The 126,693-nt window shown below is 48.1% G+C and overlaps 1 protein-coding gene across 6 annotated transcripts; it reads right to left on the bottom strand.

Moving 5' to 3' along the window:
• Positions 1 to 24,834: 24,834 nt before the first annotated feature.
• BCL9L (BCL9 like) lies at positions 24,835 to 107,209 on the bottom strand. Of its 6 annotated transcripts, none has more exons than XM_078608207.1 (15): positions 106,335 to 107,208; positions 68,714 to 68,849; positions 66,818 to 67,080; positions 60,693 to 60,821; positions 60,108 to 60,185; positions 58,229 to 58,427; positions 54,255 to 54,333; positions 51,718 to 54,087; positions 50,946 to 51,219; positions 48,182 to 48,436; positions 47,477 to 47,695; positions 38,879 to 39,157; positions 36,288 to 36,383; positions 33,610 to 33,732; positions 24,835 to 30,067 (listed from the first exon to the last, which is right to left on the bottom strand). In XM_078608207.1, the coding sequence occupies exons 3-15, from the start codon at positions 67,068 to 67,070 to the stop codon at positions 29,058 to 29,060; spliced, it is 5,364 nt and encodes a 1,787-aa protein (XP_078464333.1). In that variant the 5' UTR covers positions 67,071 to 67,080; positions 68,714 to 68,849; positions 106,335 to 107,208; the 3' UTR covers positions 24,835 to 29,057. The 6 variants fall into 6 exon arrangements, with proteins under 6 accessions (XP_078464333.1, XP_078464335.1, XP_078464337.1 ...); XM_078608209.1 differs by having other exon boundaries at positions 33,640 to 33,732; positions 106,335 to 107,207; XM_078608211.1 differs by lacking the exon at positions 36,288 to 36,383 and having other exon boundaries at positions 106,335 to 107,209.
• Positions 107,210 to 126,693: the final 19,484 nt, after the last annotated feature.

Here is a 126,693-nt window from a genome sequence, read left to right as displayed (position 1 = left end):
CAGGGTTATGTTATGAACGTGTAAGTGACGGTGTATATGATAGCAGACGTAACGATGAGTGGATGCTGCTGATATATTAAGGTGGTGCTAGTAGCAGATAGCATCTTCTCGTTGTGCTTGCGTGGATTTTTCTCCGGGTCCTCTGGTTTTCCACATTTAGAAACAAGCGTTTAGATTATATTTGGCTGCTATACATTTCCACGTGATAAGCCACTTCTTCTTGGTTCTTTCGGTAAAGTCACGTAGAAGGGAAATAATAAAATAAAAAAATTAAACATTATGCAATTATTATCACAGGTCTGTTCTTCACCTGAGGACGGCTGCTTGCGTTGTGACCGAAACGTCGTGAGAATTGTATTTTATTGTTTTATTTTTATTATTTTATTATTTCCCTTCTTCGTGACTTTACCGAAAGAACCAAGAAGATGAATCCCTGCAGTCACGAAAGCTTTAAATCGAAATATAAGCCACTTCGTTGAGCTATCATTTGTGAAATCCATATCGCTTGAGCTATATAGCTCAATAGGCCTTCCCTAGTAAAATATATGTATTACAAAAAATTAAGTTCAGGAGATAGGAGAACAGATGTAGAGTTGTGAGTTGGTGAGTGCCATTGTTCTTGATGTGATTAAGAGAGCGCCTCCCGTGGTGATGGTCGTCAGTCGGACTAAGATGCACCCCCCCCTCCCCAAACACGTGTCAATAAAGTTGTACAAATGTGGTCACACGAGCACCTACCGGATTCTAAGAAGGTAACCGCGAAATTTTGGTGTAAAAATACCGGGTGAAAATTCTGCGTCCATAAATGACGTCACGCGATTTTCGACGATTTTTTACCACCCCCCCTTCGTCACACGGCGCCACAAAAAGTCAACCCCCCCCCCTCAAATATGACGTCACAAAGCACTGCCCCCCCCCCCCAAAAAAAAAATTCTTCAAATCGTTTTCAACTATTGTCATTGTAGTGCGTATTTAATGTGGCGCTGCACTCTGATGTTGTAGGAGAAAACATTTATTTAAAAAGTCTATTTAATTAAGTAGAACGTGTTGTCTATATTTATTTAAAGTTGCGAATTTTGATGTGACGTCACATTTCTCACCCCCCTCCCCTCGTCACACATCGTCACAAATGTCTGACCCCCCCCCCCCCCAGTTACGTGACGTCATTTATGGACAGCCCCGAACCCGTAGAATATGGTATAATAGCTGTTTGTCGTCGCTACGTGACACTTTGTCTACTATACAGCGCAGTGTGACTCCAAACCAACAACACACACACATACACTGCACACCTTCATGTTTTCCCGACGTCAGGAGATAAAGGCACAGCCCCTGCAAGTGCTTGCTCGCGTAGCAGTTTGGGAAAGGTGCAGGACCTCCGGAGCAACGACTCGAGCTCTTCAGCTCTCCCACGCTGGAACACGTGGGAGTTACCCACACATCACCCCCACCGCACGCGGGCCTGCCGATGGACCTTGATTGTGCCCGTGTATGCGGTACTGCTGGTAGACAGAGGTGGGAGGTGGGGTCATTTAAGGCACTTTCAGCATTGTTTAAAAAGCCGCATCGGGAAGCATCAAGTAAATTGTAGGTTACATTTTCTATTCAAGACGAGACAGACACGCACTGTAGGCTCGTCAGAAGGCAATAGTAGTGTCATATGTACAGCATTTTATGTATCCACTGCTGGATTAAATCCTACCCATCCCTTTCGTTATGGAGTTTATTTGAACATACTTCGCCGTGCTGGTCAGTGCGGGTTGGTGAAGTGGGAGCCCAGGACGGGGTCACATATCACTCGCCATGGCTGGGAATCGAACTTAGGTCGTTAGGTTCATGGTGCAGAGCGCTAACTACTGCGCCACCGCTCCACCCGAAATTCTCAAATCGAATGCGTAAACATAATTTTTTTAAATTTAGAACAATAGGAATCTAGCGATCCAAGGAGACCACTTTTGGGTGACTCATCTGCAAATAAGCGCGGATGAAAAGATCAAGCATATTCTCGGTTAAGCAGAACTAACATGATGCAGTGATGCACAGGTAACCGGACGAGTGGAGTCTAGTGCAAGATGAAAGAGGAAGAATCGGTACACTGTGATTCTGGGTAAAGGACATCACTTAAAAGTGTAACTGTCACACTTCTTCAACGTAGCACTGCCTTTGCTGCGGCAAAGAAGCGCTGTGTGCCTTCTCGAGCTGAGTAGCTGTGCTCGATAGGGAGACTAATAGCAGTCCGGCCTGGTGAAGTATGGTAAACAGAAAAATCCCTTGCTCCAAATGAAAATCCTACCCCCAAAAAGCGTGACAATTGCCAACCTCCACTACTGCAGTCCATTAATTCTAGATTTGAAGCTTTCGTGACTGCAAAGATTCATACTCTTAGGTTTTTTCGGTAAAGTCACGTAGGTAAAAAAATAAAATAAAATTAATAAAAGTAAAATAAAAAATCACGACGTTTCGGAGGCAACACAAGCTTCCGTCTTCAGGTGGAACCGTCACAGCACGATTGCTGTTTCAAGTAACTGCAGTCCATGTGTGAGCACAGGTGGCACCCCTTGCAGAGGTGGCGTGTACTCGCATCGTTCGCCCAAGGTACCAGCGGAACCCCTGCTGTCTTGCTACGTGACAGACCAATTGTCTGGGATGGCCTTGACTGAATCTGTCCTGTTGTTTTTGAGACGGGACGGGCGGTCCTTGGGCGAGATCTCATGAATAGTGCATGAAGTGTCCTTGCCTTCTGATCGGGCCATCTGGCGGCCTCTGATGAAGATTGAATGACGCCCGTTCTGCGTTCCTCTGCCTGGCTCTCTTTTCCCCCCCTTCAGACGCTTGCAAAACAACGCTCGCCCCCACAACCCTCTCACCCTGAACAAGACACACACATCTCCCTCCAGTCTCCATTCATCTCTCCAAAAGCGGCATCTGCTGCCGTCTCAGCCTCCTCCCCCAGCTCTATGTTTGTTTTTGTTTTAATAGAATTCACCACATGATTAGTCCCTCCGGCATTTTAAACCTAACTTCCTGTGCACATTTTAAGGACGCTATCGGTGAATTAAATATCTGAGTCAATTGTCTGTATACCACTGATAATTACCCTGTTACCACTATTTAAAACTATTTTTTTTTATTTTTTCAGGTAAGGCCCACTGAGCTATATAGCTCTTTTTCAGAAGCGACCTGGCCACAAATGACAGCTCAACGAAGTGGCTTATCACGTGGAAATCTATTGCAGCCAAATACTACAAACGCATGTGTCCAAATGTGTAGGTAAAAATCGTAGGATCCAGAGAAAAATAACACGCGACCACGGGGAGAGAAAGACATGCAAACTCCAAATATACAGGCGTCGTGGTCGGGATCGAACCCACGACCTCCTGTATTCTAGGCGAGGTAGTCAACATCTCACCACCGTCACGCCCCATTATTACCATGCTACCCACAGTGGTGCAATGGTTATCGCCGCTGGACTTTCACAAAATCCAGAGGTCGCCGGTTCAATCCCATCTCCTGGCAGGGAAGTTGAGACAATGGTGCAAGTTTCTCAAGTCCCCCCTGCCCCGTGCCTCTGTCCACCCAGCAGTGGACACGGCGACGCGATAGTTTGTCCACTGGCAGATCGCGTGTGGTGGGGTAAAGTGTGGGTGACTCCCGACTCTTCCACACATCTGAAGGAAGCAGCAGCAGCAGCTAGCGGAAACAACAACAAACAACAACAAAAACCTCTTTGGCAAGCTGGCTGCTTCATCGTGGCGCTCGCGAGTAGCTCGACTTGACGATCGCTCTCTGCTGCTCAGCGGCAGAGTACTCCAAGGACTGGGCACCAGTCTGGAGTCGGTCGTCACACGGCAAAGAAGCTACTACCCTGGACGATGCGCTTCACCACAAGGCCGTAATTAGAATATATATATTCAAATATGCTCAAAATGTCCCCCCCAATATATTTCTATAAAATGTATTTCTGTTAATATGATTGTGCTTATGGTTGTAATTTATTAATCCCTAATCTCTGCCATTACATACAATGAAACAAGAAAAAGTAAAAAAAAGCAAAGCAATGTAATACAATACACTATTAGACATTATTGTAAAAAATAAATAAAAAGTCCATCCTATTTGTTAGTGAATTTTTTGATATTTTAGGCAGGAAATGAGCTTTCAAATTTAGACATTTTTCGGGGGGGGGGGGGGCAGACCCCCTGGAAGATTTGGTCCTCCCAAATGTTGACTCCATGGCTACGGCCTTGCTTCACCACCATCACCATCATCTCCAGAACCCTTCGGCCGAGCCCTCCTCACGACTTCCAGTCCTCAGCAACACTCCTTCGACGGGAAGTTGCAACTTGCCAGCTACTCGGAGACGGACGCCACCCCATGGCGTTGCTCGCGGTGCAAGCTTCATGGTGCACCATAAATGGCATCCACGGCACAACCCATGGCAGGAGATGCGGATACCTGGATGAGCAAATGGAAAATAAACAAGTTTAACACGTAGCAGGCTTTCGCGACCAATGTTATTCATAATAAAGGTTTTTGGGTTAGATCGCGTTATTTATAAATGTGTCGTAACCCTCCACCACCCGACACAGCTAATTAGTGAGGGGTTTGTCGCATAAATAAAACACCAATTAGTTGACTACTTCTGCCGACCGGTGTGTTGGAGAGTAAATCCACAACATTTACAAATATAACCGTACACCACAGGACACAGAAAATGTACAATTGTAAATGTCGTGGATTTACTCTCCAACACACCGGTGGGCTGAAGTAGTCAACTAATTGGTGTATTGTTTACGTGACAAACCCCTTACTAATTGGTTGTGTCGGGTGGTGGAGGGTTACGACGCATTTATATTTTTGGTTCTTTCGGTAAAGTCACGTAGAAGGAAAATAATAAAAAATAAAACATAATAAAATAATTCTCACGACGTTTCGGCCACAACGCAAACAGCCGTCTTCAGGTGGAGAACAGGTATGTCGAGAAGGCAGAGTTTAATCGAAATTTGACGCATTTATACTTACGCGATCCAACCCAAAAACCTTTATTATTGAAAATAAAGAAAGAAAAGCTCTCCATCGGTGTGCTGCTGTGGTCATCCAGAACGGACCGCACGGAATATTAACGACGCGATGTCCGATCCGCAAATGCGAAGGCGACATGACAGCTCCCCACGCGGCCATCTTGGGCTTGACCACGTGCACGTGACATCGTAGACGTGGCTCTGGCATCTACATCGGCCGTACAGCATGGGGGGCAAAGGGTGCCTTGCCCCCCCCACAACCACCACCTCCCGTTGCCAAAGCTGCAAGTTGAACCCCCTTGACAACCACCATGAGAATATGCTTTCAACAACAGTGTAAAAGAACAACATTTATTTTGCAAAGACGGAGCGCCCCTACAGCGCTAAATGTTCGAGACCGTGAGCGTAACGACGATGTGATGAGACAAGAGGAGCCGAGATGGACAATAGCCCCTAGTCGAGGGTGCGAGCGTGCGAGACAAATCAAATGTCGGGGGTCCCACCTGACCCATTGCCGCACCCCCTTGAGCCGATCAAATGCGGCGTTACTCCGCCACTGAGAAAGACGCAAAACGCCAAGCCCGAGCCTGCCCGCTCGCTCCACACGAGCACCTCCGACATCCACCCCCTTTGCCGCGCGACATTCGATTCATTCTCGACGTGCCAGGCGGAGACCGGCCTGACGGACAGGAACGGCGGGCAACCTTTTGCGCACCAAACCGGTTCCTTATCGCAGATCCTCCAGCGGGTTCAAAACCCACCCTGGCTTCAACCTGCCACGCCACGCTTGACCAGGTGCCGGCTCTCTCTCTCTCTCTCGCTTCCAGCCAGCCTCCACCCGCCTGGGGGGTTGACTCAATGACAGGCAGCCGTGGTGCTGTAACAAAGAAACGTCGCGCGTGTTGCGGTTATTGTTGGTGACCGTCCACGGACCCAACAGAGTTCGTTGTGGCGGGTGTCACGAGAACTCGCACGCGGGCAGCCGATCACGCTGTCGCAAAGGCTCGGCGATGAGAGGCACCTGGCCGAGTGAAAACCCTCTCCCGAGACGTCTCCGCCGGCGTGGAAGAGTAGGCCAAACACCCCGTAGAGCTCCCCTCTTGGGGGAGCCGTTTTCTACCGGCAGTGGCGAAATCAGGCAATTGCAGGGCTGCACCTTTAAGTTGTATGAAAGCTGCCCTCTGCAGTAACTGGTGTTGTCATTACTGTACTGTACATGTGAGTGGCATAGATATGAACTTCACTTGATAGTACTGTCATTGTGTGTTTATTGACTGAATGCGCCTGGATGTACAGCAGTGACACAATCGTCTCGGGCACTGCTCTGTGAACCTGGTGGCCCGAGTTCTATTCGCGGCCACAGTGAACGCCAGCGGAGAGTCACTGACATCTGAGCTCGTATCGTCTCCCCCCTTCATGAACCTTAACTGACCAGTTTGGTGAGGTATGGTCAAACAACCCCACGTGACTGGCATGTTGTAGGGAGGCCTTCATTCAGCCAGGGCATTGGAAAAATATGGTTGCAAATTTGTATTTTCTTATTTTTAGAATGTGAAAATCAATCTTGATGTGAAGCTTTCGTGACTGCAAAAATCCATACTCTTTGGTTCTTTCGGTAAAGTCACGTAGGTGAATTTTTCATTCAGACTCTGCCTTCTCTACAGACCTGTTCTCCACCTGAAGACGGCTGCTTGCGTTGTGGCCGAAACGTCGTGAGAATTATTTTGTTATGTTTTATTTGTATTACTTTATTACTTCCCTTCTACGTGACTTTACCGAAAGAACCAAGAAGATCACGTAGGTGACTTGGTTAATAGTCATGAGTAATCTAATGCTTTGGAGGCAAGGGTTGGTGAATAGTAGATGTTGGCTACGTACTGTTAGAATTTTCTTAACATACATACATTTAATATATTTATGCGTTCTAGCCCAAAAAAACCTTTATTATGGATATTGATCGCGAAAGCCTAAACCATACACACGTGCGAAGCTGCCCAGCCTGCAAGGCTACAAACTGGCTCAGGGATGGCAGTACAGCAAATGGGTTTGTGACCTGCCCGTGCGGGCGTTTGAGTGCCATCCCATCCTGTGCGTTTGTTTTCTTTCTACACTTTCGTTTTCTCCCTCGTAAAAACACACGCACAAAAGCACCCTCTTAAACTGAATTTAACTCTGCCAAACATAAATGAAAAACGAAAACAAATAAATTAAATCACGACGCTTCCGAAATGTCGTGATTTAATTTATTCATTTTATTTATTTATTATTTTATCTTTTTAACCTACGTGACTTTACCGGAAAAAACAAAGAGTATGGATCCTTGCAGTCACGAAAACTTCAAATCTAGAATCGCAGAACCCTCCTGAAAATAGCCAGATGAGATGGTGTGGCTACGCCTTACATACATATACTGTATAACATAACTATTATTTATTTTAAAAAAAATAGCTTCGTACAAAAACATTTACCATTACCGCAGGGAAAGCACTTCATTGGAAATGTCACAAAAGGTTTGTTTTTTTACACAAACCGCTTGTGAACGGAAATTCAGACGTCGTAATTATCAGAACTGGAACGAACTTGAAGGGAAACCTGCAGCTGGAATATTCCCGACAATGAAGCTCCCAGAGGAACCACACACAATGGGATGGCAGGGCTCCCTTTGGCCAAACCTTTAATCCGTGTCCAGATCTAGTGGGGTCCCGGCAGACGAGGTGGTCTCTGCAGGGTCAGGGTGCTTTCTTCTCACCCAGGGGGCTTACCTGGCCTCTTGGGTCTGCCCCAGTGACACCTCTGGCTCGGTCAGTTGTCTCCAACGTTAGTTTGTATTACCGCTTACCCCCTTACGAGACATACAATTTATTCATCGCGCAGAGCCGGCGAAGGACAGCTGCGCCAAACGTGTGCCGTCTTGTGACAGCATTTGCACAAACTGCTCGTGCTGCCATACACCGGCGTCTCGAACGATTTGTTTGAGCCACATATCACGGGGAGACAACCGCTCCTTTGAGAGTCGCAATTCTCACTTGGAGCGTCATCTGAAGTGAGCGCAATTTGCTGCAGGAGTTTGCGCATCAAGACGGGGCGACGGTGTCCACAAAGTGGCATCCATCTGCCTTACGAACTAAGCTCTCAGTCGCTCGGAGACATATCAACTAACCACGAAGCTCTATCAGTAATTTAGTTTTTTTTTTATTTAACAAGCTATGTTTTCTTGGTTCTTTCGGTAAAGTCACGTAGAAGGGAAGTAATAAAATAATAAAAATAAAACATAATAAAACAATTCTCACGACGTTTCGGCCACAACGCAAGCAGCCGTCCTCAGGCGAAGAATGAGAACATTATCAAGCTAGGAGCTTATATAGGTGTAGCGAGGAGGAGCGCCTTAACAAAAGAATGTGCATATGAAGAGGAATTTAGCATACCAATGGGCAATGAGTAGGAGGTGGGCGGAGGGGTTTCAAAGTCCCATTATGCCCATGCATTATGCAGGATCAACAGCACCACGGGGGGGGCGCAAGGAACAGCGTTAATAAAGGAAAGGAATGTTAATGATATGTAGCTGCATTTACCAAACAACCACGTAGAAAACCAAAGTAAAAAACTACATAAAAAACTAAAATATAAACTGATACTTACTATACTCTACAATAAGCTGAGTTACTAACAACAAATAATAAATTACAATTCTACGTCGTAAGAAGTATATAATATACTTCCATCTAAACTTTATTCTCTTAGCATATACAGTACTATATACTGCCATAGATAAACCCAACATTAAATTATATACTGTATTGCTGTAAACCACCCTATACTTTATACATTTTAATATAACACTATGTATTATTCAACTCACCCTAATGTGTATCGAAATGGTTTATTACGTCCTTCCAATGATTGCTAAGCCTGAATCCATCTTCTCGGTTAAAATTGTCTCTGTGTTTGTATATGTGGATCGCCTCATGAACGAATCTCTCATGATAGCCAGATGGCTTGCAGAGAACCTCCGTCTTGGAGAAGTCAATGTCATGTGAGCCCACTGAGTTGTAACAGTGGTCTGCCACGGCTGAGGTGTTTGTCCTACCGTGTTTTAGATCAGCTTTATGTTCACGAATGCGGTCTGAGACGTGTCGTTTGGTTTCCCCAATGTAACTGCTACCACAGAGGCAACTTAGTTTGTAGACGCCAGGGTACTGTATGTCTGGAATCACATCTTTTACAGACGGTACCAGATCACGGATTTTATGTACTGTGTTGAATCGGACCTGGATCTTGTGTTTAATCAGGATTTTGGAGATCTTTTTTGTGACCCCAGCAATGTAGGGTAAGGTGATGGTCTTGAAAGGCTCCTCAACAGGATCTTTCTTGATGGTTGGAGTGATGGCTTTGCGGATTGTGTAGTCGGAGTAACCATTAGCCTTAAGAGCTTGGCGTACGTGTTTGAGTTCACTGGAAATGTGTTCATGGTCGGAGATGCATTGGGCTCTATGATATAGAGTCTTGATGAGGGAATTCTTCTGGGATGGATGGTGGTGGGAATCCGGTTTTAGATAAGCATCCGTGTGGGTGGCTTTCCTGTAGACAGAGTGGCTCATTGAACCATCAGGTCTCCTTTTGATTAGGACATCCAAAAAGGGTAGCTTGCCATCATTTTCGACTTCCATGGTGAATCTGATGGCTGGGTGTATGGAATTGATGTGGCCGAGAAATTGGTCTAGAGCAGGCCGGCCATGTGGCCAGATGACAAAAGTATCGTCTACGTACCTCTTCCATAAGGTCGGGCGTAGAGTGGCAGTCTGGATGGCGTCCGTCTCAAATTTTTCCATGAAGATGTTGGCTACAACCGGAGATAGGGGGGAGCCCATTGGGGTGCCCTCAATTTGCTTGTAGAAGGTTCCATTCCAGGTGAAGTATGTATTGGTTAAGCAGTGTCTCACCAGGGGGGGTACCCCAGCATTTAGTCCTTGATGAACCAAGTCTTCAATGATTGCGATGGTGTCAGGCACAGGCACCTTGGTGAACAAGGAAACCACATCAAAACTGACAAGCAGGTCGTCTGGGGACAGGGCAATCCCCTTGATTGTCGATACCAGGTCAGTAGAGTTTAGTACTGCAGAGGTGGTTTTTCCAGTGAAAGGCCGTAGGATTTCGGACAAAAAACGAGCCAGTTTGTAAGTGGGGGAGTTGATAGTAGAGACAATGGGACGAAGAGGTGTATCTTCTTTATGTATCTTTGGCAAGCCGTACAATCTTGGTGGCCTGGCTGCAGAAGGTTTCAACGAGAACTGTTTGGTCTGATCAATTAATGCGGTTGAAGCAGAAATGATGTTGTTGGTTTTGGAGACAAGGCTGTTGGTGGGGTCTCTTTTTATTTTTGTATAGCTGCCATCGTTGAGTAGTTCTTGAATTTTGTTGTTGTATTCTATTTTGTCCATGATGACAGTGGCATTGCCTTTGTCGGCTGAGAGGATGACAATGTCCTCCCTCTTTTTTAATTGAGCTAATTCAAAACGCTCATCTTTGCTGATGTTGCTAGCTGGCATCTTAGCGTTTTTGAGGGTTACAGAGATTTCAGATCTTGCTACGTCTGCAGCGATGTGACTCAAGCCCTTGAGAGCTACATCTACTCGAGCAATTATATCATTAACTGGTATGTGTCTAGGTGTGACTGCAAAGTTTAGTCCTTTAGCTAAAACGGATTTCAAACCTTCAGAAATAGGACTGTTACTGCGATTAATTACGACTTTGTTAACATCTAGCTTTTCAATGTGTGGGTCCGGTTTCTTGTTTGAGAGGCGGTTGAATTTGGAAATCAAGTTGTCCTTACATTTAGTCGACATAGCGGCAGCTGAAGAGGCAGTCATTTTTTACAGTCATTTTTCACTGGAAAAACCACCTCTGCAGTACTAAACTCTACTGACCTGGTATCGACAATCAAGGGGATTGCCCTGTCCCCAGACGACCTGCTTGTCAGTTTTGATGTGGTTTCCTTGTTCACCAAGGTGCCTGTGCCTGACACCATCGCAATCATTGAAGACTTGGTTCATCAAGGACTAAATGCTGGGGTACCCCCCCTGGTGAGACACTGCTTAACCAATACATACTTCACCTGGAATGGAACCTTCTACAAGCAAATTGAGGGCACCCCAATGGGCTCCCCCCTATCTCCGGTTGTAGCCAACATCTTCATGGAAAAATTTGAGACGGACGCCATCCAGACTGCCACTCTACGCCCGACCTTATGGAAGAGGTACGTAGACGATACTTTTGTCATCTGGCCACATGGCCGGCCTGCTCTAGACCAATTTCTCGGCCACATCAATTCCATACACCCAGCCATCAGATTCACCATGGAAGTCGAAAATGATGGCAAGCTACCCTTTTTGGATGTCCTAATCAAAAGGAGACCTGATGGTTCAATGAGCCACTCTGTCTACAGGAAAGCCACCCACACGGATGCTTATCTAAAACCGGATTCCCACCACCATCCATCCCAGAAGAATTCCCTCATCAAGACTCTATATCATAGAGCCCAATGCATCTCCGACCATGAACACATTTCCAGTGAACTCAAACACGTACGCCAAGCTCTTAAGGCTAATGGTTACTCCGACTACACAATCCGCAAAGCCATCACTCCAACCATCAAGAAAGATCCTGTTGAGGAGCCTTTCAAGACCATCACCTTACCCTACATTGCTGGGGTCACAAAAAAGATCTCCAAAATCCTGATTAAACACAAGATCCAGGTCCGATTCAACACAGTACATAAAATCCGTGATCTGGTACCGTCTGTAAAAGATGTGATTCCAGACATACAGTACCCTGGCGTCTACAAACTAAGTTGCCTCTGTGGTAGCAGTTACATTGGGGAAACCAAACGACACGTCTCAGACCGCATTCGTGAACATAAAGCTGATCTAAAACACGGTAGGACAAACACCTCAGCCGTGGCAGACCACTGTTACAACTCAGTGGGCTCACATGACATTGACTTCTCCAAGACGGAGGTTCTCTGCAAGCCATCTGGCTATCATGAGAGATTCGTTCATGAGGCGATCCACATATACAAACACAGAGACAATTTTAACCGAGAAGATGGATTCAGGCTTAGCAATCATTGGAAGGACGTAATAAACCATTTCGATACACATTAGGGTGAGTTGAATAATACATAGTGTTATATTAAAATGTATAAAGTATAGGGTGGTTTACAGCAATACAGTATATAATTTAATGTTGGGTTTATCTATGGCAGTATATAGTACTGTATATGCTAAGAGAATAAAGTTTAGATGGAAGTATATTATATACTTCTTACGACGTAGAATTGTAATTTATTATTTGTTGTTAGTAACTCAGCTTATTGTAGAGTATAGTAAGTATCAGTTTATATTTTAGTTTTTTATGTAGTTTTTTACTTTGGTTTTCTACGTGGTTGTTTGGTAAATGCAGCTACATATCATTAACATTCCTTTCCTTTATTAACGCTGTTCCTTGCGCCCCCCCCGTGGTGCTGTTGATCCTGCATAATGCATGGGCATAATGGGACTTTGAAACCCCTCCGCCCACCTCCTACTCATTGCCCATTGGTATGCTAAATTCCTCTTCATATGCACATTCTTTTGTTAAGGCGCTCCTCCTCGCTACACCTATATAAGCTCCTAGCTTGATAATGTTCTCATTCTTCGCCTGAGGACGGCTGCTTGCGTTGTGGCCGAAACGTCGTGAGAATTGTTTTATTATGTTTTATTTTTATTATTTTATTACTTCCCTTCTACGTGACTTTACCGAAAGAACCAAGAAGATGAATCCCTGCAGTCACGAAAGCTTTAAATCGAAATTTAACCGCCTCTACGGGGAGGGTTTCCACATAACTTTGAGATCCTTCAACAAGCTCCGGGATAAGAAGGCTCAGCTAATCGAGTCTCTCACCTTTCTGAAGAGATGCCGCGACTCTAAGGTAATACCAAACGCATTTACACTAACATCTGCTGCTGTAACTTCTTCTAATGCGAAACGAATTCTGTCTAGAACTAGCTTAGCTCTTATCTCAGAGAAAATCAGACTTACGCGCACCGAACTAGATCAGTTAGACAAGATACTCTACAAATCACACTTATCTTTGAGTGCAACAATGTCCACATCGGATTGGGAACACGTGGAAAAAATGACTGCCTCTTCAGCTGCCGCTATGTCGACTAAATGTAAGGACAACTTGATTTCCAAATTCAACCGCCTCTCAAACAAGAAACCGGACCCACACATTGAAAAGCTAGATGTTAACAAAGTCGTAATTAATCGCAGTAACAGTCCTATTTCTGAAGGTTTGAAATCCGTTTTAGCTAAAGGACTAAACTTTGCAGTCACACCTAGACACATACCAGTTAATGATATAATTGCTCGAGTAGATGTAGCTCTCAAGGGCTTGAGTCACATCGCTGCAGACGTAGCAAGATCTGAAATCTCTGTAACCCTCAAAAACGCTAAGATGCCAGCTAGCAACATCAGCAAAGATGAGCGTTTTGAATTAGCTCAATTAAAAAAGAGGGAGGACATTGTCATCCTCTCAGCCGACAAAGGCAATGCCACTGTCATCATGGACAAAATAGAATACAACAACAAAATTCAAGAACTACTCAACGATGGCAGCTATACAAAAATAAAAAGAGACCCCACCAACAGCCTTGTCTCCAAAACCAACAACATCATTTCTGCTTCAACCGCATTAATTGATCAGACCAAACAGTTCTCGTTGAAACCTTCTGCAGCCAGGCCACCAAGATTGTACGGCTTGCCAAAGATACATAAAGAAGATACACCTCTTCGTCCCATTGTCTCTACTATCAACTCCCCCACTTACAAACTGGCTCGTTTTTTGTCCGAAATCCTACGGCCTTTCACTGGAAAAACCACCTCTGCAGTACTAAACTCTACTGACCTGGTATCGACAATCAAGGGGATTGCCCTGTCCCCAGACGACCTGCTTGTCAGTTTTGATGTGGTTTCCTTGTTCACCAAGGTGCCTGTGCCTGACACCATCGCAATCATTGAAGACTTGGTTCATCAAGGACTAAATGCTGGGGTACCCCCCCTGGTGAGACACTGCTTAACCAATACATACTTCACCTGGAATGGAACCTTCTACAAGCAAATTGAGGGCACCCCAATGGGCTCCCCCCTATCTCCGGTTGTAGCCAACATCTTCATGGAAAAATTTGAGACGGACGCCATCCAGACTGCCACTCTACGCCCGACCTTATGGAAGAGGTACGTAGACGATACTTTTGTCATCTGGCCACATGGCCGGCCTGCTCTAGACCAATTTCTCGGCCACATCAATTCCATACACCCAGCCATCAGATTCACCATGGAAGTCGAAAATGATGGCAAGCTACCCTTTTTGGATGTCCTAATCAAAAGGAGACCTGATGGTTCAATGAGCCACTCTGTCTACAGGAAAGCCACCCACACGGATGCTTATCTAAAACCGGATTCCCACCACCATCCATCCCAGAAGAATTCCCTCATCAAGACTCTATATCATAGAGCCCAATGCATCTCCGACCATGAACACATTTCCAGTGAACTCAAACACGTACGCCAAGCTCTTAAGGCTAATGGTTACTCCGACTACACAATCCGCAAAGCCATCACTCCAACCATCAAGAAAGATCCTGTTGAGGAGCCTTTCAAGACCATCACCTTACCCTACATTGCTGGGGTCACAAAAAAGATCTCCAAAATCCTGATTAAACACAAGATCCAGGTCCGATTCAACACAGTACATAAAATCCGTGATCTGGTACCGTCTGTAAAAGATGTGATTCCAGACATACAGTACCCTGGCGTCTACAAACTAAGTTGCCTCTGTGGTAGCAGTTACATTGGGGAAACCAAACGACACGTCTCAGACCGCATTCGTGAACATAAAGCTGATCTAAAACACGGTAGGACAAACACCTCAGCCGTGGCAGACCACTGTTACAACTCAGTGGGCTCACATGACATTGACTTCTCCAAGACGGAGGTTCTCTGCAAGCCATCTGGCTATCATGAGAGATTCGTTCATGAGGCGATCCACATATACAAACACAGAGACAATTTTAACCGAGAAGATGGATTCAGGCTTAGCAATCATTGGAAGGACGTAATAAACCATTTCGATACACATTAGGGTGAGTTGAATAATACATAGTGTTATATTAAAATGTATAAAGTATAGGGTGGTTTACAGCAATACAGTATATAATTTAATGTTGGGTTTATCTATGGCAGTATATAGTACTGTATATGCTAAGAGAATAAAGTTTAGATGGAAGTATATTATATACTTCTTACGACGTAGAATTGTAATTTATTATTTGTTGTTAGTAACTCAGCTTATTGTAGAGTATAGTAAGTATCAGTTTATATTTTAGTTTTTTATGTAGTTTTTTACTTTGGTTTTCTACGTGGTTGTTTGGTAAATGCAGCTACATATCATTAACATTCCTTTCCTTTATTAACGCTGTTCCTTGCGCCCCCCCCGTGGTGCTGTTGATCCTGCATAATGCATGGGCATAATGGGACTTTGAAACCCCTCCGCCCACCTCCTACTCATTGCCCATTGGTATGCTAAATTCCTCTTCATATGCACATTCTTTTGTTAAGGCGCTCCTCCTCGCTACACCTATATAAGCTCCTAGCTTGATAATGTTCTCATTCTTCGCCTGAGGACGGCTGCTTGCGTTGTGGCCGAAACGTCGTGAGAATTGTTTTATTATGTTTTATTTTTATTATTTTATTACTTCCCTTCTACGTGACTTTACCGAAAGAACCAAGAAGATGAATCCCTGCAGTCACGAAAGCTTTAAATCGAAAATCAAGCTATGTTTGTTGTTATTTTTTCATACTGGGACATTCAATACAAATGCACGCATTTATTTTAATGGCATTTATTCAAATGTTCAATTTCAATTTGAACAGAAAGGTCACAGCTGGAGACCAAAGCCCCAGAGGAACGCTGTAAAGGTCTCGACCTCCACACCTCTGGAGGTCGTACCACGTGGTAAGCATTGGCCAGGAAAAAAATCAACGCTCCTGTTAATTTGTACTCAAACGTGGCAATTTATTGCGTGAAATGTATCGCTTAAAATTATTCAATTAAAACATCGTTCATGCACACATCGTGTTCTCGCCAATAATTATAAGAAGCTCAGGAAATGTTTAAATCATGCGCCCGAGCGTCAATAAAGTTATACAAAATCTGGGCACACGCCTTTCGGATTATAAGATTGCTTAAAAATAACGGGCGCGGGGAGTGCGTCTTATAATCCGGAGCATACCGCATTTACGTTGATTATTTAATGTTGTTATTGTATGTTTGTGTTGCTCACTTTCTTTCACGGTTGTTTTGAACCATCATTTGTCTCGGTCTCTCTCTGTCTCAGTGGGCTCTCACTCCCCCTTGTGGACTCAAGTTGTACTGCACTCCTGATTTTACCCACACTGCTGCCCTGCCCTGCCGTGCCAAATTTCACTCTAATATAAAGCCAAGGCTTCATTTCGCATGAGATTTTTTCCAGAACGACGCGAGGCTGGCTTGCAGTAGGGATTACCGGCGTAAGGCACTACCACTAGAGTGCACTCAGCCATAATAATCATACATTACTGTACCCTATGGTGCAGTGCGCTCACAACTGCACATAGTTGAGGAATCGCTGTGCAGATCGCTTCAAAGTAGTTTCTACTGTGAGCAACCGGTTGCGTAATAGGCAGCAACTCTAAGTGATTCAGTTGCATGCAACCAAAGTTGCATAGCTGGTGTGGACCCAGGTTAAGAGAGACTTGTGGACAGGGAGTTATGGCGGGGGAGGGTTTCTTTACAGCCTCGCCGTCTCAGTCGCTGATTGGGCCACACGAGTATTGATTGCAAGCAGCAAAATGTCAGGTGCACTTTGAAACGCGTATTATTGAATCCGTGGATTGACATAACAAACACATTTTGGGGGGGCAGGTTTCCATTCGATGGGGAGATGCTGCCCCGGTGTAGCGGTCGGCACAATGGATTTGCAAGCCGGAGGTCACCACTCTCCAGCCAGCAGTGTGAACAGGCTGCACCGCAGTTAGTCGATGCCGGGAGGGTCGCGTGTGGATGAGGTTAAATGTGGTCAAAAGATGCGCCTCGAGATGTGGTTCTTATGCAGCTTTCTCTCGTGCGGTGGTTCTTAAACTCCTGGGGGTGTCACGGCACCCACTGGGGGAGCGAGATGCCCTTTCTGTGGGTGCGAGACATGGCCACATTTTTGTTAGAAGGTAAATTATCGTAAGACAAATTAAGCAAGGACACGTAAGTACAACTACTTTGTTTCATCAAACCCTCTATGTATTTATTCACATTATGGTCGGCAGTGGCATAAAACGCGTGCCGACAAGGACACCCAATTGATTTTGATAACTAGTTACTACTGGCCAAGACTAATTAATTATAGAATCAAGATTAATGATATAATCTATGGAAATTGAGAGAAATAAAAAATAACTTTAACCGTTCGGATAGCTACAGAATTAGTGCTGCTTGGAAGCGAATCATCAAATAATGCATTGTTTAAATGCATGCCTATACAGGTCACCATACTTCAATAGGGATTACCGTTTAAAAATAACAAGCACGGCTATTTTAGTGCACACAATCGACAGAAGAGGTACAAGAACAATCGGCTTGCATAATGCGCATGCATAATGTTCGTTGATTACCATAAAATAACCCAACCGGCAATGGATACCCATTGTCATTTATATGCATTCATTAATCCCCCCCCCCCACTTTGCTCAAGAAGGGCTCACAAGTGATGCCATCACATCTACCACTTTATTTAAGGAACGAAACAGGAGGATTTCTCCACAAATCTGGTTGCCGCCTGAGTAAGCTAGTGGTAATTACTGGCGAAACGTCGTTCTAAGATTGTAAATGGCTCTCCAACACATCGGTGTGCTGTACTCGTAACGAATTGGCCACGTTCTGTTTACGTGACAAGCCTTACTAATTGGTTGTGTCGGGTGATGGCGGTTTAAACGACACAGTTATATATTTATGCGATCTAACCCAAAAAAAAACCTGGATTATGGCTGTACCTTTTTATTTAACTTGTTTTACTGTAGACCCAAAGACATCCCACACCTATAGCCAAAGTGTAACTCTGCCATGCTATGTACACATTACCAAGCTGCAGCGTGTACACATTTTTGGCTATGTACGGTGCAAAAGAAATTCATCGTCACTCCAAACATTTAACACGGATATCTAATGGTCTCGGTAATGATTCCGAGGTGGTTGTTGTTGGCAGCGTTGCTCAACTCGCCGGTTGACCTTGCCTCGTGTTGACCCTCGTGTGAAGGTTAAAAGGGAGGTCGTCTCACACACATTCTACCCGTGGTGGTGGGATGCAATTAGCGCCACGGGGGCAGAGGCCACCCCAGACACTTGCAGAAGTGAACGCTGCCCTGCTGTTGTTTGTGCGACGGTACAAACGCCGATTGTCTCGGTTTCGCTTCGTACACATCTGAGGACGCATCGTGCTCGAGAGAGAAGCCGCGCACGCGTGAGTCTTCATCATCAGCCGCCGTGCTCAATCCACTGCTGCATGAAGGCCCCCTCCCCCCGTCGCCACATCTCTCGCTCATACGATGTTGTTGTAATCGCCCGCCCGGCGGCAGGCACGCAACATCGCACCTCGTGGCTTGAACATTCCCACCTCGAGGACGTCGCTACGACCATCAACCCGCGTCAGGATATCGGCAGGCCGGCCGATGGGCACGTCTCCTGGCATTGAACCGCGACAATTTAAAGACGCAAGCCACAGCGGTTGTGTTGCCACGCAACCCAAACGATATGGACCATATCGTAGACAACCACTGTAGCCTGCGCTCCTTTGATGGAGGAGGAACAGCAGAAACGACACCGACTACTCTGCTGAAGCCTTCTCGTGGCGAGCGGATCTCCATATTGACTACACGATATTTACCCAAGAATGTCGGTGTGTAACGCGCGTGACGTCACTCCGCGTCGAGCAGCCCCCCTCATTAATAATCATGAGCAGGTGACGTCCTCCACATGGACCCCCCCCCTCTCCATTCATAATAATTATCGGGTGACGTCACTCCAGATTAGGGGGGGGGGGCGAGGCGCCTCCTCCCCCCTCCTCGGCGTCAACTCACAGCCCTCACTACAAAGGCAGAACCCTCACGTCACGTGATCTCCGTAACGCTGTTGAGACATCAAAGTAAAAAGGACGTCATTATGAACAAGGAATTATAACCTGTAAATGAAATAAGTCTGTGTCACCGCGCCCTTACAAATTGCACACGAACTGATGCAATGAATATCACGTCGCGGTCTGCTCTTCGTTTGCAAGTTTCAGATTTACTGCAATCCACCCGTCCTTGGACGGGCAGAATGCTAGTTTGCAATAACGGAATAGCAGCAGGCAGGGTTATTCTTAGCGCGTGTCGCTTCTAAAGCAAATAAAGCGCAGCAACGCAAGGGGGCTGTGGCACGATAGGCAACAAAGATGCATGACATTTTAAAAAAATTGATATGTTCTATTCGTTTAAATATGTTTTTCTTATTCACGTTTGTAGTTGTATTTTGTTTCGCACGGCATAGATTTAGCGGTGTGATGAGGCTCGGTCGAACACTCCCCATGACCGACACGCTATATAGGGAAGCCTCCATCCAGCAGGCGATTGGCAAAGGGTTTGAGACATTGAATCTAGATTTGAAGTTTTCGTAACTGCAGCGATCCATACGGACCGCTTGAGTTGCGCCCGAAACGTCGAAATTTAATTTATTTTATTTTATACATTCGTGTATGGTTTGAGACATTCTTCATATGTTATTGCCCTATTGATATGACGAATACGATGCTTGCGGGGGCATTGCGAAGCTGCCAGAGATGCACAGCTCCGCGTCTGAAGAGCACCCTCTCGCGTCAGTCGCGTGGAACTGAGCGCTGTGACACTTCGGGGAGAAGCCACGTGGACAGCGGGACCCTGAAGAGGATGTTCAGTCTCGAATGCGTAAGGGACCGTCCATAAATGACGTCACGCACCTGGGAGGGGAGGGTCAGACATTTGTGACGATGTGTGACGAGGAGGGGGGGGTTGAGAAATGTGACGTCACATCAAAATGCTCAACTTTAAATATAGAATTGTTATGTGACGTCATTTATGGACGGCCCCAAATAAAATACAATCAAAACAACTCAGAAAAAGGGGTGCGGGCTGAGGCAGGGAACATCGCGGCGAGGAAGCGATGTTCGTGAAGTGGGTCGACACAGTGCCAGGCGAAGTTGAGTGGTGGTGGAGGCCAACGGATGCAACGCCCGACGGCGGTTTGACGCGACCCGTCTCAGCAAATTGGTTGCTGCAACCCAAGAGGGGGGGGGGGGGGTTGGGGGAACTCATGGCAATTTTTTGAGTGCGGCTTGGGGAAGATGGGGGGGGAGGGGGAAGATGTTCCCGATATATTTATCCGATTTTGGGTACAAAGCGACCTACTTTTACAAATTTAAATATTTTCGATGAAAATGAAAAAAAAAATTACGGTTCGGTGTGAAAGTGTCCGAAAGTGCAAACTGTGGGATGAGGCGCTGTCATAGAATGCAGACAAAGAAGAAACGCGGAATTCTGTAGTTCCAGCATCGCCACCACAGGGATGGGGGAGGGGAGTACACGCAGATCCGCTGTTCTAAATCGTGAACAAATAAATGCTGATATTTATTTTAAAAAAATAAGAACCCGTACAACATGATCCTGTGTACAGAACAGTCTCGTTGATACCGGTGCGGTGTGTTGAGTGCGTCTGTAACAGCCCTGGTCGGCGTTTAGGAAAAATCTGCGCGTGGGACCATGCGGCAGTCAGCTGTAAACTGCGTGGCGATGTTTACTCCACACCGCACCAGGTACTCATTTGAGGCTGAGTCGACCTAGGGGAGGAGGCCAGGACCGGTTCAGATAATCGTCACCGGTGTTGGCCGTGAGCGGGAATCGAACTTGGGTGACCCGTCACACAACAACAACAACGACCGCCATTCGCCACTAAGTGGCGGTGACGTCACCACGGCGCTTGTGCCAGGCTAGGTGCACGTTGAGGCCACGTGAAGTGTCGAACGCCCGCTGGCAGGTCACGGGGCAGACCCAGCAGATGCCACTGGTTGACTGACTGAGATGAGTGGCCGATGCACCACCTGTGCCCCCTACTGTGCCAACTTGCTGTGCTTTATCCGCCCGGCGCTCCGCTCGTTGTTGTGAGCGTCGCTCATCTGCCCTACGTTGTTATTGGAGGGCTACTGCCTGGCTTTAATGGCACACACACACAAACCCGTAAGCGCATGCAAACTCACTGAGGCTTGAATTCATGACAAGTTGCTACCGCTGGCTTTTAAATATCTCAAAGGAGCGTCTTGGCGACGCAGTGCTGTGTAACGCGACTTTTACTGTGAAGTAAGATGTTCAACGGATGCTCAGAAAAATCTTGACTTAAAGCTTTCGTGACTGCAGGAATCCATATTCTTGGGTCTTTCGGTAAAGTCACGTAGATGCTCAGAAAGTGCCAAGATAATTCCAGCAGACGGAGCAAAGGTTCAACAACGCCGTGAATGTGATGGCTGCAGGCCCCCTAGTGTCCTGGGATGAGGGGTATGGAGTATGTATTAAATATGTTGGACTTCTTTCGCGCCGTACGTGGCCAACCGTGCTAATCGGGGATGGGGAATGATCGCCTCCTCCTCCTGATGTAGTCCCAGTCAGTCCCCTTCTAAATTCTGATCACGTAAAGCGTTGTTCATTGCAGGGCGCTGGACGAAACGTAGAAACCATTGCAATTAAGCGGCGTGCTTAGCAGAGGTCGCAACCGGGTACCCGATACCCGTACCCTACCCGATACCCGGCTACCCGTACCCGGTCGGGTACGGGTAGCCGGGTACCCGTTTGCGACCCTGGTGCGGCCGGGTACGGGTAGGCCGTGAGTCACTGGTGAGTCACCGTTTGTCACTCATTTCCCAACGTCTCTTCTCACAATTCAAGTTCATAGAATCAACCCATCCGCGCCTGCAACATGGCTTCATCCCAGAGGTCGCAATCAGGTACCCGATACCCGTACCCTACCCGTACCCGGCCGGGTAAGGTACGGGTACGGCCGGGTACGGGTACCCGTTTGCGACCCTGGTGCGGCCGGGTACGGGTAAGGAATCAAAACCCGTTTGCGACCTCTGGTGCTTAGCAACCTCTCCTCGTACGCACCACGATCAGAGTGTTGACAACAAGCAGATCGCATCTCAACTCGTTTTGTCGCGCGTCCAGCCATCGCGTAGAGCGGATTTCACGTTGACTGTGTCGTGCCACCCCCCTCCACCCCTCCGCGCTGAGTCGGTGTTGCGTCCTCTCCTTTAACACAAGGGCCATGATGCTACGGAGTCGATATGCCGTCAACGCACTTTAAAAAAAAACTTGATGAGCTAATGAGGTAAGGGACCGTCCATAACTGACGTCACGCGATTTTGGACGATTTTTGACCCCCCCCCCTCTCGTCACACGGCGTCACAAAAAGCCAGACACCCTCCCCCCTCAAATATGACGTCACAAAGCTCTGCCTCCCCCCCCCCCAAAAAATGCTTCAAATCGCTTTAAACTATTGTCATTGTAGTGCGTATTTAATGTGGCGCGGCACTCTGATGTTGGAGAAAACAGTTATTATAAAGTCTATTTAATTAGGTAGAACGTGTTGACTATATATATTTAAAGTTGCGCATTTTGGTGTGACGTCACATTTCTCACCCCCCCCCCCTCACATATGTCTGACCCCCCTCCCCTAGGTGCGTGACGTCATTTATGGACGGCCCCTAACTCGATCTGCAAAAAATGCATTACTGTGTGGAATTACTGGTGCCTTACCATTCGTTATGCCAAGGCAGGAACTCGTGGACTAACGCAGACGAACGTTATCGGGAGTTCTTCCTTGGGGCTATTTCTCTCGGAACCGTCATTCAACTCCGGGCATCAATGATCCCAGAGGGTATACAAAAACGTACTCAGTCTGGCTTTCTGTGCGCTCGCTATTTTCATCTTCTGCTCTTTGGCACAATAGCAAAAAAAATGTTTTACCTCGTATACATTTTCTTGGTTCTTTCGGTAAAGTCACATAGAAGGGAAGTAATAAAATAATAAAAATAAAACATAATAAAATAATTCTCACGACGTTTCAGCCACATCGCAAGCAGCCGTCCCGAGGACTGAGGACGGCTGCTTGCGTTGTGGCCGAAACGTCGTGAGAATTATTTTATTGTTTTATTTTTATTATTTTATAACTTCCCTTCTACGTGACTTTACCGAAAGAACCAAGAAGATAAATCCCTGCAGTCATGAAAGCTTTAAATCGAAAAATTATCGTATACATTTACAAGTTTAGCCTATCCACCCTACCAAATGAGAACATCTCCAAAGCCATGTGGGGCCCCCCACTTGCCCATACTTCACCACGCTAGCCAGCGTAGGTTGGGGAATGATGGGGAGCATGCGTGTCCTCAAGACTCTTTCATATTCCTATTGGGGATCCATGGCCAATGCCTACGGAGTACTGTATTATTTTGCAAGAGGAACCAGTGTTTGGGGGAAGAAAAAAAACTTGACACACGAGGGACTGGATACTGCCGGTGTGTGATATTCAGCACATTAGAATTGCGAGATGTTATCTGCCTCGCCTAGTATGGAGGACGTTGTGAGTTCGATCTCGATCCCGATGCCTGTCAATTTGACATGTGCATGTTCTCTCTCGCTGGTGGCGTGGATTTTTCTCCAGGTCCTCCGGGTTTTCCCTCCACATTTAAAGTCGACAGGCCCTTAGAGTATTTGACTGTTAAGAGATTTACACGTGATAAGCCACTTCGTTGAGCAATCATTTGTGGCCAGGTCGATTCTTAAAAAGTGCTGTGTATCTCAGTGGACCTCCTTACCTGATAAACAAAAAAACACATCTCAATCTAGAGGTCGCCGGTTCCATTCCATCTCCTGGTGCGGCAGTAGTATAGACACACACTGACACCACAGTTGATCGGTAGGTGGTGAGTGGTGGGGTAAAGTGTTGGCACTCCCGCCTCTTCCAAGACGTCTGGCAAGCGTGGAGGAGTAGGCCAAAAACAGTCTCCTCTTCGAGAGGAGCTCTCCAGTGCTGTCCATTGTGGTCGTCTTCAGCGCCAGCAGTTGCATGAGAAGGTAGTGTCGGGTGGGCACGTGTTGCGTTAGAGACTAATACTCCATCATCAAAGCCATCCTTGGTTCCAATAGGGAGTAAATAAATATTGCTATACGGTAATTCCAACACATCTAAAGCTAAACAAAAACGAACTACATTTTTTTGAGAACAAAACACATTCCTGCGGAGGGAGCTGGTAGAAACGTTGGGTTGCTCGGTCAATGGCAAGGGTCAACGGCGGCGTGGTGTATTCCGCAAATATGGCCGACTGTGAGGGCGGGCACAAGCCGGCGTGAGTAGGTTAAACGTTGAGTTTTATAAGGGCACCACGGGGTGACCAGCCCCTCACCACCTAGCCCCACCCCTCCCACCCCCACCCTCCCCACCCAGCCCCTCCCCACCCAGCCCCTCCCCACCCTCCCCACCCAGCCCCTCCCTCCCCACCCAGCCCCTCCCTCCCTACCCACCTAGCCCCTCCCCACCCATCCCCTCCCTGTACGACGGACGGACACAATAATCCCCTGTGGGCTGGTGTAACCAGGAGGTTCCTACCAGTATAAACACGAGTGCTGTCACTGCTTGATTGTCGTCAAGTTTAATTAATGAAAAATGATCTGCAAACAGACCCTTCTCCCACAAACATCGGAAAGGATAACCACTATATACACATAGTCTTTCTAGGACACCTAATGGCATAATAATATACAATGGTACATACAGCCGCTTGTGTACAGCGCATAGAGAACGTGTAGATGCAATTTGTTACACACCTATCTATATTAAGCGCCATACTTTAAAATATCGAAAACATCGAACATAAATCCTAAGGGGTATTGATTGAAATTATTTTTAAAAAGTGTATACTCCATTAATAAACAGCTTCGATGAAGTGAATAATATAACCAAGTTGTCATTAGTTTCCTACATAAGTGCCAACCAATTAAGATCTGCAGGAAGTCAACAATTTAGTTATGTAATTAAACAGAACACTTTGTTTACAGAACATTTGGGTCATTAATTCCGAACAGTAACACCACATTTTTTGTTTTTATCAGCGACAACATTCCATGAAGGGGCTTGGAAGAACCTTAATATCACGCATTAACCTTTTTAGATGACAAAGCATTGCGTCACGCCAAATGGTAAATCTTCCAACTTCATTGTACGCAACAGTTTTCATGCGTGTCCATTCCGTAATAATAACATGTTCAGCTCAGTACTTTTTTGGAAGCTTGCATTGCTCAAAATAGTATTTGTAGTGAGAGTTTAATCAGTGCTTAATTTCAGCTGGAATGGTCTAGAACACTGTTCCAGGAATAATTTGGCACGCCACGTCCAACTCACTTTCTTTTGTCCTGATTGTACCTTACAACCCTACACACCTGCCCATAGTATCATAGGATTATAGGGTAGAACTCAGGATTATGAACAGGCATACCCTGTACTCGAGTGGAAGTGCCTTACGCCAAAAGCATCTCCTCCAAGTCGGCCTAGCAGCATTCCGGAATCGATCGAGTCGAAAATTAAGTCCTTGGTTAGAAGGAACGCACAGGGTAACAACGCGCTCTTCAAACTATTTGTTTTAGATTTTGACAATGTGACCAAACCTTCAAACACGCACCAACAATCGTCGTATTCATCATGTTTCATGTTGGTTTATCTCGACCAGTTGTTTTGAGTCTCCATCTGCCGCACTGACGAAGCAACAGTCACAAGGTTAAGATTGAGTTTGCTTGTCCAGTTGTAGCAAGTAAATTGTCCGTAACTGCAGTAGCGGCTGAAGCCAGATGCTGTCAGAGACCGACTTGGATGAAAACAATCCTGGAGCATACCGAGGTGGTTCCCATTTGACCCGAACAGAAGTACAAACACACATCGCTGTATGAATGTTGAACTTCTTTCGCACCCTACGTATCCAAGCGTGCTGATCGGAGGTGCGGGGGAAGGACAGAATCGAAAATGCCGATGCATTTCAATGTGCTGCGTACACGTTCCAGATTCGTAATCCTGACATACAGATGAAATAATTTATTATGTAAGTTTACCAACAAAAAGTGCCCGTTTGTATAGTTAAATTTTTTTTGTCAATTTGTGAATTTTGTAAAGTAACATCAGGTGCCCGATGCGTGTCACATTTCCAGACGTGAACGTGACGTTTCAACGTCGGTGGTGATGAATGTTAAACGGGAATCCTTGCACCTCAGGGGCTGTGAGAAATGCAAGGCGTGGGGGTCATTGTGTGGCACCTGGGACGTATTTCGCACCCTGGCCCATCTCATCAGCCAATCAGCCACAGTGGGGTCGTGTGTCTCCCCCCCCCTATGCTCGCACAACAACCAAGGAAACAATGTCACTTGTTGGGAAAGGAACAACTAAATGCAAGAGGGCAGACCACAAACATACAAACACAAACCCATGCAGCAAATAAACATCATAACCCAGCCGAAGCAAATTCTAAATCGTGTTATTTTAAGTTTGTAAAGATGTTTTCTTTTTTGCAGTCACTGCCCTAAAGGTGTTTCGAACATTAATGACGTGTGAATACGCTATTTAACAAATGATGGTAAACTGTTTGGAAGTTATTTGTTGAAAGGGATAATTCCCCGTTTAAAGTCACATCTGACAAAACGGGGTTAAGAATATAGAAAGTTTTACTGTGACGCAACACGAATAAAGCTTTGCTGGCATTATTTTTGCCCTAAGTTTAAAAAAGTGCCCGTTTGGCAACGCCCCCCCCCCCCCAAACATTACAACAGCCAGCCAGCAACGACGGAGGTAGCAAAACCCTTGTAAATAACATTAATTTTGACTGCAATTAACCACACTTAAATATAAACACATCCATGGCTTAAAAACAAACGGAGAGGGATTCTGTGCAATTATTTGTTACAATACGAATAATGTATAAAAACAATAACAAAAAGCCACAAACTCAATTTACAAATTACGATGACCACGATACCGGGGCGACAACATTTCTGCATCGATTAATCCAGACGCAAATGAGCAATCGTTGAAATTATAATACACACAACCTTTCCATCTGCAAATCGCGTTTCAAACAAAACAAAAATCCCCAACATCTCCTTCACCCCAATTGAAAAGTGTGTACACATTCCGAACAAGTTATATTATTATAATAGTATATCCGTTTTAGTACATGCTTGTGAAAGCTTCAATTGAGAGAGCTCACGGAAAAAACAGCAGAAAAATTGGAAGATCAAAACACGAAGCTCTTAATAACGGGTGTACTTGCATCTAATGTATTTTGCTTAATCTTGTAACGTTAGCAGCCGGGCGTCCGTAATAATCCTCACACAAACGTAGCCTAAAACACCACACCAGATGCGATGTTCAATAGAGAGAAAAAAAAACATTGCGTTAACTAAACTTTGTATCGAGATCGCATCATAATTAGACGAGCCCATAAAACAGAAAACAAAACACGAGCCTCGGGGTGCAGAGGAGGTGGAGGGCAATGATTTAGCGCAAACATCACGGCCGCTCGATTCAATGTTTTGTGCTTCCCTTTTTCACCTTCATAACCTTAAGCAACGCAAAGCGCGCGAGCAGAGGAAGTGACTTTGCAATAACTTATAGGCCAAACGTTCAAAATGTAAAACAAAAAAATAAACCGAAGTTCTCAAGTGCATTTCAACACGAAACAGCACTGTGGACTGCAACAACTGTTTTAAAATCACGTAATTATTATTCTTACAGGTCGTCGTCGTCGTGATTATTAAATTGGCCCTCGTGTCGACACGGTTACATCCAACGCGTGGAATGAGTCGTGTGCTTAAAAATGCAATACGATTCACCGTTAATGAGCACAGGCACACTACACACACACACGACGATTCATTTGCACGAGGTTCGGACAAGTACTTATGTGTGGTTCAACAATAAAAAAAAGACATTTGTTCACCGTGCATTACCTGGCTTCCCCTGCAAACAGAGAAACATATTTACAGCAAAACATTCGGGAGAAAAAAATAATGAAACAAAAAAAACCACACAGGGCAAAAACAAAAAATTCCCTTTAATCCACATTTCAGTTTACGCTCAAATTAAGTGTCAAAAACGTACTCTCGGTGTGAATGCGGTATAACTGTTTGAAAAAAAGTTACGTCATTTTAAAAATGTTCATCTTGGCAACTGCACACCGGAAAATTCACCGTGGTCACGACGCAGAGCGGGGCGTACTTTCGCGCCAAGTGCACAAAAACTCGTCCCCCCACGCAGAGAGGGTGAAAAAAATCGATCTCTTGTAAATTGTAATGGGGAAAGATCTCGACACCACTCCCGCTCGCTCGTAAAACAAGCGTTCTTCTTCAAAGAGTCTTCTACGAAAATCATCAAAACAACAACAACAAAATAATAAGCGGCGACGATCTCGAAGACGCCGACGATGACGGTGGCCGCTGGGAGACCGGAGAAGTCGCGGGGGCCACACCGCCGCTTGCTGCTGCCTTCAAGGTGCCCGGGGGGCTGCCCTGTGCGGCAGCGGTTCAACAAGCATAAAGATTTCCCTCGAAAAGTACTTGAGTGTTCTTCCCACATACAACCTCAAATGTATAAACACGCGCATACACCGAGAGTACGTGCGCGCCAAGCCACACGATACCGAATGCCTATTACACACGACCTTTGAAGTAAACACGAGGAGACGCCAAAACGAATCTTGAATATTTATCGCTTGGCTTTTTCTCTCTCTCTCTCTCCCTTCTATTTTATTTCCTCATTTCACCTCCTCCCCCTGCTGCTGCTGCTGCCATCCGTCTTGCAGTGTGCACGCACGCAGTTCAGATGGGCATGTTTCCTGGGTGGCCCGGCCCATTGTTGAAGCCCATGGGCATGTCCACGGACATGCTCCTCTGCCGGAACTGCGCCGCCTGCAGCATCATTGCTCCGTGCGGCTGCCCCGACAGCGGCGGCGCCATGAGGCCCTGCATCGGCGCCATCGGCTGCAGCGCGTCGTGCGGCCCGAACAGCACCACCTCTCCCGACGCCGACCGGCTCCTCTGCTTGCCTGGCGGAGGTCCCATCATCATGGGCAGCAAGTGGTGGTGGTGGTGGTGCTGCTGCTGCTGCTGCTGCGCCTGCTGCGGTGGCCCCATCATAGGACCGCCGTGGTGCTGGTGCACGCCGGGGTGGTGGTGGTGATGGTGCTGCTGCTGATGCTGGTGCTGATGGTGGTGATGGTGGTGGTGGTGCGGAGGCAGCCGTTCCACCACGCCGTGGTGCTGCTGCTGCGGTGGCGGTGCACCCAGCCCGCCGTGCTGCTGCTGCTGCGGTGGGTGGTGGTGGTGGTGGTGGTGCATCTGCGGGGGCATCTGACTCGGGTGCAGCAGCCCGTGCGGCGACGGCGGCGGGGGCTGTCCCCTGATGGGACCGCCTCCGCCGCCCCTCCCCGAGAGGTTGGGCACGCTCATGGACGGCCGCAGCATGCCCGGCTCGCCCGGACCACCGCCGCTGCCCGCTCCGGACGGCACCATGCCCGGGAAACCCGCTGGGTTCGGCTGGCCCTGGGCAAATACCGACGGTTGGTGCTGCAGAGAAAATCCCTCGGATGTCGGTGGGATGGAACCTCCTTCCTGTTGCTGCTGCTGCTGTTGCTGTGAGGAGGCCTGTTGCTGCTGCTTCATGGATTCCGAAGGGAAGTACTGCAGGGTCTGGCTGGGCTTCTCAGAAGGAATGATGCGGGAGAGGTCGAACTCCGGGATGCCCGAAGCACCCGGACGAATCACGTCCTGAAGGTCGGGGTCGCTGAGCACGGTGGAGATGCCAGGCAGCACTGGGCTGAATCCCCCGTCTGTCGCACATACGCACAGAGAGCTGTAATCGTACGGGTTCTACGGGGATGGCAAGTGGGGGGCATTCACCCTCCCCTCGCCCCCCCACTCCTCACCCTCTCTTCCACCTTGAGACTCTAAAAATGTGGATTTCTTTGATATTTACCAGAGGAAATACACCACCCATGGAAGTTAAAAAATCCAACTACAATGTATGTACAATGCATTGTTACCTCTGTTATATTCATTGATGCACTATAGTGATCAGGTATCATCACAAACACATAGGGTGATCAATAAACCACGTCAATCAACACCGGCTGTCATTGTAATTGCGTTAATACAATCATAATTGTCAAGACAATACAATATAAATATAATATTTTTTAATTATCACCATCGCCATCGTCACATTATCTTACTTATAAGCTGAACGAATAAACTATTTAAATAACATCTTCTTGGTTCTTTCGGTAAAGTCACGTAGAAGGGAAATAATACAAATAAAACATAATAAAATACAATTCTCACGACGTTTCGGCCACAACGCAAGCAGCCGTCCTCAGGTGAAGAACAGGTCTGTCACTGTCTTTCCGACAGGTCTGTCGCTGTCTTTCCGACAGACCTGTTCTTCACCTGAGGACGGCTGCTTGCGTTGTGGCCGAAACGTCGTGAGAATTGTATTTTATTATATTTTATTTTTATTATTTTATTATTTCCCTTCTACGTGACTTTACCGAAAGAACCAAGAAGATGAATCCCTGCAGTCACGAAAGCTTTAAATCGATATTGAAATAACGATTATTATTTTTCTTCCCCCCGGTTCACAACACTTCCCTACTGTTATCAGATCATCACCACTTGGCAGTTTCACAGCGCCTCCCCACACAATGCATTTGGAGGCGCTCTTTGGCAGTCTAGCCCAGGAAGCCACCCCACCCAGTGGCAGCTATCCCTGTGTGCCACAAGGTGAATTCAGCAGCGGCTGGCAATACCGCTCCGTGGTTTTTCCTAATAAGGCCATTTGTGAGTATTTAAATGTATCAATTTTTTGGCAAAATGTAGACCATGATGACACGGGCACAAATGGCCTACTCTTTCGCGAACGTCACGGGAGCATCAATGTCCAATCTTTTAAGGTGAATAACACCGGCGGTATTAACGAGGGCAGGCCCTGGGCTTGAACCGCAAACCTTTGGAGCAAGCAGCAAATGCGTTACCAGTAGGACGATGTCACCACCTAGCGCTAGGGCCTGACGGCCGAAGTACACATCGACACGATTAACGAGCTCTCAGGATTAATTTGGTTGCATCTTCCATCGCCAAACACTGGCAATGTTCTCAATCGACCAAATGTGGCCCTGAATTTAATGATGCAAAAAAAAAAAAACCCTTAGGCATCACATCTCATGGTACATTTCCATGACAGCTAAGCGGCTCCGTTAATTTCTATAACAATATTACCTGTGCACATATTAACTTCATATTTACGTGTGTATATGCGTTACATTTTTAACACATGTTGCTTTAATGAGAGGTAGATGCCAGAGCCTAGGATGTGCCCATCCCATTTTCTGGCCGAGTGCTGAACACCAGCGCCTGGCAAAGTGAAAGTGCAGGTAAATAAACTGCATTGCAATTTCAGGGCTTCACGATAACAGCACTCAACAGCCAAGTGTGTGCACGGCATTGTGTTTAATTGACACTGTAATTAAGTGGACCACTGCTCGAAATAGTTACAGGCTAAATGGCTATTAAATTAAATGTTTTATGTAATTCTTACCCGAGTTTTGGGTCAACTGCGACACACCAGAGGCAAGGAGTTAATTGAGACTCATATTTTTGGGGTCTTGTGGTAAAGTTACGTAGATAGAATAATAAAATAATAAAAATGAAAATAAAGTTAATTAAATTTTTTTTATTATATTTTATTCACTTAATTTTCATTTTTATAATTGTATTGTTCTATCTACGTGACTTTCCCGAAAGGCCCAAAAATATGAATTCCTGCAGTCACGAAAGCTTTAAGTCAAGATTTAATTGAGACTCGTTTGTGTTTTAAGACTCAGGTAAATGAAGCCACTCTTTTGATGCGACGTCAATTTATTCCACCTAAACTAATCTGTGTAGCTCTCTTTCAGAAGCGACCTGGCCACAAATGACAGCTCAACCAAGTGACGTATCGTGTGGAAATCTAAAGCAACCAAAACACACTCAACGCATGTCGATTCTAAACGTGGAGGGGGAAAAAAACCAGAGGACCCGGAGAGAAATCCACGCGACCACGGGGAGAGCGTGCAAACTCAAAATATACAGCAGGCGTCGGGGTCAGGATGGAACCCACGACCTCCTGTATACCAGGCGCGGGAGTTAACATCTCGCCACGGCGGCGCCCCATCCTCTTGGGCTGGTGGCAAGGCAAGCCACGTGTGCGGTAATCAAGGGGAATGGGGCGGCACGACATTGTTTCATGGGGGGGGGGGGGGACATTAGACTGCCATTTAAAAGCATAAACCCACAGAAGGCATCAATTATATTTTAAAGGTTGGCCTGACAATTGCTATTCCATTGTCTCCATTTGTAATTAAGATTTCAATTACTTTGGGGGAAAAAATAGCTGCCTCACTTGCAAGTGGTACATTTAAATTGCGGTAATTATACCCGTGTTTTGGCTCTTTTTGAATACTGTAATTTTCCCGTTCTGAGTTTTATAGTGAAATGCACAAGGCACAAAGTCCATCTGAAATACAATAAATGTCGCGAATGTAAATGTTAATCCAATATAAAGCGGAATGGCTTTTATCAACAGTGAGATTACAACGGCGACTTTTTATTCTGTGATCCTAACATAGAAATCGCCACCACAACTATGCAAATTTGACATTCAGCATTAATTGCTCTAGAGCTTCTGCAACAGCCATCCTTTCATAATGCTCTGTATGACATCAACATAACCACAGTCTTTGCAGCACCTTATAGCAATGCTGCAATCTACGTGGCTCCATTGCATGCACAGATTAAGGTTGGCAAACAAACACCACCGAGTATTTAGAACATAGTACAGGTTAAAGTTTTTTCCAATCAACTGTGCTTCTGGACTTTAGATGTCAGACCTCTTAAAATAGTAGAAAAGAGCATTCTGATCAAAATTAGCCCAAGGCCCAGACAGCACAGGAATTCCCACACCGTCTTATTCCATTGGTGCATCTCATATCGATTTTAAAAGTAGATCTTTAAACTCTTATTTTCAGCCACAAGTTTGCAAACATCTTCAAAATGAAACGTAAAAATCACAACAAGGGACACCTCCGTCAGTGAAGGTCCTGCTCTGTGAAATGCAATTTCTTAAAATGTTAATTTCTCCCCAAGTTTAAGATTCCCCTTGTTGTGTTCCCCGAGATGATTAGTTTTGCACCATCAGAGCAGGCAGGAACGCGTCAAGGCCACAAGGAACGACGACCGCCGGTCACAATGTGACGGAACGCGTCCGAGATGCTCGTCCGCCGAGGAGACGGGAGAGACGAGAGAGCGACTCGTGTGCGGGCGCTCGGTGTATTATTACATCGCAGGATCGTGAAAGTTGTATTATTACATCGCAGGATCGTGAAAGTTGGCGGCGGCTTGGGGTGACCTTCATCCAGCAGTAGATTGACCATGGCTGATGATGAAGATGAGCAGCTTATGACTGAATGAAGCACAAATATTAATTCAGAATAACATTGCAACCAACTTGTAAATTGAACTGCCATCAAACTCAAGACATGTATGCACGTTGTTATATATATATTGTTTTACTTTTACTGGGAATGGTAAGCAAAGGCTAAAGCCCAAGATCTCATGGACTTAATCTCCCAGAGCTGGCGTCAGCCAACAGAGCCATCCCAGCCACTTAACTCCATTGCATCGTTATTTGAAAATTGCAATTGTAATGAGTTGCCAAACACAAATGACCCACAGCCTGAGGCGCACCACTAACTCAAAATGTACAATCGCATATTTCATAGCGAGACTTTAAAAAAATAACAAGTTTGAAACCACATTTAACAGAAAGTGCTCAATTTTTTTAAAATCAAGGTCATCGTTCATTCCGCAGATTGCAAAGCACATCACACAGCAGCGGATTACCGCTTTCCCGAACAAAGGGGAGTCAACTAAATAAAGCGTCGAGATTAAAACAACAACTTCCCATATTCTTGGATCTTTCGGTAAAGTCATGTAGAACGTTCTACGTGACTTTACCGAAAGATCCAAGAAGATGAATCCCTGCAGTCACGAAAGCTTTAAATCGAAATTTAACAACTTCCCAGTTAAATTTTTATTTTGAAACGTCGTGAGAATTTTATTGTTTTATATTTTAATTATTGTATTCTTTCCCTTCTACGTGACTTTACCGAAAGAACCAAGAATATAAATTCCCAGTTATTCCTCGCTCCTTTTTTTCCCTTGCAACATTTATATTACCATACGACGACGCTCTGCTAAAGGAATGTCATTGCCAGAAACGCCACACAAGCTGTTGGGTTAGGGAGGGGTATTGCAGGTGGGGAAGGGGGGGGAATCTGACGTCAGGACATCTCTCACATGAGCAGCGCGCTGGAATCCGTCCAAACCGCCGTAGATGTTCTAAATACCGCCGCGTTTACCGCCTCGCGCGTCATCCGCAATCTCTCGCGAGATTCTTTCCTTCTAATTAACCTCGTTCCGGCGACTTCCTTGACACGTGGCCTCATTATCTCTGAGAGGTGCAGCCTGGCGTCAGTCAGGCTGGGCGCTGTGTAATGGGCAACGGTTGAGCAGCACTCCGCACGGCCTTTGCCAAGCAGATGTTCACGTCTTCGCGCGCCACCACGCAGGGTTGTGTCAGAACTGCTGAGTTTAGTTTGCAGTCTTCCCACCCCCCGCACCTCCGATTAGCAAGGTTGGCTACAAACGGTGGCAAAGAAGCTCAACATACGTACGGCAATCGCCGCTAACAAGAGAGGAAGCCGATCAAATGCACAGTGAACTATGATGAATACATCTGCAGCTGTGAATAACGGACAGCTGCCAGGTTGATTGGTGAACCAGCACTCACCGGTGGTAGAGTCAACTTATCACTACTCTATCGCTACCACCACGGTTACTTTTCCCGTGAACTTTTCTCGTTGATTCCTCCACACGTGTTGAGGACTCGGGGTCAACCAGTCACTGGCTGTTCCACCACACCGTGTTCAACCACCATACTCTAGGTCACAACAAAGACAAAGATCCCCCCCTATAGCCTTAGCAGGCTGCTGGGGCAAGTGCTGTTAGCAAGCACCTATGATAGCCGGATCGGCACACGAGAGCATGGGTTTCCAGCACCACGCCCGGCCGTCTTTGTTTCCCCAGTGGCGATATTTACATACTGCAACAGGTACTCATTTGAGGCCGAGTCGACCTAGGAGAGGCCCAGGACCAGTTCAGATGATAAGCCAGTGGTGTTAGACATGAGCGGGCATCGAACTCAGGTCGCCGGGTTCGTAGCGCAGTGGACTAACCACTACACTACAGCTTCCCACGAGGTCAAAATACTCACCCACCCACCACCCACCCACTCACCCACCCACTCACCCACTCACCCACTCACCACACTGCAGGTTTCCTCACCTCTCTTTCTGCTTCTTCCTTCGCACTGCTCCACTTCGGAATTCACTCCTCACAGTCTCTTTTTCCCCCCAAGATCTCATGTCCCTCGCTCAATTTAAAATACGCAAATAACTGTTACCTCTCACGATTTTAATAGTGCCATTTGTTGCTGGCTGCTTGGCGTTTTGGGGCTTTTTTTGGGACCTATGATGTACAACTGTGATTTAAACAACAACCAAAAGGCAAAACTATCCATCGTGTCGTTCCAGCACTGAACGTTCGTTTGCGTCGGTGCTTTTGAAAGGATAGGGCTGGCTCTATAAAAGGTTAGTTCTAATCCTTTCCACAGTGTTCTCTAGATTAAGTCACCAGTTGTTGGTCACACGGCGCTGTTCACGTCACATTCAGTAACACGAGCAATTATAATAAAACAAATATTTGATCCACTATGAACACAGGACAACGGGTGTCTGAATTGCACTCCGCGCCTTTTACCCAGGACATAGGCACCAACATTGAACTGACGAAAATAATCAGCGACGAGACCAAACTGCCGCAAGGCAACTTTTAGTGCAAGTGGTTCGTATACGACGCGATGCATTCTAAACCATGTCATCCTTCCTTCATACATGCCTCCAAATGGATCGACGGGAAATCCTGCAACGTGCCCATCGCTTCTTCTGGCAATCCGTCCTTTTCCACTGATAAGAAGCCGTCGGAATTGGTCTCCTAGGAGCGCAGAAATTCATTCTATTATCCGCAGCTGTCCACCGATGAGATGAGTGACCCCTAAAGTGGTGGAAAATTCTTCTTATTTATCCACATTTATCCACGCATAACAGGGGTAATTTCCATAGACGAAAGTGGACAACTAAACTATGTTGTATTTACCTGGGTAAGGCCCCACTGAGCTGTATAGCTCTTTTTTAGAAGTGACCTGGCCACAAATGACAGATCAACGAAGTGGCTTATCACGTTGAAATATCTAGCAGCCAAATACCCTCATCACTTTTCGATGAGAAATGTGGAGGGGAAAACCAGAGGACCCGGAGAAAGATCCACGTGACCACGGGGAGAACATGAAAACTCCAAATTTACAGGGGTCAGGGTCGGGATCGAACCCATGACCTCCTGTATAGCAAGCGAGGTAGTTAACATCTCGCCACTGTGGCAATAGCAGCCACGCACATCACCGGGGATAAGAGGAGCTTCGCTGTCATCATAATCAGAATCATTCCGTAGTCAGCCAAGGCGTAGATCGCATCTCAGAGCACGTGCACCGGACAGATGGAGCGAAGGAATCAGTTCGTGTGCACGTGGCAGTCGGGTTATTACATCGCAGGACCGTGAGTGGTGGTGGCAGTTTTGGGAGGCCTTCATCCAGCAGTCGATTGACCATGGCTGATGATTACACAACAATAAGAGCAGGAGAGTGGCTGAAGTACATCTACACATACAGCACCCAGAGCACGTGACCATGGCTATGGTTCTGTATTGAAAGCTGTTCGGATTATCTGCAGCCATTCCCCACCGCTATGCAAGCCTTGCCACCAGATGGCAATGGGAACGCATCTCATCTGTGCGTTGTAAACAAGCCACAACGAGCCACTAGCTCGTCAGCGCCACACAATCGTATAAAGCCCAGCGCTTGGCCCAGAGCTTATCCTCCCCTAAACTACTGGACCAATGATAAACGAAACTATTTTTTTTACCAGGTAAGGCCTGACTGAGCGAAATAGCTCTTTTTCGGAAGCGACCCGGCCACAAATGATATCTCAGGGACGTGGCATATCTTGTGGAAATTTCCAGCAGCCAAATATTCTAAACGCATGTTGATTCTACACGTGGCGGGGGAAACCGGAGGATCCGGAGAAAAATCCACGGGGAGAACATGGAAATTCCAAATATACAGGCATCAAGGTTCAGGATGAAACCCACGAACGACTTTTTTCGAGGCGAAAGTACAGCTGTTATTCGCCTGCTCTCTGCCATACTTAGTTTCTGGGCACAAGACCCGCACACAATTGTGAGATTCCGTCAATCGTGGCGAGATGACACTCAATGAGTTCTGAGGCCACAAACGGACCCGGGCAGGGAGAGCTAATGGAAGAAGATGGGGGAGCCCTTCACCCGTTCGTGATAAGTTAGACTGACAATAACCAATCAGATACGTCTGTGGGTCTCAGTGCGAGTCTATCGGTCTCTGTGTGTACATGCATCTCTGTGCAAGTCTATGGGTCTCTGTGCGAGTAAATCGGCCTCTGTGTGAATCTATGGGTCCCTGTCTGAGTCTATGGGCCTCTATGCGAGTCTACGGGTCTCTATGAAAGTCTATGGCTAGGAAAGAATAGAAAAAAATGGAGGATGCCTTCATCCAGCAGCGGGAATCACCAGGCTGATGACGTCCACAGCACGCCATCTAAGATGCTTCACATCACTGCTTGAAGATATACTGCATTGATCACTGTGAATCTCACGATCCCTCGTGTGCCTCATGACTTCAACACGTGTGTGTACGGTGCGCACAATTTCACGTAAACTCATTGACATTCCAAGAGTTGTACTTCTCTTCACGGATTAATAAACCACGCTTTAGTCCATCAGCAGCCTAAGTGCCTAGTGGGACGTTTCCCAGAAGGCCTCAGGCAGGCAGCAAACCCTAGAACGGTTTCTACTTCCTGAGCCTCATGGGCAGCGTTAGGGCTGATTAACATGTTTCTTGGGTTGTGTCTTCATTTCACCCTTTCCCGTTCTGAGACATCTACAAGTTACATGGTGGGTGTCCCGTTCACCGCCAAATCTCGGAACACGCAAGCGTCTCGGAGCTAATTTTATTTATAGAGGCGTAGCGCCGCCGTTTTTAAAGACATTATCCTGACTGCGTTGAACTGTAGCGACACGACCGCACTCTACAATAGCTGGCGCCAAATTGTGCCATGCGCCCTCTCGCATGGCCTTGTTGGGGAGCCTCGGTACCAATGAAGTTATTTCATTTTTTCCCCGGGTTCTGGTCCAATAACATATATGTACACGTACATCATCAGAACAGAATCGGGACAAAAAATATTATGACATACACATACATCATCGTAATTGTTTGGGTCCACGTACATCATCGGAAGGGGAAAAGGTTAACATGTTTAGCCTCGGGAAAGAGACCGATGAACAAGTGCTGCCCCCACTCTCTAAGTGCCCCCACCACCGCCATCCCCCCAGTCTCTTACCAGTGGACGGCCCCATGTGCTTGCTGCCCATCATGTCTGGGGAGAGGCTTGGGCCTGGTGGAGGACCGGGCATGCCCTCGCTGGGAAAGGGCAGCCCGCCAGGTCCGGGCCCCCCGGGACCGGGGAAAGCGCCCCCCATGGGGATGCGAGGGGGATGCGGCGAGTGCAGGCCGCTGGCCACGGTGGGTGGCTGGCCGTGGTGCAGAGGGGGGCCCAGGCGAGAGGGGGGCAGAGACTGGGGGTGGCGGGCGGCCATCATGGCGTCAGCCAAGGCGGATCCTGTGGGGATACACAGGAGGGGAGTGGGGAGGAGACAAACGCGACGAGAGAGACAAACGTGTCAGCATTGTCAGAGTCAAAATATGTATTTAAACTGGAGGAATCCGATGAGCTATAAAGCTCTTCTTCACAGATGTCGGCGAGTCCTTCGCCCAGCGGGGTGGGCTCGGTGAGTTCAGCGCAAGCACGACCTTGTCACGTGCACTTGTTACGTGACCTTGTCACGTGACCTTGTTATGTGACACCACTCAAAGTCACCTGGACGGGGGGGGGGGGATGATTCGCCACCTTCACAGTTGTGCTGGTGAAGGACCATTGCTGCAACGTCGTCTGTTGTATCTACAATATGTCTACATTTTTACAGATATTTGTTCAAAGAGATACGTCTTCGTTTAATATGTTCAGCCCTACGAGCTGGTACAAAGCCACGTTTAAATGGAAAACCAACTCGTATTTCATGGCTTTTTGAGCGTTCAACGGAGCAGAACTTGATGTTCATTGCTGGTTGTTGTTACCGGTATTCTATTCGTGTTGGGTGGCAGCCATGAAGCCCCTTGAACCAACAGGTCATCTCCCAACACATCTGGGGAGGGGATTTCCATGGGAAAACAGCCACACAGTGAAGTGGGACCACCACTCCCATTCACACGTCGCATGAACGGAACACTTGGAGTTCAATTCTATGTACGTATGCATGTATCTTGAGCTTCTTTCACACCGTATGTAGCCAAGCGTTCCAGACGGCCTCAGAAGCGTAGCTCAAAGCGTGCGATGCAAGTAACCGCCTTTGTTCGATGGCCGGCCAAAAGTGCTGGATATGTGAAAAGCACAATATATATTCAAAACACATTTTCCAATAACAGCCAAACGGGTGAACGAGGGTCAAAGCAAAGTAAACAGGAGGTTAGCACTGACCTTCAATACCCCTGCCACTCTAAGCTCAAGAGAACATCTCATTTGGATTTCCTAAATCACAACTGCTGAGAGCGGCTGAACAATCCGTGAGGTGTGGAAAAACAAGGGCAGAGTGTAACAGGCTCCCGTGCCAGTTTATTCCCAGAGAGTCTACAGCGGATGATATAGATTCCAACAGTGCTAGAACACCACGTGAGTTTATACAGCATCTACAAATGCCTCTACGTAAGCTGTACAACATAATGCTGAGAGGGAAGACCTTCCTCTTCTCTGCCCAAGACTGACAGTCGATTATCCAAAAGAATAAAATTCATTACGCATACGCACGCCGTTTGCCCCGCAATTCTGTTTGGCGTCTTGAGATACGGTTTAATTTAAACTCCGAAAATATTCATCGAATTGCTCGTAATCAACGTTTTTGGGTTAGATCGCGTTATTTATAAATGTGTCGTAACCCTCCACCACCCGACACGGCCAATCAGCAAAAAAAAGTGTCACGTTGACAATTTTAAATTGTAAATGTTGTGGTTTCACGCTTCAACACACCGGTGGGCTAAAGTAGTGAACTATTTGTCTTTTGTCAACGTGACACTTTTTTTTGCTGATTGGCCGTGTCGGGTGGTGGAGGGTTACACCACATTTATAAATAACGCGATCTAAACCCAAAAACGTTGATTATGAATAATTTTGGTCGCGAAAGCCTACGTGTTAAACTGAATCCAATTGCGTTGTATCGTAGAATCGAGCAAGCCAGGATGTCATTTTGCGCCAAATGGGCCAATGTGTTCGACCAACACACGCACAGAGAGAAACTTGCAGGGTCGCGACGTTGTATTCGTCCGCTTCTTCCCTCGCACTACTCGACCTTGGAATTCACTCCCGTCGGCACTTTTCCCAAGTTGTCGTGACCAATTGGAGGAGCGCGTAAGACGCGGCTCTCGAAATGTCACGCTTTTTAAGTAGGGGCCCTACGTTAAAAACGTGAGCAATGTATTTCCTCTGGTGAATATCAATAAAGTACAAATACCAATATATATTCAGGGTCTCAGGGGTGGGGGTTGCAATCGCTCGGCCCCAATGCCCCCATGCCCCTAAGATCCACCAGTGGCGTATTCACTACTTTAAGAATGCTAAAGTCACGTAGAAAGGAAACAATAATATAATAAAAACATAAAACAAAACAATTCTCACGACGTTTCGATTGCAACACAAGCAATTATCATCAGGTGTGAAAACCACAGCAAGAAAATTTGAAAAAAGTGGCGTTTTTTTTTACATTAAAAAGACCGCCACTTTTTTAAAATGCGTTCAGCGATCGTGATAAAACAAACAAAACATTGTACCCAAACCATTAACTATCATCCCCACCACCGCCCGCCCAATACCCTCCCAGTCCACCCTTTTCTGTAAGTGCTGGACAAGTGAAAATACAAATACATATTAAAGACACATTGTATGGGACGTGGTAGAGCACTAAAACTATGAACGAAACGATTTTTTGTTATTTTACCAGGTGAGGCCTACTGAGCTATGTAGCTCTTTTTCAGAAGCGACCTGGCCACAAATGATAGTTCAACGTAGTGGCTTATCACGTGGAAATGTAGAGCTGTCAAATACTTCAAATGCATGCTTATAAACATTGGAGGGAAACGCCGGAAGATCTGGAGATTAATACACATGACCATAGGGAGAGCATGCAAACTCCAAATATACAGCAGGCGTCAGGGGCAGGAACGAACCTACGACTTCCTGTACACTGGGCGAGGCATTTAACATCTCACCATTGCACCATCTCCTTCACAGTGGATGTTAATAAATGGCCAATCAACATGCATGCCAATTTGTTATAGGGGTCTGCAGGGCTATGCTATGCTATTAGCAGCAGAGGACGTCAGGGTCAGGAACGAACCTATGACTTGCTGTACACTGGGCGAGGCATTTAACATCTCACCACCGAGACGTAAGGCAACACTAGATTGACTCTCCCTTAGAATTTCAGATGGGCACAGGGAAAATCTTGTATTCCCACATGCTTCCTAGGCAACTGTCTCCTAAACCTCCATCCTTTGAGCGCCAAAGTGACCTCCAATCAGCATCTGCGGCTGCTCCATTATTAATTTATCCCAACCGGGGGGAGCGCGTATGGTGGTGTGACGAGACGCAACAACGTTTAAAAGCTAATGCGGGGAACATGACAATCTCTTTTACACACTTGTAGTGGGGGCTTATGTTTGCAGGAAAATAATTTCATTAAAACTGGCAAAGGAGGAAAAAAAATCCAATTAACCGTCATCTTATTAAACAAGTAATTAAAATTTCCAACTCTTTTTCTCTCTCCCCCTAGCGTCTCTACCAGCTGAGTGGATGTATCACCTCCTAATTAGATTCTAAATAATTGCTGCTCGCGTGTTGTTCAGCAGGAAACGGGATGTAATGGTAAAGAGACCGAAAATAGACAGTATCACCCCTGAGGGTGCGGATAAGTAGGGGAGGCTTTACATTGCCAGCGATTGCACGTTAGCGGAAGAGTGAACGGAGAGGTGTGCATGTGAGAGCTTGAACTATTACGACCGCGGCGACAATGCATCGTGATCAGCCAGCAGTGGATGGAAATTGCCCGATAATCGTGATGGTCGTCATCGCAGTGACAGTGGGCTCAGCGGTTCACGATCGGAATGATGCGAGTTCAAATCCTGGGTGAGGGTTTGACTCAGCCCATCATCCCCCAAGGCCGTGGGCAAGTCAACAGTGGGTGTCGTCCTATGGATAGACTTGCCCCTGCCATAGGATGATGGAGTTGTCACCACTGGCTCAGGGCTGTAAACGGGAGATGAGCGCCAATGCCTCAAAGCTCATTCGAGAAGGAATTCAATTTGACTGTTTTTATCATGATAATTAAAGTTGAGCTTACACAGGAATGGAACAATATATTCATCTATTTGACTGTGTGATGCATTCATTTAATTTAGAAGGATGTCTAGCCCCTGCAGGGCTTCATAAATTAGTTTTACAAATTAGCTGTGTATTTGAAAATAGGCTGAGCCAAATAATGTACCGTTAGTGAAACTCCAGCTGGGACACAGGCATTAAAACAAACATTGATTTGAAAAAAAACTTTGCTAAAAATAGTCAAAGAATTGAAAGGATGTTACCTCCTTTTGCGCACTGTCTCTAGACCACTGGAGAACATTTAAATCATGACGGTGTAGAGGAGGGGACGTGTTCCAGATTTTTTTCATAAATTTGTAAAAAAAAAAAAATCAGGCCGAGACACGTAAAATTGTGGATAAAAAATTGTTTCTGATGATCTGAAAATATGACGTCAGAAGAAGTGACGTCACTTATAAAGTATCACGTCCACGCTCCTCCCGGCAAATGTCGCATTCCTGGTTCATGTCACTTGTTACCACATGAAACTATTGCATAACGTAAACGCCCATCAATTCTGAAAATTTCAGACATTTTCCCATAAAATATTAAATCAGAAACGTCTGATTCCAATACTCATCCCTGGCATAGAGGTATGCAGATAAAAATGTTTCCTGCTGAGCGTGTGGTGCCATGCATGTAATGCCATGCTCATGATCACCTGATGTCGGATCCAAAAAGCTCACAGTGCGCCGTGCTGGAGGTGCATGGGTTACGAATACATCATTAACAGGGCGGGAAGTCTGTTTTGAATACGCAACAGACGGACAAGTTATCCGTTTCAAAATGCCCAAAGATCGATAGCCAAAAAGGAAATTGAATTTTAACATGCAGAAACGGACTTCTTGTATTGCATACACCTTAAACTGACTTTCTGAGTTCTGACCCGAGGCTTCGAAACCTGTTGACACGATCAAGCTGCTTGCTGGCTGCACAAATGCATATACTCTTCATTATTTTTCTCTCCTATGCCGCGTTGATAAGATACGCGGCAATTCTTTTGGAATGGCAACAAACGGTCAAAATTAACGGCTGCCTTTGACCGCGAGCTGGCGGATCGCTCTGGCACTGCCGTGCCACACACAAGCGGGGTTGACCACGCGATCCATCGTTCGCTCCGCGGACGCGCACGCTTTCACCGGCGGCACTCGTGTCGGTTTTCGGTTGAACAAAAATAAACGCGGCGGCAGCTTTGGCTGTGCAAGTTTGCGAGCATGCCAATCAAGCGGTTAGCAAGCTCTAACACGCATGCAAATACACACACACACACGTGGTGGGGCTGGGCGGGGTTTAACGGCGACGTTAGTCCCAGTCACGCAAGACGCTCATACGTTCGCAAGCGCTGGTGCGAGACGTGGCCTTGAGATCGGAACGTCGTCAGCGAAGTGCCATGGTGGAGAGATGTTAACTATCTTCTTGGTTCTTTCGGTAAAGTCACGTAGAAGGAAAATAATAAAATAATGAAAATAAAACATAATAAAATAATTCTCACGACGTTTCGGCCACTCTGTCTACTTGACAGACCTGTTCTCCACCTGAAGACGGCTGCTTGCGTTGTGGCCGAAACGTCGTGAGAATTATTTTATAATGTTTTATTTTTATTATTTTCCTTCTACGTGACTTTACCGAAAGAACCAAGAAGATGAATCCCTGCAGTCACGAAAGCTTTAAATCGAGATGTTAACTACTTCGCCTGGTATACACAAGGTCATGGGTTCGATCCCGACCCTGACGATGCCTGTATATTTGGAGTTTGCATGTCTCTCTTCCTGTGGTCGCGTGGATTTTTCTCCGGGTCCTCCGGTTTTTCCCTCCACATTTAGAATCAAGATGCGTTTAGAGTATTTGGCTGCTATCAATGTCCACACGATAAGTCACTTCGTTGAGCTATCATTTGTGGCCATGTCGCTTCTGAAAAAGAGCTACATAGCTCAGTGGGCCTTACCTAGTAAAATATAAAAAAAAATATTGAAATAAATATAGTGGCTCGCTCAAGATTGTAATTGAACACGGAGCACGATTAGACATACACCCAAAAATCCTGGTTCAGAACAAACGTTTAAATGAGTAAGGGTCATAGGGATTGATGTATTACTGCAATGACCCAACTCAATACAAACGGACTGCTTAAGCGCAGCTTAATTACCATAACCTACCTTTCTTGCGGATACCTAAATAAGCACATAACTGTATTCTCCAGATCGAGAAGCACTATTTATTGTATTTAAATGCAAAAGTTGTAGGGGGTGTCTTATCATTCGTTCGGTGTGTGCGTGTGACCAGGCGTGTTTAACCTTATTGACACCGGGCACAAGCGTTGGGGGTGCCTCTTCAACTTTCCAAAGCGTCTCATATAACCCGCAGAATACGGCAAAATACATCTCACATTTCGACCAGTTCTGCACGCCCACGCACAGCAGCCTGCCATTCGAGCCAATGGAAATTGCATTACGATGCTGTCATCCCCTGCTTAACGGGCAATCTGCACACCTTGAAGAAACGAAATCAAATATCTGCCGGCGTGCTTCTGCGAGCTTGCGCGTGTCTCAGCGGACCGGGGGGAGACAGTGGCCCTGTCGGCGTGGCGCGGCCATCGCTCCTTCTGTAGATAAAGTGTCATGAGAGCGCTTATCGGTGAACCTGCCACATGCTCCTCCCCTTGCTCGTGCGGCACAATCGCAGCAGAGACGATTGCGTCGTCAGCCACGACGGTGAAAACGGCGCGGCTATTACGGAGCTCGGCCGCGTGACGGAAACACGGCAAAGTCCCTGTGCGCACGTCAACGGAAAGTGCGCTGCACAAGTCTAAATTATTGTTCGGAGTTAGCAAAAAAAACGATGTAGGTTTAACCGGACGACCTAACAAGCGGGGCATCAAGTTCACGACAGAGGAGCTCAAGATCTTTCCGATTTGTACCAACGCACACGTTTCGGTATTCCCTGAAACACGAGCCAATTCTTTATTGTGTGGACCGTGGATTTCACGCAATAGCTTGGGCAAATTTTACTGTTGGCCGATTTTGCACAAGCACATCACGAATGTTTATGCACTAGAGCTACTCCAAGTCTCAAAAATATTTTAGAACAGTCAGGTCAATTCATAGCGTGCATTGTTACAAACGGGAGATCAGATCACCGAATCGATGTATGTTGACATTCTTTCGCACCGTACGTAGCCAACTCTACTAATCGGAGGTGCGGAGAGAGATTGTAGAGAGATATTATACAAAACAATTCTGTACGTATTGGTCAGCACTCGGTATGAGTTTCAGGATGAAACGTTTCAGATCTTCGCATTTAAGGGAAAGCTTTGGATCTGTTCTCGGATTTTCAGATTACAATCCGATATATAACTCGACACCACGCAACACCATATTTTAAGGGGAAACAGCTGAAGTGACATCAAATCACTTTCTTTTCGAAATAATCTTTCACTGGGGTTTGTTTGTTTTTTTTTCCTCCTGGATTCTCCAAAAGGTAGTATCTCAGGCAGAATTATTTGACATTTTTCAGATTAACCCGAAAATCATGAGCACACCCCAAGTTAGTAGCGCGTATTCTGGACTGTGCTCTACTCGGCAGCATCGCAGACATAAGACGACGGCGACAGCGATGATCTGTGCGCGACCGCTCAATAAATTAATTAATTTTGCCGACGGTGCATTGCATTCAAAGCGTGCACCAACCATTCGGCTTAGCGTGGAGCACACGATAAAAGGGTAACATCCTTGACATGGGTCATCGTGCCTCTGAAGTCAAACAGAACTCCTCAGATAAGCGCGATCAAATTCAGATGGAGCGCTCTCGAAATGAACATCTGGAAAGCCAGCAACATTCGTTTAACAAGTCCTGCTTCTTGCAGACAGACCCGGAATGTCAAAAACCGGTCCAGAAGTTTGCTCGCTTAAACAACTTTACATGTGGAGAACAGAGGTCTGTTTATATACGTTATAACATGTTATGGGTTTGTGTACAAATCTAGGACATGTTTATTGCAATAGGCACTGGCTGAAGGTTCAGTGTGTCTCTCCTGTGCTGTTCCCTGCCGGTACATGTCAGCGGAAGAAGATTGCCATTGAATTGTGGAATAGGAAATAGCAGAAGGAAGCTTTGCATGTGCGCATGATGCCTCTTCTCACTTAAAGGGACGGCTTGTGCCAAGAGGAAGCGCTGACATACACTGATCATCAACCTCCGAACCTGGATCTGACACTCCTGGATGGATGGATCAAGCTGCTATTCAGGGGTTCCCCTCGGCTTAAACATAAAAAAGTGATGTTTCCTTACGCTATTGGCACAGTAGAAATCAAGAATGAGATGTCATCAAGGCTAAAGCCAACGATGCGTATCAAGCAGATCCTGAAAATGCTGCACAGTAGTCAGTCCACCTCCAAGACTTAGGTGCAAGTATTATTATCATTCTACCATTATTATCGTGGACAACGCGGCAATGCATCAGACGGCACGGTAATGTACCTGGCCCAATCTCGGAGTGATGCATTGGGCCGCCCAGGCTCATGGGCCCACTTCCGGCCGGGCTGTGAGCGGACAGCATGGCTGCCCCGCCGGGCCCGTGGGCAAGGGCCTGCTGCCCCGCCAGGCTCATCCCCAGGGGGCTTCCTGCTGCCCCTGGCCCCAAGGTATTCTGGGAAGGAATCCTGCCAGGCCCCATGTGTCCTGTGTTCAGGCCGGGACCTTTGCAAGCAACACACACACATTAAAAAAAACAAGAATGTATACCACATGCTGCTCCCGTATGCTCCGGATTATAATGCAGTTTTTTTTCCCCCTGTGTTTTTCAGCAAAAGTTATGGAGGATGGCTTTATCTTCTGGAGAACGTTATTTTGTCTCGTTGTTCAGTATCATATTCCAGGAGACGGTTTTCCATAGCAATCGATTACCACCCAGCACACATAAGGCCACCACCAGCAGCGCTGCCACCCCTCCTGGTTTTCCCAGGATCATCCTCTTTTTGGCAGGAAGCTCGTCCTGGGGGAATGGTGCAAGTCTTCTCGGGACAATCAAAGTTACGTTTTATTGTCAGTTGCATAATAATAATAATACACAACTCCAGACTATAAATGTACACGTATTTCTCGCCTCTGCTGTCCGATAATATCGCGAGATAATCTTCTTCCTCCTGACTGTATGTCCCGGAGGTGGCAAGCCCCCTAACTCACCGGCGAGGGGCGGCAATGCCGGGAGACCCGGCGATCGGTCCGGCCCCGGGGGGTCGTCCTCGGAGCTCGCGATGGTCTTGATGGCGTCGTGGTAGAGCGGCGTGGAGCTGGGCATCGCGAACTGCGACATCCGCGACATGAGCGACAGGGGATGCTGCGAAGAGCTGGGCGGTGGCGGCAGCGGCGGCTCCTTGGTTGTGCACGGAAAGTTGGCGGGGCCGGCCACGCTCACCAGCTGCCCCGCCTGGCTGGTACCTGCACTCGCCGGGGAACAGGCACTGGCGTTGTTGACGACCAGATGCGTGTGGCCCAGCCGTGGCGTGTTTGCCGCTCGTTGCCGGAATGCGAGGGCACGGCGGCCGCCGCCCCTGGTTAATACTGCAGGTGTAATAACTGTAAATGGCAAAACTAAAACTATTTTTTTAAATTTTGCAAGGTAGTGTACCCACTGAGCAAATATAGCTCTTTTTCAGAAGCGACCAGGCCACAAATGATCGTCCAACGAAGTGGTTTATCACGTGAAAATTTATAGCAGTCAAATACCCTGAACGCGTCTTGATTCTAAATGTGGAGGGAAAAACTGGAGGGTCCGGAGAAAAATCCACGCGACCACGGGGGGAACATGCAAACTCCAAATATACAGCAGGCGTCAGAATCGTACCCCTGACCTCCTCTCTACCAGGCGAGGTAGTTAACATCTCGCCACCGCGCCATCTCCTTCACAGTGGATGTTAATCAATGGGCAATCAACATGCATGCCAATTTGTTATAGGGGTCTGCTATGCTATGCTATTAGTAGCAGAGGACTACAGTAAAATCCATTGTCGTACTGTACTTCTATGTGACCACGTCTAAGTTTCCCATAGAGGAAGGGGCCACTGCCTGAAACGTCGCCTATAAATCTTAAAAACACACAGACAATGGGGCACTTCAGATCTTGTGGACCCGACATTATTATCACGTGTCCGTACCACATGTACTGAATTCAATAATAAGTGCATGCACATAAAGACGACCGCTTGACGATTTGCTTGGGATAGAGCGTTAAAGTGCTTTTCAATAATGCCTACAGACGCGGGATGAATGTCTGGGATAGTAAGTGAACAGAATGCTACGTGGGGTTGTTAACTTCATCATTAAATTCCTGAGCGTACACAGAGATGATGCAACAGAAAACCTCGGCCCCACGCATTTCAGCACCGCCGCTCTCGACAAACTAACTCTTTGACCTCTGAAATTGCACCGTAAAAAGTTATTACATTTCTGTCATCATTGTTTTCTTTCATCTGTTAATTAGGTCTGTGAGGATTTTATGTGTTTTTAACTTCAGGTTTTTTTTGCCAACAGTTACTTTTTTCAAGATAATTTTCGTTCGCAACTTTAGCTCAAATATTGCCTTTTGAAACTCAGTTAAGTCATTCTCGCGCGATCCATTTTAATATCTCGTAGACGTAAAAAATAATTAAATCCTCGAAATTGTATTACTGTGCTCGCATATCAGTGCATGCAGCCATACTCAAGGGGGCGAATTAAAGACGATTCTTTTTATTTAATTTGTCGTATTTTCCACAATTTAATTACGATTGTGCTATCAGCGTCACGCCAGGATGCGTAGAATTCTTTCGGATCTCTCGCAGAGCGACGCAATTGGTGCGTATTGGAGAACGGCTTCGTAATATGTGCTCAACACAGTTGAGGGCGGCACTTTCCCCATTCGCTTTGCATATGAATGAGGTTCGAAGCATGACATTTAAACCGATATTTTAATTCTCAGAGCTGGATTCTAACAAAGTAAAAAAAAAATTAATTTGATGCGATATTTTTGGTGTGCAGTCCTTGCTGATGGGGGCTGAGACCATCAACTCAATGCACTCAAGAACCCAGTATAATCACAGACACACTGACTGAATTAAAACTCAGGACCTTAGCTATTGCAGGCTCAGCGTCCTAACCTTATAGCCGCCTCGGCCACCTCTAAACACAAATTTAATCAGCTGAATGAATCAACGTGCACCCTTGAAATATTCCATCTCTACGTTTGTCCAAACTATTGACGAAAAAATTCACAACACACAGATCCTATTAAACATTAAACAGCCCACGTTAATATTACATGTGGTATTTCACGTGGCCGCAAAACAAGCAATGCACTTTTGAACTTGTGTGTGTGTTTTTTTTTTTACAATGACGACTGAATTACAATCCAATTCTTAGAGTGAAACGTGTCATCTATTATTCAGCACAATGAGACCATTACTTGACCCGAAAATTCACTCAAAGAGGTAACATTTCTTTTTTCGTAATCAAATAAAAAAAGTACTTAGATAAAAAAAAAAATTTCTAGGGGAATCCTGTGTAGATAATTCTTGTTAACAGTACAATAACAATGTAAGTGTGATCAAGTTGTGTTTTAATGTTACTCACTTGGGAAATGACTTCGGCACGCTGTACAATAAAGTAATGAAAAACACCGTATTGTCTCGATTATAAACGCACTGCGCCCATTCTATTTTAAAGCAAAATATTGGGAGTGCTTCTTATAATCCGGTATCATGTGTGTTCGTGCGTGACCAGATTTGTATAACTTCACCGACAAAAAATTGGGGTGCGTCTTACTTTCCAGAGCAATCTTATAATCCGGAAAATACGGTATACACTCACTACGTTATGGTCATCCGATACCGGCTATGATCGTCACGTCGTGAAATCTGACGCTGCGTCGGAGAAAAGTGACATCGCTTTGCTGACTCTGCAGCGTGCGCACCTGCATCCATGCCGGTGTGCGGTGGGGCCGGGGTCCCGCCGTGGCTCGCCGGGCCCTTGCCGTGCGTCGCGACGCCGCCCGGGCTCGGCAACGGCGGAGGGGCCTTGGGAGAGGAGGCCCAACCGGGCGACGGTGCCGGCAGGGAGGAGGCTGGCGAGCGCAGGTGGGCGGGCGAGCCCGCCGGAGACCGCCCACTCAGAGCCGAGCCGACTCCGCCGCCGCCGCCTCCACCTCCCACGCTCCCAGATGCAGAGGCCGCCAGTGCCGTCTGTGCCTGGGTCGAGACATGAAACGCTGGTTAATGCCGTGTTCCCATGACGACCACCGAGAAGCGAGCTGGCTCCGTTCACGAAAACCTCGTCAAGTGGGCCTGGCACAGATTGCTACGGCAGGCTCGCAAACATTATTGGTCACCCCGTGCCTTTATAAATCTCAACGTTCATCCTACAAAGTCCCATCACAAGGGAGAAAGACAATTTTTTTTTTCTTGTACAGAAACGGCTGTATGCCATATGGACCTGTCCAAGAAGACGGGCAAACCGTATAGGTTGACAGGTATGAGTACGGTGCTAAAGAAGTTAAACAAACATACTCCACGCTGTGCAGGTTCAACAAAGTAAGTTGACCATACTTCTCCACACTGGTCATTGCGGGCCGGTGAAAGCCTTAGCCGCCTGAGCCAATCGGCCACTTACAGTAATTAATTAATTTAAAAAAAGAAAGATATCCAATTATAATTCTGAATGAAATGAAACGGTGAACAACCACAGACCTGCGCGGGGGACTTCATGGAGGCGCTGGGTGGGGTGGCCATGGCGGTGCTGGGCGAGTTGACGGCGGGGGAGTGCACGGGCCCCAGGCTGGGCGACTTCATCGCCCCGATTCCCGGAGAAGCCGGCAATGGCAGCTTTGCGGGCCGTCGTCCCAGCGCCCTCTGCGGCGCCACCACGCTCGCGTTACCCATGGGCCCTGTGGGGCCCACGGGGCCGGGCCTCGCCAGGCTGTTGCCCATGATGGCCTGGTCAGGCCCAAACTGCTGCTCCAGCGCCTCCATGCCTTGCAGGATGTCCGGGAATGAGCCGGGCCCGCCTGGGAAGTCCTGTAGCGGCGACATGATCATGCCGTGCTGACCCTGCTGCGCTGACATCAGCATTTTCTGCTGCTGCTGCTGATGCTGGTGTTGCTGCGCCAGCATCAGGAGGTCTGCGCTCTCCGCCATCGGTCCCAGCAATATGTCCTCTTCTGGTATCTGCTGCAGGGAGTCTCGCAGCTTCTGGGATATCATCGCTTGCTGCTGCTGCTGTTGCTGCTGCTGCTGCGGGGACATGAGATTGAGGTTTCTCGGGGCAGGACCGATCATCTCAAAATCCGGCCCACCGAGTCCCGGCTGAGGGCCGCCCATATTGGGACTCATCAGCATGCCCCTCTGCAGGACACCGGGATCGATGCCCGGGTGCGGCACGGGCGAGTGGTCGCCAGGCAGGGGGGAAAAGAGCCCCGCGTTCATGGCCGGATCCAGGTGGCGCTGGGAGTGGAAGAGCCGCTCCATGTCCGGGTTTTGCGGCATGCCTCGCCCCGCCGGGATGCCCAAGCCTCTCATCCCACGCTTCTCCATGATCCGCTGGCGCAGCAGCTGCTCGGGCACCGGCATCCGCTCAGGCCCCAGGCCGCCCGGCATCACCGACATCAGCTCGTCCTGCCACGCGAGGCCCGGGTGCAGCTGCTGCTGCTGCATCGGGTTCATGGGGCCGTCCATGTCAATGAGCCTCCGCCCGCCGCCGGGAAACCTCTGCATGGCATTCCCAGGGAACCTCGGTCCCATGTTGAAGCCGCCCATGCTCCTCGCCACCATGGGGCCCGGGAAGTCCAGTGGGTCGCCAAACTGGTCCCGCATGCCGGGCATCATACCGTCGGGGAACCGCCCCCCCGGAACGTTCCGGTACGGAGGGGGCGGCGGCCTCGGCATCCCTCCCAGCGGATGCTGCTGCTGCTGCTGCAGGATCATCATCTCCTGGAAGCCCCTCTGGTGGACGGCCTGCTCCTGCTTTCGCCGCTTATCCTCGTAGAACTCCTGCTGCAGCCTGAGCCACGCCAGCTGCTCCGGCGTCATCTGCTCCTGCCCGCTGCCGGGCGACATCTGCATGGCCCGGCCGGCCTGGTGCTCCTGCATCGATAGCAGGGCCCCGGGGTGCAGCCCGGGCTGCTGCTCCTGCAGTGACAGCATCGAGTTGGGGTGCACGGCCGATGGCTGCATGGCGCCGGGCTCCAGCGGCCCGCCGCCCAGGCTCTGCGTCTGAGACATCATCGCCTGCAGCGGGTCCTCGGGCCTCTTCATGCCCTGCGGCATCAGCTGCTCGTCGGGTGCCCTCTTCATGCCCACGCCGTCGTGGTTGGGCTTGTGGCCCCAGTTGGAAGTGCTAGTCCGCAGCGGGAAGTCCTGGTCGCTCTGCTCCGGGAACAGCATCCTCTGGATGTCGCGTAGCTTCTGCAGAGACATCTCGCGGTGCTCCAGCTGCTCCAGCGACAGCCCCTCCGTGTTCCCCACCAGCAGGTGGCCGCCGGGGCCGCATGGGCCGCAAGGGCCGCAAGGGCCGCACGGCCCGCCGGGAACGCAGGGGCCGCCGGGACCGCCGGGGCCGCCGGGACCACCGGGACCGCCGGGGCCACGAGGGCCACCCGCCTGGTTTGCCGGCACTCCACCGCCGTGCCCCGGCGTCGCGCAGCCGCCGCAGCCCCCGGGGGCCTGCGACGACGCAGCGGGCGCCGCCTCCGTGCCGTTGGTCGGGCCTTCCCCCGCCGGCGCCGGCGGTCTCGCAGCGGCCGGCCCCAGCAGCGGACTCTGGCGGTTGGAGGGCGTCTCGCGTCCCTGTGACCCGTTTTCCACGGCCGAGTCGTCGCCGCCGCCGCCGTCCTTGCCCGACGTTTCGGAAGCGGGGCCATTCTCCTGCGGCGGGAGAGGGTGGGGGCCCGGCTCGGAGGGCGGCTGCTGCTGCTGCTGCTGCGGTTGTGGTTGCTGCGGCTGTGGGGGGTGTGAGGGCGAGTGCTCCGCTTGCTGGTGGACACCTCCTGGTGGTGTCGCTCGGTGAGGCGGCTGCTGCTGCAGCAACTGCGACAAGGTGCGGCTCACCGGGGGCTGGTTATTCTATGCACGCGACAGCAGCAGGTATACACACATCATCAGCATCGTCATCATCAACATCGTCACCACCATAATATACCACCACCTCCATCGTTGCCTTAATCCCCAAGTGCTGTCATTGTATCCCGCATTCAATGTGTGATCATATGTTAGTGTGGTCAGAAATCTACCTTCTGTAGGAAGCCCTTCTCTTGCTTGTGGAAGGAGAGAATGGAGTCGGACCTTCCCTGCGTTACTGCCTCCGCTGCCCTGCAATGGGTAGTGGACACGCGTAATGCAGGGTTATATCCCGCACAAAGTTCACAGCATGAGCAAACGACTGGGAACTCCATAATCAGACACATTCCCAGGCACAACGTGTCACTGATGAACATTTAAGTGGCACCGAACGCGACTTCGGTTTGTGCGTTTTGGCGCATACGCGGCTCACCAATTTCTAGCCAAAATGTTCTATGTGAGGTTTGTATTCCATCATATGCGGCGATGCGGTCGGACGTGGGACAACATTGTTTGTGTACAGTACTGTGTGCACTACTCGGCAGGCAACTGTCACGCGTGGCTTTGCTTCGTACCATCTGTGAGATGAACCTGTATATGCACCACATAGACAAAGACCCCCCATGTAGCCTTAACAGACTGTTAGCGAGCACCTATGAAGGCCGGAACGGCACACGAGGGGGAGGGTGGCCAACACCACGCCCGGCCGCCTTTGTCTACCCAGTGGCGATGTTTACACACCGCACCAGGTACTCATTTGAGGCTGAGTCGACCTAGGGGAGGCCCAGGACCGGTTCAGATAATCGTCACTGATGTTGGCCGTGAGCGGGAATCGAACCCGGGTCGCCAGGTTTGTAGCGCAGCGCGCTAACCGCTACACTACCGCTCCCCATATACACACACACACTCGAGACACACTGCAAACACTATACCCAACCACCGCACACCGTGTACACCATATGATACACGGCTGACAGACCACATATCATAGCCAGTCAAGATCAATCCAATGCTGGATGAAGGCCTCCCCAAGCCACCATTATTCAGTTTACCGACTGAGGGAATATGGGCTGAGTCAACATACAACCAGGAATTGAACTCGTAACTTTACGATTGTGAGCGACTCACTCTACCACTGAGCCGCTGGTTCCCATGGGGGTCATTAAGTTAATTTAGAAAAGATTAGGCCACACGTGCCAGCGTCAAAATCCAAATGTTTTAATTACCCGCAAGTTATACAAGCGGGAACAACGCACATAGCAGTGTTACCCTCGACTAAGAAACTTAGCAGGATCCTGCTGAATGAAACATGTTGAGTCAGTGAGACTTTCCTGTTGTTATACCAAAAAATGGCCAAGGTCCCAACATTCGTAGTTTCCCCTATTTGGAGAAGCACAATAAACACAGCTAAAGCTGAATGTTGATTAAAGAACTGAGTTTGGGCGACGCCACTTAAAAATCTGGCCAATTTTCTGTCGTGAAACCCGCCACCACCTGACATAACCAAACAAATGATAATGTCGCGTGTGAGAGCGTTCGCTTCGCCAGACATAATTGTTTCAGCTCACCGGAATAATTCTTACAGAAGAGTCCTTCAACTCGTCGGTGAATTGCAACTACAATTATTGGCACGTCATTAAACACTACCATGTGAAAAATTATTCTGTTTGGCTCCAATTCAAATCTGTAAATCAAGAGACAATCTTTGCCAGATCATTACACGGCCTAACCATAAAATCAATTACGAATCATAACGCCGGCTGCAAAAACCTACGCGTTCAATTAAATACAACAGTTTACACTGAAAGTTGTTGTTGGCGTCGAATACATTTTCAGCCCGCAATATTAGCACTGGAAAGGGTTAATAAGTTAAAATAATCAATACGAAAACACTCTTCACGTTCGTGCCCACACTGTAAGGATGGAAATACAAATGGTTGCTCATAGGCCCGATGGCAAACCCTGCGCGGTGCTCGGTCGCCCAACAGCACCTCCGATTGGCACGGTCGGCTACGTACAATGCGAGCGAAGTTCAACGTATATCCACGCGCCTCTGATTGGCACGGTCGGCTTTGTACGTAGGGTGCGACAGAAGTTCAACGTACGTACAGCAGCGGAGCGGAGGCAGTTGCCGGCTCAACCGCTCACACAACAAATCGATGGGAAAGGCCGAGCAACGACGCGTGTTATTACAGTGGGTGGGAAGGGAATTAGCGTGCACGTGCACGGGCAACACGCATTCGCAACACAAGCACGCGCGCGCGCGCGTGTGTGTGGGGAGCAGTAGTGTAGCGGTTAGCGCTACGCTGCACTACGAACCTGGCGGCCCGAGTTCAATTCCCGCTCACGGCCAACATCGGTGATGATTATCTGAACCGGTCCTGGGCCTCCCCGAGGTTGACTCAGCCTCAAATGAGAACATGGTGCGGTGTGTAAAAACATCACCGCTGTGGAGACAAAGGCGCTGGACGTGGTGCTGGCCACCAACCTCCTCGTGTGCCGTTCTGGCCTTCATAGGTGCTCGCTAACAGCACTTGCCCTGACAGTCTGTTAAGGCTATACGGGGGATCTTTGTCTTTGTTTTGTGTGAACACATACACGCGCGCGGGCACGTGTGGAAACACGCACGGGGAGCGCGCTAAATCATTTACCTGCAGATTCATCGCTCTAAGAAGCGAGGATGAAGCTCTAGACATTTCCTTCGTTGATGACCTGATTAAATTGTAGTATTAATTACGCGCTCCACATGCACGCTGGGTTAAAGCGCCGACGTCCTTTGGTTAACATCTGATGACTGTGTGCAAGGGGTCGTGATACCAAAAGGAACGATTTATAAACCAATTATTTAACAACAGGCGACTCACAAACTCGCAGATTTGGACGCGTTCGTCGAAGCAAGGCACTCCTCTCGCGTAAGACGACTATTATTGCCGGCTCGCAATCTTGAACGCGCTTGAATACGCACTGAGATCTTGCTCCGATAGAGATGTGCAAATGCGCGCGAGCGCACGCACACAGCAGGCATTTGCCAACGTCGTCGTTGTCATCATCATCGTCATCATCGTCCATGTGCCACCCTAACGTAGCTCTACACTAAGTCACATTCACCACGGAATTAGTATGACGTAGACGAGGATGCGTTACTTAACGTTTGAACGGTAGTATTTGTACAAGTAGCTAACTGTTAAAATTTCAACGACCTGTTACGACAACGTGACACGTAGTCTTAAATCGCCCACTTTTCAACTTTTTTTAGTCACAATACTTGTGTTTAACTGCAAACAAGGCAAAAGTCTACGATTGTGTTTCAGATGCTCAAATTAAATTCCAAAATTCCCCTCCAAAAAATGTATTTCAGTACCCACGTTAAACCAGTGTTTAATAGTTGCTCACCTACACGTTCCGATTCGGTGGTGATTAGGGTAATGAATTGAACAACCGTCCAATGCCAGGGCCCAGGACGGTGTTCAATTACTTGTGAATGGGAACGTGTTGGTGACCAACGTATGAAGAATCGGGATCTGCGAATGAAATTTCGGGCGATCTGAAAGGGGAAAAAAATGTGTTTTGGATTGATCCGAAAATGTGTTGTCACGGGAAATGACGTCACTTCTTAGCATTACTTCCGTCCGTGTTTTCCTAGCCAACAGTGGTTGTCATGCAACGTCAGGTGACGTCGCTTTTGCTCGAGCGAAGACACGTTAAATTACTACGTCAACGATCTGAAATTTTAAATAATACTACTAGTTTTCCTTAAAATACCAACATCCAACATCAAGGCAAATTTGCGGAAAAAAAAAGAATCCAATCGACTCTTTCTAGATTTGAAGCTTTCGTGACTGCAAGGATTCATATTCTTAGGTTTTTTCGGTAAAGTCACGTAGGTAAAAAAATTAAATTAATAAAAGTAAAATAAAAATAAAATAAAAATCACGACGTTTCGGAGGCAACACAAGCTTCCGTCTTCAGGTGGAACCGTCACAGCACGATAGCTGTATCAAGTACCGAAAAAACCTAAGAATATTAATCCAATTGACCTTAACATCCCACGACACGTTGAGGAGCGCGTAGCGTTCGACTCTCACGCTATGACGGCGGAGAGTGCTGCGGCAACGTGAGAGCATCGAGCCAAGGGTCACGGCCTCACCTATTGGCCAGCTCCGTGGAGAAGATGAGCACAGATGAGGGCCGGGCCTTCACTGGTCCTGGAGGGGGGCAGGCACCCGTGGGGGCATGGGGCATGCTTGGAAGGCCTGCGGGGACCGCTGCGAAGGCCGCGGGGCAGGCGAGAGGAGGGGCCGCCGCCTCTGAAGGTTTCATGACCTCCCGGCCACCCCCTGTGCACTCTTTGCAGTTGCGTTGAATAAAAACAAACATGCACGGATTACTGCTATTACTTTTGTTTAAAATTCAGGGCACATGCGATTAAAGGCAGATGCTTTGTGCCAGGGTGCTCAAAACCCCACTGAGCCAACATCAGCCACACGAGTCAAAATTTCCATGTTAATCAATATCCTCCAATCACATGCAATTTGTATAACGATTTATCAGTCGCATAAATAGGCTGCTGATCACAGAGAAACCTGCAAGGTTGATGAATTGAGGCACCCGTGTCGAACTCGACTCAAAATTCATGTATGGATTTACATCGTAATCGATTGAGATTATAATTCTCCTTTTACATTTCTAGGATCATCTCTCTGCACCGATATGGCCCGTGGCATTGCGTGCAGCCCATTTCACTGCGACCCGCATCCTCATCCACTCGCTCTGCCGAAGACAATTCATCACAAAAGGTCCCCCGCAGTAGGCGTTACGTACCCACCATACCACATAGCACATCCACTGCCATTTGTCAAGCCACTGCCGAATGACGACCTATATAAATGGCGAGCGGGCCGTGGGCGTTTTTTTTTTTACCATACTTTGCCACGTGATCGGTGCGGGTTGGTGCAGGCGGTGAGCATGCTGGGAGCACAGAACAACAGCAGAATGTTGGGGTGTTTCTGCACTGCCCTCGGTTGACCAGCAGGTAGCTCTGCAAGCTTACGAAAACCTCTGTGCAGGGTGGGTCACCCCATCCAGGCTCCGCGATGCTTAGCTTTGGAGAGCTATTTAATTACACTAATTATGCAGTGATCGTGCATTGATGAATGTGATGAGTTGTTTTTATATGGACACTCATAGAAATATAAACTAGCATTTTAGACGCAATCATCGGCACCACATTACAATTACAGTAGCTGAAGATCTGACAGTCCCATGGAGGCCGACTGACCAATGAGGTTTCAGCGACAATGCCCAGAAATCTCTCCGATGTGTTTCCGAGTTGCATCGCATGCTGTTCCGCTTGATGTCCGATGAGAGTGAACTAAATGTTTGACACCTTTAGTCAGCTAGACCAAGAGAATGACTAAGCGATTGGCATGATAGGCTATATATGGTGCGAAAGAAGTTAAAAATACTTACATATAATAATAGTTCAATTTGTAACGCGCGCAAATTTGCAGACGTAGTGGCCGCAACTCAAAGGCGCGGAGCCAAGCTCAGAATCGCTCGTAGAGGTGAGTTTTTAAGTCTCTCTTGAAACAGGCGATTGAGGTGATGCTGCGAATGTGCAGAGGGATATCGTTCCAGACTGTTGGGGCTGCCACCGAGAAGCGGCGCATAGACGTGACCATCCTGGATCTTATATACAGACTAAGATTTGACAGGTTGTCGTCGAATACACTAAAATTAAAATAACAAAAAATTGCCGACGAAATTCAGCCGCTGCTACACATAGAACGTGAGCTGCTAAAATCAGTTCCTGAAGAAGCTCCCAGGCACATGGAGCGAAACGTCGGGCATCATGGCGAGCAACACGCGGTGCGACCCAGAAACACATCGGAGCTCCGCAAAGCATCATCATCATCATTATGGTGAGCCATGGTCAATCCACTGCTGGACGGTGGCCTCGCCAAACCACCGCCGCCACCTCTCACGATCCAGCGATGTAATAATGATCCGAGCAGCTGCACACGAACCGATTTCATCGCTCCATCTCCTCCTCGGTGGACGTCCTCTCGGACGCGTTCCGTTCCTTGGGTGCCGCTCGGGTTGAGCTATACAGCACAAGCGCGAAAACCCCACGCAGTAGTAGCAGTAGTAGCGATGCCCAGCGAGAGAACAAGGGGAGAGGTTTCGTTGGTGTTTACGACCAGTTCCATCCGGCGATTTGCCAAAACAGTCTTCCTGTTTTAGTCTTAAACAGAGCAAAGGCTATGTCATCGCAATTCTGGAAAATCGTCCGATGGAGCTGGTTGTAATCACCAGCAAAACGCCGTACTCAAAGCGTACATGTTGTGCGTTTACTCCCCAACACACACAGGGGTATGCTGAAGTAGTAATTCTTTGGTCACGTGTTATTTACGTGACAAACTTTTACCAATTCGCTGCGTCTCGGGTGGCGGCGGGTTTAACGACACATTCATATTTACGCGGCGTATCCAAGCCGAAAAACAAACAAAAAAACCTTTGTTAAGGATAATATCGGTCGCGAAAGCTCGACCACGCGTGAAACATAACGGCGAAGAGGGTGGCGAGGCGACGTGTGGTGACTGGGCGCTCACTGGGGGCGGCGCTGGCGGCGAGGAAGGGCTTGTCATCGGCATCGCTGTCGGGCCCCGAGCACCACTCGTCTCCGCTGTACGGGGTCTTCTTCTCCAGCACGCACTTCCGCTTTCCGCGTGACACCATGTCTGCACGCGCGTGCGACACGTCACAGACGGCAGAGCGCGCGCGTGAAAACGGCATAGGTGCAGCCCTGCGACTTCTTCGACCACGCCGCTGCCCGGCGGAAGGGTCTCCCCCAACCGTTATGGGTGCTACGGTGGCGAGATGTTAACTACCTCGCCTGGTATGCAGGAGGCCGTGGGTTCCATTCAGACCCTGACTCCTGTATATTTGGTGTTTGCATGTTCTCTCCGTGGTCACGTGGATTTTTCTCCATGACCTCCGATTTTTCCCTCTGCATTTAGAAAAAACATACGTTTAGAGTATTTGGCTGCTATACATTTCCACATGATAAGCCAATTCGTTGGGCTATCATTTGTGGCCAGGTCACTTCTTGAAAAAGAGTTATACAGCTCAGTGGGCCTTACCTGGTAAAACAACAAATAATTAGTTAAGTTTTATGAGTTTTCCCCCAATTAAGTAATATGCGAGTCATTTTCACATTTTGAAAACTTTGCACCTTTGACACCGGCACATGTGGCCCGACTCTTATGTTGAATAATGTCGCATGCTTTTTAACGTCCACCGTGAAACACAAGGGTACATATGTGTGGTTAAAACACATGCAGTATTCTATCTATTTCTCTATGTTCTATTTGACCAGGTAAGGCCCACAGAGCTACACAGCTCTTTTGTCAGAAGCGGCCTGACCGCAAATGGTAGCTCACCATCGTGGCTTTTGTACACATTTATAGCAGCCAAATACTCGAAATGCGCAATGTCGATTCTAAATGTGGCAGGAAAAATCGGAGGACCCGGAGAAAAATCCACGCGACCACGGGGAGACAGACACGCATACTCCAAATATATTTCAGGCGTCAGGGTCGGGACCGAACCCACAACCTCCTGCAAACTAGGCGAGGGAATTACCATCTCGTCCCCTCTAGAACGAAAAGACAAATACGCTGCCGCTGGGCCGTGTCACCATACCACGTGTATTTCTCTGGGCACATCGCAGGAAGAAAAAAATACTTGCAAAGGAAATAAACAAAAATCTCAAACAAGACTTTCCCAGAGTGCGGCTCTCCTAGGTAAACATTAACAAGTCCCAGCATCCAAACAAAGTACAATCCAATTAACGGTCGGCCTGGTACTTGGTCTGGAGATGAATGCACAGGAATATATTTCTCAAACTATCCGTGCGATGCTTTGTGTGCTATGCAGTTATGTGCGGGTAGTCTTAATTTTCTCTCAATTGCCAAACGCTCATTAGGGTGATTGACCAAACATCCCAATGCAGAACATGCTTGAACATTTGTTTTCAGTCTCAATGAGGATTTCACTGACAAAAAAAAAGCCAGCGTTATTATAATTTCGTGAACCAAGAAGAAAACGTTCAGACTTAACATTTGAAATTAGAATTCTCTCATCGCAAAGATGGGAGCATTGCAATCCGTTCGTGTGAAGGTGGAACATTCCACCGCGTGAAGAAATCGTCCCCACGTAAGATGGTACACTCCACAATTAAAGTAAAAACGACTGCACAGCTGCGCAGAGGAATGGCCCCTGTGAGCAATGGTACACTCCATTAATTTTTTTTCTCCCCTTTATATTCCTCGCAAGGACGTCTTGAATAGCAATGCTCTATATTGTGCTCCCGGGCACGCATGCACTCCTGCCTGCAGAACACGGACATGCGCATCGCACAGTTGTTACGATTAACAAACCGCTGGCAGCAGTGGAATGGAGTTTCTGCTTGTTTATATCACTCCAGTACATATTTTTTCCCCAAGCTGAGCAGTAAAATGGAAAATAAGTGCAAACGGCCTGCTGTATTGATCTCAGGGAAATATACTGTCTCCTTGTGGCACATCAATAACCACCCTGGCACTAAGCCGAGAATAGCCTTTCCACGGCAGCCTGGAGTTGTGGGGTGCGGGGGGGGGGGGTCGAGGGAGAGGGGGGGTGGGGGGGGGTTCAGGGACAGCAAAAAAGGTGCGGAAGCCAACGGCCGCGAGATCGGTGGTCGTTTCGTTTCGGAGTCAAACCCTCCGCCGCTCCTGCAAAAAAAAAAACTACAGGACGGCGGCGGGAAAAACGACGAGCCCGGCGTCGTCAATCGACCTCAAATACGCACAGCCAAGCGAGTTCCCGTTACGGGACGTATAAGATGACAAACTGAAATACGTAATAACCCGCCGCACCTGCCGCCCCCCCCCCTCCCCGCCTTACTGGCATCAACCCCTCTCCCACACCCCGCCACCCGAGACTCGCTTCTGGACCACGAGGCCGTGGCATTGCACGGCGCTGGGCCGAGGTCTGCCATCCAAGTGGAATCGAAGGAGGCTCTGCACCCAAAGCTTGCGGCGTGACCTCTCGTGCAGGGGGCTGAGACAACAACTCGTGAGGTTTACACAACGCAGCCAAAATAAAATGCTGGTCCACAACCAGACGCATTTCACCGGAATCGTGTATATCTGGACGCTTCTACAACTGAGTTGCGAGCAGTTGCGCGAGCCGGTTGTTCACTGAAACTCAGACGCGACTTTCAAGCTTCGATCTGCCCGTCCATTTGTAGCGACGCGTTCCATCACGTGCACACATTTGCGAGCAATGACTGGTCGTTGGAATCCTGAACGCGTCGTGTAATTTCGTTGTTGGGAAAATATTTTGCCAGATGTGGACATAGTAGTTGCAGGCAATTTGAGTTGCGCGATTAATTCGAGAGTGATTTGGTCGCTTTCGTGACTGCAAGTAAATTTAGCTGTGACGGTGCCACCTGATGACGGAAACTTATGTTGCCTCCAAAACGTCGTGATTTATTATTTTATTATCATAATTTTATTTCTTTTTAATCTTAATTTAGGAGCTTTCGTGACTGCAGGAATTATTCTTTGGTTCTTTTCGGTTAAGTCACGTCTAAAAATAAAATAATAAATTAAAATAACATATTACGACGTTTCGATTGCAACACAAGCAATCATCATCAGGTATAAAAGAAATAGCAACAAAAATCTAACTAGAAAACTATAGACAGACATACAAGCAGACAGACATCACAACGGCACACAGAGAGAGGACACAAATCGGCACAAAGAGAGGGGTCGTTTCTGTGACGGTCCCTTAAATATAGAGAGGGGGGGCGGGGACGGAGAGAGGGAGGGGGCAGAGAGAATTAGCATATCAATGAGTGTACGGCAACGTACTGCTGTTGCAAGTAAGATGACAATGTGGAACGGGCACGCAAAATTGAAAACGGGCACGCAAAATTGAAAATTAGGAGACAGGCACACGAAAATTAAATAACCTAGCAAAATATCGAAATGTGATGTAATACAACACAGAGAGTCGGTTAACACACAATTAACGCATAGCCTGGTTGATTACGTGTTTCAAAATGTGCTAAGTTAGAATTTTAAGTGTGAAAATTCCAAAGAGAGGACACAGGCAGAGAGAACAAATAGCCAGAAAGAAAAAGGATAAGCTTAAAACTTCCCCGTAGAAGTGGTTCAATCTTAATTTAGGAGCTTTCGTGACTGCAGGAATTATTCTTTGGTTCTTTTCGGTTAAGTCACGTCTAAAAATAAAATAATAAATTAAAATAACATATTACGACGTTTCGATTGCAACACAAGCAATCGTCATCAGGTATAAAAGAAATAGCAACAAAAATCTAACTAGAAAACTATAGACAGACATACAAGCAGACAGACATCACAACGGCACACAGAGAGAGGACACAAATCGGCACAAAGAGAGGGGTCGTTTCTGTGACGGTCCCTTAAATATAGAGAGGGGGGGCGGGGACGGAGAGAGGGAGGGGGCAGAGAGAATTAGCATATCAATGAGTGTACGGCAACGTACTGCTGTTGCAAGTAAGATGACAATGTGGAACGGGCACGCAAAATTGAAAACGGGCACGCAAAATTGAAAATTAGGAGACAGGCACACGAAAATTAAGGGACCGTCACAGAAACGACCCCTCTCTTTGTGCCGATTTGTGTCCTCTCTCTGTGTGCCGTTGTGATGTCTGTCTGCTTGTATGTCTGTCTATAGTTTTCTAGTTAGATTTTTGTTGCTATTTCTTTTATACCTGATGACGATTGCTTGTGTTGCAATCGAAACGTCGTAATATGTTATTTTAATTTATTATTTTATTTTTAGACGTGACTTAACCGAAAAGAACCAAAGAATAATTCCTGCAGTCACGAAAGCTCCTAAATTAAGATTGAACCACTTCTACGGGGAAGTTTTAAGCTTATCCTTTTTCTTTCTGGCTATTTGTTCTCTCTGCCTGTGTCCTCTCTTTGGAATTTTCACACTTAAAATTCTAACTTAGCACATTTTGAAACACGTAATCAACCAGGCTATGCGTTAATTGTGTGTTAACCGACTCTCTGTGTTGTATTACATCACATTTCGATATTTTGCTAGGTTATTTAATTTTCGTGTGCCTGTCTCCTAATTTTCAATTTTGCGTGCCCGTTTTCAATTTTGCGTGCCCGTTCCACATTGTCATCTTACTTGCAACAGCAGTACGTTGCCGTACACTCATTGATATGCTAATTCTCTCTGCCCCCTCCCTCTCTCCGTCCCCGCCCCCCCTCTCTATATTTAAGGGACCGTCACAGAAACGACCCCTCTCTTTGTGCCGATTTGTGTCCTCTCTCTGTGTGCCGTTGTGATGTCTGTCTGCTTGTATGTCTGTCTATAGTTTTCTAGTTAGATTTTTGTTGCTATTTCTTTTATACCTGATGATGATTGCTTGTGTTGCAATCGAAACGTCGTAATATGTTATTTTAATTTATTATTTTATTTTTAGACGTGACTTACCCGAAAAGAACCAAAGAATTATTTCTTTTTATTTTTACTTACGTGACTTTATCGAAAAAACCTAAGAGTATACATTTTCCAAATAAGTGACTTAGAATGTTCTCATTTCACATTTGTAGGCGGTCTCCTGTTTGCGATAGTCCGATTTACGGCGATCCACATTCACGACATTTATATGTCACCATGGATCGATTTACGGTGCAGAAACTTGATTTACAATGCAACTCCCAAAACATTTTAACAGAGTCAATCTGGTTTCCGATGTGACTTGGCATGGATCTTTTTCTTATTCTCAAGTGTTTTTTGTGGAATTTTACCTATTAAACCCTGCTAAATATGGCTCATTGGAAGGAGAAACACAACGGCAGGTGATGCTTCTACGGTTTCTACTGTCCATGGGGAAAACCGGGTCCGATTTACGACGATCCGTTTTACGATGGGTTTTCCAGGAACTAAGAGTGGAGGACCGCCTGTATATCATTATCTCTTTCTACAGATATGAGCCACAGCTATAATCTATATATCTAAAAAGGAAATTTGTGAATGTGTGTCTGTTCAAAATGTTTAGCGTACTTCCCGATATGCAACAAACTTGAAATTTGCCATGTGGGTACTTTCCAGACTGTACACCATGCAAAAATAATTTAAAAATTTTTTTTTTTTGGGGGGGGGACAATAATGCATATATTTTACACGGCAAGTGAGCTGTGACGTCACATCTGTCATGTGACCCGTATGCGGAAGCGTAACGGAGTGTGCCTGCTCATGTCACCCTCCCCCCCAACCCTCCGCGGGTACAGTGCCATACAAAAGTGTTGCAGGTCTAAGGCGTTCTTCACGCAGCATTGCTTTATTATTTCAGTCGTTTACTGCTGTATGCACCTTGAAAGTTGTGTGTATCTGCTGCAAGCGCGTGTGTGTGTACCTATGGATGCGCGCGCGTGTGTGGGGGGAGCGGTAGTGTAGTGGTTAGCGTGCTGCGCTACGAACCCAGCGACCCGAGTTCGATTCCCGCTCATGGCCACCACCGGTACTTTATAAGGGGGAGAGAGTGAGGGGAGGGGGGTGCTGGGAGAAGGGCAGTGGTGGGGGGGTCACTGAGCCTTCAGTCCGTTCCAACCCCACCAATGCAACGGGGCTGGCACCCCTACCCGCCCCCCGCGGCATCGCATCCCCCGCGGGTACGCACCCTTGCAGTCGGACTCCGCATTGGAGGCGTTGGTCTCGCGCTGGTCCCGCGATTCCAGCGACTCGCTGCGCTCCCGCTTGCCGCGACCCTTGCCGACCCTCATGGCACCCGGTCCCGCCCCCTTGGTCGTCAGGTGGCCGCCAGGGCCCATGCCCTTTGGGCCAAGGGTGCCTGCCATACCCGGGCTGCTGCCTTGCAGCTGCTGCTGCTGCTGGGAGCTGGTCTTCACTGCCGCCTTGCCCTGGTTCATCATTGCCCGGCCGCTGGCGATGGACGAGAACAAACAAAAAATGGTAAAAATGTGCGGCCCTGCCAATTTGCTAGCGGAAGGGCCACCAGTGACAGCGAAGCTGGCAGGGTGTTTGGCCTATTCTTCCATGTTGGTCAGTCACATTCGAGGCCGTGGGAGTGCCCACGCTTTACCCCAACCACACACGACCTGCCGATTGACTAACTGTGGCTTAGCCATTTATTTTGTTGGGTGGACAAAGGCTGCAGGGGGCTCGGGGGGCAGGGGACAATTTGATATACTTGCCACTGTTGTTTCAACTGCCGCGCCGGGAGATTGAATGGAGCCAGTGGACCTCTGGATTGCAAGTCCAGTGAGCTCACCATTGCCCACAGCAACTCCTGATGACGAATATACAATCATTGAATTGGGATAGAAATTTTGATGTTTTCAATGAAGGGATCTGTTTTATTCCCCAAAATAATTCGAAAACAATGTAGCTTCCACTGACATTGATTTAACACCTTGACCTTATGAAGCATAGGGCTTGGAATGCATTGGCATCTCGAAACAGTATCTCCCACATGGCCCATTAGAACACATGAATTGAATATTAGCTGCGGAAATTTCGATGCACGCAACATGATACATGATTATGGAAACATCTTTTCAAAGGTTTATCATCAAAACCGCACGGAGACCACGAAAACTCAACGTGTTAACTGAACAGCAGCCGCAAAATCAATATCTTTGTAGACAATATTTCGGTGTGTTAGTCAATTGCCAAGGAATTGCTTATTTTGAGGTGGCTGGGTGACTACGATGTCAGAACGATGAGCTGCCACTGCTGAAATCCTGGGTTTAAAGCCAGGTCACAGCTGCATGTGTCAACCTGGATCCTCTCGGATAGCAAATAGATGGTCTTGGCCCCATAAATGACGACTATTTAAAAAATGCATTCGATTAAATTTGGTTCTGTATTCTTTGGGTCTTTCGGTAAAGTCACGTCGATAGGTTCAAAGAAAAGAAAAAAAATACAAAAAACTACGAGGTTTCGATCGCAACACCAGCGTTCGAAACGTCGTAGTTTTTTTGTTATTTTCTTTGAACCTATCTACGTGACTTTACCGAAAGACCCAAAGAATATGAATTCCTGCAATCACGGAAGCTTTAAGTCAAGATTTGGTCCTGTACTTAATTTGGTTCACTTGCACCTCTGAGTGTTAAAAACATCGCTCTGACCGACACGCGACATCACTCTCTGCACAGCACTGGGAGGGAAAATTCTGCCTCCCTCATGTGCAGAAACAGAAGCTCAGGAGCAGTTATCTGATGTCCGCTTCTCGTGAGCCATTCTCCGTAACGGAGGGTTGCACTGCTCGACGAAAGATGCCGATAAATTCTAAGTCTCGTGACGCGACACTCATCGGGCAACTGAGATCAAATCGGGGAGGGGGGGGGGGGTTGAAATAATGATAGATTTTAAGAAATTAATCGAGAAAACCATTACTTATCTATGTAAGTATGTTGAGATTCTTTCGCACCATACGTAGCCAACCGCGCTAATTGGAGATGCGAAATCGAGATAGTCGAGGGAATCATTACTTGTCTACTGGATCGAGAGAATCATGACTTGTCTATCGATGCCGATTCACCGGAAAACTTACCTCTCACTTTGCCCCACGGCATGAGCCGGGCCGAAGCGGTCGTCTCGGCGCTCACATGCGGCGGGCGAGCGTCGCTGACAAACGAGCCGCTTCAGGGTACCCACGCGGCTCGGCCTCGACGCTGCGACGGCGGCGGCTGAGAGAAACACAACGCAGGGACGCACAATGGTCACCATCGCAGAGGCGAAGTGGCGAGAGAATGTCGATTCATCGTAACATTGTTTCGGTTAAGTTCCACGCAACCGTCCGGCCAATTTCATGTTGCAAGTGCCCTCCCCGCTCACGCGCCGCAGCGAAACAAATGAAATTGTCACGCGTTGCCAGCGTTTTGACAAAGCGTCGCTCATTGTCGTTTCAGCTTCCCGGTGAGTATGGGAACAATTCTCACAACCGAATGTACAGGATCCAATGACAAACTAACCCTTTCCCATTCTGAGACGTCTGCAAGTTGCAGGGTTGGAGTCCCGTTGACCGCCGAATATCGGAACGCGCAAGCGGTCAGCGTTAATTTTACTCAGAGAGGCATAGCGCTGTTGTTTTTAAAGACATTGTACTCACCACAGAGAAAAGTACTGACACGACCGCACTCTATGATAGCTGGCATCAAACTGTTCCACACGCCATCCCGCACGGCTTTGTGGGAGCTTCGGTAGGTATTCAGGTCAGAAAACGTACCGATAAAATTATTATATTTTAGCTTTTCTTCCGATTCCATTCCGATAACATACGCACACGTACGTACGCACACGTCATCGGAATGGGAAAGGGTTAAGTGAAGAACCGAATGTAATGCGATGGATCCGAACGCAGGATCTCGGCGATACGAGCTCAGCGCTTGACCCCCACCAACCATAGCCACCAGGCCGCCTTGCCACGGAGCAAACGAGCACAGATCCACCAACAGGTCAAATTCCATCGCCACCACTCAACTGCTAATCTGGGAGATCACAAACGCGCACGGCTCCAGATTCTCATCAATCCACTACTCCTGCCTGACGCAATAATCTGGCTCGACCACCTCGATGTAAAATTATCGTTGTTGCCTGACATCAACATCGGCCGTACACAAGAGGAAGATTCCCATCTTGACGAATGTGAAAGCTAAAAACTTGCTGCGTCTCCGTCGTCAATAATGGGGGGGGAAGGGGGGGAACCGCCACGGCCGTTACGTTTTGGCCATTTTGTCTACATGGGAATTTGGCCCCTAGTCCCCGATGCGGTAGATACGAAGAAGTAAAGAAAACACCGGCGCAGCATTATCCAGAGCACGCTGACGTACTGTGCATCGATGTCTAGGCCAAAACGCCAGATTTTAAAATTATTCATCGGTTAGAAAAATACACGGGGGATGGCGCCTTCCCATTTTCTTTTCAGGACGAGAGGCCCGTGAGCTGATCTGCGTGTGCTCTGCCATTGGCCACGGCGTGTGACGGGGGCACTAATTGGGTCGGAGATGATGAGGTTTATTATTCGTAGGATCCGCACAGCTGCCGCTGCGGTACGGCGGCATGCGATGTGGCCAGAGCCGCCATGGTCAGTCTGTTCTGTTTAACCTGATGAGAACTCAGAGACCAGGATGAGTCTCGTTTGCCAGGGTGCCTTGGAGGATTAGTCCCGCCAGTAGGGGAGCTATGGCTTGCTGCGTATATCGCCCATTCAGCAAATTCGCACAGTGCAATTTTTGAATTTGCCGAATTTGGACACCGACGCCAGCACACAACGGCCTTACATCTTGCGAGCGATGCCAAGGTAACCTTAACGTCATATGTATGTTGAACTTCTTTCGCACCTTAAGTAGATAACCGTGGTAATCGAAGGTGCATCGTGAAGCAGACGGCGCGCGTAGTATTTTTATGGCTATTATTACACGCCGCAGTAATAACCGTGGCGGCCGCTGGATTCGAACCGTGAGCGATGAGCTCCCTACCGCGTGGCCACGTCACACCCCAAGCAATACGTTCTTACGTTCCTACCCGCCCCATCGGATTCCTCCAGTATGAATAAATATTCTGATTCTGATACACGAAATCGCTCGACAATCAAATCCATATATTTAACAGCGTAAACGTATTCCCACTTCGGCCAAGCATTGCCACCACGGCGTTCTCACCGTGCAGACCTATACACTCCTACGATGTAATTCTTGGTTTAAAACACGTGTGAGACAAACTGTCTAGGATATATGGCTAATGTGGGGCACAGCGTTAGCGAGATGTCAACTACCTCGCCTGGTATAAAGGCGTTTGTGGGTTCGACCCCGACCCTGATGCCTGGATATTCTCCCCGTGGTCGTGTGGATTTTTCCCCTCCACATTTAGAATCAGCATACGTTTTAGAGTATTTGGCTGCTATAACTTTCCACACGATAAGCCACGTGTGGCCAGGTCACTTCTGAAAAAGACCAATATGATAGCTCAGTGGGCATTGCCTGGTAAAATAAAAATAAATAGTTTAATAGTTATTGGCAATAATGCCCCTTTCTGAGCAATTACCTCTCTGCACGTACTTACGCGACCGTGTAACTTTCGAGACACGCGACCCGCTGAAAAACCTAAAGAGAATGCAGTGGGGCGCATTTGAATGCAGCTGTAAATCACTCCGAACCACCGTAGAGGAAAAGCAATTGTGAATTCCGCTCCCCTTTTTTCACGAAAACCCAGCACTTTGAGCTTGACGAAGACTCCCACGGGGTCACGGTGCTCGCCATCGCTAGGTGGGCAGGGTGGTAGCAAAATAAATTCGCAAAAATTTGCAAATAAAACAAAAAAATACATATACCACACGAACACGCGCACACCGGGCTGCAGCCGCGGGTGTTTCGGAGGTGAAAGCTGTCGTTTAAATCGGACGGGGTGGGAGGTGGGGGAGGGGGAGTGGGGAGTAAGCGCGCGGGAGGTACCTGGGTAATTTTTTTTAAATCTCGAGTCGAATGTGAATGAGAATGCCCCCGTCGTGGCCCCCCCAAGATACGAGCGGGCCAGGTGCACCGCGTCAACGGAGGCTGACCCTAACGCGCCTGCGTACGGATCGTATCCCCTACCCCCGCTCCACTCCACTCCACCCAATTGTTCTGCCTGCTCACCGTCCGCTCACCGTCCGCTCACCCCCCACCCCCAGCCAACCCTTCCCATCTCTCCGCCAACCCCGCCACCTCATCTCGCCAGCCTGCCCAATGGCAAGAACAGCAATTATTACTCGTGACAAGAGTGGTTTCACGGCCGCGCGTCAACGGTGGCGGCGCCCGTGTGAACCTTGCAACGGCAAACGCTGCCATAAAGAGTCCAGGTAATGTCCGGCTCGACTGGGCATTTCGGCACACTGGAGGCTCATCTCCCCTTTACGGCCCCGAAGCCATTGGTGGAAATTCAACATTCCTATGGCGGGGTCGAGTCTCTCCACAAGACGATCGCTGTTGCCTTCCCACCAAGCGGTATTATTTTGACCAGCCCACGGTTTTGTACGCGCACATTCTCGCACGTCAGTCAGGCGTGCTGAGCGAAGCGCCACCAGCCCCACATCACACACGGCACGTGCAACCGCAGGGCACAGCCAGTCAGAGCACCCGAGGTATCATTTGTGATGCATCACGGGTTCACACGTGCGCATGGACTTATCTGGTTTGACTGACGCTGTGGCCCCGATTACACTGGGAAGACTGCTGGCAAACACGCCTTGGAGACAGATGTTTTCAACGTTTCCGATCAGATCGCCACGGGGACTTGTCTACATCGGTATCTTGCCATTTCAACAGTCGTTGACCAATGATCCCAATGACAGGCATTATAGGCGGTGCCACTCTGGTCTCAGACGGAAAACGAAGCTCAAAAGAGAACACACTGCCACCTTACGAAACTCCGGTCATCCTCGCAGCGTTTTTTGGCAAACCGTCGAGCAAAGACGGTCACCGCATCGCGCGCTTTCAGGTGCGCTTCTGCGGCCGTCTGGAATGCTCTTCCCTCCGATATTAGAAAGCCCCTGGAGCAGTGCATTTTTACATTTTATTTGAAAACTCATTTCTTTAGATCTGCTTTTTGTGTTTAGTTTGTTGTCCTTCCCCTGCACCTCCGATTTGGACGGTTGGCTACGTATGTTTCGAAAGTTCAACACACACATACAGTCTGTTCTCCTGTAACGCGTGCTATCATTAAACGACTTGAATATAACGTGACAAATGTATTAGGTAACACACTTTTAAAAATGCGGATGCAAATTAAATATAACTGCGGTTGAGTGAATAGAACGACGTCGCGCGAGTAGGAATAAGCGGTTGTACGGCTGCCTCGGCGTAGCGTCGCACAAGGCATTGGGATACTGCTGGATGCTTCTAGATGCTACCCACGTGCCCTCAGTCTTTGTTCGGCCTGCGTACGCACCTCACGTGTTATCACAAACTGTGCCTTTAGCCCTGTATTATTGATTATAAGGCGGCGTCCTTCAGGAACGCAACTAGCGCGTTATAGAAGAACGGACGGCGTTCGGGAAGGCTACAACGCCCATTAATGAATTGACTAAGATTTAGAATTGGGGGCTGAGCCTTCAGAAAGGGGGAGGTGGTGAGGGGGGGGGGCTCATCCCTCCCCCCACCCCAACACTTCAGGGCTGCATGAATGGGAATTAATCGGTCAGTCAATATTTATTTTACGTGTCAATATCGCCCCCTCAATAAAGTAAGGCACCAACCAGTGCACACTAAAGCAGAAGGGGGCAGGGGTCACGGAGCAACAGGAATTTAAAAAAAAATCCATCACAACCTCAGCGGCTAACGCCGACTTGTAAAAATATAAATAGTTTTGCAGTAATATTTAATGATTTGATAAATCTGTTTTAATAAATATAGTTTTATAAAACAAATAATTTACGTCTATGTGTGTTTAACTTTCTAAGAGTCTTCTGCTCAATGTCCACGAATGGGAAAATAGTTTGAACTCCAATTAAAAATCGCCGATTTTGTAAATAAAAAAAATGCATCAGTTCTCTTCGAGGCCCCGCGGGCTGTAAAGTGCAACCTGCAAGTCAGTCAAACTCTCTGCCCTCTCGTTCTGCTCTGAAGGAGGACCACTTCCTTAAACATCAGCCGATTACATTTTTTAAAATTTCGGTAAAGGTGCAGCCTTGCAATTGCCAGCTCACGCCACTGCTGGCGGGAGGGCCTCGGCTAGAGGGCAGGGCGCTCGTGGGTTATTTGGCCTACTCTTCCACGCTGTGACCAGATGCGTTGGAAGAAGAGGTTGGAGTACCCATACTTGCCCCACGAAACGCGACCTGCCGATCGACTAAACTGCGGCCATCCGTTTCTGCTGCTGGATTGCAAGTGGAGTGCGCTGACCGTTGCACCACTGTGGCAGCATCCCTTGTTATGAAGGCAGTGATAAAGACGAATGCGGTAATTTTTTCTAGGATTTTCAATTTCGATAGCCAGATTCCTTTTCTCTTGCAGAACGAGCTAAGCCAGGTTTCTCCAGAGGCCCGGTTCCGCCAAACTGAATGATCGATACGCTTACCACCCATCACTCATTTCTTTTGCTTTCTCTTCTCTCTCTGCCTATTCTTCCCTTTCTCTCCCTTTCGTTTCAATTGGTAATATCGTATTTCCCTTTTACACCCCCCCCCGCCCTAGATCACAGCTAGAGGCACTCACAGTTTCATACGTTTATCACGGTCGCCTCGATATCAGGTACTTTGATTCCGTCTCTCCCTCTGCACGTGTAGTTGCCGAACGTACAAATAAATCGTTCAAAACTGAACGACTGACGGGCTCGCGCGTAACTCACGCTGGGTGCAGACTCAGCTGCGCGGCTCGCTAGGATTTCTGGGACAAACGTGCTCGTTAGCAGGGCAGCTGCGTGCGCCGCTATCGATGTCCGTTCGTTGGCGGAATCAGAAAGGAACAGCTCGCCAATATTCGCGCGCACGCCTTGATTCGCCGCGGACAGTGCTGCTGCTGCTGCTGCGGCTGCGTTGCGCTTTCACCGACGTAAACAAGAACCAAGCCGTTGACCGCGCATTCCCCGCACTCAATTCGCCGGCAGAAACCCCGTGGACGCGGGGAAAGTCGGCGGATGCTCGGACCGACGAACGTTCCCCTTTCGGAGGGACGGCGTGCGCGCCCAAGGAGAGCGGCTGCAGGCAGCCGGAGAGGCTGAATCGGATTGACGAGGGGGGGGAGGGGGGCGGGTCCTGCGCTGGAACGTCCTCGGGCCCTCTCGCAGGGTTCACCGACTCCTCGCGCTCGGTGTCAACCCTTCGTTGACCTGTCGCCGGCTCGATCGTTTCTCTCCCGCCATGCATCTACCACTCGTCCCACTCTCTTCTCTCTTCACATCGTTGCTGTAACGAGCACGGCGACGGCGTGTAACGCTGGTTCTGGTCTTTTTTTTTTACGATGGCTTTGTTGAAATTATAAATAACATTTTAAAAAGCGGCATACAGCATGTGCTCAGTATTAGCCGCAACGATACTTAATTAGATGTTTGTCGGGGCATTCCACACTCTGGGTAAATGTTAGCACTTTGTCTTTGGCAAGAGCGGTGGTTTAATTAAAAGAGGCCGTCATTGCTTATTCATGTTGCGTGTTTAAAATGTAATTTGGCTGTTGCAGGAGTCTATTAGCCCGTATTTGCAGGCCAGATGCTAGCTCTATCTTGTCGTAATTATAGTTCACATTAAAATGGATGGTTTTGAGAGTCAGTATTGATGTTCACCAAACTACCAAATTATATTTACTGGGAAGCCTTTGGATAGCGGTAATTGATAGGCACACTTATTGAGGTCTGCACGGTCCGGGCATTGCTCCCACCAGCCGTTCCGCGTGCCCTTCAAGCGCCTCGTTTCGCTCGAGCACAACAGCATTTGGCAGCCCGTTGAGGCATTGCGCTTTAATGCGGTGGGAGTGGTGCAGTGGGCGGCAGTGGTTAACGGCGCACAATGCCGCCGCAGCTCCGTCGGCCGAGGCGCTCATCATTGGCAATTGGCAATCCGCAGCAAGAGCGGCTCTCCCCCAGGTGCACGAGCCCTAAACGATTATGCGGTAACGGCATGATGGGAGCAAAACAGTAGTGCCGGGGAGACAAAGGCAGCCAAGTGCACGCGAGTCCTACCGCCCACGCGCGCTCGCTCGCACGATAATCATCATCATCATCATCAGCCACGATGGATCTACTGCTGGATGAAGGTCTAGGCAAGCCCGTCACCATCTCTCACACGGTCACACGAGTAGCAATCCATCTCACGCTGACACACGAGACGATTTAATTTAAGCGTCTTCATGCCTGGAAAGCTCCTCCGGCGCTTTTCCCTCGTTTGGGTTTCCACTCCGTCGTTAGTCTCCACCGCTGGCCTCTAGCGACGTCACACGCTTTCGAGATTGGGAGACACGCAAGTGAGGGTGGGACGATTGAAGAGCTTCAAGGGGCCGTCCAAAAATGACGTCACGCGATTTTGGACGATTTTTAACCCCCCCCCCCCTCGTCACACGGCGTCACAAAAAGTCCCAAAGCTCTGCCCCCCCCCCCCCCAAAACCATATTTCCATTTTGAAAATAAAACATGCTTCAAATCGTTTTAAACTATTGTCATTGTCGTGCGTATTTAATGTGGCGCTGCACTCTGATGTTGTAGGAGTGTTGTTATAACAATTAGTGTTGTTATAACAATTCTATATTTATTTAAAGTTGCGCATTTTGATGTGACGTCACATTTCTCAACCCACCCCCCCTCGTCACAAATGTCTGACCCCCCATTCCTAGGCGCGTGACGTCATTTATGGACGGCCCCTAAAGCACGAGGGGTTGGTTTTTTTCTTCAATTTGGTGACCCAGGTCACTCTTCCAAATGGGACTCGGTAGCAGTCTCTGGAGTTCCCACACCCTGGTTAAACAGAATCAAGTTGAAGCTCAGAAACTGATCCCCGAAGATTAAGCAACCGCACGCAATTAGAAAATAACCGTCGGCACACGCCTAGTCAATCTGGCTCCATGGAAAAACACATACACGGCTCCAGCACAAAGACTAAAAAGACAAAGATCCCCCGTATAGCCTGAACAGACTGTTGAGGCAAGTGCTAGCAGCAGGCACCTATGAAGGCCGGCACGGCACACGAGGGGGTGGATGGCCAGCACTACGCCCGGCCGCCTTTGTCTCCCTAGTGGTGATGTCTACACAGCGCATTTGAGGCCGAGTCGACCTAGGGGAGGAGGCCCAGAACCGGTTCAGATAATCGTCACCGGTGTTGGCCGTGAGCGGGAATCGCAGCGTATCCGCTAACCACTATGCCACCGCTCCCCACACACACACACAGTCATTCAATATCCACCCCAGTGTTTGGCAATGAACACCGGAGCACACGCCGAGCGATTATCCACCTGCGATCCTTAACGCGCCCGTAATTAGTTGAGTAAGTAACTACCTGCAGTCTTTAACGCGCCATTAATTAGGTTAGGAACCCCCGCGCCAATTGAAGCAATTTTCTCTCGGTATTGCCGGATTATGCCGCCACTGTGCGTGGTGGCCTCTCTGGTCCGTCTTTGTTTCAGATAACAACTGTTTAGGTATGCGTGACCTTTAGGCTTCATTAGGCGAACGCGGCGATGTTCGGGCGAAGCTTAATTTCACCGTGCATCGCGTTAATCCCGTTAGCACGGGTGTAACCTACTTCCCAGTGCTTCTTGACGTTGATATTCGCAAGAAACAATTGTGCATCGAATTCTATGCGGTATTCATTAGACTCCCTATTTTATATTCACTCTTCTGGGTTTTTTTTACCCAGTGACAGACGTACACTAACGTTAATAATTGCCAAGTCCAAGTGTTTCATGTCCACGGAAGGTTCTAAGCCAGAGGTGGAAATTCCACATTCCTTTGAACGAAGGAGCTGTCCCTATAAAATAAAAATAAAATTACTACATTGCAACAATCGTTGAAAAATGTATCAGTTAACAATTGTAAGAATAAATAAGAATGCACATATGTATGCACATGAAGCAAAGGTAAAGGTGCAGCCCTGAAATGTCTCACCCGCATCACTGCTGGCACAAGTTCCGGCTCTTGCAAGCTGGCCAGACCGTCCTAGAGCAAGTGGGAGCACCTACAGCTTACCCCACACAGTCTACAAACGGACGTGCGTGTATCCATTCACACTCCTGGGTCGACAGACTCGGGAGGGTGGGGAGGAGGTGAGGAGGGGATTTGAGAAACTTGGCCCCATTGTTTCCACTGCCGTGGGTACCGGAAAATTCAATCGAACCGGCGACCTCCAGATATCAAAGGCCACTGTGCCAACCACTGCCACCACAGGCAGCGCCCATGGCGTGAAGTCGTCTGGCAAGCGTGGAAGAGGCGACCAAAACAAATGCTCCCCTCGAGGGGGGCTCTGTGGAGGCGTATTTTTGGGCCATGAGCGTTCTTTTTTTTTGCTTTAAAAAAAATCAAAGTGCAATTCACATTCTTTACTTGGCCTTGTTTCAATTCGCGTTAAGTTAATGCTACGTTTAGACGAGATTTGTGACGTTGAAATGTGTATTATTAAATTTTGATTGAAAACTTTCGTGACTGCAGGAATTCATATTCTTTGGTTCTTTCGGGGAAGTCACGGAGATGGAAAATAATAAAAGAAAAAAAGAAAAACAAATTCCTAAAAAACAAAAACTCACGACGTTTCGATCACAACACAAGCGGTCGTCAGAACATGTGTATTATTAGTGTGCATATTCTAAGTGACTTGACAGAACCCCGGCCACCCTTACAAAAGAGGAAATCTTGTCTCAACGGGGCGCAACGAGTATTTAATTTCCCCGTTAAATAAAGGACACTTCACTCAATCGCTTGCCCCGAGACAAGCGTTTTCAACATTACGCAGATATAGGACATCAACCGAGGACACGCTTCCCAGCTGAAATAAACAACAAGGACACTAAAGAGGCAGAGGTGCTGGTAAATAAAGGGCTGCTGCTGCCTCGCTATTGACTCCGTGGCTAAGAGCTCTCTCTCGGCAAACGTACCACAATCCAAACGATTTGGTGGTTAGATCGGTGGGGGATTGTCAAGAGCGATTGAGATGCTAGGGCGACGTGCTACTTGGGGGAGATTTCACTGAACAAACAAAAGCTTACACTTGGCTCAGCAGCCATGAGCGACAGACACCAGGGGGATTGGGAGGGGGGCACGCGGGATTCTCTGGGGAGGTGGCATTGACGCAATGTGTTAAGCGACAGGTGAAGTCGCTCCCTTCTTTCGGCAGTGGCAGCGGCGTTAATCTTCCTGCCAAGCCTAGCAGCGGAGCGAGCGGCGCTCGCAAGGCGATCCATCACAGTTGAGCCGAGACCACCGCATGGCGCGGTACAGCGACCGCTGTTGAGGGCCGCTTGGCCCTTACTTGCGCGCCGATCAAAGGCCGTGCAGCCTGTCACGGTGGAGGGCGCAGCTCCCGCTAAGTGATACGGCGTGGCCAGGCAGCCACCCGTGGCTAAACTGGGTTCTCGAGTGCAGTGAGGTGATGGTCTCACAGCCCAGTCACCAATTAAGCGCACAAAGCAAATGGCAAATTAAATTTGGGTTTCCACTTAATTTGGCTTTGAGCAGCTCGGAGAATAGAAAACGTTGGTCCGATTGAATTATAACAATAAAAAAAACACTCTTTCCAGGGCATATGCAATGTGTGTCTCCAGTGCGAATATAGAGGCCTACTGAAGTGACTTCATAAGTAGTTACGTGATGTCATCTTCCGCGGCCATTCTCTTCACACACTGCGAGCACTCGCTGAGAGAGGCTGACGCAAGGCTAGCTGTGAGAACTCAAAAGTGGGGGGGAAAATCTTTGTCTCGTGTCATTAAGCAAAATAGGAATATGGTTGCTCAGCTGTGAGTGCGGTGGGGCGTGACGGTTTTACAGTTTGCATCCGATAACCACGGCGACCTGGGTTGTATACCTGACCGTGACACGTGACACCATTGCAAGTTGGCCGACTCAGCCTTGAATGGTCTAAACCCTTTCCCATTCCGAAGTAAACGGCCGTGCGGGAGGGCGTGCGGCACAGCTTGGCGCCAGCTATCGTAGAGTGCGGCGGTCGTGTCGCTACGGTTCCCTGCGGTGAGTAACGTCGTCTTAAAAAACAGCGGCGCTACGCCTCTTTAGAATAAAATTAACGGCGAGCAGCTCGCGCGCTCCGGTTCGGCGGTCAACGGGGACCCGGCAACTTGCGGACGTCTCGGCACGGGGGAAGCGTCAGGTGGCAGGGTGGGGTCAATGTGTAGTGGGTTCGAATTAGGTGCACACACACACACAGCTTGGAGGCAACACTATTTATGAAACGGTAAGTAATATAACACTGTACATGAGGTAGTGACCACCTTCCTCAACTCACTAACACTCTGGAACACGACACAGAGTGGACCAGGCAGCCAACGGGCTGTCTGGTCCAGGACGACGACCCGGGACTTGAGGACCGATGATGTCGTCTTCACTTCGGAGTTCAACAGCCCCGCTCTGCATCCATAACCCGCTTAAATCCGCTCCAGCGTGGCCGGCTCCACCCAGGCGTGGCCGGCTCTGCCCAGGCCACGCCTCCCTTCCCCCACCTCACGGGAAGGTCTGGGTCCCTCCACCACGTGACCCCCCAGGCACCCCCTTGGGGCCCCCAGTCCTCGTACGGGCCGACACAGTAGTGACGTCCTATGTCACTTCAAATGTGAGGGGCTGAGCAGACAAGGTGGCTGGGAGTGGTTGTGACGATCACTCTCTGTGTGCACTTTGCTTGGCCATCACAGGCGCTTGCCAACGGCTCTCGCCACGAAAGTCGACGGAGAGAATCACGAGGACCTCGGCCCTCTGCGAGAGCGATGTCGCGCTTTGTTGTGAAAGTGCTCGTTATCCTGGCCTCTTGAGTTCTCGCCCGGTTAAACTAAATAAACGTGTAACTTAGAAACTTGAACCAACTTCAACTTTCAACAGTCTGTTATATATATATTAAACAGGATATAACTGTCCGGAATAATTTGAAGAACACTGACCAGAACCCACCACTACATACAACATGTTTTCGAAATTATTTGACAAATTTTATGATGCAATTCAAATTGGAAAAACATTACAACAGCCATGTAACACGAGAGGGCTATGACCAAATCACCAGAAATCCAACGAAATGCATTAGATCTCAGAAGCTAAGCATGTAGAAGCCTGCATAGCGCTTGGATGAGCCATCGCCATACCAGGCTGCTCTGAGGTTATGCCATCAGCAGAGTGCTGTGCAACAATACCCACTGTTGTACTGTACTATGGCTCCGGCGTCTATGCCCCCCCGGACTTCGTCAACCCACACTAAAGAGCGCCGTGAAGTACGGTCAAATGAATCCCACGGACCGCACGCCATTGGGAAGCCCTCATCCAGCAGTGGACAAAGGGACAGCACATGCGCACATGGGGAATACCGACAAAATAAAACTGGCCTTCCGCAGATTTCCAACGGCACCGTTACAACGCACGCCAAGCTCCGGGCTCTCAAGTGCGGTCAGTCCCCGTAGTGCGGACAAAGGGAACGTTTTGTTTTAATCAGACTCATGCCCAGGCTTGTTTGCCACGCATCCGCACAGCTACAGGTCCGGCATGGGTCCACCAAGGGGGGCGGATTCAACGGAACGCCCGACGCTGCAAAAGTGCGAGCGGCAGGGGGGTGTGTGGGTGGCAAGCCTCATTTGGCTTTGGCCGCCAGGCCTCGCTAAAGTGAACCAAGGGACACCTGGGTAGCTCTGTCCGACCTAATTATAGCGCGGCCCCGGAGGACGCAGCGGCCAATTGGTGTCCGATCGTTTAAGATCGCGGTTCTTTTTTGTCGCGTTCGTTCCCGCGGGGATATATTCACCGGCGGCGGCGGCGCCCCGCCCTCGCGACGCGACGGCCTCGTCAAGCCGGGTGCACACCTGGGCCGATCGATCGGCCGCCCGTTCAAACCGATCTCGAAATAATCACGGCTGCAACCTAAAACCACCGCCTGAGGACGGACCGCTTTGTCCCGCGTCCGAGACGGTGAAACCGCACGGCGCGCGCAGGACTGCGACGACCGACCCGCTAAGACGAGCGCACGCGGTGAAGCCCGTGCGCTACAAATAGCCGAGCACATTCGGTGCTTAAAAGTCGAGTAGGCCTCTCCCGTGCGCAACCGGTTGCCACCAGTTGCGCAACAGGTTGCGGAACTGGTTGCGCAAGAGGTTGCGGAACTGGTTGCAACAGGTTGCGCCCCGCTCTTTACGACATTCGCGCAACTGCCAGGCGTGGCGCAGGCACCCCGGGGCGCTGGCGGACGAGGCCGGCCGCACGGCAAGTCACTCGCCGCTTCCCCCCCCCACCCCCAACTGGACAAGCCAGTCTGGCCGAGGCTCCAAACCTTAGCCTCCCTCACATCAACGCTAAATGGCCAATCAACGGCATCAGCAAGACGGCCCACGCGGGACGAGGAATTCACAGCGTAATTTCAATTTAAAGCACAATTTATCTCCCCATAAAAGCATTTGCATGGGCGGCAACCGCTCTGAACGAAGACAAAATCCTCAGAGCCTCCCTACCCCCCGTGCTGTCATGGGGGGGGGGGGTGCAGGGTCTGCTGACGGTGGGGGGGGGGGGGGGTCAGGTGTTGGTGGAGCCCCCCCAAAAATAATAGTATCGCGAAAAATTAAGCCCTGGTGAAAGCGCGTTCATTTCCGAGGCAGCGACGCTCACACAGAGGCCGTCTACTGTGTCCTTCCCCTTGACCCCCTCCTCGCTCCGTCTCCGTGCCGTCACGGGGAGACGCCTGCAAGCGGGAAATCGCACCGTGAGATTTCTCAACAGGTGGCAGAGACGAGTGGCCTGGGTTTGGCGACCGCAGGGTGGGTCAACGATGGGCAGCGTGGTTTTTGTTGCTTGGACCACCCCCCCACCACCCCTACCACCCCCACCTTGTTGATTGGCTTTCAATCCGACTCTTTCTCCGTTGCACAAATCCATCGGGACAGGCCTACTCTCTCTCTTCCGCAAGTCCCTCGGTGGTGAGATGTTAACTCCCTCGCCTGGTATCCAGGAGCTTGTGGGTATCCATCCCGACCCCGACGCCTGTATATTTTGAGCTTGCACGCTCTCCCCGTGGTCGCGTGGATTTTTCTCCGGTTCATCCGTTTTTCCCCCCTCCACATTTAGAATCAACGTGTTTCCAGTATTTGGCCACGATAGATTTCCACATAAGCCACTTCGTTGAGCTATCATTTGTGGCCTAGTCGCTTCTGAAAAAGAGCTATACAGCTCAGTGGGCCTTTACTGGTAAAATAAAACAAAACTGTTTGAGTTTACTTTCATCATCTCCTATCCTTCCCCCTCTGCTCCCCTCCCATCCCTCCCTTAGCTACCGCTCTATTTGCTGAGTTTAACCGGTGGAAAATACAGAGGAATACAATCAGACGTTTCCCAAACTCCCTTGAGCGGTTTTATACAGTCCTGCATTGCTGTTGAAAACCTTGCTCAATTAAAGACTCTAATCAATTAAAACCTTGACAGTGCCGTTCGTTGCGAGACAAATTTGAATTTTTTTAGCTTTTGGGCACTGTGCTCAGCGTAGAAGAAAAAGGTTGCACAGAGGAGAAGACATGATGATGAAGTCAGCGTTGAGAAGGAAACCGGCACTATTAGGGACACATTATGTAGGATGGTCAACAGGACAATTTTAAAGTGTGTTGTTCGGGAAAAATGGAAGGAACCGGAAAGAGAGGAAGACCTAACAGAGAATGGCCTGACGACGACATGAGAAGAGATCGGTGCCAGAACGATGTGGCCACGAATTCAGCATATTGGCACAAGACAGAGAGGAAAGTGGAGAACCAATGACGAAATGTGCAGTGGACACCTACGGGCTATCTGCCCATGGATCGTCATGATGATGAAGATGATGATGCTACTGCTGCTCAACAATAAAGATGCTGCAGCGGTCACAGAGTGAGCAAGCAAGCACTAGACGCTGGGCCGGGCCACTTTCAGCGGCACTCGTTCACCGCTCGCCAAGTGACAGTGCGAGCCACGGGGGACGATCGCGGCTCGCGGAGGCACAGTGGAGGCTTCTCGCTCTGCGCTGCTTCTCGGCCAACGCATCTAAGGCAACGGCGCCAAGTCCCCTTTGCAATTGCTTGCTCGCATCGCGGCTGGTTTCCGGGCATTCGCTACAACCAGCCCAACACGTAGGGTGCTTTGGCCTACTCTTACAAACTGGCCACATGATGGCACGTAAGCGCGTAAAGAAATATTAAGACTGTACTACACTGTTGTGCTGCACTGACCTTTAGGCTGCCTTCGACGTAGCCTCAGAGCAGCAGCAGCAGCCTGTAGCACCTGTTTCTGTGCATGGTATTTGCCCATCCAAGCACTCTCCAGGCTCAACGCTGCTTAGCTTGTGAGATTTGACAAGACCGGGGAACATACCGAGCCATCTGGTCACAGGCAATGTCAGTGCCAGGCATGTGTCGAAGCATCAATTCATACAAATTTAGAATCAGAATCTTTATTTATACTGCAGGAATCTGATGAGCTATAAAGCTCTTCATCACAGATGTCCAGTCGGGGCACGGGGTCAGAACGTTCGTAGGGGCAGGTCAGAAATGAATTCCTATGCTCATTATACACGCACAGAAAATAATGTGTGTGGCAGAATTTCTAAATACCAATTTATGCTAATTACAAATACAATTATGAAGTCGTTACATTTCGGATAACGGATTGAAGCACACGGAGCAAACGTGACAAAAAAAAGAGAATCGATCCTCGAATCCAATCGAAACTCCCAAATCGTAACGATGAATCAATGCATCCAATCGGTGCGGTGCTGAATCGTCACTCGCACACAGTTGGCATCCTGGTTGGAGACCAGGCGCCAGTGATGGATGCGTCAAGGCGCTTGATAGCGGCGGCAGGAAGCTACCCAACACAACAGACGGCTCCGCTGTACAGACTGTAAACAGCCAGCAGGTGTCCCTTCTAAACTACAGCTGTGCTCGCGCGTTTCTCCCCACTACTTGCATGGGCGCCTAGCACTCGTACATTGCATCGTCCCGCACCTTGCAAAAATCCCCAGCCCTGTCCGCCAAACGGGATGGCTGCCCGGGGCCGTCGTTGCGATGCACGTTTATCTTCCCTGACAGCACGGGCGAGAGCTGCTATCTGTGACGAGCTGCGTGTGGGCTGGGTGAACAAGGCCCCTGCAGGAGACTTGCACCACTCGCGCAATGTCCCTCCGCCCGTCCGCCCGTCACGGGAGTAAATACAAAAAGACGCGCGCGGAAACGCCACAGGGACGCCACGCTGAGAAGGACCTCACGTCAGATACGCGGCGGCTCGGCGAGACGTGGTGTCTGCACGTGAACGCGCTGATAGATGGCTCTATCGGCTGGCTACACGCGCGCAAATGTAGCCGCTGTACTTACGGTCGACCACTTGGCACAATACGCGACGTGATCCATTCACCGTTCAATTTATTTTAGAAATGCAAGCGGCGATGGGAAGATGAAACGTTGTTGGGCGTGCGAGCACACACCCCCTGCGCACGCGCAAAACACAGGTGCGCGTGCTTATTACGGACGGCACACGTGCATGTAAATGCATGCAAATGCAAGCATCAGAATCTTTATTTATCCTTGAGAAATCCGATGAGCTATGAAGCTCGTTTCCTGTTAGCGAGCACCTATGAGGGGGGCTGGTCGACGTGGAGTGACGCCACGCGCGTTGCACACTGACAATCTTGGGTAAAAATATCAGTGAATATACAACGTCTTCCTTGGCCGGTATTGAATTCACAAATAATCGTGAGCACATTTGACATGCAAGCCATTCTTGCAGCGCAAGGCTACCACAAAAGCACCATTCCACAGAGTGAGTCTGCAGTAGTTTCAGAGTAGGGGGCGACGTTGCTGTGCGTTTTTTCGATTAATTTGCGGGTAATTATGGCAACTCTGTACCACAATGTCGGCACACATGGCCCACTCATTTTCAAAGAGTGAATGGCTAATGTTCATGTTGAAAGACGACCGCTCAGATGGCTCTGCGGTGGAGCATGCCACTCGGAGTTCGAATCCTGGTTGAGGGGTTTGGTTGACAAGTCCCAACACCCCTTTCCAGGGTCGATAAAATAAGCACCACTTCATGGCCAAGTCAAGAGTGGTAGTTCTGTGGAGATAATGGAATTCCAGCACCGGCTCTATAAATGGAAGGCGAGCACAGCCTCAGGGGCTCATTTAAGCAGCAAATCACTTTGACTTTGAAAGTCTAAGAACACGAAGAGTCCCGCGGACGCCGACACCGACGTACAAATGCAACTTTGGCACAACGACAAAAAAGCTGCGGGCAGGGCCTCGTCACGATGACACGACTGTGGCCACGGCGCGCCGGAGGGGCAGACGGCGGCCGTACGTTGGGCCGTCAGGCGCCCGTGCGTGTCACCCCGCCTTACCAAACGCGCACTCTACGCGGTGCCAGAGCCAACAGCGCGCACACGCCACTAAAATATCGATCGTACACTCACCCGGTCACTCGCCCGCCTGCCCGCCCACGGCCACTGGTTAACAACATCTCGCCACATTCCCGACATAGCTCACAAGAATCCGAATGTTTCTTTAGACTGGAAGAATCCGATGAGCTGAAAAGCTATTTTTCACAAATGTCCAGTAGCCACAGAGGTCAGAGTTCAGACCCAGCAAAGGTTACATATTGCCTTGATGCCGCCAGTGGGGTCTGCAAAGACGATAGTACAATGCCCACATTTTAATTAGCTTTGGTTGTTACTTCATGCCACATTTTAACACCTTTATTTCATTCCACTTTTTGTCAAAAACTAACTGTCAAGAAAGTATTATTATTTTATTATTTCTCCTCATTTCAAAGCGTCAACAGTCATATATGGGATTATGTTGTAAAACCTTGTATTGGCAACATGTGCTCTCTGTGTTGGAGGTGCATTGCATGGGGCTGTCGTCCACGTTTGTATGCTGAACTTTTTTCACACCGTACATAGCCAACCGTGCTAATCGGAAGTGCGGGGGGATGGACAACAAACTAAACACAAAAAGCAGTTCTAAAGAGAATTATTTTTTATCTAGATTTAACAATGCATACCTCCAGCGGCTTCCTAATATAGGAAGGAAGAGCGTTCCAGACAGCTGAAAGCTCGTGATGCGGTGACCGTCTTTGTTCGATGGCTAGCAAAAAGCTGCTGCTGCTACCATGGATCACCGGATTTCGCGTGATGGTTTATGCTCCTTGATGAGATCAGCAAGGCATTATGGTTCATTTGTGGCAAACACTTTGTGTGTAATTAATGCGACATTATAAGGTCGCTTACACAGCAAGCAAATGCAAAGCCCTTTGCCAATGACGAGGGCGTTATTTGACCATACTTCACCACACTGGTTGGTAAATACTGTTACTTGCCGTCATCCTCATTTTTTTTCCTATAAACGAGAGAGGTGACGTGGACATGATGTTATATTTATCCGATTATCCACGTCTATACCCGGCCAAACCACAAGGATGTCAGGAATTAATTTGACGGCCAGACGTGGATATAAATAATTTGCCAATTCGGTGCCTGATATCAAATCAAGAGGAGCACCGTGTGTATTAGTGACATCTTAAAATTGTACTAAAATACAACTACGCCTCCTCCAATCCTTCCGTTAACAATGTGTGGCCTGCTCAAGCAGGGAATTGGTGTGGTGTGACAAACAGGGCTGTTACGCCAAGAGGATCCTTGCAGGCCCCGGGGCAAAATGGCACGTGGGGGCCACGTGGCATTGGCGACAGAGAAATGGGGCTTTGAGTGGGGGTCCTCTTTGGTGCAGGGCTGGGGGAAAATGTCCCCTTCTTCCTTCTAGATTTGAAGTTTTCGTGACTGCAAGGATCCACTCTTTGGTTCTTTCGGTAAAGTCACGGAGGTGAAAATAAAAATAATAATAAAAATGAGAATAACTAAATTAAATCACGACGTTTTCGGGCGGCCGAAATGTCGTGATTTAATTTAGTTAGTTATTCTCATTTTTATCATTATTCTTGTTTTCACCTACGTGACTTTACCGAAAGAACCAAAGAGTATGTTCCCTTCCTGCCCCCCCCCCCCCACTCTGTGTGGCCGATGTGACAAATATGTTTTTTTTTATTTTACCAGGTATGGCTCACTGAGCTGCTAGACAGCCCTTTTTCAGAAGCGACCTGGCCCACATATGATAAGTCAACGAAGTGGCTTATCATGGGGGAATTTACGGCAGGCAGCCAGATACTCGTGACGGCCCAACGGAGGCAATGGGGTTTCGAGAACCTTGCCGGCACTGCCCCGACAAGCAAGCGAACCAGGTGACGTGGCGCATATCTGCTTTTAGTTTTAGCAACAACAAAAAACTGTTCCATTTAGTTGCTATATAAAACGTGCGCTTCAGCCAAAAAAAACGCAGATTATTTCCATCCACATTCATGGGTGAGGTAGTGTCCAAAATGAGTTTTTAAAAAAAGTGTTAGGCTTTTAACGAAAACTTGCTTTTTGACAGAACGGCGGGAATAAATGACAACGCTGACAGCTGGCGTGACCTTTAATCCCTCCGTTGCAAACGAAAGAAATAAGCCTCGCAGGTTTTTTTTTAAGCATTGCATATTTTTTTACCCAGAACACACACGTAGAGCCGTACAGGTTGTGCGTCCGCGCGGCATTAAACGTACGACCGCATATGTCAATAATCCCCCCCAAAGTGCTGTAAACTGTCACTGGCTGCCTTGTAAGTAATGCACCAAAAATTCAGAGCTATTAATAACGAGCCACTGCGATGGGATGCGCGCACGCGCTCTCGCTCCGCGAGCCGCCTCTGCGCTGCCCGCTGTCAATCAGCCGTTGCCTGGCGGAAAGGCACCCAAGCGAGCCGCCGGCTCAACGTGGAGAACAGCTGAACCGCCGTGGAATGAGTCACGGGGTTCGGCGCGGTGCGGCCGTCGGGTGGTTGGGCAGTGGGGTGGTTTAGCGGTGAAGCGGTCGGGCGGTGAGTCAGTGAGGCAGTAGGGCGGTCAAGCGGTGGGGCGGTGGGATGGTTGAGTAGCGGGGCGGTTTGGCGGTAGCGCGGTGGGGCAGTTGGGCGGTGGGGCGATACGGTGGTTGGGTGGTATTACAGTTGGGCAGTTGAGCGTTTTGGTGGTGGGGTGGTTGGGTGGTATCACGGTGGGGCGGTTTAGGAGGCGAGGCGGTGAGGCGCTGGAGTAGAGGGCACTCCGGTTTCCTCCCAAACGTAGCAAATTAACAACACGGGCTTAAATGTCACTGTCCGAATTTATAAAATTACTTGATTGGGAAAAACCACAGAAATATTGTCCCCCTTCTGCCAGACTAATGCCCATCTGCAGGTAGGTGCCATGAACACTACGTGCTGCACAGAGAAACCTACCAATGGGGGATCCCCTTGACTAGACTGCAGCTGGGTATTGCAATAGTTGAAATGCACTGCGATTTCAGTTACCCTTAAGACGTGCCAAAGAACCAACAGCAGTACAAACCGGAAACACATCGGGAGTGTATCGGAGGGTTGACGTCTTCTTCCATGTGAGCGTTCGCTCTCTCTCTCGTGCGCGCGCGTTTCACGTCCTTGATTTTGTTAAGTGCTCGATAAAAGAGGGTCGGAGGAGATTTTCTCAATAGCACCGATGTATCTAGGAATTGCATTGCGTGGTACAGTGAGGTTGAGAAATTAAGCGGGCAGAGTTAGGTGGGGGAGCCGGGGAGGCATTTGGGGTTGACCAACGTAGGCGGGACGCCACAGACATCCCCAAGCAATGCAAGGAAAACACAGCCGCCTAAAAATACGATTTCTGCCATCCTTACATCCTTTAAGGTGCACCCACGGTCTAACTTAGCCACCTGCACGCACAGGTGTTTCACTCATCGTCGCGGTTAACGCGCGGTTGTGTGCCGAATGTGACTGAAGAGTGGCGGCTACGACCAACGTGAAGTCCCCGTGTGCGCCTTGTGACGACGTGCAGCCCTTAGGTTGGTTATTAATGTTTCTGTTTTTTGTTATTCAGGCCGGGGAGGGCATTTCAGCAGCTCCTTGCCCGGGCGTTGCGCACGTCCAACAGATCTTTCCCTTTCAAGTCTCAGGGTCACGCCTTTGAGGTGCGACCCCAATAGATAGTGCACAGCTGCTGCTGCTGCTGCTCCTGTTGCGATATCATAAAACATTGATTTCCTTCCCCCTGCAATTGCTGAATTGATATCGCTGGACGCTCAAGTGGCACGAGTGAACTGCCACACGGCAGGCAGGCAGCTTCGATGAGCAACACGTACAAAACAGAGCTGGGCCCTCCAACTGTCGAGGCAATCGACTACTCGGCTGCCTATCGGTTCGATAAATTCGACCAATCAGACGAGAGAATTAGCAACACTGTCAACGACGAGAGTCAGTCACTCCGCTGCTGGACGAAGGCCTCGCAATGTTGCGTCGGACATGGAGGTCGTTGGTACCGTACTTCACCCACGCTGGTCAGTGTGGTTTGGCACCACAGGGAATGCCACTCGGGTTTAGCGAGTTCAGAGCAGCGTGCACACCAACCACCACACGACTGCTTCACGAACCAACATTAAACATTCATTTCAAAAATAATCTCACGCAATAAAATTAGGCCATATAAGGGTCCCTACCACCGTGATTCCTAAAGACGATGCCAAACGCCTGCGAGATTAGCACGGTTGGCTACATACGGGGCGAAAGAAGTTCAACGTACATCACACGAGATGGTCCACAATTTGCAGTGCCACCGTAGGCAAACAAAAACGATTGTGATAACAGCAGCAGCCGTCCGCACCCCCACCCCGTAGGAGGCTGCTAGACGGCTGAACGGTGCAGGGACTGAAGCTAACTAAGCGGGCTTTTCGTGAAAATATAACGTGGCAGATAGACGTTTCCATGGCAGCGAGCTTCGGGGGAAAAATTCTAAATGTCTTTTTTCTCCCCCCTCTCCCTCGCCTTAACCTTTTCCCCAGGAGGACGCGAGGGTGTTAAAATGTACGTGCCCCAAACTTAACATTTAGTCACCTTAAGAATGCCGGTGAACTTGCAAGCTGAGTACAGTGCGAGCAAACTTAAACATTGTGTGGTGTTTGGCAGGAGGAAGGGGGGGGGGTTATTTTTTAAAATAAATTCCGAGCGAATGAGTGGGCAAGGCGGTCACGCTAACCCGCAAGTCGCCTGTAACGTTCTTGCCAAACGCTGCCAAACTAAACGGCGAAATTCAACGCTCTGCGCTCGTGGCAAGGGATATTCACGAATCAGTCAATTAGATGTCTGTATTCAGACTCTTATATCATAATGTTAACGAATGTATTTTCTTAACCAGGTAAAAGGCATGAAAGGCATTCACCGCTGCGATTCTCAAGCAAATGAAAACACAAGTGACCCACAATTTTGTCGCGGGTTACACTGTAAAAGCTGGGATATGGAACGTAATTTGAAGACAGATATAGTTACCGGTCTGTCAATTCCACTTACGATGATACTCTGCTTGCATTTATATTGCACCCATAACATAAATGAAACATCTCAGAGCGCATGTTTTTTTTTTAGCCAAGTGGGGACCCCCCCCCCCCATATCCACCATTGGCAAGCTTCGGAAATGTCATGAAGAATCAAACCTTCTTCACCTGTTTGCAAATTGACCCGGGGTGGTAGGGGGGGGGGGGTCTGCAGGCAAGGGGGGTATTCTAAATTAAACTATTTTTTATTTTTACCAAGTAAGCCCCACTGAGCTATGTAGCTCTTTTTCAGAAGCCATCACAAATGCTAGCTCGACAAAGTGGCTTATCGCGTGGAAATGTAGAGCAGCCAAATACTGGAACACGCATGTCTCTAAATGTGGAGGGGAAAACCGGAGGACCTGGAGGAGAATCCAAATGACTATGGGAAGAGCAGAACATGTGACCTCCAAATATACAGGAGTCAGGGTTCGGGATGGAGCCCACGACATCCAGTATACCGAGTGAGGTAGTTAACATCTCGCCACCGTACAAGGTACTCATTTAAGGCTGAGTCGGCCTAGCGGATACCCAGGACTGGTTCAGATCATCACCAGTAAGTAACTGGGATCCTAGCGCGCCACTCCCCACGCATCACCCACACACACTTCCAAATACAAAGGTAGCCCTTAAGAGACTGGAGAGGGAGTAAACATCTTGGCCACTTTTCGATTTAAAGCTTTCGTGATTGCAGGGATTCATCTTCTTGGTTCTTTCGGTAAAGTCACGTAGAAGGGAAATAATAAAATAATAACAGACCTGTTCTTCACCTGAGGACGGCTGCTTGCGTTGTGGCCGAAACGTCGTGAGAATTATTTTATTATGTTTTATTTTTATTATTTTATTATTTCCCTTCTACGTGACTTTACCGAAAGAACCAAGAATACCTTGGCCACAGTCGTAGCTGCCCCTAAAGGCCATCTCACCAATGACGAGCACCGATGCATTGCTCATTTCAGCCTGGAGTTAGTCGACCTGTTGATCTGCAAGGCAGGCAGGCTCGGTTCGTCCACTAGGGGCCTTGGGGGCACCGCCCCACCAAGCAGCTGAAGATGAGAAAATTATTTTGCAATAAAAAAATTGAAATTGTTTTCTTGAGTTTAATTTGTTTTTTTAAAATAATTATTCCTTCAACGGGAATTGCCTAATGAAGGTAACATTTTAAGCTGTTCATATTAGAAAGTGATGCAACACAGTCTCATTTGTGCCTCGGGGAGGTTTCGGGGCGTCTGTGAAGGCTCCTGAGTGAGAGATTTCCCTTCGTTCATTGCGATTAGCTTAGCATTTTAGCCACGCCGTTTGAGACCCATTCAGGGCAGTGAAAAAGGAGCCCGTGGCTGTAACGACGATGTCACAACGCGAGGTTGCACCGTGCAAATGTAGCAGGCCACGGCCTACACGCTTTTGGCAGTGTCAAAGGGGTTGTGTAGTGTGGACTTGTGGGTAATCGGGACAGTGTTCGAGTGCTTTGTTGTTTTGTTTCGTATTGTTCATAAATGCCTCCCCCCGTTGGTATATAAGACAGTTAAATCAGTTTCACGAGAAGACAAATAACATGACGAGGTTTTTTATTAATTAGAACACCATCTTTTCAGAGGTCACTCACAACAGCCCCACCTAGGGGACCATGCGATGAGCCCCCACTGAAGGCAAGTGAGAGTTGTTGACAATCGAAATGTCAGTTTTGTTGCCAGATAGAAGGGTAAAGAACCAATTATCATATGTTTACTGGCAAATGAGGTTCCCATAGTGTAGATGCTTGCCCCGAGCTCTCATACTCTGATGGTGCATTGTCTTTGAGTTGTGCGCCTTTTGGCGTCATCTGGTCCAACCCATATGAGACTAGGCTCTAAGGAAAGCTGTCTCGGGTGTGGATCAATCAACTTTAAGGACAGTGCACATTATCAGAGTTATGTTCTTTTGTTTGTATTATGACTGCAGGTATTGCGGTCTATGCAAACATGACTCCTTGTAAAAAGGTGTCAGTTTTGTTGCCAGATAGAAGGGTAAAGAACCAATTATCATATGTTTACTGGCAAATGAGGTTCCCATAGTGTAGATGCTTGCCCCGAGCTCTCATACTCTGATGGTGCATTGTCTTTGAGTTGTGCGCCTTTTGGCGTCATCTGGTCCAACCCATATGAGACTAGGCTCTAAGGAAAGCTGTCTCGGGTGTGGATCAATCAACTTTAAGGGCAGTGCACATTATCAGAGTTATGTTCTTTTGTTTGTATTATGACTGCAGGTATTGCGGTCTATGCAAACATGACTCCTTGTAAAAAGGTGTCAGTTTTGTTGCCAGATAGAAGGGTAAAGAACCAATTATCATATGTTTACTGGCAAATGAGGTTCCCATAGTGTAGATGCTTGCCCCGAGCTCTCATACTCTGATGGTGCATTGTCTTTGAGTTGTGCGCCTTTTGGCGTCATCTGGTCCAACCCATATGAGACTAGGCTCTAAGGAAAGCTGTCTCGGGTGTGGATCAATCAACTTTAAGGACAGTGCACATTATCAGAGTTATGTTCTTTTGTTTGTATTATGACTGCAGGTATTGCGGTCTATGCAAACATGACTCCTTGTAAAAAGGTGTCAGTTTTGTTGCCAGATAGAAGGGTAAAGAACCAATTATCATATGTTTACTGGCAAATGAGGTTCCCATAGTGTAGATGCTTGCCCCGAGCTCTCATACTCTGATGGTGCATTGTCTTTGAGTTGTGCGCCTTTTGGCGTCATCTGGTCCAACCCATATGAGACTAGGCTCTAAGGAAAGCTGTCTCGGGTGTGGATCAATCAACTTTAAGGACAGTGCACATTATCAGAGTTATGTTCTTTTGTTTGTATTATGACTGCAGGTATTGCGGTCTATGCAAACATGACTCCTTGTAAAAAGGTGTCAGTTTTGTTGCCAGATAGAAGGGTAAAGAACCAATTATCATATGTTTACTGGCAAATGAGGTTCCCATAGTGTAGATGCTTGCCCCGAGCTCTCATACTCTGATGGTGCATTGTCTTTGAGTTGTGCGCCTTTTGGCGTCATCTGGTCCAACCCATATGAGACTAGGCTCTAAGGAAAGCTGTCTCGGGTGTGGATCAATCAACTTTAAGGACAGTGCACATTATCAGAGTTATGTTCTTTTGTTTGTATTATGACTGCAGGTATTGCGGTCTATGCAAACATGACTCCTTGTAAAAAGGTGTCAGTTTTGTTGCCAGATAGAAGGGTAAAGAACCAATTATCATATGTTTACTGGCAAATGAGGTTCCCATAGTGTAGATGCTTGCCCCGAGCTCTCATACTCTGATGGTGCATTGTCTTTGAGTTGTGCGCCTTTTGGCGTCATCTGGTCCAACCCATATGAGACTAGGCTCTAAGGAAAGCTGTCTCGGGTGTGGATCAATCAACTTTAAGGACAGTGCACATTATCAGAGTTATGTTCTTTTGTTTGTATTATGACTGCAGGTATTGCGGTCTATGCAAACATGACTCCTTGTAAAAAGGTGTCAGTTTTGTTGCCAGATAGAAGGGTAAAGAACCAATTATCAATCGAAATGTGTTTACCTCGTTTTTCACAAGTACTATGTCAGTGCATGTCTGCGGGGTGTCTAACCGGTGTGGTTATCTGTGGATTCAATTTCATATTAAACAAAATGTTTATTGTAAAATCACTCAAAGCCAGACTGGACTAAGTAAGAAGACTTGCTGAGATAATTAAATAAATGGGGAACATTTGGAAACCAAACGTTTCAAACAGAATACTGTTCACGCACCAATTCACCAGTTGTGGTAGGTGACGATGCCACGGTGATGAGATGTTAACCACCTCACCTGGTATACAGGAGGTCGTGGGTTTAATCCCGACCCTGACGCCTGTATATTTAGAGTTTGTGTGTCTCTCTCCCCGTAGTCGTGTGGATTTTTCCTCCAGGTCCTTCGGTTTTTCCCTCCACATTTAGAAAACAACGTGCGTTTAGAGTATTTGGCTGCTATAAATTTCCATATCACAATCGACTTTGTTGAGCTATTATTTGTGGCCGGGTCACTTGTGAAAAAGAGTTTGATAGCTGAGTGGGGCTTACATGGTAAAATAAAAATATCTTCTTGGTTCTTTCGGTAAAGTCACGTAGAATGGAAATAAAAAAAAGTAAAAAAAAAATTCTATTATTTTATAAAAAAATTTTATTTTATTTTATTATTTCCATTCTACGTGACTTTACCGAAAGAACCGAGAAGATGAATCCCTGCAGTCACGAAAGCTTTAAATCGAAAAATAAAAATAGTTCTAGTTTATATGTACACTACCAATTCTAATGCCACATGCTTATTTGCACATGGAATTTCGGTAAACCCGTTCCAAAGGACACTGTGTGTTCTGTTGGTGCTCTCGCGTGTGTATTCAAAGTTATTTAAAGTTAGGTTTCGCAATAAAAAAAACATGCTTTTGAGCCTTTGAAAAACATCTTCTCAAGCCTTCCACACATTCAGTGAACTCACCACGTGACAGTGACCCAGATGAAACTGTATATTAAGTGATCTTTGCGATTAAATTGTGAATACTAATTTGTAAATATCTTGTTAATTTGTTATTAAGGATTGTTTAAATGGCTTGGAAGTTAACATATGAGTGTAATAAAAATGACACATTTAATTTGATCAATTATTTAATTACATTATTTGCAATATGCTCTCCCACCAATTAGTCCAACTTGAAAAGGTTTCTCACATGATTTAGAAAAGACACACCAATCGTAAAATGTTACAATGCCCGCAACGAGTGCACAAGCTGACAATAAGTAAGAGTAAATAAATATTCAACGTAGCACGCTTTCAAAACAAAAATAAACCACTTGGCGTTGCTCCAGAAAACGAGGCCTCCGGACATTTTGTTCAAAGCATACATATACGATGCATCCTCACGAGGGCACACCAGCGGGATCACGGCGTTAATTTGAGGCACAAATGTCACCGTAAATCCAACGAGCAATTCCGCGCGCACGCGTCCAAGTAAACGCGGAAGACGACCGTTCAAACGCCCGCGGTTTGTTTTCATATACTTTAAACAGCCGACGGAACCAATGGGACAACTTGCAAACCAGAAAGTCGCGTGCGTGTGAGTGGCAAACGGGCACAACTCTGAGTTCTACAGCTGTAAAAATTTAACCCGTAAAAAAAAGTTTTTCACTATAAATCCTTTATATGCGTGGCGGCTAGAGTCCTCTCGTCCTCTGGCTTGAGATGGCTGCCACCTATGGGTCAGATGATTGCCTGCCACCATTAAGCAATTGGTAATTAAATATAATAATTTTTTTTTTCCTAAAAAGTGTAAAATTTTGGAAAAAATAAATTGTCACGCACAACGAGTCTGTGTGCAAAATGTCAGCTCGATTGGATCACGGGAAGTGGGTTAAAAAACGACCGAAAGATTTGCACGGTCGTAAGCGCGCAAGCAAGCAAGCAAGTGAACTTAATATAAAGGATTTTAAAAAAGAAAAGACAGTCACAACCGTGATTTCCTGCTCAAAATGAGCATTTGAGGTGGTGCTCATTTCCCGTGTACAGCCCTGAGCCAGTGTCTGGAAATTCCACATTCCTATGGCCGAGGCAAGGCTATGCATCGTAGAACACTGTTGACTTACCCACGAAAGTGGTATACAAATTATTGACCCCGGAGGGATGGATTGGCCAAATCAACCCCCGAACCAGGATTCCAACTCTAAACCTTGTGATTACGTGTCGCACACAACCGCCGAGCCAATTCCATCACTCTTCTTCACTTGATATTTGGGGCATTTACTGAGTGCAATCTCAGACTGACATGCCCAATGTGCACGTTGCAGAATGCAATCAATTTCACCCACAGAACAAAAGGTCAATGGTAAATTTAGTCAATCATTTTCACTGGAGCAGCAGCAGAATAACTTAATGTGGAAATGTATCGACTGACTGTCTTCTGTTCGTCCAGGTGAGATCCTTTCGAGATTCGTCGCGTTTTTATCCGACTCTTGTCAATGATGACGACATCATAGCTTATTTACTATATAGCATAAAATCCAGAGGTCGCCAGTTTAATTTTCAATCTCCCGGCGCAGCAACTGAAACAATGGTGCAAATGTCAAAAAATCCTCCCCCTTCCTCCGCCCACAACTCTCCACCCAGCAGTATAAATTGAAGTACAACGCAGTAAGTCGTGTACTCCACACACTTCTTTCAAAGGCATTTGGCGAGTGTGGAAGAGTAGGCCAAAATTACCCTCCAGAGCTCACTATAATGGAGGTGATTCCAGGAGCAGTGGCATGAGCAAGCGATTGCAGGGCTGCCCCTTTATCCTCTCATACAGCAGATGGCACACTCTCACAAATACCCACGATATACAGGCTATTTAAAATAGCATGTGCATTATGTAACTTCAAAAACATGACAACAACGCTGCCTTCCCAGGCATAAAACCTCCTGGGGCCACCGACAACGAATTTGACATCGTTGCGAGTGAAAAGGAAGGGCAATTTAATTCACCCCGAGTAAGGCACAACAAATGCGCGTTGTGACGTTTTAAAAAAGCAACTCAATTCTGGCTGCACAAAGACGATGTGGATGGCAAGTGAGTATCTCGGAATAAGAATGCTTATTTAAGACAGGAGGAATCTGACGAGCTATGAAGCTCTTGTTAGCAGATGTCCAGTATTGGCAAGTCAGCAAGTTACAACAGCAAACAATACAAAAAAATGATCAGAGTGCAAAATAGAAAAAATGGTAAGCAAGTAACACAATGTAAATAAATAATTTCGTTATGTAAGTCCGATTTATCAAGGTCGGTCATTGCATCGGGCGCATTCAGATGAGCTTCTGCGGCCGTCTGGAACACTCTTCCTTCCGGTATTAGGAAGCCACTGGAGCTGTGCACTTTTAAATCTAGATTAAAAACGAATTTTATTAGAACTGCTTTTTGTGTTTAGGCTGTTGACCTTCCTGCGCACCTCCGATTAGCATGGTGGGCTAGGTACGGCGCGAAAGAAGTTCACGCATACATACAGCGCTGCGAAAACAACAAGAAAGCAGTCCCAGACCACATCAAGATAACACACAACGGATAGTCCCCCCAACAAAATGGCACATTCAACACGACGCACACGCACGCATTCTCTACGGCGTCCACATACGGAGTGGCTCATGACCTTTAATATCTGAAAGCAGGTGGCTCCTCCACACCCCACCAATCTTCCCCCTCCCCTCCTACTCCTATACTCAAACACCCTCCTCTCCCCCCCAACATGTGCCTGTCCACCAACTCATCATCGACTTTGACAAGTGGTGCACTCCTGGACAATGAACGCACAAACTCTCCGGACACGTGCCATGTACGCGTGGCCAGGCGCACGTGGAGATAAAGTGACAAACCGTGCACTTAATAAAGTTACAAACCGTGCACTCGATAAAGTTACGAACTGTGCACTCTACCTGGGTTAAAGTGGCAGCAGAGGACTGCAAACAATCAGAGTCTTTCCTTACAACCACCTATGAGAGTGCAAGGTTGACCCCATACAGATGTGTGGAGTGGTGACATGCTCACAAAAACCCAAACTCTGGGACCCCACTGTAAACCGGTTCACAACCTATTGCACAGTGACCTACGTACCTGGGCATGTGTCAATGAGTCCCAACGAACACTCGTTCTTTTTTCTAGATTTGAAGTTTTCGTGACTGCAAGGATCCATACTCTTGGTTCTTTCGGTAAAGTCATGTAGGTAAAGAAAGATAATAAATAATAAATAAAATAACAATAAAAGTTTAAATTAAATTAAATCACAACGTTTTGATTGATGATTGCTTGTGTTGCAATCGAAACGTCGTGATTGTATTTTATTTATTTTTATCTTTTATTTTTATTCATTATTATTTTACCTATGTGACTTTACCGAAAGAACCAAGATTTTTTACTCATTCTTTTTTTTAGCTCATGTACGCGTGGCCAGGCACACGCGGAGACACGAATCAAACCAAAAAAGTAGATATTCTATGGGTCTTTCGGTAAAGCCACGTAGAAAGAACAATAATAAAAATATCACGACGTTTCCATCGCAACACAAGCAATCGTCTTCAGGTGATAGAGAGAAATCTGCTGAGACAAGGTCTTACATAGGCCCGAGATGTGTGCATCAAGGTAGGTGGGTGGAGCTAGAGATGGTCCAACGACAGAGGCTGGGGCAGTGACCTTTGTATTGTGAGAGATTAGCCTGTAGGGCGCCACCAACGCTGTGGAGATTTGAATACTTTCGTTAAAGCTGGTTTTCATAAGTGGTCACCCCCATGCTCCCAATCATACACAGTAGAACACCATTGCAGTGTCCGGCACTCTGGGATCCTGACAAATGCAACAAGTTTAGCATTTTCTATATATATATCAATTAAAATTCGTACTCATAGGGGTGTGGGGAACTTCTTCCACGCCCCTTCGGGCAGGGAGCCGCGGGGGATTGAGCCCCCACGACCCGAGTCACCACCCCACGGCCATCTCCCTCAGTGACCGATTGTGTCACTCGAGGTCAGGGGCGGGGAACCTGTTTTCTGCCAAGGGCCATTTGGATATTTATAACATCATTCGCGGGCCATACAAAATTATCAACTTAGAAAATTAGCCTGTCATATTTGGTGAAACATTTAATTAACTCACCCCTAATGTGATGGCTGGAACTGCTTCTCTTTGGCGAGGCGTGTGATGTTAGCTGGCATTGATGATGTTGCTACTCGCAACTGCTTCTCCAGGTTTGCTCCTAGATTTATTGAATTTCGAGTCCTACCTACGGTTGCCTTGGCAGGGCCAGACCAAATGATTTCGCGGGCCTCGTACGGCCCGCAGGCCGAACGTTCCCCACCCCTGTTCTAGGTAGACAGAGGGGAGGGGGAAAAAACTGTGTCCAAGCCCGCTTCTGTGGGCAAAGGACAAACGCCGGCGCGTATCCTCATGAGTTCTCCACGAAGCCGTACTGCTTCAAGTTCGGTCAGGGCCTTCTGAGCCCGGCTTACCGCAGAAGCAGCGAAGGTGATTACCTTCGCGGACGTGGCGGCTGCCAGACAGAACAACTTCATTACCGTCCTCCTCTGCTGCCCTCTCTTGCATATCGGGGCAGTCGGATCATTTGATCCTCCGTCCCTCGACTTGCGTGGCATGATGCGCCTTGCCACAGCTGCATCAACTAAAGGTAACCAACCCCTGGGTCAGGGCCTTGCGTTGATCCTCTTTAAAAATCAGTTTTGCCCAGGATCATGAGGATTAAATTTTTTCTCTCCCAGTTGAGCCCCTTCGTGACCGACCTTATCCAACAGACGCTGGTGCCGCAGGACTCCCACTGCCTTGGACACTGGTGGTTTATTAAACACCGCAGGCTTCTTGCCCTGATCTGCCTCTCAACCTTCGTCACTGAGCAAGTGTCTGGCGCAGGACTTATACGTGTTAATTTCAATATTATTATTTTTATTTTTGATGGAGGATCGCTCCTCAGACCACTCCTTCGCAGGGCTCTTTCTTTTGATGGACACTGGGGTCTCCTCTGCCCTCAACGTGCACAGGTATTGTCCAGGAGGTGACTTCAAATCCTCTCTGACCCAGGTTCAGGGCCAATTTGCCAATTTCTTGTGACAGAGATCTCTCCTGGGCCCTATTGGAGGTCTTCCTTTGCCCATGACCCGTCCAATTTCGAGGCCTCCTCTCCCAAGGTTCCTCCCCAAGGGGGTTCCACTCATCCTGATCTAAGTCTTCTGGGACGGGCGGTTCAGGCAGGGCTTGGCACTCCCCGCGTCTGCGCGTGAGGGCTGCCCTCTATCTCTGGCCCTACTGACAACCTTTGCCCACTTCTTCTTCTCTCTTTCGTACGGCTGCCGAGTTTTACATTCAGGTGGTCAAGCCAAGACAGCCGCGTGAGGAGCAGCGGAGTGTGTGAGGTCTCCTTGTGAGGTCTCCTTCGCATTTGTAGATTGGAGCATTGCGTCGTTACATGCTGTACCGTCTGTTCTGGATGACCACAGTCGCACACTGCTGGAGAGTTTCTAATTTTCCATTTGTGCATCAGGTGCCCGCATCTGCCACGGTTTGTGCCGTGGATGCGGTTTAGGGTGGACATCTCTCACCCGTCGCGGGTGGTGACCCCCCCCCCCTACCGTACCGCGGGGCCCGGCTGGGGGCGCTCATCGCGTGGGTGAGGCAGGTGAAAGAATTGCCCGATGGTCCGGGTCCGTCTTTCTCTCTCCCGTGCTCCGGTGGCCAGGCATCTCGCTGGTGACGGCGTGCGGGGGCCGGCCGGCTGGCCAGGCCCCGGTGGAGGCCAACGGATTCCTCCTCCACTCTGAATAAAGATTCCGATTCGACTCGAGGTGCTACTGGTTCTGTGGAAACCCGAACGTCCCTCCGCATGCGCTATCGCCGCCACGGCCCGCGGCTCTGACGACGCCAACTTCTCAATGCCCGCGCTCCCTCTTCTTAGTATGTATGTCGAACTTATTTCGCAGCGTACGTAGCCAACCGGGCTAATCGGAGATGCGTCGTATGTATGTATGTCAAACTTCTTTCACACCGTACGTAGCCAAGCGTGCAAATCGGATGTGCGGGTCTTCAGCGGGCAGGGAGCTGCATTTAACCGACGATTCCACTCTATATCCCCCCCCCCCCCCCATCATTTTTTATTTACATTAATGCATTACACTGGTCAACAACAAAAAAAACATTTTTTTCTGGCCTGGACTTTTGCAGCTGTTTTAGACTAATTTCAGGGTGCCGATTCCAAATCTGGTCTCAGATTTGCTCTATCACATCTCATTTTATGCTATCGGCATACCCCATTTTCATTGATTTTACACCAAATTAACTCTGTCACTTATGATTGCAAGTTGTTGCGAGTCAGTGCCTGCTTTAGTGTTAAAATATGGTGCTGTATTTTTAGGATAGTGTGTTTATAATATCATTTTATGTAGATATCCACATTTATTAAATATTTTTTCTTCTGCAGTTTTTATTGAAAATGCAATATTTGATATCTCAAAAACCGAATGTGCGTAGACAAAAACTGATGCCATGTTTGGAATCACCTTAAAACCGTTGGAATACCTTATGCCAGAAAAAGTGTGTTGACCAGTGTTATTATTGTCCCTTCATTAAGGTCGCACGTAAGGCAGTGAACACACGGCTGGGAGTGTAATCGCGATTCCTTCGGGGCGATGATTCACCCTCTCCTCACTCCTGCACGAGCCGCGTCGGTGTCGCAATCTCCACAAGCACCACCTCGGGGCCCTCTTGTAATATTTAATTAATTGCAGATTTACTCCTGATCATATCACACAATCAGTACAGAATTTAAATCTTCACTTAAAGCTTTCGTGACTGCAAGAATTCATATTCTTGGGTCGTTCGGTAAAGTCACGTAGATAGGTTCAAAGAAAATAATAAAAAAACAAAAACTACCAGAAGTGGTCGTCTTCCCCCTTTTCCTGAAGGCGACTGCTTGTGTTGCGATCGAAACGTCGTAGTTTTTTGTTATTTTCTTTGAACCGACCTACGTGACTTTACCGAAAGACTCAAGAATATCTTAAAGAATTTGCCCGCAGACCTTAAAAAAAACGCTCTCCATGAACGCTCAGGGACTCGTACACACGTCCTGCTACAAAATGTGTAATTATATAGCTCACAATTCGAAGACCGTGAAAAGCTTTGGAGCCGAGCTCGTGAACTTTTTAACACGGAGGATATGGCTTTGGCGTGACCACAGGGGTGAAAGCTCCATCCCCTGGCCTCCTCCCAACTCCCCCAAGGGAGAGGAGGGGCAAGGAGGGGGGGAGATTCCCCCTACATATAAGTACTAAAAGTACTTGTACATATAGAGCACAAAGAGTGATGCATTAGCGAAGTTACCCGAGTACCCAGCACTGCAGTGGTGTTCGGAGCATGTCAGCGACTACCGTACGGTAACGTGAAATTAACAGCGATGGAATAGGCCCACATTAAGCGGAAACTGTCAAGGGCTCTTGCCTAGTGAATGGTGACCGTCAACTGGTTACAATCGAGAATCTGGTTTATTAATCAAAGTGTGGTCAAGACGCGAAACACGGACGTCAGCTGTGCCCGGCTTGCTGTATTGACATGACCATTATGAGTACGATGAACAATCCAGCCACCTTATTCTTGGTTCTTTCGGTAAAGTCACGTAGAAGGGAAATAATAAAATAATATGTATATATTTTTTTCATAATATATTTTGATTATTTTATTACTTTCCTTCTACGTGACTTTACCGAAAGAACCAAGAATATGTATCCCTGCAGTCACGAAAGCTTTAAATCAAAACATCCAGCCACCTCTTACATTTTTTTTTAAAGGCTCGTGTGTATCGAGGTGAACAATGTGTGTAAACATCCGGCCTTCATAACTGAATGCCATGCTATGTTCTGTCTGATTTCAATCAAAAGTGAGGGGTTGAGAGAAATTGGGACACAGACTCTCGTTTGGGAACATCCCTTGTTCCACAATATAACCATTAGAATAATACATCACTGAATCACAGCAGCCACGGAAATCAAAAAACATCCGTCTGTCCCTCAATCGAACAGTCAAGGGGAATTAAGAGCCAGAATCTGCCTGCAATTAATCTGTGCTGCATGAGACTTTTTCCCTGCGCTGGTCTCTCGCGAAATCTACTAATGAGGCGGCTGCATATATCATTAACCCTCCAATGTCCATGTTTTACCCCCCCCTCCACCCCCGAATGCGGCACTCTTGTGGTCGGAGCGAGCCTCTGTCACTCGGCGAGAACAACCCCGGAGGAGCATCCGCCGTCAGTCCAAGTCAAAAGTGCGGATAAACCGGTCCTTGGGGCGCGCAGTGACGCACTCCGTTCTTTAGAATCAGGTGGTCGAGACACACACCGGGAGGGGGGCCTGCATGTTCTTGAGTCAGGGGAACATTAACTGCGTGGGAGGTGCACCATTGTACTGTGACTCAGAAGCCGAAACAACAAAAACAGCAGCTCTCCACACAAAAGACGTCCCCGTTGTTCAATGCAGATTGTCCTATGACAGCAGAGCCATGAGACAAAATAACACCTCTGGAATTGACACGGTCCCACCGACTATGAAAAATAAGAACAGGTTTTATCCCTTCTGGCAATAACACAGGTCGTGTTAAGATGTTCAAACGTCAAATAGATACCTTTTGCAAGGAATCAAGTCTGCATTAACCCTACTTTGTACTTGTGGTGAACGTGCAAGGAAACGCACTCTGATGATATATTTGCATTGTATTTGAAACTGATTGGCCTACACCAGAGACAGCCTTCTTTACAATCCAGTCTCACCAACTGTGTTAGACCAGAGAACGCCATCAGGTGAACAGTACAAAGACACTGCACGTATCAGAGCATTCGTAGCTCGGGGGTTAGCAGCTGTATCACGGGACCTTTTTGGCAGGATCAACATTATGAAAAATAAGATTAGGTTTTACCCTTTCTGGCAATGATACGGGTGTTAAGATCTTACCGAATAATGTTTTTTTTGTTAAAATTAGACTAGTATTAGCTCAGTAAACTTTTTTTACTAAACTTTAGTCATCATCATCATAGTCATCATCGTCATCTTCAGCCATGGTTATTCCACCGATGGATGAAAGCCTCACCCAGCCCCAGGCCGCCTTCAATTCTCACCATCCTGCAATGTTGGAAATCCATCTGGCACCTGCGCATGAACCGATTTCAACGCTCTATCTCCACGGTGGAAGCCTTCATTTGTTTAAATTAATATTTAATATTAATTTAAACAAATGAAGCAATCAAATTAATTTTCTAATCATCTCGCCGTGGGTAGAACGGGGGCGAAACATAATCGAAGACCGTTTGCGTTTTGCAAACCTGCTCTTTGATGTTCGCACTTTTAACGTGGATCAAAGTAGATTAATATGAATTAAACTGCATTCATTACAACATCTGCTTCGGTTAAAACGATCCAATTTACCGTGGCTTATTCGGGATCTCAGACTGCTCAATGCAAAGAAAGCTTCTGGATTTTTAGAGCTGGACAGGGTTAGCTTGCATATTCCCAACAGCTTTGCCGGCTTTCATTTAACCACAGCTCTTTGAATTATAAGCAACATAGTAATGCCAGGCATTAAAGACATTTCTGCATAGGCCTGCACACCCACATCAGCACACTCTATCGCCAATGCCACCGAGTGAGCGCAGTGTGGCGAAGCTAGCTTTTACACTGCCCTCATGCCAAGCTATCAAAACATATATTACCCTTTCCCACTCCGATATCGTACATGTACATCATCGGGTTTTTTTTTTCCACGCGTACCTGGAGAAATCCCACTCCGTGTTCAAGAGGGCGGGGGGGGGTGACACTCAACACTGCCATCTCCTGACCACAGCTGGAAAGCCCACCTGGTCAGCCCTGGAGGCCACACATCCTTTAATGTGTGTGTGTTTGCATGTTGGCCTTCTTTCGCACCGTAAGTAGCCAACCGTGCTAATCGGAGGTGCGGGGAAAGGGACCAACTAAACGCAAAAAGCAGTTCTAAATAAATTCGTTTTCAATCTAGACTTAAAAGTGCATAGCTCCAGTGGCTTCCTAATAGCGGAAGGAACAGCATTCCAGATGGCCGCAGAAGCGCATTTGAAAAGGGGCGATGCGGTGACCGTCTTTGTTTCATGGTTAGCCAAAAGCCGCTGCTGCGAGGATGACCGGAGTTTGCCTAACGGTTTAAAAACCAATGCATCGATTCATCAAAGGCAATACGAATCTTACACTCGTGGTACGCGCATAAAGTCGTTCGCGAATTGCATTTTCGATTCCTACGCCCTGCATGCAATGGCTTCACGTGACGCTCCACTACCACATTACATTTGCCACGGGAGAATAAAAGAATTGATTCTGGGATGGAATTGCACGCCGTAAACCACGAGGGGCAGGGCGACTTGTTGATCGTCCGTCACGTGTGCTAAATAAATAAAAACAAAGGCGAGAACAGCGGACAATAAAGAAGATGCAGGAAAGCAAGACGTTGTTGGTGGAATGAGATGAAGGGGGGGGGGGGGGGAAGCGACTCTTACCGTCTCAGAGACCGCAAGCGGAATCCAAATCAGCCATTCCTCCCGGGACGAGTCTGCAATGAACGAGCACGCGGCAGAGCTCGCTCACGTGGCGGGGGGTGGGCGGGGGTGGGGGTGGCCGCGACTGCGAGCAATCCGCCGTATTCCCAACGTTCCAGCGACGTTCCAACGGGGTTTCCGGACCGAGGGCGGCCGCGTCTCGGCGCGAACACCTGCAGAGCGCTTTCGTTGTCTTGCCGTGAACTTTATCTTCGCGCCGCGATCCTCTCGGGTTCAACGGGCGCCCAGAGGCAGGGGGTCAGTCGGGGTCTGCCGAATCCAAATCGCGCAGGTGGGGAACCCCAAGATATCTACGTGTTTATAACAATAAATCGCTTTATCTTCATCCAGGTGAGCGCAAGGTCAAGCGGCGTCCGTCGTCGTCGTCGATTCCTGTGCACAGGCAGAGGTAAAACGGCGACAGTCTGTGACTTACTCAAACGTGGACGCATGCAGGACGTACTCGTGTTAAGAGATCCAGTCGAGTGTATATTCAAGTATAATATCAAGGACAAAGAGCCTGCATGCAACTTGATTTGTGCGCCTGTTTTGCAGGAGTCTGTTGTCAAGTTCACACGTAAAGTTACGTCCTACTTACGTACTCCCTCTTTGTATCTTACCCCGAGTCTACTTTGCAAAAGAGACACGTCATGTTGGCGGTGTTGCATTAAGTTACAGAGAGCCTCATCGACTGACTCACTGACTGATACGGAATGAATAATAAGGAATGCGCATATAACAATAATAGCAGCCATTCGTACAGCAGTAGACAGGTTAGTAAATTACTATTTAATATTATTTTATCTTTCCACAAATATATTTATGCATCTGTAAGGATGGTCGCCAATGCGAATCGTCCAGCAGCGGATTGACCATGGCTCACGACGACTAAGGTCGAGGAGTATTTGAGGCTGACCCTCAGCAACAATAGTGCCCCCCCCCCCCCCCTTAAACTGTCGTCCCCACAAGTTTGGGACGCTCTGTGACCACGTCGGGAGGAGAGGCAATTTCATCCACGTGATAAACATCACACACGCACCCCCCTCCCCCCATCCCAACATTAGAATCGCTGTCCTCTTACGCGATGCGCTATGAAGCAGCACGACAAAACCAAGTCATCGCGAACGTAATGCAGCAGCAGCAGCAGCAGGAGAAACACTCTTTTTGTTCGTACCATGCTGCTTCGTCCGTCGCAGAAAAGAGGGGCTTAGCCCCGGACCCGCGGCGGATATATATGAAACCACACTTGAATTGGGCACCCAGAACTTATATTAGGGCTTTGGCTCCAAAGTGTTTTTTTTCTTTGCAAAACTTCAAGTGGCAAGGAAAGGTACGGACGGAACGATCTGTGCTCGACATGCCATTTATATTGTTAGCGTGCCAAGCACTGCTGTTTGACCGAGCCACTGCCAGCCCTCTCACAGAGAGCCATTGCTCCAAAATGCCCAACCACTGGCCATTTTCACGGCGGTTGCCCTGGCCTCGATCCCACGAAGGAAAAAGTTAATTCCCTCTGTGTGCACTTGAAGCCTGCGCTGCCAGGGGATTCCGTGTTCGAGGGGAGGGGGAAACTGGGCTGTGGGAAACTACCAGAACCCCGCCCTTCGTTCCATCGTGTCAACAAATTAAATTCATATTTGTCACAGCCCGTTCTTCTTGGAGCATGTTTTTTTTATTTAGCCTAGGGGACCCCCCCCCCCCCCAATGACAGCTGCCCCTGTGCGATAAAAGATGAAGATGAACGCAGCACCAGAATGAGAGTCGGCATTAATCTGCCAGTTGGGTTGTGATGTTTGCTGATGGTCTTTCAATGAAGCGATTCCATCCTCAACGACAAGTAACATGGGAATGTGCCTTCAGGAGAGCGCTCGCAATGGGTGTGTACTACACCTGCCATGACGTGCAGTTCAGAAACACCGTGGTCATTCACGAAATATACACAAACACAAACTTGGAATTGCATTAGGGACATCCTCGCAACAGCGGTTTTTGACTAAGCCATCGAACAAAGATGGTTATCGGTATTACGCGCTTTCAGATGCGCAGAATTTGAACGCTCTTCTTTCTGATATTAGGAAGCCACTGGAGCTAAGCACTTGTAAGTCTAGATTGAATACTCATTTCCTTACAACTGCTTTTTGTGTTTAGTTTGTAGTCCTTCCCCGCGCAACTCCAATTGGCGTGGTTGGCTATGTACGACGCGAAAAAATCTCAACGTACACACATCCAGTAATCGTGTCTCACTGCGAGTGGCGGTGGCGTGGCACTTGGCGAGAAACCTTTCAGGGGTCCCTTGGACGTGCACCGAGTGGGAGGGCTCTCGCCGCGCGTGCCCATTGCCAATATTAACTCGACCCTGTAGTCGCCCACTAATACACTTAAGCATTTCATTTATCAAGCGGGAAAGTATTGTATTGTGTAAGAGTTGACCCATGCCCAGCCAATTAGAATAACCCACCATCAATCACGCTTGCACGGTGAGGAGGTGGGGGGGGAGATCAATTTAAGAATTAAACAGAATCTACTCTGAACTGCCCGTAATCAGAGTTATCTGAGATCAATTATAATCCACCTGGAAACCACCATGCCAAAGCACGGTCGCGGTTAACACCACCCCCTCGGTCGCTCGCTACGCGGGCAGCCTTGGGCTCGACGCACACACACACAAACCATCGCGACCCGGCGCGCTTCAAATCCCAGCTGCCGGCGGCTTTCGCCATGGTTACCACATCTACGCCTCTATGTAAGGAACGAAACAGTAAGACTTCTCCACAAATCTGGCTGTCGCCTGATGAAGCTGGTTGTAATTACTGGCGAAACGTCGTGCTCAGATTGTAAATGTTGCGGCTTGGCTCTCCAACACATCGGTGTGCTGTACTAGTATACTACACTATACACTACACTATACACTACACACTAGTGCTGTACTAGTGACGAATTGGCCACGTTCTGTTGACGTGACAACCCTTACTAAACTGGCCGTGTCGGGTGGTGGCGGGTTTGAACGACACATTTATATAATTACGCGATCTAACCCAAAAGACCTCTATTATGGAAATTGTTCGCGAGAGCCTACGTGTTAAACTAATTTTTATTTATTTACCCCGCTAAATGTTTTCCCGCGCGCGTGTAATTGCACCGCTAAGGCCGCACTCTGCGCATTCCAACGGTGGCAGGGGGTGGCGGCTGCGCTGGCAGGCGCACACCACGGTCGGGGCACTTGAACGTATCCGCACTTTACACCTCACACCGTATCCTCATTATCAAGCTGGCGAGCGAACACCGGGCGGTCAAGCCGTTTAGAGCCGTCCGACTCATTACACCAGGCAGCTGCTCACTTTACGTCGCGTGGACAGGCCCCCGTCGTCGTCGTCGTCGTCGTCATCGTCATCGTCGTCGTCGCCGCCCGTGACGGATGGGCCAACGTGGGGCCCTGTGTGGGTCCGCGAGCGACGCAGCAACAAACAGATTTACTCGCAGCGTGAAGAGACGCGCGCCGACCTGTGCGCCGTTTGCGCACCGAGCTACGAGAGTAAGCGTTCTTGATCATGCTACGTCAGCCGGCAGTTGAATGATCAACACAGTGGTGATGATTGCTTGTTGATCATGATGATGGACAACGTCCTAGCACTGGCTGCAGCTTAGCTAAATAGAAGAATCGTGGCTCCAGGTCAGGTAGTTGCTCATTGAGCTACACGAGGAAGCGTTCTTGTACATGCACGTCATGCAGCAGTAGAATGATCAACACACACTGGTGATGATTGCTTATTGATCATGATGATGGACAATGTCCTAGCACTGGCTGCAGCTTAGCTAAATAGAAGAATTGTGGCTTCTGGTCAGGTAGTGGCACATTTAGCTACGAGAGCAAGCGTTCTTGTACATGTTCGACATCCAGCAGTTGACTGATCAACGATGATGGACAATGTCCAGGCCTGGCTGCAGCTTGGCTAAACAGAAGAATTGTGGCTCCTGGTCAGGTAGCTGCGAGTCCAATTGCTGACTTTGCTCAAATCATCATCCATTATTATCATCGTCATCATCATCCCTCTGGGATGGGTAAAATGAACACGACCTGACAAGGTTGTAATAACTGGTGGAAAGTCGATGATGATTGTTCTGTGGATGGTCCTTGTCATAAGAATGTGAAATGACTACCACTGACGCAGCACAACAATGGAGCGATGGAAATTATCTTGTGTGTAGCTAGAAGGCGAACTTGTTACATCACAAGAACACGAGATGGCGACAGCTTTAGGAGGTCTTCATCCAACAGTGGATTCATCGGGGCTGCTGCTGTTGATGATGTCACAGCTTTAATCATGGAGGTAAAGCATCACCAATGTTTTCTCGTGAACAAGGAGGCTACGAGTTTGCGTGTATAATTAGAATGTACACATTTTTTTTTACAACAAAAATGCTAAAAATGCAACGCTTGTTATACACAGGTGCACATTTGTTTTATTTTTTATATGAAAAAGCTTGCTGGCGGTATGCGACTGAGCATTAAATAAATAAAGGCGCGCACACACGCACGCACGTACATTCGCGCCGATGTAAATGGAAATCCAGCTCTGTACACACACACACCTGTGATCTCACGACATTCACTCAAGGTGGCACAAAGGGTCTTTGCACGTACTTGCTTGTCCTGAGATGCACTCGTGTGTACAGTCGTATCGAGAGTGCTGGTTACGAAAGACCATGGGTCTGACTCTACTCCAGTGTTCTTCGCTAATTTTCAAAGGGGGGCCCACTTTCGCCGATAAGACATCATCAGTGCGAGGGCCACGACACCGCCTTGCAAGGGGTGGTTGTCACGTGTTGTGTATTGTCGGGGGCCGTACGTCAGGGGCCCGCACTGAAGGCCACCAGGGGCTGCCAGTTGTCCGCTGGCCCTACAATGAAGAACACTGCTCTACTGAATTTCGATTTAAAGCTTTCGTGACTGCAGGGATTCATCTTCTTGGTTCTTTCGGTAAAGTCACGTAGAAGGGAAATAATAAAATAATAAAACATAATAAAATACAATTCTCACGACGTTGCGGCCACAACGCAAGCAGCCGTCCTCAGGTGAAGAACAGGTCTGTCGGAGAGACAGCGTCTGAGTCAAGGTCTTCAAAGTCAAGGTTCTTTGGATGAGAACACATGTCCCTAACCCACCACCACCCGACACAGCCAATTAGCTCCGTCCTGTTAACAATACATGCCCAATAGTTACTACTTTAGCAGACCGTTGTGTTGGAGAGTAAACCCACAATAACCCACGACTTTCTTCTCTTCCCACTTTGAAAGCGGTCATGTGCTACGGGGAAGGACTATGCCCATGACGTCATCTCAATGCAGATGTTTCCCTTTAGTGGCAGAATCGACGACTGCATTGAGTCTTTGTTATCTGTGCTAACGTGCCACTGCCCGTCCACAGTATCACCAAAGACATTGTTTGATTTTGAATATGATGCAGGGCTCGTGTGTGTGCAGGGAAGCCCTGTGCATCACGATTGGTAAAAAGATGTTGGTAATTGTGGGTAATTTTTCTGCAGGCTGGGGAGAAGTTATGATGATCCACATTTTTTCTTGTCTCGTTCCACGTGGGTTCTGCCATGTGTTTGCCTCATCAGTGCCAACAGCGACCCTTCGAACATCGGCATTTAGCATCCTTAATTAAAGACGCGGACTGTTCAACGGCAATGAGATACGCGCTTAAGCGCTCAATGCATATGTAATCCTTTACCCTTATAGTTAAGCAAGTGGATAAGCCTTAAGATCCACACGCTGAGCCATTGTACAGGCGAATGACGGTGGCCCCGGTAACTATTCCCATCTGCCTAGAAATGTCAAGTCACGGTACGGACGCGATACAAATGCAAGTGGGCGTTACCATTGCGGTGGTGGTGCGCTACCCACCAACTTGATGGGTGCAGAAAAAGAGTTCGCATAATGAGGCAAACGCCCCATCAAACTTTGGCATCAGAGCGAAGAGGGGGGGGGGGCGATGTTCACTTCTCTCCCCATTCTCGTCAAGAACCTTGCTCAAACTTTGCCAAATGGAACTCAACACTTTTCACTTTACAGCCAACGTCCAAAGTGTCGGTAATGGCCCGCGAAACGGCCGATCATAAAACTCTACGGAGTAAAAAAGTTGCACCTTTAAAAGCGAGAGAGCTACAACAAAAGGGTCTGGTTGCTTGTCGACACTCCTGCCCCCCCAAGGGAGAGGGCGGTGAACTTCGCTGTAAACCTGACAAAACAACAACAGAAGAAAAACTAAACGTCGCACCAAACGTTTCTCACTTTCGGTTCAAGGGAGGTTTTTCTGCACCAAATTCGCTCTTTTAAAACAACGCGTGCCTTCTCACAAATCACGACCAAGGCCGACTCAGCAAGCAGCCTTCTCTGCGAAGTTCTACAACCGTCTGCCTGCAGTTCGTTCTCGACTGCTCGTTAACCGCAGACTCTGTCGTCCGTGCATTGGAGACGGACGAACAGAAAAGCCTCGATATATATTTAGGCTTTTAACTTCAGCAATCTAATCTTTGGATAAATATATTCGAGTGGAGCTACAAGTAACCTTGGTCACAAGAGAATCTCCTTGCCCGATTCCTCTTCTGATGAGTATTTTACCATGCTTTTCTTGCTATCTCAATGGAGAAATGCCTTCTTTAGAAATGGGTTTGATAATTCGAAAATATTTTTATATTTGATACATCTCTCCATGGATCTTTAACTGTTCTCCTATTGGTTATTACTTATGACTTATATCCCTTTATTAACCCATGGATGGATGATGATTATGGGGGTTGTTTGACCACACTTCACCAGAAAGGTCAGAGTGGGGGGCTGCTGAAAAGGTGTCTAGGATTGGGTCAGACATCGCTTACCTCTGATGTTAGCCACAGCCAGAAATCAAACAGGAAGCCAGATTCAGTGCAGGATGCACGAACCTACCCGGTGATAACGGTAATCTATATACATATCTATGTATACACAGAATACAGGCTGATGGAATGCTTAATTCAATATATCTGCAAAGTTGATCCCAAGAGTCACAATATGACATTTTAAATATCGCACACGCCATCATTGAAGGCACCCAGCGTTTCATTATTAAAGCGTGGGCCCCCACCCCCCCCCCCCCCGTTTTCGGCTCGTCATGGATAGGGTCGGCAATTTTCAGCAATTAAAGTGAAGGCAGGGTTTATTGAAAAAAAAAATTTTCAACTTGAAAATAAATTCCAGTCATGTTCATTCTGCGGACTGATTTGCATACTGAAAAAATGCTCGAAATCCTACATTTTAGATCTCATTAAGGAAATGCCAAACACCTGATTCATTGGCACTTGAAAGCCACACACTGATACTATAAACTGCTGCTTAGCATTGTTAAGCACCATCTGTCATAAGAAAACAAATATTACTTTTTTTCTCTCCAATATATAAGTTAATTAGCATTTAGAATTTTTCATCATCATCAACAGCCGCATTCTATCCACTGATGAATGAAGGCTTCCCCAAGTTATTGCCATCTGTTCCGGTCTCGCAAAGTAGGAATCTGGACAGCTCCTTCATGCGCCACGATCTCTCGGCTCCATCTCCGTGGTCGACGCCCCCTCGTCCATCAGCCATCAACCATTAAACAAAACTATTTAAACTACTTTTTATTTTACCAGGTAAGGCCCACTGAGCTATATCGATACAGCTCTTTTTGAGAAGCGACCTGGCCACAAACGATGGCTCAATGGAGTGGCTTACCACGTGGAAATGCATTGCAGCCAAATACTCTAAAAACATGACGTTCATTCTAAATGTTGGTGGGAAAAAGTGGAGGACCCGGACAAAAATCCACACGATCACGGGGAGAGAGACATGCAAACTCCAAAAATAAAGGCGTCAGGGTCGGGATCGAACCCACAACCTGCTTCATACCAGGCGAGGTCGTTAACATCTCCCCCACCATGGTACTCCTTCCAGTGATGGATCCTGCCCAAGGCCACTTACGTTTCTGAAGAGTCACAACGATGTTCTCTGATCCATGTCCTCCTCTCTCCGTCTCTCTATGTCATTAATTCTCTGCAAGCAACTCTTCACCCTTCTTTGTGCACTTCTCGGGTTTTGTTGCATTTTCTGTCGGTTTCCACACGTCCGATCAGAAGCAAGTGAAACTCACCGATTGAAAATGTTCCTCTTTACGCAATTGCGGGACGCCGCTTTCGATTATATGAAATACATTTTCTAAAAGCGCTTCAACCTGGTTTTTCCCACCTTATTTCATTACGAGAAGTCCTCGCTCACCGCGTGTTCACACAATGCGTTTTCGCTATGACACGGTTATTCTTTTCGGGAAACTTTTCGCACAATGCGGAACGCGCACCCCTGTTATAACGCGGTTTCTGAGTGGTCAACGACAAACTAATTTCTTGAGCTGCGCGGCCGACCGGTGTGGGAATGCTGGGTACACACGCGGCATGATACGGCACGTGGCGTACCCTCATCTCAGTTCTTTCTCCGGTCATAAAAAATTACATATATATATACTTTTGATTCATCCCCTTCGTTCAACTGCGACTCCTGCCCAGCTCTGGCCTTCGACACCACGACATTTGACGAAGCAAAATATTTTTGTTCCGAGGGTAGCTTGTACGAGCCGAGCTTAGGAGCGGACGAACCACAGGGTATTTAAAAGTCAACAGCGCAAAAATCCCACCTCTGTAGGAGTTGCCACTTTTGCAGCCCAGCGGGCGGCTGGCCCGAGGGCACAAAATAAAACGGCGGGGGGTGTGTGCACGCGTGTTCCGCCGGGACGGCGAGGTCTCCGATGGCCCTCGGCCCCCGTCACGGCGTCTCCGCTGTGGCACCCAACTCCTTGGCCTGAATGACGACTACTACCGGCAGCCAGCCCCAACTCCCCTTCCGTGACACCAACACAGCACCCCCCCCGCCCCTCACCCTCCAGCGTCTTTCAGTCACCAGGGATTAATGCCACGAGCCAGGCATATTTATGGGATAATAGAAGATAAACAGCCGGGCAAGAAACCCTCTCTGTTCACCAAGCTCGGACGCTCGCAGAAAAAAGCCACGGGATAAAGCTGCCACCGCCGCTGCTACTGCTGCTGCCACCTTTCCAGGGTGTACAGCGAAGGTGGTTGGCCATGGAAGGCTGGGGTTGGCCAACAGTGGCAGCAGAGTGGCTGATTCTTTTGGCTCGGACAACTCCACTGTGAGCACAATGGAGTATGAGCAAGGCGCCGATTTAGAAGGTCGCTGCAGAATAGGTATGGCTGCGTAAATTCTAACCAGTCTCCATGCGTGTCCAACGCAGCAGCGGTGCGTTCTGGGAGCTTACTCATCATTACCCACAAGTCAGTCCACTCACTTCCCTCCCCTCCCCATCTAAAGCATGGATCTTGATAATCAAAAACAACGTATTTAACTGAGAATTATAAATTCTACAGTATATTATTTTAAATGCGCGCATGTTCAATACGAGTACCACCAGGGGGTTTTACACGTGAGTCATGTCAACTGCAGTTAAATAGCAGGTTATGCATCTGCAAAGAACACTTTGTATCGCAGAGTCCGTGTCGGAATGTGATCACATAATGAAGACAACTGTGGACGGGAGCCAGTGGCACTGTGGTTCGCGCACTGCGCGATGAACCTCACACTCCGAGTCCGATTCCTGACCACGGTGAGCATTGTTGGCAAGTGCTATGTGAAGTGGTTTTTGGGCAATGCCCTTCACCAACCAGCACTGACCAGCACGGTGAGGTATGGTCAAGCAAATCCCGAGACTGACGCAGTGTGAGGCAGCCTTCATCCAGCAGTGGACGGCTAAAGATTGGAGCTTTAACGAGGACCTCGTTTTTAATTAAAAAGTATTTGATTTAGAAACGCAAAGACGTTCACACATGAGCGTCTGCACCGTCGGCATGTATTATCTGTGGAAAGTCAACTTGAATCGGTATGAAAAGTGACAGGATGTCTTTTCGGAGATGTTGCTGTTATTCGTGCGACTTTAGAGAGGGCAGATTGGAAGAGGGCAGACATCCCCCGCAGCCAATCCCACGCGGGAGAATCTGAGATCACGTGACTTCCTTGGACCAATCGAGCATGCCATAATGAATGCCTGATTGCTGGAAATATGCTCTGTCTGCAGTGCATCAATAATGCATCTGTTCGCCTTGTAACGTGGATGTTCATAAAAAATTAAATGTTTAATGATTGTGGGCGAATAAATGCAGTAATTAAAATCACAACAATGGTTTTTACAGGACTGTGTTTTGACCACTCAGGATTGGTACAAACAAGGTATTTTCGCATGATAGTCAATGTGGGTTGGTGAAGACGGGAGCATAGATGTGGGATCAAAGAAGTACAGTGCAACAACGGGTGATGCTGCACCGCTCTCCGAGGAGCTGTGCTCTCTCGAGACGGTAAACATTCGGTCGCAAGAAAAACCAAACCTGGTAGGTTTTCCTTTTTATAAACGGTCAAAGTCTGCAGTGTGAATTAAATATGCAGCTCTCACCCGGTACCCCGGCCATATCCAGATGTCGGGATGTACGTTGACCGTCCCCATGTGGTGTCTCCTAACAGCCCTGTTCCCAACCTGCCCCATCACGCTCAACTCTCGCTCGACTACGCGAACGCCGACACGTGACAAAACTTTGAGGGCCGGGGGAGGTGACGGCTCTCGGTGCCGAGCCCTGTGTAATCCGACGTCCCAACGATTCAGCCGGGTTCTCAAGCGCGTAGCGCCGCTGATGATTCGTATGTACGTTGAACTTCTTTCATACCGTACGTAGCCAGCCGTGCTAATCGGAGGTGTGGGGTTGCTCAGCCCCGTCACCAATGACTGCACAATGAAATATTCTGTTGGCCGTGATTTTTTTTGTTACCCACAGCAGCGGCGGCTACGCGGCCGGTTTGGCACTGCTGAGCACTTCAGTTAGAATCTGGGAAAGCCCTCCTCTTACAGAGTAGACGCTCCCATGCCGGTCAACAATGACTCAACCAAAACAAAGGTTATATTGTCTGCCAGTTGTTGCAGAGGTGCACATTGAAGTTCAGGGATTCGAGCCGAACGGCCGCCCTGGTTAATACTGTGGGTGTATTAACCGTAAAAATGCACACGAGCTGCTTTACCGTAGGTGTTAAAGATCACGTGAAGCTATTCTAAAAAAATGTTAGACCACGGTTCGAATTCGCGAAATTTGAAAAATAACCCTCAAAATAACTTACTTGAATGAAGCTAAGGAATTAAATTGCCCCTGCTGTGAATCTACCGCAGACAATGTCCGTGAAGCAAAAGCGTCTTCGTGACAGCCTTGCAACTGTAAGTATGCGGGCGAGTACCAATGTACTCACGATTTTGTTTCTTTCATTTGATAACGCAACTGGAATACACTCGGGGCAAAAAAAGTGATGACTGCCCTGGAGGCAAACCACTTTCAATCAGGGCGTGAGCGAGCGCCGAGTGTTGGTTGAGAGATGCCCCCATTGAAATGGATCGGGTATCCACTAGGTCGACTCAGCCTTAAAGGAGCACCTTGTGCAGTGTGTAAACATAAGCACTGGGTATAGAAAAGTGGCTGGGAATAGCGCAAGCGATGCCGCCACGTTGCGCACCGAGATTTTCACGAACACTGAAGCCATCCTTTGGCCACAGCTCTAGTTTTCCCCACCCAATGTAATTCTCAGATGACCACGGAGAGACATTTCCTCACCTCACCAAAACTATGAAACTTGTAAAGATGTTGTCATGTAAGGCCCACTGAGCTATGTAGCTCTTTCTCAAAAGTCACCTGGCTATCACAAATGATTGCTCAACCAAGTGGCTCACCGTGTGGAAATTTACAGCAGCCAAATACTCCAAATGCACATTTCTCAATGTGGAGGGAAAAACCGGAGGGTCTGGAGAAAAATCCACGTGACCACGGGGAGAACATGCAAACTTCAAATATACAGGTGTAAGGGTCAGGATCGACCTGCAGACCAAGCAAGGTAGTTTAAATCTCGCCAGCGCGGCTCAAAACAAGACTCCAACAGCACTCCCGGCACGTGATCGCTCGTGAAATAAACGGCTTGGCTAAGAATAATTATATACGTGTGCCTCCCGCACCTGCACCCAAATTGCTGTGACTAAATCACCCGGAATGTGCCCGGATCTCGTCAGAACCCAGAAGCTAAGCAGGTTTTAGGCATGGACAGGGATTGGATGGGCAACCACCATGGATAACAGGTGCTGTAGCCTGCAAGATTACACGGTGGGCAGCAGAGGGCAGTACTATACAACCTATTATTGTACAGTACTTCTATGCTGCCGCAACGATGCTCCCCACCCTTCACCAAACCACACATTTGCTCTGTGTATCGTAACCTACCGGGGCATATATATTTCTCGATTAATTTAAACCGACGTAAAAACGCAGCGCGGTGTGTGGCCATCAGCGCGGCCGAGGCGAGCCCTTTAGTGCTCCGCGCAGAGGATCAATGTTGAATAATACCGGTTATTATATTTACAACGCGGCCGCACGTCAAAGGTATTGAATTGGGGCGACCGTTTTACACGCGTTCTTATTGAATAAGCGTGTGTTGCGAGGGCAGGGTGGACATCGCTGCCAATAAACAACAGGCTCCGAGGCGCGCAGCGCACACCCCGCAGTGATCCGTCTTAACCCACTTTATTTAATCTCCTGGGCTCTGCAGTTTAACTTTTAAGAGGACCCCACGTCGCGTGAGTGTGGCGTTTAAAACGAATCGAGGCCTCGGCGGAAGGCTTTCCACCCCCCCCCCGCTCTGCTGTGGGCAAAACAAAAAAAATGAACTGCGATAAACGGCGATTTCGCCTTGTGCTGCAGTGCGGGTCGCTGTGGCGAGCGCGGCTCTCTGTCGCGCGCGGGCAGGGCAACCCACTGTCGGATGAGGGCCTTCCCCACGTCGCGCGTGTTGCAAGTGGCCACACTTCAGCGTGCACGTCAGGCGTGGGTTGGTGAACGTGGGCGGCATAGGAGTACAGAAGAACCGCGGATGTGTCTGCATCGACCTCCCCTCCGCTGACAACGCAGCTGCGCAGCAACCAATAACACCCGGTTTTTTTTTCCGCGTGTCGCTGGAGTGGTGGTTCAAATCGCAGCGCAAATGCGTCGAAACAAATTTTTGCCTAATTTTAAAAAGTCCGTCTTAAACATCCGACGTGAGTTATCCTTCGGTGGCTGCCGTCGAACATGTTGCGGCACCGTAGTCAATGCTTAACAACAGTTGTGTTCCCGGTGCTCCGTTTTAAAAACCCGCGCCATCTCACAAGCACGGTGCCCGTCACTTGATTGAATACAACATCAGAGAGCGAAATGGCACGCTGCAGGTCCTGCAGCCGTTGGGCACGCCGATATTGTGCCCGACGGCAGCCGATTTGCATTCTGAATTTAATGCGATGAGACCGACTGGACGGATCAGTAAGCTCGCTATGGAAGGGGAGGGGGGGCAACTTTTGCTAAAGTCGCCGAAAAAATTTACGTGGCAACGTTTAAAGTGCCGGGGAACGACAATTTAAAGCTCGGAACATTGTGCAGCGGACTAAAAGTCGTAACGTCAGCCGGTCGTGATTAATTACCGCAATACTCTCGGTGAACAACTGTTGTTACGCGAGAAAAATAGCCGGCGATAAAGTATATTAACGCGCAATATGTACGTTGCCGTTTTTCTCATTTGCCATTAAAAACACGTTAGGCAATTGATGAAGTGAAGTACTGAAGGGGCCATAATAACGGTGTGAAAAGAGAAATGACACCTGCGGTAATATTTGGTACGCAGGCGCGTGGCTGGCACACGGCCTGTGCCACGATAGCCCCGTGGCCTCACCGCTTGCCCCAAAGTCAGTCGCCGCAGTTCAATTCCCACCGCTGGTTGTCAAGTCTCCACGAAAATTAAATTTCCATGGAGACAATTCTGTACCAAGCTTCCGAGCATAATAAACTCTCATGTGGCTATATATACAGAATAATAACATCAACCTTTAAAACTAAACTCAACGATTTTTATTTTATCAGGTAAGGCCCACTGAGCTGTACAGCTCTTTTTCAGAAGCAACCTGGCCACAAATGATGGCCCAACGAAATGGCCTTACCACGTGGAAATTTATAGCAGCCAAATGCTCTAAACGCATGTTTCTAAATGTATACAGGCGTCAAGGTCGGGATCCAACCGACGACCTCCTGCGTACCAAGCGAGGTAGTCAACACCGCACCACCGCCATTGCACGGCAGAGGTCGCAACCGGGTACCCGATACCCGTACCCTACCCGATACCCGGCTACCCGTACCCGGCCGGGTACGGGTACCCGTTTGCGACCCTGGTGCGGCCGGGTACGGGTAGACCATGAGTCACTGGTGAGTCACCGTTTGTCACTCATTTCCTAACGTCTTGTCTCTTCTCAGAATTCAAGTTCCTAGAATCAACCCACCCGCGCCTGCAACATGGCTTCATCCCAGAGGTCGCAATCAGGTACCCGATACCCGTACCCTACCCGTACCCGGCCGGGTACGGGTAGGGTATGGGTACGGCCGGGTACGGGTACGGGTACCCGTTTGCGACCCTGGTGCGGCCGGGTAAGGGTACGGGTAAGCAGTCAAAACCCGTTTGCGACCTCTGGTGTGACGGTATTCACTCGCTCGCCAAGAGAGGGAACACGACTCAGGGGGCGTGAGGAGCCAGCACAGACAAGCGGGGAAGGCAGCAACCAGGCGGTGAACCAACGATGCCAGATTCCCCCCCCCCCCCCCAAGCTCTGCAGTCCTCTATATATTCAGGTGTTATCATCCAATTGATTGACTTTAGTAATGCGGTAATTTGTTATATTACAATTCATGGTATAGTACCTTAGAGCACAACTATTTTATTGCCCCAGATTGTGCTGAGGGATGGTTACTGAAACCCGGAGCTATTAGATTGTGTGTTTAGCCAAAATGCAGTGTTTATTAATATTCATTAGTCTTCATCCCACTGTGACACGTGGCACTCGTACTAGACGCACACACGGAGGCAAAGATACCCCATGTAGCTTCACTGCCTGGAAAATGCTGTTAGCGAGCACCTATTAAGGTCAGTGCGTGGCAGTGTGGCAAGCATCACATCAAGCTATCTTTATCTGCCCAGTGCTGATGTTTACATGCTTATTTAAAGGTTAAGTTGACCTCGGGGAAGCCCCGGGCAGGTTCAGACACCATGTTATTATCCTTGACTGAGAATCAAACTCGGGTTACCAACATCACAGAACAGCACGTGAGCCATTACACCACCGCTCCACACACATCCCCACGCTGAGAGAAAGATACGGCCTCTGTGGACAGTTGGGACAAATGGCGTTGTAGGAAAAAACTCTCTTAAGGCTGGCGCGGTGCGTGACGTGGCGGCATAGCTCACATTACTCACAGCCACTTTTTTTATTTCCAGTGCTGATGTCTATATTAAACTAAACTATTTTTTTATTTTACCAGGTAAGGCCCGGCTGAACTATATAACTGTTTTTCAAGGAGCGGCCGTACCACAAATGATAGCTCACCGAAGTGGCTTATCACGTGGAAATTTACAGCAGCCGAATACTCTAAACACATGTTTCTAAATGTGGAAAGAAAACCCGGAGGACCCGGAGAAAAATCCACATGACCACGGGGAGAACATAAAAACTCCAAATGTACAGACGTCATGGCCGGGTGCAAACCATCGACCTCCTGTATACCAGGCGAGGGAGTTAACATCTCGCCACCGTGGCACCGCACAAGGTACTCATTTAAGGCTGAATCGACCTAGAGGATAACCAGGAACCGTTCAGATCATCACCAGTGATGTTATCCAGGAATCAATGTTAAGTCCCTGGGACCCACACTCATCCAAACACAAAGATCCCCCGTATAGCCTCACGAGACTGTTGGGTCAAGTCAGAATCAAAATCTTTGATTCCAATTAAGGCTGGCACGCACACGAGGGGTTCGTTTGGCCAGCACCACACCATGCAAACATCCATACACACGCACTCGTGCACACAGTGTGCACGAGCAATACATTTACATACGGCCGCATCAGCAAGTATGTGCAAGTCGGCTAAATTGCCACTGCAAGGAGCAGTCAAAGTTTCGACCGCTGCGTGCATCTGCGAGCTTGTCATGGCAGCTTCGTTTTTTACCAAAACGAGAGCACGACTCGGGGGAAGCCGGTGGGGGGGGCGGGCCCTGCCTTGTCCGTCCAGTCGCAAGGAAGCGGCGTGAAAATGTCTGCGGGTGGTCCCCGCACGAATCGCGTCGTGATTCACTGCCCAGCGATGTTCCGTGCCCTTGAAATGAGCTCCGCGGGTTTGGCACGGACGGGCACGGACTGCCAGGAGCTGCGCGACGTGCGGTTAAACGACAGGCATTCCACGACGGGGGGTGGGGGGGTGGTTGTGACACCGAGCGATGTCGAAAGGACCCGAGCGACGTGAGCGTATCTAGGTTTGGGATTACAGTTCAAACGAGTGACGACTCTTGCCCTCACATCTCCCGTTTCGTTTACAGCCCCCTGAGCCAGTGGTGGAAATTCCACATTCTCATGACGGTAGCGAGTCTCTCTCTCACAAGGCAGCCACTGCTGACTTCCACACAGTGTGATACTTATTTTTTTATTCACCACAGAGGGAATGGGCCAAGGCGACCTCCAAAGGGCATTTGGAACTCGCGAGCTTCCAATTGCGAGACATTCGCTCACCTGGCCGGCTTCTGGTTAACAGGATCATGGTTACCAAAAAGAATTGGGTATTGGGAGTTAAACTTAAATGGAAAATATAATTGGCAGAATGAAGAGTAAGGCTGGGGGATTTGGGGGAAGCGTATCCGATTCCCATTAAAAAAAACACGCTACTCTACGATTTTAACTCTCTCCGCACCACATCATGTGACCTTCACTAGTCAAGATTAACAAAGTGACCAGAGTCCATGCGGCACTGACGCAGAGCAAACAAGTAACTCCATGACATTTTTTCTCTCTCCCTATAATCTTGTTTTTGACCCCCACGTTTTCTTTGAAGCAGTCTTTCCTTAGGAATGTGGAATGACCAACCACAACAGACATTTAGCATGAGCACTGTGTCCCACCCTTCTTTGAACGAGGAAACCCCTTTGAATATTTTAAATTGCCTTGGCCTTGAAAACAAAGGCAGCATCTCGGACGGACACTCACCTGGCTATAAATAAAGGGAGTTTTACTTGCGTCACAGATTACGAGTGTAAGAACGCACTCTTCGTCTGATTCTCGGGGTGATTAAACAGTCATTGAATCGCATCTTGGAGAATCAATTGCAAGAGATTTCCATCACCCCTTGGAGGCGGTGCCATTAGTCGCAATGCTCAAAAAAGAGATGCAATCGAGTAACACATTCGTCAAACAAGTGGCCTTAAAACGAAAAATAACAGGCGACGTTTCAGGCAAGGGTCCTCTTTCATAGCCCGTAAAGGCAAGAGAGGTAGAGTGCATAATAGTTCTATCTCTGGCCCCTATGTGCTATAACTATAAAGAAGGACCAGCCACCAACTGTATGCTCCCTACCGCTACCAAACGGCACTGACCAGTGTGGTGAAGGGTGCTCAAGGAACCCCGACGAGCAGCACGGTGAGGGGAGGGACTCATCCAGTCGTGGACACGTACATTTGCGTTTGTGTCTTTGTATGTGCGTGCGTGCGTGCGACAAACCCGGCGACCCGAGTTCGATTTCGGCTCATGGCCAAAAATTGGTGACGAATATCTGTACCGGTCCTGGGCCTCCCCTAGGGAGACTCAGCCTTAAATTACTTATCAAGTGCGGTGAGTAAACGTTAGCAAAGGAGAGACAAATGCGACCGGGCGTGGTACTGACCACCCAACACCTTCGTGTACCGTGCTGACGACCTTAATCGGTGCTCGCTAACAGCACTTGCCCCCAACAGCCTGTTCCAGTCTATATAGGGGACATTTGTCTTTGTCAGTCGTGCCACTGGAAGAAAGCATATGGAGCGGGCTACTCTGGGATCCGCAAACTGGCTGCTCGTTGCGAGAGCGTTATTTGCCGAGCACTTGACGCTCCGGGCCAAGTAAGAGCCGTCCCCCTGGTGATTTCCCAGCACTGCCAATGCCACGGCGCCTTCACACCCCCCCCCCACCCGATCAATAGCAGCGCATTTTTTTCCCCCCCGCTTTAACCCTTCCGCGGGCCACAAGCCATTCTTTCTGCCAGATTGACGCGCGAGGACGGGATGAATAATAACTTCACCTGAAGGCAATCAATCCAACGGCGCGCAAATGCTCAAATCAGTATTGGCCGCCGCTTATCTTCCGCCAGGGGGGACCGTGCCGTGGTGGGACTGTCGGCACGCCCGACTTGAATTCCAGAGGTCCGCCGGATGAATTCGATCTCTGGGCGCGGCAGTTCAGGTCGCACTCATTACACACAAAGTGCTTGCCACAAATGAACCACAATAACCTTGCCGATCTCGTCGAGGAGCATAAACCATCACGCGAACTCCGGTCATCTTTGCAGCAGCAGCTTTTGGCTGGCCATCGAACAAAGACGGACACCGTATCGCGCGCTTTCGGATGCGTTTCTGCGGCCATCTGGAAGGCTCTTCCTTCCGAATTTAGGAAGTCACTGGAGGTATGAACTTTTAAACCATCTAGATTGAAGACTCAATTCTTGAAAACTACTTTTTGTGTTTAGTTCGTTGTCCTTCCCCTGCACCTCCGATTAGCAAGGTTGGCAACGTACGGTGCGAAAGAAGTTCAACAGACATACATACGAAACGACGGTGCAAGTTTCTTAAATCCACCACTCCCACCCCCGTCCACTCAGCGGTAGAGATGGATGCACCACAATCGATTGGCAGAATGCGTGTGGTGGAGACAAGTGTGGGTACTCCCATTCCCTGTTCCTCCAAGACGTCTTGGCCAATGTGGAAGAGTAGGCCAACATACCCCCCGAGCTCCCTTCAGCGGACGGACGTCTTTTCCGCCAGCAATTTTGCGTGAGAAGGCTGCCCCTTGTGTTCGGCGGCGATGTCCTAAGCCACTGGGGAAGTCCCACATTCCTCTGGCAATGACGCGTCTATTAATACTACAACCAATTACTGCGAGTTCCCACGTGGTGAGGCACCCTCGCCTCGGGCTGTTGCTCATTCTCCTGACCCTCGAGGGAGGAGGAGGATGACGATGACGACCATGACGATGATGAGAATGAGTCAATCTTTTGCCGTGTTCTGAACTCTTGTTCTCTTGAATAACGCCCACTTCCGAGATGTCTTTCCACGCCAAAAAAAATAAAAGCATTTCCTTTTTTAACAACAACCCATCGCGGTCACGTGTTCTGGACTTCGAGAAGAACAGATTATCAGCAGCATTGGTTCAATACAAGTAAACTCTGGAACGGTTTCATAATCCAGTGTCTCATCAGCACTCATGCTTTTATCAATGCTGGTGAACTGCCAAGATGCTTATCGGCAAGGAGCCTCGATTAAAGAAATGATTAGTGAGTGGTTTCGTGGCAAAACTATACAATACACAGCACAATCTGTCCAATCATAACAAAATAAAATAAATCCTCTGGCTTCCCCGTCTTTGTCTCTCCACGTAAAAAAATTACCATCTCACGAATTGGCGGTTCCTGCCATTCTCCCAGCCGAGCCGAGGTGTGCGCGTGTACAAAGCATCTCTTCGGGAAAAGATGAAGTGTTCCCTTCGGAGAGCGTGACATTAGGAGGAAGAAAATGACGTGAGAGCGGAGGGCACAACGACGCGTTGACACGTTCTTATTGTAAATCGTCGTCGTCGTCGTCGTCGTCATTATCATTTTTTCTAGATTTGAAGCTTTCGTGACTGCAAGGATTCATATTCTTAGTTTTTTTCGGTAAAGTCACGTAGGTAAAAATTTAAATTAATACAAGTAAAATAAAATAAAAAATAAAAATCACGACGTTTCGGAGGCAACACAAGCTTCCGTATCAAGTGATACAGCTATCGTGCTGTGACGGTTCCACCTGAAGACAGAAGCTTGTGTTGCCTCCGAAACGTCGTGATTTTTATTTTATTTTACTTTTATTAATTTTAATTTTTTACCTACGTGACTTCACCAAAAAAACCTAAGAATATTATCATTTTTTCCCAACACTCGATCCCAGCAGGCGCACGACCTTTTAACGACACCCGAATTGGGATCGATCGACGGACCCGACGAAAAATTCCCGACTCTGGAAGACGTGGAAGACGACAAAGATGAAGCTGGGGGGGGGGGTTGGGGGGTGGGAAGAAACCCACACCCAACCCACCA

This window comes from Lampetra planeri, chromosome 29, assembly GCF_965212315.1.
Source record: "Lampetra planeri chromosome 29, kcLamPlan1.2.h2, whole genome shotgun sequence".
Lineage (NCBI taxonomy): Eukaryota > Metazoa > Chordata > Hyperoartia > Petromyzontiformes > Petromyzontidae > Lampetra > Lampetra planeri.
This window is presented reverse-complemented; position numbering and strand designations above follow the sequence as displayed.

Coding starts and splice junctions, on each gene's coding strand:
- BCL9L (XM_078608207.1), bottom strand. CDS start 67,070: ATGATGAACCAGGGCAAGGCGGCAGTGAAGACCAGCTCCCAGCAGCAG. Junction 48,437..50,945: donor GCACACCGGCATGGATGCAG/GTGCGCACGCTG, acceptor CGGCGAGTGCAG/GTACCAGCCAGGCGGGGCAG. Junction 30,068..33,609: donor AACTTTCACGATCCTGCGAT/GTAATAATACAC, acceptor TATGTGCGACAG/ACGGGGGATTCAGCCCAGTG.